Genomic DNA, 123,544 nt, shown 5'->3' on the forward strand with positions numbered 1-123,544 from the left:
GGATCGTAACCGTGTGGTAAAACAAAACTATCATTATCTCAATTAGCTCCTGTGTCATCTTCTGCCACAGCTGGCTCGTTGGTGCCCTTCGGCGCTACACGCGAACGCGCACGTGCCACTGCTGCCACGTTCGTCGTCGTCATTAATTAATTCACTAATTATTTTAGAAAAACGAAGAAGTAACATATGTTACTGCAAATTATAGCGAAGCTGTTAAGGGCTAGGTTCCGAATGGTCGTGTTGGTGTGGAGACACAAACTTTCCCATACGTGGGCCGATCCCGAAGGTCCTAAAATGCCGGGGTGACCCGTGGCGGAGGTGAAGCAGACGTGAACCGATCCCGAAGATAGTGCAATGTGGGGCTGACCCGCGGCGCAGGTGCAGTTCGCCACTGAGCGACCCACAAAAACAATTTCGCTGGCCATCAGTGTTCACAGAGTGGAAGGTCACTCAGTTTTTTTTACTCTGAAGTCATTTCTTCACATGATGTCGCATTCATTATTCGTACCGGATATGTTTTATTTTAGCTCCAGTGTCCGCTGGATACTGCTGCAGACAGATGCTGCGATACGTAGGTCTCCTCGTGAAATAAAGGTGGTGCTTTCTATACATAGCGATATAGTAATTTTTTTCCAATACTTGTGAGGTGCTTAAATACAGCCTCTGGTGATCGTCTGGCAGTCAAGATGGCTAGATTCCTGAAAAGGAGTGGTTATATATACCATGCAAGCTTAAAAAATATGCCTTTCATATAGGCTTTGTGAATACGTCAAGCGATGCTCGAGGCTCATTTACACTACGCAAACACGAGCCCAATTTCGGTCTGCCAACTGTCGGCAACAGCGTTTTTTCCTTCGTATCGGTGCCTCTGTCACAATGTACCCCCCACCGGCAATCTCCCCATGGTCGGCTCAGAGCTCGCCGTCGGTACATATTGAGAGATGCGCTGACACAAAGGCAAAAATGCTGTGGCTGACCGTCGGCAGACTGAAATTGGTGTCGTGTTGGCCTGTTGTGAATGAGCCTTTAGCGGCTGGCTTTAGGCGCGGAGAGTATGCAAGCGTGCTTTTACCATTTACGTGCTCCTTAAAGAACCTGCATTGGGCGGCATTGTCTTGAGTCAATACATCGTCTCTCAGCCAAACTGTGACTGCAGGGCGATGAATTCACCAGTAGGTGGCTTCTAACTTAAAGCTCTATATCTGTTTCAGCAGAATAACACAAACTAATATCGAAGGCTGTGCTTTTTCCCTCTGTAAATGCTTGAAGCAACGTCGTGCGTGATACACTTTGTTCACCAATTTCCTTTTGTTGCTCCAGAATCACGTATACGTTTCCTCTCCAGGGCGCACACAGTTCACGGGAGGGAAACGGAAGCGGCGCCTCCGAAGCACAGAAAGACGGTGCGCTTTCGTGGTGCGCGACAGAGGACAATGCTCGGGACGCTACTGCGAACGCACGAAGGCCCGTCGCAGGCCCGAGTTTGGAACGCTTGGTTGGCGCACATACACGAAGGATGACGCTCGGCCAGCAAAACCAAGCAAGCATACGAGTGCGCGTGCTTCCAGACCTCGAAGTCTTGGAACAAGGGCCCTGCCGCCTTACGCTAATGCTTGCCGATGAAGAAGCCGGAGCGCCGGAAGAAACACGTAAGCAGCTGAAAAAACGACCAATTGTATTAACAATGCGACAGAAGTCTAGCAATATTCAACAACATTACAAAGTTCCGTTGCCATGAATGAGGCTATGTGCGTGCTTCTATCTTTCGCATATGCTACACGCACCTCCGGGAGCCAGAAGGCTAAGCTGCATTGCGCAGGATTCGTGCCTAATTCTACGTTCCTAGTTCTACAATAGTGGCGGGCCATGGATATGTATGCGAACATATTTTGAGCACTTTTCCTACGCCTCATCGTTCGCTATCTGCATAATGCCTATTTCACCATATTAACCAGCAGACAAACATTTAAAAATGATCAGTGTACATAATGCACCAATATATTTGGAGTGTGGACGTATTGTCATCAAACGATCCAAACGAATGACAGAATTCTATAATATACGTCTACCGACAGTACAGTGTCATAGTTTGGTCACCCCGCTACTCAATGTTCCCCTGAGCCTGCACGGTAAACGAAGCATTGCGCGAGAGGTACGCCGGCTTCGTTTGGGTTCAGTTCGTACTCGGAAAACAGATGGGACGGCCACGCGTTGTGTGTTCCCTCGAGTGACTGGCAGCCTTCGACGAGCGGTAGCGAGAACTCGTCTGTGAAATGGCTCGCCGTGGGCGCGCCTGTCCAACCGTTAGTCACCCCAGCCCAGTAAATCTGACAGCATTAAAAAGAAAGTGATTGTGAGCCTGGTCTGCTCTTCCCGCCAAGACTTGTTCATTTATTTTGGCTTGAGAACGCAACAGTAATACTGCTACGTTCTGCAATTATATTTTGAGGAACTTGATGAATGTATGGGTTAAATGCCCATATTCTACTCGGTATTCGGACACGCTAACGTCTCATTTTCGGGGAAATTGCTTAACACTCGTTCCCCTACCTATTCAGTGATATGATTTCGACAACCAGCGTAACAGACGTGTCGCATGTTGCCTGAAAGTTATGTTGACTAGATGTTTGAAAGATTTTGTACGAGTGTCAGTCTTGCCAAGTTTACGCTCAAATAAACGAAATTAATTGCTTATGAGCGGAAGGTTTATAAAATCAAGAAGTTTGATGGTCAAATAAAGCAAACTTCGAGTATAAACCCGCTTCAAGTATAAGGATATCAGCAATAAGTTTCGACTTGGATGTTTCTTTATGTTTGCGAAACTGAGTTATTGCGCAAGTCATCTAGGTCCTGGAATCACGTTAAGTATGGTGCTCACTTACTGGTCTGTTTAATATTTAACATAAACTGCGTGAAATGACGCGTTCGCGGATATCGCGCTCTTTCATGATACTTCACTCGTCAATAATAGGCGTGCATTCTCACTCTTACAAAAAGAGGTGAGGCCACCACTGCAATATTTCTGTCAGATGATCAAAATTAAATTTCAGTTTTTCAAAAGTTTGGAGCCAAGGTGTTCGTCAAATCTACCTACGCCTGCACATATGTTACGGCGCCATGATGACTCCAATTGAGAAGGCCGCCAAACACCTTAATAAATAAAATGAAACATTTATCTTTTTAGTTATTGCAGCAAGAGGGCATGTTTCTATTAAAAACTAAGGGGCAGTTTTACTTACGCACAAACATACTTATTGGAGTTCTTTTAGTAAGCCCGTGTTCCGAGATATCCGAGTGCAAATGTTCTTTTCTGTATGGATTACTCTTGCAAGAATGCTACGATCGCGCTAATAACTTGACCGCATTGTTTATGTTCGAACTTTCATTATCATTTTAATTTTAGGAAATGAGTAAATGTTAATTTTGATCACCCTCTGTGTCCTACTCGTCCCGAGTGTTATCTACAGCATGATAACGGCATACTATCCACGACACACTAGGAACAAAGAACCTGTATGGGCAATTTTTATTGCAGTATTATTAAGGTTAGATATCTTGCATAGGCATACCCGTGTATTTCATGCCGAAAATGCTATCTGCAGATTTCAGTGCTCATCCGTGTTTTTCAGTTTGTTGAATAGCTAATTTATTTTATTTTATTTTATTTTTACATACTTCAGCTTCAATGAGACTATTGCAGGAATGGGATGAACAGCAAACATACAACATTTATAAACAAGCTCGCGTGAATTGTTTCAGTGGTAGTGAACGGAAGTTGCCCGGTAATGAAATCCAGACTTCTATAGTTGACTGAAAAAAGCTATGTTTAAAGGAATCAGTGAGGGCATAAAAGGTTGAGATATTTAGACTGATGACTCACGCATGAGGGTTTGGAAGAAGTCAAGTAGTTATCTACAGATGATAGGCGATGAGGATTGAATAATGCGTGAAGGACTTTTAGGCATTGAAGTTTGCGACGTTCTGCAAGAGTTAGACAGCGAAAATTCCTTGTCATATCTCCTACAAGCAAAACACACTGCCTTTTTTGCACTGATTCGAGTTTTTGACGTCACAATGTTTGTATGGGTTCCATACAACGCAGCTATATTCGCGGATGATGCAAATGAGCTTTTTATATGTCAGAAGTTTAGTTTCTTGAGGAGCAAGACAGCACCTTACGATGTAAATAACACAATCTTTTAAGGGCCTTGTTACAGGAGACATTCAATGTGTCGACCAAGAGAAATGGTGCGTTGGTGTAATACCTAAGTATCTGAATTCGAAGACCCTATTTAAAGTAATATTGTTAAAGGCATAAGCAAAGAAAAAAGGGGATTAGCGTCGTGTAAAAGATATCGAGACAGTTTTGGAAATGTTGATATTTATTTGCCATGCTTTGGACCGGTTGCAGAAGTCAGCAAAATAATTGTTAAGGACAACATGATGAAATTTTGTATGATATCAAACGCAATCAGTAGTAAAACGGCGTATTTTAACTGAGGTTTTTAGGGGCAGACGTTTAATATAAATCATGAATAACTGAGGACTACGTACTGAACCATGGAGAACACCTGGTGAAACAGGCATCAAGGGTGAGTTAGTAGAGTTGAAACATACATGTTGCGAACGCTGGGAAAGAAAGTACGATATCCAGCCAGCCAAAGATGCATTATTTAGTATAACGAACAGGTTGTGCGTAAGTTTAATGTTTAAAATCGCAGAAATATTTTTTTTCCTGAACGATGACCATTATAACAGGAGCAGACGCACTGTAAGCTGCGGCTGTCTTTGATTAAATGTCATGGTTTGGGCAGAGAATTCTAAGAGAACATTTTTATTGCCAGCTAGCATTCATAAACCTTGTTTGTGTTTTTACGTCAGTTTTCCATTATACGCGTATATACGAAACAACCACACTTTCGAGAAATGAAATAGTTTCATACCATTGTTATTCGCAGGTCATCTTGCCGAATGGGAAACGTTCACAAGGGCGCTGCTGACTGTTCACGTTTGTATTCACCGCTTAACCCTGAGCATCTCGGCAGACTCCCGGTCACCCAGACATTTCTACCGGGGCTTCACTTTGCGAGACGGAACCGCAGTGATTGACGTTGAAGTCTCTGCATTTCGTGACCCGTGGATAGACTTTGTGTTACCGTATCTGCGTAATCTATGTCGACTAAGAATGGTTGAACAGGCTGATATAGGCTTTCAAGACGTCACTCTCCTAAATCGTGACGTTCGAGGACAGGAAATGTTCCGTGAATTGCTCCAAATGGATGCTGGTCTCGAATTAGACATTAACAACAGGTAGGTTTTTGTTCCTTCCTTTCTGTTCAAGAAAGTAGAACCCCAATTATCCATGCTTTCGACAAGATTTAGCATGCTTAATTTAAGGGAGAAAGGTTTATTGCGAATTGTTGGATGTTTTGCATAGATTTGCCAACTCCGCCACTACATGACCTACTGTGAAATTATTGTGGTTCTTTTTCTATCACTGGGAGTAAGACACGCACGCTCAAATGCTGAGAGGGCGACCAAAAAAGTTGAGTTGAATGCCTTGTATGAAGAAAATACGAAATATTTCTAAACATAGGAACTAAGAAAAATTTTCCTAATTGGAAAAACGCTAGAAGAGGTGCGTACAAGCATGTCAAAACGATCGACAAAAAACGAGCACGGAATCTATATTTGGTGCCGAAAATTGTAGTGGGACATTTTACTCTGAAAACATAACTCGCAGGACTGCAGACTTCAGGAAGCAAACTAGCGCTGTCGTCTTCATTGCGCAACTTCACTTCTACCACTGTCCAAATATTTATCTCTGATATTGGCCGTCTGTGAAGTATCCTTAACATGGTACACATCGCTCGCTTCTCTGTACTATAACGTACACAAAGAAGCAGACGTGCTATAGTACCTTCACAGTTCCAAGTCTTCCACAGGTAGTGCTATCAGCCTCTGCTAATATGAAAGAGTGACTTGTTAAACGCCTTATTAATCAACAGTCGGTACAAATTTCTTTACACATTGATAGCGCAGGTTGCAAGCTGATTTTCAAGTAAGAAGCCGGGAACTGTATGCGACTTTTTTGGAAATGACCGACTTACATGAAACAATGAAGTATAGCTGCAGCGCCAGCTCTTGCAAGTCGAATTGAAGCAGCTATTCCACTACCATAGGGAAACTTGGCTGATAAGTTAGCGGAATGATTTTTAAAGTCACCATAGTGTACCGGCTGCCACTGATAAAGTGATGCGATGTCGTTGAACGGCTGCTTGATAGTGTCATTGTAGTATTGCTTTGCATGTGGCACTTGTTTCAGAACAACGCCTATAAAAATTTGTATAAATCAAAAGGCTGCCTCCAAATCCCAAGAAATAGTGCAGGGTTGAGGGGGTTTCTACAGAAAAACGTAGCAGTTTCGTTCGGAAGGCCAAGGTTAATTTACGTTAGCAAATTCCTAGAGGGCTATACACGGCATTTATAGTCGTTTTATCGGCTCTGTAAACTTCTAAACACTTGCTTACTGACTAACTGGCAAGCATGGTGTGACGCGCGCACACGCAAGCATAAACAGGGGTCGCTAGATAAGCGCCGACAATCGCTGTCGAAAGGCTGGCATGCGGAACAGTGGCAGCAGCAGCGAGTGATTCAACCTTCTTGCTGCCTCTCGCTACAGCACGAACAAAACGGCAATAATACAGCGCACGCAAAGCTACCAGCCCTCGCCGCAGTTAGCGTCTGTACTCATCAGATCGTTTTCGAAATCGGGCCCTCGTGTCCGCGCTCGGCTGCGCGATGCGCACAGGCCACCGAAGCAGAACGCACCCCCTTCTTTCATTGCCTTGCTCGAGCTGGAAGCCACCATCCACAGAGGAACATCGCATTGTTTCACTTACAACTAAAGTGTGTGGCCCGCAGCGAAGGTGTTATCCCACTTGGCCTTCATACTGTACATTACGGCGCCAACGAAGGTGGAAGTGCACTTAGAATGTCACTATAATTTTAATTTCAATAGTATGCAAACCAAAGCGTCGGACGCTTTGCTTCCGTAGCATTCGCCAGACAAGGATTCTTGATCTCGATTTACACAAGCTTTTCTGGAATGTGAAGTGCTCGTGTCGAGCACGTAGATTTCAGAGTACCGTTAGTATGAACGCGGAGTGGGCCGTAGTACCCCTCGTGTGGAAATCGTAATGTAACTTCTCCTAGCTCAGTTGACGCCACCACAGCTTTGCTCTTTGGAATGCATTATGTAACCGTGCCAACAACGACAACGGAAGAAGAAAGAAACGCACAGGACAGGCGCGGATGTCCGCACCTGCCCTGTGTGTTTTCTTCTTCGTGCGTTGTCGCCTCTCCCTGTTAAACAATTTCGCTTTTTAATTTAGGAATAGTGAGGTGTACCTTGGGGTTTTGGGAGGTCACGCATGGCTAGCGACGCTTCATGCTAAGTGTTGCTAGGTTTTCCTATGTTTCGTGTTCGTAGGTTTTGCGACGTTTTGCGATGTCATGCATGGCATGGCTAGGCTCATACCAAGCGTTGCTAGGCTTTGCTAAGCCTTACAATGTTAAGCATGGCTTCAGTATGCTCATATTAAGTGTCGCCGCCATTTGCTAAGTGTCGCAAAATTTTTGCGAGGTCATACACGGCCAGGCCGGCAAGTCACACAAAACCCAGCCACTCCGCCCTCTCCCCCCCGATCACCGCATACAAACCACGGGACGTTTATGTCAATTTATTATGTGCAGCGCATCAGTACCAGTCGTCGTCATCTTCGATCCTCTTCTCGTCGTCAACGTCCGACCATCGTCGTTGTTTTCGTCATGGTCGGTAGCGTCACGGAAGGCATTGCTGAGCTCACCGTGGAGAGATTCACATTCAACCAGAGCCGGTCGCATACGCCGCAGCTGTGCCCAAGCTCTATGCTGAGGAATTCGCCCTCGAAGCGGCCGTTCGTACCTCCCATGGATTTGCGAGCTTCGCGTTTGAAATTCTCGGTTACACGCGGGCCCTCTACCTATGCCCGGCGGCACCCAACATTCAGTCGGCAGCGTTCCTAGTTTCTGGCCGGAAACTCGGGATCATCGGCTCGGTGACTCTATGCCCAGAAATTTGCGCTGGCCGTATGCACCCCGCGTGTTTCGGCGGGCTTGACCGTGGAAGTTTTCGAGTAGTCGCAGGCCGGCATCGCTTTCTCGGCGACGTCGGCTGTTCGGGCGGCGACTCTCGCGTTCCCTGGACTAAAACTCGCAATCCTTGACTCGGCGGCGCTTCTTTTCAGCCACAGCTTCGGCGGGGTGTTCCAGCTCAGGTTGGCGGCGAAGCATCGCTATTCGCTTGGCAGTATGGTGCTCTTCCTTGTAAGCCGCTTCTTCTTCGGGCGTACTGAGTTTCTTCAGTTTTCCCATAGCAGCAGCAAGTACGCACGGAGCAGAGGAGGCGAGATGTTTGCCGAGCCTTCAGTCGCCTGTGACGTCATGACTCCGCCGTACGCGCATGGGGCGCGAGGAGATTACGTATCTTGGTGCTATCGCAGGTGGTTGCTAGGCAACACGAGGCAGCGCAGTGCTGAGCTGAGCTGACTTTTCTAATAACGCTCCACGGCAGAATGAAAGCTTAAGCAGCTGCGCTGTTAAAATGTTCCGCCATTTCAGATACGACAAAGAACTTTCCAGCGTATATGTGCATATTGAAATTTAAGTGTGAGTACCAATCCCTACAGTTTTGAAGGCGTCCGGTGTGTCCTCATGAGTCGCGTTATCGTATGCTCCCAGAGGTCTAGAAATAGCACCGCGGTTAGTCCTCTAAGGAGTATCTGGCGTTGCAACTACGTCACGAGATGCATCACAATCTGTCTTGAGCGATGACGTTGGAACACAGGCATAGCTCATAGGGGCCTTGTTGCTCTTAAGACGCCGTTAAGACGCATCTTCATACCTTTCCAAACGTAGCTGGCAAGTGCTCCTGTTCGCTAAAAGATGGAACCCAATGGAGACTTCCCAGGCGCTAATTGTCGAACAAGAATCACCGACGCGCCACAGACCTAATCTGGGTGGCCAGGCCAAGAAATTTGTGACGACTTCGCGGCAACCTGCTTGGTAGCAAGGTATCTCCCCATGGAAGCGGAAAAGTGGTGTCCTGCTGGCAGTGCATGCCGTACATTGGTTTTATAGTGGCAATACGGAGCATCGCTACATTGATTCACTAGTAATCACACCATTGTTGACACTATTCGTGTCATGAATTCTGCGGCCCTTTGAATAAAACATAGAGACCCACTTAGGAAGACTGCCAAAGCCACATACACACACAAATTGGGTCGCTATCTATATATGAGTTGCTCTTGGGGTCACATTTGAATCGTTTTGATAGCTCGTTTGCAATCGCCGTTGCACTTGTTCACTCTTCAGGGGGTGCACAATATTATGGCTTTTAGTGCCTATAAAAATTTTTCGTCCGTTTATTTTTTCATTTTTTAACCAACAATGTGCACAAGGAAATATGTTCACTGCCTAAGAATAGCATGGGTAAGTTGCAGTGGTAGAATAAGGAAGTTTTTTCTTGACACTTGAGCACTTCAAAGAAAGCAAAGCTCAATGTGATTGTTTTATAATGATGTGGATGTTGGAAACAATATTCCATTTATATTGTTCACTGCTGAGTTGCTGGCAGCCATTATCCTTGTTGCGTTTCAATGATAAAATCAGGTGCAGAGAAAAATTGCTTGTCTTATCTCAATTTTAGAAACCTCGCACGAATATTGGATGCTACCAGGAACATGCCCTTTCTGCGCCAGCTCGTAATATACCTCGACAACGCTGGCACTGAACCATGGGAGCCTCGACAAATCTCGCTGAACCTGACGCAACACTTTTGCACTGACGTTCGGAGACTGAGATACGATGTCGACGCAACCTACGCCCACTTCCTGCGCTGCCAGTGCGCCAACCATCGCGGCGTAAGCACAACCGCCGGTGTTGAGACAAGCATAATACCGACACTCTGCGCCCGTCGCGAGCTGACAGGTTGCACAGGTGGCTTGGTGCCGTACCTAGTTAGTGTTATGCACCCTGCAATGCTTGGTACTTATGTTATTCACGTGTTTTGCATAGTTCGCATGCGTGCCGAAGAATAGCGTCAGTAGAATCATGAGAGGGTTTAGATGAACTGCAAAATATTTTGGAAGGTTAACGGCAATTTCTGACAAACGCAATGGACGCCGTTATCGCCATTGTATTGCACTAACAGCTGATTTAGGAATGTGCCTGAGAGCAGACACGTCAGCAAGTTATGTTTGTTCCAAGTGAGCATTTTTTATACATTGACAAACTGGCGTTTCTTTTGCGTTAGAAGCATGCGAAAATGTAGGGACTCTATCCAACTTTTGAAAGACGTTTTTGCTTGTGACAGGGCTAACATTGCTATCGAAATAAGTGACGCCGCTTGCGTGAAGCAAATGTGAGCCTAACGCAACAGCGAGTAATCATTGGATGCCAGATGAAAACACTTGTAAATGTATGCCGTCGGGTTATTTGTAATTGTGTTTCAGCAGATGCGTTTATGCAGTGACGGCTTGTTTAAAGCGAAACAGCGTCTAGGAATGTCAAAATGTGTGGAAATGCTTCAAGAGCCGATATACAAGCTATCATATCTAAACACAGTAGCGTCTTTGGAGCAGTAATTGAGGTCCTTTCATGATAAGAGTACGGAACGCCTCATTATAGACAGTGAAAAAGTAGACAAATTTTAATACTCGTATGGCTGCGATTTCCACCTCATTGAGGCCGCAATTTAATCGTATAGTGGAGAGACTACGCTATAACGAAGGGTCAATGGCGTTGCCGTATGACAGACAAAATGGGCGACATACACGCAGGACAATGGACACTATGAAAAACCTAACTCGTAATGGTATGAGCCTAAAATATCTCCAGTATGCTAAATTGACGTCGCAATGATATTCCTCGGGACTGATGCTTAAACAAAGGAGCTACAAGGACATTTTTTTAAGTCATTGAGCACTCCATGGAGTTCGCATTTGTGCATAGATTTTAAAAGGCCTTTGAACTGTCCAGCACTGTTCAAAGGGTAGCGACTGTTCCTAACCTAGAAGGCAGGTGACGCAGAGCAGGAGCAGCTGGTTGCGCGAACGACTCACACTCGTGCAAAACACTGGCCATCCGGCTGGCTCACTGGATCCATTGCAGGCATGATACAGACGATCTGGCTGACCTTGTTCGTGTGCTGTTTTTCTTCACTACAACATATGCATATATATATATATATATATATATATATATATCGCCCCTAATTTTTAACCATCCCCTATCTCACAATTTCACTACATAGAGGCCAATACAAACGAAGCCGATTGCATTAGCCCAGATTGTTTCATTTGCTCCAGGTGCTGTTTTTCCTTGCAAGCATAGCTTTAATCGCACTATATGTCATTGTTGTGCGCCTAGTATTCATATTGAAATTATTTACTACATTTATCTGCTTTCAATACATTGACGATTTACCCGCCGTGGTTGCTCGATTCGATCGAATCCCGGCCACGGTGGCCGCATTTCGATGGGGGCGAAATGCGTAAACACCCATGTACTTAGATTTAGGTGCACGTTAAAGATCCTCAGGTGGTCGAAATTTCCGGCGTCCTCCACGATGGCGTGCCTCATAATCAGAAAGTGGTTTTAACACGTTAAACCCCAAAATTTCCTTTTACACTGACGATTTCTGAAAATAATTTTTTGCCATTGCCCTTGCCTTGCTATTTATATCGGTGCACTTCGTTTCTCCTTGATTTCTTTTCATCTGGTAAAACAATAAAATGTACGTGTCCGGCAGCTTTTTAAGACTTATGGGATGTTTTCTTTCCTGAAGTCTGTCATGCTTCAGAGGAAGTGAATATGGGCTCCAGACACCACTGGAATACCCTTTTTGTTCTGAATTCTATAATGTTGTAATAATAACTCTGGGACAAGTAAAGCTGATTGAGAAGCCTGAGTAATGAGTGCTGGTACATGCAGGTCAAGAGCGAACAACTCAAGAAATTTATGTTAAGCGTAGAAAGAAGTGCTTCTCATAGATGGGTGATCCTTGTCAAAATATTTCACAGGAAGTATTGATATAATATGTGAATCATATGATGGTTGTGTGTTTGAAGAAGGGCGTGGGATGTATTATATATGTTTGCTGGGCGATTTTTCCCGACGTTTCTGAAACAAACCATATCAATGTAATTAAAGAAATAAAGTGCACATATTGAGCAATCTTATAAATAAATGTTATTCGATTATTATATCGTGTATTGTACATGAAAAACGTCTTTGTCGCGAATGAAGTTGACGATTCTGTTTGTATTGTATTTAAAATATCCACAGACGAAACATTACACTAGGATGTCGTTTCTCAAGGTAGACATAAACATGCGGCTTCAAACGAGAGGTTGTGTCAAGTTATCATTGTTAATACACAAAACCCTTTCTTTTTTTTATTGCGGACAATATTTATCACCTAGAAAGCAACACGTTCTTAATAATTGGTTTGTTTGCTGCACTTTCGCTTGGGCACGCAACGCTGATAAGGTTAGAGTAGGTCTACCCACTGTGGTTGCTTAGTGGCTGTTGTGTTGGGTGCTAAGCACCCCGCTGTGGGTTGGAATCCCGGCCGCAGCGGCCGCATTTCGATTGGGGCGAAACGGGCAAACATCCGTGTACCTAGATTTAAGTGTACATTAAAGAAACCCAGGTGGTCACAAGTTCCCCAGGCCTCCACTACGGCGTGCCTCATAATGAGATCGTAGTTTTTGCGCGTAAACCTCCAAGGGCCTTAAACAACACAAGTACACTTGTCGAAACGTTGGCTTCTGCTTTTACTTTGTTCTCGTTTTCCTCATCAACTATTGAAGCCAGCATTTTTGTGCTGTCCTAACATTTCATTGCAGATGGCATTTAAATTCGAACTGCTTATGTGGGCTGTCTGTGGAGTGTAATACTGTGATGTAAACTAGACGAACATATCCTCTGCATTTTGTGATGTTGTAACTGTGTTCTGCAACACCCAGCAAAAATTTGTACTTTGTGTTTCCACAAATAAAATCGTTCCCTCACGAAACTCATTCAGCAATATTCATTGATTGAGACCTTCACAGTCCCGGCTGAAGGTTTTATTCTCGAATTATGGAGATTTCTGAACGAACAAGGATCGGCAGATACCGTTTTCACTCCCACATCCCTGCTGCTAACCATGCTTAGTGCCCACTGCAAGCACTGGCTCCAATAAGCAGAAAATTATAACGAAGGAAGTCACTCATAAAACCTTCGCTCAGTCGTTCTCCTCAAAGGCCTCACTCCTCCTCTCCTCCCCGATGGCCGCTCTTACCGTCATACAGTTGACCAGCGCACTGTCAGCATATTTTCCAATTTCTCTCCCCTGGGCCCTTCCTCACTCACCGTCTTCCGCTAGCTCCACGAAAGATGACTATGTGGCACTCAATTATTTGTAAGTCAGCTTTTCATGTTACGCAGTCTAAGCCAATTCCTTCGACTGAATATGCGTGTTTGGTACTTATTCATTTGAAAATAAACTGCTACAAATGTATTTTGTACGCTTCTCCGTTAATTCTTGCCACTGTTCACGACTTTTGCTCTTCAGACTTGTATATATCACTCGTTTTCTTAGATGCTTCCTGGTGGAGATAGTATAGGGAAAATACTATGAAAATGCCACTGAGAAATGGTTCTCTGAAATAATGACTGCGTGCTCTAGAGCCAGCGATTATACCGTATTCTTCATACAGTGGTCATGGGCCCAGTATCCATAATCTAAGCTAGTGTCGATAATCGCAATTATCGACACTAGCATTTCAAAGCCCCACACTGGGCTTTTCGCTCAGAACAAATTGGCCCCGACACTGGCCTGAAGTTATTGCGGCATCGAGTCTAACTTTGGGCCAGGATTGTATTGGGTCGAACTTTGCCAAATGCCAGCACTCGACCAGGGCTAGTGCCAGATTCTGGTGGAACCTGGTAATGTATAGTACATTGTTCGCATGCATTCTGAGTGATCTTGAAATTTTCATTTTTCTGTTCACGCCGTATCAACTCGCTATGATTTTGTCGATGAAAGCAGTAAGAAAAAGTGCACATCCGTCTTTGTCGATTCATTACGCCTTGCAAGTTTGTTGTGCTCGCAGTGTTGACAACCTTTGGGGCTGCTCAAGCAGGTTCCGGTATCAATGAAAAGTCGCAACTGTTTGCTCTATGACTAAAACGAGTCTTTGACAATAAAGGGGTTACTGGTAATCCGAGCAAATAAATTTGGTAAAAGTGTTGCCTTGAAGTTACGCACCAGACAAGGTTACATTAGTAACAAGTGAACAGATCCGATATGTCATATGAACGATTCAGAATAGAAAGTCGCCGCCTAAATAAACAAAGTGGATGGCTTTCGTCAAAAATAAATCAACGTAACTACGTTCGAGCTTAGAATTGCGGCAGTTCTGAGCCAGTGGTTTAGCCAACGGAATTTGAAGGAGCCGTTCGGCTCGGCAGCTCTGAAGGTACAATTAAAGGGCCCCAGAAACGGTTCGGACAAATTTTGTAGACGCGTAGGGTACAGCAAGAGTTAGCGATTAGAACCACAATTTGTTTGAAACGTCTCATATTAGGAGAGCTACGGACTATTACAAGTTACCCTCCTGTATAGTCATGCATTTCCTCCTCAACTATATATATATATACGTGTGTGTGTCTCTGTGTGTGTGTGTGTGTGTGTGCGTGCGCGTGCGTGTGCGCGCGTGTGCGTGTGTGTGTGCGCGCGTGCGCGTGCGTGTGTGCGCGTGTGTGCGCGTGCGCGTGTGCGCGCGTGCGTGTGTGCGCGCGCGTGTGTGTGTGCGCGCGCGTGTGTGTGTGCGCGCGCGTGTGTGTGTGTGCGTGTGTGTGTGTCAAAAGAGAGAAAAGTTTGCTCAGAAAACATGCGAACAATAGAGAAGACGCCATCAGTTCCTAAAAACGAACGTTTCTCTCGCTGAAGGTTGTTTTGATGGATTGTGTACGCTGATTGCACTGCGCCAAAAACATATTTTCCGCAACTAGGATGCTGTGTGTCACCTTTGTTTTTGTCTGTATTTAGAGTCGCTTTGTTCAAGCATAATCAAAACACAATCTTATTGCGGATCTGTAGATCTTATTGTGGAAGAATGTAGACCATTGTGCTTTCGTATGCGGATGATATGGAACTTTTTTTCTATGAATACAGTAAGTGTGGGAGAAATTACAAACGACATTGTTTAATTCGGTGCCGCATCTTTTTATATTGCCAGCTGGTCAATTTGGCTAAGCCTAGAGACTCGTGTATACGCCCAGAGTATCTTGCCATTCCTTGCCAATGAACTCATGGGAGCATAAACTGTAGCCTAGTGCCTCAACCACCTTGGTGTGCTGTTGCTATATTCGAGTGACTGTACAAGGTACAAAAAAGGAAAGATTTGAAGATCAGAGAGAAGTAGGGTAGGCTATATTTCCTCTTCCATTATCGGCATGGGTGCCACTGGTACTGTACAAATTTCCATAGAACTCCTCGGCCACTTGAACTATCTGATCCATATTAATAATGATGTTGCCGGCTTTGTCTCTTAACGCATACATCTGATTCTTTCCTATTCCTTCTTACTTCTTCACTACTTTTAGGCTTCCTCCATTCCTGAGAGCATGTTCAATTCTATCCATAGTGTACTTCCTTCTGGCAGCTGTCTTATGCTTGTTAACATCGAAAGTTGTGCCAGTTCTATTCCAACTGTGGGGTTGAGGCTTTCCAACATTGGCGTTTCTTAATCAGATCTTTCCTCTGCTGCGATAGCTTATTTGTATCCTGTCTAACGAAGTTACCACCGACTTCTGTTGCACATCCTTAATGATGCCTATAAGATTGTCATTCATGGCTTCAACACTAAAGTCCTCTTCCTGAGTTAAAGCCGAATACCTTTTCTGTAGCTTGATCTGGAATTCTTCGATTTTCCCTCTTACTGCTGACTCATTGATCGCCTTGTTATGCACTAGTTTCTTCCGTTCCCTACTCAAGTCAATGGCTAATTTGAGTTCTTACCATCCTATGGTCACTGCAGTGCACCTTGCCGACCACGTCCACATCTTGTATGATGCCAGGGTAGCGCAGAGTATGAAGTCTATTTCATTTCTAGTCTCGCTGTTCGGGCTCCTCCCCGTCCGCTTTCGGCTATCCCGCTGGCGGAAGAAGGTATTCATTATCCGCATATTATTCTGTTCTTCGAACTCTCCTAATAGCTCTCCGCGGCTATTCCCGGAACCTATGCCATATTCTCCCGCTGACTTCTCTCCAGCCTGCTTCTTGCCTACCCTGCCATTGAAGTCGCCCATCAGTATAGCGTATTTCCTTTTGACTTTACCTGTCGCCCGATTCTACGTCTTCATTGAAGCTTTCCACTTCCTGGTCATCATGACTGGATGTATGTGCGTAGACCTGTACGACCTTCAATTTGTACCTCTTATTAGGTTCACGACAAGACTTGTCACCCTCTCATTAATGTTATAGAACTCCAGTATGTTACCAACTACATCCTTATTAATCAGGAATCCGACTCCTAGTCCTCGCCTATTTGCTAAGCCCCGGCAGCACAGGATGTGCCCGCTTTTTAGCACTCCTAATGCTTCTTTTGTCCTCCTAACTTGCTGTCTCCCGTGACAATTGCCCTCCCCACACAATATTTTACATACGCTTGACCTCGTGACACCACTGTGCTAAGGCAAAGCTGTCTTATGCAACGCGCATGCTTTCTAATGTTCCAAGGCAATCGCGAGGACTACATAGGCTGAGACTTTGCCATTACTGACAGCGGCGATTCATTTTAATGAAAAACACGGCACCGGACGGCAAGAACCCTAATAGCGAACCTCTAAGCAGCTAAGCCTAGCGTTGCCGCGGTGGTGGCTATGGCTTCCAGCGGATAGGCGTGCTAGAGCGCTGGTTCTTGGCGGTGAGATAGTAAAAATGGTGGTGTTGGCTTTGAATATTGCCATTTCGGAGCTGCAATCACTGCAAAAGTCCAAAAAATTGGACAACGAAGGGTTCTTGCGTCTGAAATTACACAACCTCTTATACATTTACTCTAAGGGGCACGTGGTGGTACTGCGAAGCCGCCCGCATTATCGGACATTTCACAAAAATCGGTCGTCCGAAAAATTGGTCGTTGACTGTACACCGGCAACTCCTCCAGACAATGACACGGCGTCAAAGACAATTCTTTACGATTCCTCTCTTTAATTCGAGCCAGAAGTGGGGCGAGTGTCGTTCTCTTTCAATACACTGATAGCTAATTTGCCCAGATTAATGCACAAATTCCTTGCGTTCTCCCTTATTTTTTCCAGACTCTTCCGAATCCCTGAGAATTTCCGGTTTTTCCACTTGGTAGACAGACGGCATATCGCACTTCGGCGGCATAGTAGATGCGTGGTTTCGTGTGTTTGTTTTCCACAAGTCTTGTACTTATGCCTTCTTCTCATGTTCTTACTTTTTTAGAAATATTTCTGTCAGGCCAGTTGCACGTGCCGTTGTGGCTATCACCTACACTAGCTGTCGTTATTGATGTAGTGATACATGCTCTCTTGTTAGGCGATTTTTTTTACAAAAGAATTGTTAGCCTTTTTCGCAATTCTCGATGGCGGCGCATGCGCAATAGCGTAGCTGGTGGATTGTCCTGAAAACATGCTTAGTTGCAAGTGAGCTTTTTTCCTGTCCAAGTCTCCTTTTTCCGCTATGCTTCTGCGCTCCACTTTGGAAAAATGATGTGAAACCAACAAGCCCAACAGCTTACTATTTTAAAGCTTATTCTTGTACATATTATTGAGAGTTAACGAATCTTGCCCGCGCATTTTCTAAAACGTAGTTGCGAGGGGATATATGAAGGAAACAAATATGACGCAATACGAAGCCGACGGCTACAATACCGCTGCGTGTCTTCACCAATATATGGGAAATGACTGATACCATCTTTCCGCTATCCGAACTGAAGGCGCATGAAAATCAAAATAATATTATCTCAGCGTCTCACGAGCGACGTGTGCATGGCCTGCTTATGTGTCGTAACAACTGTTGAGACACGTGACTTTTCACCCGTGCGCTTCGAAATAGTCGTTCTAGCGCCATATCTAGAACCGACCACCCAACGAAGGGTAAGGCTGCAACAAGGATCCACTCGAACGCACGGAACCACAAATGCACCGTGGGAACGGCGGAGCAATATGCAAGCGGATGGTGATCAAGTAGACGCAGTCGTCGAAGATGATGCACCCATACAAGCGAAATCAATGTCGAGGACGCAGGCAAGTGTCGGTACTTGGTTGTATGTAGCTTTTTCGGTGACGGTGATTAGTTTTCTTGTAAGGAGAACTTTTTGGGACCGGTAGCTTAGCAAAGTTGTGCCGCCTTTTCTGACATACATAATTTCAAATGTTCAAATACCCTTGAACATTGCTTATCGTTTTGACTAGTATAAACGAACAAAGCTTCCCTGTAACTGTAGCGCGTGATATTGTCACCCAGCTATGGCTGGGTGACAATATCACCGACAGATTGGGAAAAAACGTCTGCCTTTAGCGATGGCTGGTCCTTGGAGAGCCCGCGCGCAAACACGAACTTCGTCGTTCTCGCCTTAAGGGTCCCGTGTCAACACGTGCAAACTTATTTCGCGTCATTGCTCCCCTCTCAAAAGCGACCGGCCCGGTCGCTTCAAGGGCAGCGGGCGCGCACTATGGGCAAGAATGCCAACATAAAAAGACAAAAAAAAAACATACAGGAATGTACACAATGCTAGAGCGGTTTGTGAGGGTTGCTTAGCCCTGGCGTGCGTAGTACGGCTTCATCCGTACTACGTGGACGACTTCAGCACGGGGACGGCGTCGGTTCGCACCAGGATCAGAGCTTTGAGGCACCACCTCGTAGTTCACATCACTGAGGCGGCGTACGACTTCGTAGGGGCCGAAGTAGCGGCGCAACAATTTCTCTGAGAGCCCACGGTGTCGTATAGGTGTCCACACCCACACGCGGTCGCCTGGTAAGTACTGGACATTCCGTCGGGTCCGGTTGTAACGGTAGGCGTCGGTATTCTGCTGGGTGCGGATGCGATTCCGAGCAAGCTGGCGAGCTTCCTCGGCTTTCTCGACGAAATCTTCAGTGGTGTCATTCCTTGTGGTTCCGTGGTCTACCGGGAGCATGGCGTCTAAGGGGGTGGTAACGCGACGTCCGTAAACAAGCTCGAATGGTGTAAACGCGGTGGTCTCCTGCGCAGCGGTATTGTAAGCAAACGTGACGTATGGCAAAATTTCATCCCACGTTTTGTGTTCCACATCAATGTACATGGAGAGCATGTCGGCTAATGTTCTGTTTAGGCGCTCTGTTAAGCCGTTAGTTTGGGGATGATAGGCCGTGGTCTTTCAGTGGTCGGTGTGCGTCAGGGTGACGACTTGTTGCAATAACTCCGCTGTAAACGCTGCACCGCGGTCAGTAATGAGTACAGCGGGTGCACCGTGGCGAAGCACAATGTTGTGGACGAAGAAGCTGGCGACTTCAGCAGCAGTTCCCCGCGGCACAGCTTTCGTCTCCGCATAGCGAGTTAAATAGTCAGTTGCCACGATTATCCACTTATTTTGCAAGGAGGACGTGGGGAACGGCCGAAGAAGGTCCATTCCCACTTGCTGGAACGGCGCCGGAGGGGGATCCAAAGGCTGAAGGAGGCCGGCAGGCTTGACGGGTGGAACTTTACGCCTCTGACAGTCACGGCACGTTCGCACATAGAGCTGAACCGACGAAAATAGGTGAGGCCAATAGTATCTTTGCCGTATGCGTGCTAATGTCCTCGCGAATCCTAAGTGGCCGGCACAGGGATCGTCGTGACACGCCTGTAAAACTTCCTCGCGCAGTGCCGTCGGAACGACGAGAAGGAACGTTCCCTGGCTATTCTCGAAATTTTTCTTGTACAGGACATCGTTTCGCAGGCAGTACGACGTCAATCCTCGTGAAAGTGGGCGTGGGACAACAACGTCAGCTCCCTCGAGATATCTGATGACTGGAAGCAGCTCAGAGTCGGCACGTTGATAGTCAGCCATGCGCACCACGTCGACGACACCAATAAACGGCAAATCTAGCTCCAAGTCGGAGGATGTCAAGGGAATAGGAGAACGGGACAAGCAGTCAGCGTCGCTATGCTTATGGCCGGATCTGTAGACAACAGTTATGTCGTATTCCTGAAGGCGGAGGCTCCAACGAGCGAGGCGACCTGATGGGTCTCGTAGATTGGCAAGCCAGCAGAGCGAGTGGTGATCACTGACCGCTCGAAATGGCCGGCCGTATAAGTAGGGTCGGAACTTGCTGATGGCCCACATGACTGCTAAGCATTCTTTTTCGGTCGTTGAATAATTAGCTTCAGCTTTTGTCAGACTACGACTCGCGTATGCAATTACACGTTCTGCGCCATCTTGCCATTGAACCAGAATGGCCCCGAGTCCTACGTTACTGGCGTCGGTGTGTATTTCAGTTGCCGCGGTGTCATCAAAATGCGCCAGCACTGGAGCGGATTGAAGGCGTTTACGCAATTCGGTGAAGGCCTGCTCTTGTTCTTCCGTCCACGCAAAGGGCACATCTTGTCGCGTCAGTCTCGTGAGCGGTTCAGCAATCCTTGAGAAGCCTTCAACGAAACGACGGTAGTAAGCGCAGAGGCCCAGGAACCGCTGAACAGCCTTTTTGTCTTTAGGACGAGGAAACTCTGCAACGGCAGCGAGTTTTTCTGGGTCTGGTCATACTCCTTGGGAGCTGACCACGTGGCCTAGAAACTTGAGTTCCTGGAAGCCAAAGTAACATTTTTCAGGCTTGATGGTGAGGTTGGCCTTGCGTATTGCGCTAAGAACACTTCGTAGCCGGGCGAGATGTCCATCGAACGTGCTGGAAAACACAACGTCGTCTAGGTACACCAGACACGTCTGCCACTTTAGTCCAACGATTACAGTATCCATCATTCGTTGGAACGTAGCAGGAGCGGAACAGAGACCGAAAGGCAGCACTTTAAATTCGTACAGCCCATCGGGAGTCACGAAGGCGGTTTTTTCACGGTCACGCTCGTCCACTTCGATTTGCCAGTAGCCTGACTTTAGGTCTAACGAAGTAATGAACTGAGCATGACGCAGACGGTCCAAAGCGTCATCGATCCGTGGCAGAGGATAAACGTCGCGTTTGGTGACTCGGTTAAGCCGTCTGTAGTCAACGCAGAAGCGGAGTGTGTTGTCTTTCTTTTTTACTAGTACGACAGGCGATGCCCACGGACTTGTCGACGGCTGGATGACGTCATCATTTAGCATTTCTTGAACTTGACGCTTAATCGCCTCCCGCTCCATAGGTGACACGCGATACGGATGCTGACGAACAGGCCGCGCCGACTCCTCGGTAACGATCCGGTGTTGCGTAACGGAAGTGCGCTGGACTTCGGATTCCGTGGAGAAACAGCCGGAGAATTCTGTCAGTAGGTCCAGCAGCTGATCCTTCTGTACATCTGCTAAGTCAGCATTAATGTGGACGCGGGTATTCAGGCTGGCGTGAGTTGTTGCATCCGGTGAAGTCACTTGTAACGTGCCGATGTCGGAGAAGTCAGCAATGTCGTTCAGGAATGCCACAGCTGTACCTTGAGGGACGTGCTGATACTCATGGCTGAAGTTTGTCAACAAAACTTGCGAGCACTTATGCTGTATTCGAACAAGGCCCCGGGCGATGCAGATGTGTCTTTCGAGCAGCAGCGGGATATTTGCCTCGGCAATACCCTCATAGCCGTCGAATGCGTCGCAGGTGACGAGGGTCACTACGCTGCTCCGTGGCGGCACCGTGAGGTTCTCGTCAACAATCCTCAAGGCGTCGACATACGTGTCGTCAGTGCTGCTCCCTGCTAAGGCCTGCGCCGTCGAAAACGTTACCCGCGACTTTTGTAAGTTAATCACAGCTCCATTAGCCTGCAGAAAGTCCATTCCCAGAATTAGGTCCCTCGAACAGCTTGGGAGGATAACGAAATCTCCGAGGTACGTAAACCCACGAATGCTCACGCGCGCTGTGCATCTTCCCACCGGGGTTAGCAGATGGCCTCCTGCAGTTCGAATCTGCGACCCAGTCCACTTGGTAGAAACTTTCTTCAGCTTGCAGGCAAGGTCCATGCTCATAACTGAGGTGTCCGCTCCAGTGTCGATTAACGCCGTTATTTCTTCGTCGTCTATGGTGACGGGAATGTTCGACGTTACTACTTCTCGGAAGGTGTTTGACTCCGTCTGTACGTCTGCGTCGTTCTGTTTTCGTCGTTGTCGTCGTAGTGGAGGATCTTGCGTACGGTCGTCGTCAGCGGCCTCACCTCCGAAGGTCGCTGAACTCAGTTTTCCCGACCCGCCGGGCTAGGTGAGCGGCGTCTGAGAGTACCGCGAGTAAAGGCTTCGCTTGGTGATGGTCACCTGTAACGAGCAGGAGACGACGAACGGGGCTCCTGCCATCGCTGATCAACATTGCGACGATTCGCAACGAAACTCTCTATTTCCGGCGGCCGCTCACCAGGTCGTGGACGAGGTGCATTCGGCGAGAATCCACGGAGCCCCACCTGACGATAAGGACACATTCTGTAGATGTGTCCGGCTTCGCCACAATGAAAACAAAGGGGCTTGTAGTCTGTGGTGCGCCAGACGTCCCTCTTCCAAGTCCTTGCTTCGGCGATGTGCGGTGGGCTGCGAGGCGGCCTGAAGCTTACGTCCATTTGTTGAGTGGGGTGTACCATGCTGCACGCACTTGAGGGTGACGGACGGCGTACTGCTTCAGCGTAACTCATTGCGGCGTGCGGTCCCTGCTGTGGTGCCTCGTACTGTCCAGGAATATGGACGGCCTGTCGTACTTCGGCGCGCACCATTTCCGCAATGGAAAGTTGTCCCACAGGGGCAGTGGTCGTCTGCAGCTTCTGCAGTTCCTCCTTGACGACAGCCCTGATGAGTTCTCGCAGGGCGCCAACGTCGTTACCGAGCGTAACGGCAGAGAGCTCCCTTGAAATCATGGCGTCGCGGTTGTTTTGCCTGGCCCGCTGTTGAAGGGCCTTTTCCATAGTAGTGGCTTCGTCATGGAACTCGGCAAGTGTCGCCGGCGGATTTCGAATGAGGCCAGCAAAGATTTCCTCTTTGACGCCGCGCATGAGATGGCGCACCTTCTTTGCTTCAGTCATCAAAGGGTCCGCACGTCTGAAAAGCCGATTCATGTCTTCTACGTACGCCGTCACTCGCTCATTCGGGCCTTGAATTCTTGCCTCCAACGCTAACTCCGCCCTCTCCTTCCTGTCCGCCCTGGCGAAGGCATTGAGGAACTGCCTACGAAATTCTTCCCATGACGTCGATGTCGCCTCGTGGTTCTCAAACCATGTTTTCGCGGAATCCTCAAGAGCGAAGTACACGTAACGTAGCTTACGCTCGTGGTTCCCGTCGTTGAGGTTGGCAACCCGGTCAAAATGGTCAAGCCAGTCATCGGCGTCCTCTGAAGCACTTCCGTGGAACAGATTCGGCGTCCGGATGTGATTGACGACAACATGCGATGCTGCAGGAGTGGCAGGTGGTGGCTGGGTCGTCATTCTAGTTCGTTCGGGTAGCAGACCGTGCTTTGGCTGGAGTCCCTGGAGGCGTCGGCTGGCACGTACGTGCACAGGGGTAAGCTCTGTTGAACTACTCGCCGGGCTGAGGTCTGGGGTATGCTCCGGAGATCTTAACATCGACCATACCCCGCACGTCCACCAGAAATGTCACCCAGCTATGGCAACTAAAACAGTTTACCACCGACAGATTGGGAAAAAACGTCTGCCTTTAGCGATGGCTGGTCGTCGGAGAGCCCGCGCGCAAACACGAACTTCATCGCTCTCGCCTTAAGGGTCCCGTGTCAACACGTGCAAACTTATTTCGCGTCAATATCAGAAGCATGCAATATATTGTAGCGTTTGCATGAAAGTTGCAGCGTGTTTGTAAAAATTCTGGGCGATGTCTTCACAATCTTGGATCTAATTCCAGTGTTAATACCTCCCTTCAGGCAGAAATGCCCAAGCAGTAGGGCCACTCTATTAGTAAGCAGCGATTGAAATTCTCATTAATTTTGAATTATTCAAATTATGCGTTTTTTCTGTACCCAAGCCAGAATCTGATATTCAGGCACGCCATAGTGGGGCAGTACAGCTAATTGAACCACCTGCGCCTTTTTAACGTGCACCTATATCAAAGTAAACTGGTATTTTCACATTTCACCTCCATCGAAATGCGGCTGCGAAGTTATTTGGCTCCGCTCTAAATAATGCGCTTTTTCAAAGATGCTTGAAGAAGGAATAGCCTGTTGGGGGCTAAAGGCGGACTTGTCCTTGGTGGAATTGCCCTCGATCAGTCGCTTCTTCGAACCTTTCTCAATTCGCTTTGAAAAATTCAGCGTCATTCCACTCAGTGAAGGTAATGTAGCAGCGAAACTGTATCTGGGGCTGGTTATTCGGACCTGTCCATTGCCGCGCGTCGAACGCCGTATGCACATAAATGAAAGGTGAAGGGCGACTAGCCGTTCCTCGACGATGTTCAGCCTCGGAAGGTTATGAAGCACCCTGGGGCCTACATATCCATGTACTGTTGCACAACGTGGAACCACACCTTTTACTAACGTAACCTGGCTCGTAGAACAGACACGTACCACACCGCACTCCGCGGCAACACACAAGACGAGGCACACCAGATTGGTTCCCCATAAACTCCCTCTGAAACCTGGCCGTTCTGCAGTGAAACGTTCCAAGATGGCGCGATCGGCGCCGCATGGACGGTTCGCATTTCTTTCTGCTTCGCGGTCTATGCGGGCAGCACGCTCACAGGACTGCTACCACGGGAGAGCGGAAAGAAAGAGTCGATACGCAAGCGCTTCGAACGCCGAAAAATTGAGGGCGGTGCAAACGTAGACATGGCCTGTGCGGGTCAGTTTATTATCTGCTTTTATGAACTTAATATATGTGCTCTTATGACCTTCATCTCCGCCGTAGGTCGGCCGGGTATTGCACTATATTCGGGATTTTCCGATGCATGGCGTCAAATCCTAGATCTACAGGGCTCGAAAGACGCACGCAACTTTCTTCCAGAACCTACCGATGTACATCTTTGCTTTAAGATGACGTAAAGTTGACCGACCGGCCGACCGACCTGTCATCGGCTTCCCATGCTGAGAATTGATGAGATGAGCAAGAACTTGTCGATCTCGTTACTTTGCGCCGTTAGGAGGCGCCGCCCGGCCAGCCAGTCTACCCTCGCGCGTTACTGTTGTACCATTGATCAATTGGCCACCTGTAAAAACCATGTGAATCGCTTGGCGTATGAAACGCCAGAATTGCAACCCATGGCGGGTGGTGATAATTCAGCGACAGAGCGCAAAGGGAAATACCTGGAAGCCCATGTATTGTTGCAATGTGGCAGAAAGGCTCTTGCTTTAAAATTGTAGCATTATACGGCCACTCGGTCGATATATTCCATGTGAAGCCACAATACGGCTTTCCGAATACAGGGACAGAATGCACAGTATAAGCGCATTGTGTGCGACGTTGATGGCTGTCGTCGGGAATTAAGTGACAAGTGACCCATTGGTCGCGATAACTGTAGGCACACCGGCGTAACACATTCATCATCATGCTCGTCAGCTTTTGCCCCTGATTATACGTCATGAATAGAAAGGATGCCCTTACCTAGGTAGGAATTCCTAAGCCTGTAGATAAAGCGGCATCGCAAGCAGTTTCAGACGCCTTGGTAAGCAGCAGACCAGTTAGTACGGAAGAGACTAAACGGAACGCAACTTGAGTGGACGTGCCACTCAAGCAATCGTTACGCATGCGCGCTTAGCTAACCCTCCCCCCCCCCCCCCCCTCCCCAACTGCCTATGATGGTTTATAGTGTTGGCTTTATCCCCGGCAACGGGAGCCGCCTTTCGATCGGGGCGAAGTGCGAAAACAACCGTGTACATAGATTTAACTGCTCGTACAAGAACGTCAGGTGGTCCAAATTATTTCACAGTCCTCCACTACGGCGAGCCTCATAATGGGATAGTGATTTTGGGGCAAAAATCCCCGTAATTTCATTGCGTTGGTTATGCCACACCGGAAATCGCTCAAAGAAATCAGCTGGAGCCACTCTGAACGGGAACAACACAAGATAAGCGCAGCATTATATGACAGTCCACGTGGCGTGGTATGTATTTGTTCGGCAGCGTAAATATGTGCTTCTTTCAGCTCGTCCTCATCACGCATATCAAAAGAAATAACGTAAACTACATCAGCCTAATCCCCGCACACATAACTACCGCGCATAACAGATGTGATACGTCGCATATCTTGAACAGTTCTCGTTAAGGGAGTGTCTAGCTAATTTGCATTGTATACCGCAGTGGCATCACCTCCATGTCATCAGCGCCTACCTTTGCCGCAAGAATCTCGTCTATATCCTCCAAGTATCGCGTTTCAATCGCTGAGCACTGCAGTAATCGCCGAGCTAAACATTCACAGTGCAACATCATTTACCTGGTGTTTGGACGCGCTACAAAAGCATAGGTGGTGGGGCGCAATACGCATAGGGTGACACCAACTTGTTTTGGAAGGGGTGAAAGCAGCATCAGATTGATATCATCTACTGTAACCATTCAATTTAACGTTTTAGTTCGCCCTCTCGATTCGCTTTGTGCCACCATCGAGATAAGGGAACGTGCACAAAAAACAGCAATTTCTAATTTGTTTTATTACCTCCCAGGAAACATTTACATGACACTATGTATACACGTTAATAGGCTCTAATTACGAAGACTCTTTGAAATTATCTGTAAAGCGCCTGCTGTAAATAAATATAGCTTTTTTTTTCTTTACCAAATTTCTTATTCCTAGAAATCTTCAGTACTTTGAATCAACGTTTAACTGGTGACCGTCTATGGCACTGCCAATGTTACCAGCCGCAGGGATGAAGCCTCTACTTAATTCGTGTAGATTGTGAAAACGTACCTCTCCAGTTCGCGACCCTGCACGCCGTTGGTGGTGTGAAGCCGATGTACATAGATAAGTAGAACGGGAAAAATCCAAGGATGTTTGCAGTCACACAACAAAAGCAATAGCACAAAAACGCATCTTGATGCGCTTGAACTGTATTAAAACTGGGGGAGAAGGTACGGGAGAAGAAAATTTCATCATCACTGTCGATGATAATACGATGATGACTGCTGGTGGTAATAGCAATCGGGCATTGTAGCGACACATTATATTCCTAAGGCCACTTTAGGGAACCACGTGTAGTGATCACCATGAGAATACTGTTCCTGCAACTATATGTGACATTCTCCGATATCAACCCTCTTTGCTATGGCACTCAGTAGCCAAGGTGACCTATGAACGTTGAAGCATGACGCCGACGCAGTTGCATTGGAATGACGAAGGAGGAATGATATCGATTGAACGACAAAGGCCTGGAACGAGGATGGCATGAAGATAATGAGGTGTTATTCAAATTGGTAAAATATAACGACCACATGATGATGATGGCATGATGACAACCGGATGAAGAAGCTTATGTCGAAGTTACCATGATGACCATGAAATGACCGCAATGGCATGGCGACGACGGTACGACAATCAGTACATGACGACTGTATGTCGACCACGAATGGACGACGATATCATGACTGCGGCATGATTAGAATCAAGTGACTAATATTGTATCACGAAACCTGTATGACATCGACGGCATGACGAGAGTCGGATGACGAAGCTGCAGTGGCGATGATCGCCCGACCACGACGGTTTCACGACGAAGGTCCGACAATGAAACCATGACAGCGACTTTGAGACGATCACGGCATGACGACTGTGACATAATTACGCTTGAATAACGACAAAATACTTACAATAAAATTATGAAGAAATGCTTATGTTCATTCAATGAGGGAGGGCGGTATGTGCGACGAGGGCATGATGGAAATGTCATTAAGTTACTGAAGTGATAACAATGATAAAACGACCGCGTGACGATGACGAAATGACCACGAATACGTGACGGCGATGGCATGCAGATCGGGTGACGAGGGTGGGATGACAAAGCTGGAAATACAACGACACAACGATCACGACAGCACTAGGACTCCAAACACATATGTAGTGGCCCAAACTACTAAACAACTGAGACTACTGGGTCGTTGTTGGAGTGACGACAACAGCGTGATTAGTGAGATCATTAAGCTGGAAAGGTGACCATTGCACGACCATGGCAGCATCACTATGGCGGTGCGACAACGAATGGAGCACAGCTGTATGACAGCAATGGCTTGACGATGAAGGCAAGGGGAGTGTCAGATGACAAAGTTGGAATTACGGTGATGCAACGAAAAGTTTCTCATGCAAATTCTGTGATTTCTCTAAAACAAATGCGATAGCGTATCCTTCATCCTTTTTTTCGTCGCAGTAACTTACAGGCCCATTGAACGGCAGTGAGTAAGGGGGTACGTTTCTCCAGAACACAAAGTAAGCCAGCACCAAACAAAAATGTAACAAAGCAAGGCTTACAAATAGTAAAGGGGAACAGCAGTGTACAAAGATACAAAAGAGCGTATTTAAGTCCTGTAAAAAAGTTCCGCGCTGTGACATGGATGTAATGCGGTTCGGAAGCTTGTTCTAATCTACATAAGCGCGAGGCAGTGATGATGAGGTACGTGTCTGCGTTATGCATGTATGCGCATGTAACTCAGCGTGCTGTGAAGGTGTCATGCGCACATGGATCATGCGCACAGGTGTTGTCATGCGCACAGGTGTTGTCATGCGCACAGGTGTTGTCATGCGCACAGGTTTCCGTGTACACAGGTTTCCGTGTACACAGGTTTCCGTGCACACAGGTTTCCGTGCACACAGGTTTCCGTGCACACAGGTTTCCGTGCACGCAGGTTTCCGTGCACGCAGGTTTCCGTGCACGCAGGTTTCCGTGCACGCAGGTTTCCGTGCACGCAGGTTTCCGTGCACACAGGTTTCCGTGCACACAGGTTTCCGTGCACACAGGTTTCCGTGCACACAGGTTTCCGTGCACACAGGTTTCCGTGCACACAGGTTTCCGTGCACACAGGTTTCCGTGCACACAGGTTTCCGTGCACACAGGTGTCATGCACAGAGGTGTCATGGGCGACATGCGCAGAGATGCATAAGTCCGCAGCCTCTTTATGCTTATGGTTCAATCTCTTGAATATGCAAAAGCCAGCAACATAACTTGCGTTATTTATGCAGCCCCCTCCTCATACGAATGACGAATGCGAAGGTTGTGGGATTGTTCCCCACCTGCGGCAAGTTGCTTTTCATCCACTTTCATTTCCATTATTTTTTGTTCGTTTATTTTATTCAATAAGCACACGTAATTTACCCTATGTTGACCTTGGTGTCAGTGTGTGTTGGCTTTTTATATGGCTAACAAAAATCGGACCCCTCGAATAAACGCACTTCTCGTTTTTTCTTAATTCAGGTAATTATAGAGAGGGTCCTACTTATTTTAGATGAATCTGGCTTCTCTACTCTGAACAACTTCGAACATTCTGATAAGGTGCACTTAATATGGTGACCATGTGGATGAAGCGAATTCGAACCGCCGACGAACCTAGCTTAGTTGTGCCAATTGCCGTACTTTGCAATATGTGCAAAGCGAGTTCCTACGCCGATATTCGATGCACTTCGAAGCTTTACAAAAGATTTTCTACATGCGTAGCCTAGAAAGTTCACGTGTAAGGCGAACTTTAAAATATTTTTACGATGGGATTTTACAAAGTCTGGCATTATTAATCGAATAGTTAAACATTGAGTTAGTTTAGAAGATCATGGCATCGTGCATCAGTGAAAGCAGCCAAACAGAAGCTCTTTACGCTTGTGGCCTAATACCTTGAATATGCAAAAGCCAGCCACATAACTCGCGTTATTTATGCAGCCCATCTTCAAAAATGTCGTAGATGCCGCACAACTGTCTTCAGGCAGTCGATCCATCACGGAGACTGTACGCAGGTTTTCAGAAGTCAGTCACCGTTCGCAAGAGTAGACACAGTGTCATTGTGAAGCCGGCAGCAGTAACCATGATACCACAGCAGAACAAATATTAAAAGGGACACATTGAACACTACCAGTTCGCCTTATTTGTTCAGCCCCACAAGCATCTATGAATCTTTGAGCTTTGCTTTTCATAATGATACAATTTATTGAAAGATGGTGCGCGTACAGCCTTGCTGCCACGTCGAGCTGGAGCTGTTGTGATCATGATCTAGCTATTTGGAAGCACAAAAAATCATAGCTTCACTGACCTACTGTAGTATGAAGACATAAGTAAAAAGTAACAGATGAACGCATGGCTTGAAACACTTGCAACGAAGTCTAAACGGCCGCCGTATGTCTGTTGCCCATGGAGAGCTAAATTACTGGGCCCTGCTCACATCTTCTGGAACCTCGCTAGTCTTATGAGCGAGGTTCTCATCAAATTATCTTATCGGTCTCATCAAATTATCGGTCTCATCAAATTATCGGTCTCATCAAATTATCGGTCTCATCAAATTATCGGTCTCATCAAATTATCGGTCTCATCAAATTATCGGTCTCATCAAATTATCGGTCTCATCAAATTATCGGTCTCATCAAATTATCGGTCTCATCAAATTATCGGTCTCATCAAATTATCGGTCTCATCAAATTATCGGTCTCATCAAATTATCGGTCTCATCAAATTATCGGTCTCATCAAATTATCGGTCTCATCAAATTATCGGTCTCATCAAATTATCGGTCTCATCAAATTATCGGTCTCATCAAATTATCGGTCTCATCAAATTATCGGTCTCATCAAATTATCGGTCTCATCAAATTATCGGTCTCATCAAATTATCGGTCTCATCAAATTATCGGTCTCATCAAATTATCGGTCTCATCAAATTATCGGTCTCATCAAATTATCGGTCTCATCAAATTATCGGTCTCATCAAATTATCGGTCTCATCAAATTATCGGTCTCATCAAATTATCGGTCTCATCAAATTATCGGTCTCATCAAATTATCGGTCTCATCAAATTATCGGTCTCATCAAATTATCGGTCTCATCAAATTATCGGTCTCATCAAATTATCGGTCTCATCAAATTATCGGTCTCATCAAATTATCGGTCTCATCAAATTATCGGTCTCATCAAATTATCGGTCTCATCAAATTATCGGTCTCATCAAATTATCGGTCTCATCAAATTATCGGTCTCATCAAATTATCGGTCTCATCAAATTATCGGTTTCATGCCGGCGCAGAAGCGCGAAGTTCTGCTTTCCCCTTATCGGCAAACAGAACTCAGTGCCCGTGGTGTCCTGTCCTCTTCTTTGTCCGTGTTTTTTTACATTACAGCGGCTTGAATACATATTAACCAACTCGCCCAAGAAGAAGTTTCGAGTTACTTTTTTAGTAGAGTAGGCCTTTTTGCGTGTAATTTTTTTTCCCTCAACCAAGTGTGGTGGGTCACATTGGGCATTCTGTGGGCCGTTCAAGACGTACGGGCTTTTCCCTTCGGAAGGGGCCAGTACCGCCTGAGGTCAGCGCATTTTTTTGGCGTCTTCGAGCCATCCTGAGGGCATGTAAAGTGTTTGTAACATTTTACGCTTGGCATTGCGGCTCCAGGTCAGGTAGGGTTGCGGTTTTACTACGTGTGCTCTGTCAGGCCCACACACCCCCTGATTTGCCTCACACAAGGTCGACGAATACGAAGCGTGACACGGCTCAGCTGACCGATGTTTGGTGGAAGTGTCGCCTAAATGAGGGCCTTGACTGCTCCTGGTATTCAAAGAGCGCAAACGCAAGAAATTGTTGTTGTCCCTGAGGATGGTGTGGGGGTTAAAGACTGCGTCATGAGGCTACTGGAGAAAAGACCGAAGTATAGTCACGAGCCTGTGCTTGTTACCCACGAACTTTTGGCAATGAAATGGCAGATAGCCAAAAAGCCCCTAATGAAGACCACGACAGGTGCCTACTGGAAGGACTCAACGCCCCTTTAAGAACCGCTGGTATGAACTGTGCAAACCTACATGGCCAAACCAATCCGATCATGTTTTTTTTATAAAGAACAGTTTGACCCTAATGCAGCCCGACAAAGAAGCACCATTCGTGGTGCTTTCCGCAGGTGCTTATAGCGATAAGGCACAGGAAGTTGCGAAAAAGTACTTTGTTCCCGTAAACCTGAAAGTTTCAAAGTGAAAAGCTGCAGCTTTGTGCAGAGAATACCAACTGACAAAACGAGCCGAGGCAATCACTGATTCTAAGTGGGACACGCTTAGTGTATTCCTTACGTCGAAGTAGCATAAAGAAAGCATTTCATTCAGAACAATTGTAGACGATAAGGCCGCTTTGCAGCTGCGTGTAAGTTAGTTTCTTAAGAAACAATTTAATATACCCCGAGTGGAGCACCCTTTTGCTACAAGTTCATTATATGTCATTTCCCCTCCTGCAAAACAGCGATCCGATTGCAATTGCCTTGTCAGCTGAAGTGGAAGATATGTTTTAATTTCTACTCCAGCAAGGAAGTGTGCGCTTCCGTTCAGGAGTGTACAGAGTATAACGGTGGGGTGGTATTCCCGAGCTAATTGGGCACGTCTATAGATAATTTCTTGACACTACTGAAGTTTTACCTTCAATCTCATTTATCTGTTTAGGAATGTGTGTCTATATGAAACACGGGCATTTGTACCTGGTCATGCGTTGGTCCTATGCCCTGCAATATATTCCAGTCTTCTTTTTACCGCGATTTACTATCTGTTTCCTACGAACCAAATTTTCTGGAAAGTTTTATATGCTGATGATATTTTTATTCCTTTAAATAGGAACTGCGTGGTTGGTTTTACCCTTTCTATTGAACACATGTTAGCCGCTTTTCGGCAACATGGTAAAGGGCATGCTATTTACTGATGGAAGCCCATTCCAAGGTTCAATCCAGTTTTTAGACATCTTAATATTATTAAGCAAAATCACGTTGGTTGGTCGTAGATCCCTGGGATGCGAAAAGCTCTCATGCCATACGATTCGGCTAATTCAAAGCTTGTTAAAAGAGGAATTGTCACACTATGCATGGAATACGCACTCATGAAATACTGTCCAGATATGACGCAGGCTTGTTTTGAGAAAGCTCATTACTGTGAGCTATCCGTGCTTGGTCTTGAAAGCTGTCTCGGAGATTCTGCTGAAAAAGGCAAGGGGCCCCGACCTATTGCCATCATCTCAGTCCGAAAAGAGATAAGGGTGTAAGTAGACCCTTATGTGCATTGGATGTCCCACAACATGAAGAAGGTCGCCAGTAGGTACGTTGTACGAATGGTTTTTTAGGCACCGCACGAGCTAGAAGGCTTGTGGCCACGCATAGTTTGCAAAAGAAGGAAGAGTTGATTGCCAGAAGAAACACACCTGGCCTTATGTTAAATGCGCCACGGTGTCGTCTATATAATACGGCGGTTGTGTGGGAAAGCCCATATACGTAGGTCAAACCGGGAGCTGCGTTAAAGACCAAGCACGGAAGAAGGAAGCGTCAATTGGTAACAAAGGAAATGCGCATCTGCCTGAGCATTGCAGGGACTGCAAGTGTAAAGCATGGTTTCGTAAGTGTAAGATTCTAGGCAGAAGTATGGTTACTACTGCTCATGAACTTTTGGAAGCGTATCACGGAATGAAAAGAGGCACAGATTGCGTTAGCGACACGGCGATCTGCTCTTTTGGTAGTGAGACACGCCTTTTTGAATATCCCTTTTCTTCGCCATGTAGAATACATACGCATGCGCCATACTGAGTGTATATATTACATCGTATTTTTCTGGGGTTAACCAAATAAACCAGTTTGAGTTAGCACCCATGGTCGCCTGTCCTCTTCGTGCGTGTTCCTTTGAGCTACAACGGCTTCAATACATGACGACACATCTTCATTCAACTTTGGAGCAGACAGATTCGATTCCATGGGCATGCTCGTTGACAGCTAGGGACAATCCACGTATCCAGTCAATGCACTTGCGGTTACGGGACGATCCCAGATGCAATCCTAGTATAAATTGATGTTCCTAGTTACGCGTACCCTGAAAAATTCTACCTTTTCTTTAATGTAAACAAAAATCTCGAGCCACCATTGTGGTGTAGTGCTTTTTGACGCTCGTTTAAAGCAAGAGTCGGAGACATAACTAGAATGCACGCGCAGTTTTCATAATTAAGAATATAAAAGGCCTCAATGTGAGTGCTCCAACTTTTTATCATAGGTAAGTGCCCACAGGGTTGTAATAACGTGATTCCGTAATAAATCAAGCATCTGCCGCGCAAATACTGATTTTATCTCATCTAATCTTCCCATAAAAATAACCTAACTACATAGTTAGACTACAAAAAAGACCTGCTCATTTATTTCTGGCAAACATGGCGATTACTTCTACGTAACAAAAATAAATATTTCGTTTTTTCTGAAGCTACTACGACACTACGTAGCATAGACCATTTTTGCAATTTCATAAATGCCAGCAATAAAATAACAAAGATCTTTGACGCCTGAAAACATGGACTTATATTTCACATATATTACCGAACCACATGCGGTTCAAAGGCATCAAAAGTAATAAAGGCGCATTTTAGTCATCAACACTTCCACGTGCCTTACGTCTATTGGATAAATTTACTGAGCGCATAGTTGAAAAACTAACTCCCCAAAATTCGGCAGCCGCTTTATCCGCATTTCAAAAGTTACCTTGCTATTATTTTTCTCTATTATTGTTAAATCCTTAGTGCGGTACAGTATCCTAATGTTTTCCTTCTTATAATGTCTATTTGTTCATATATGTGTTTTCAACATTAGTGCTTCTTCGCGCTGGTTGCTTGGTAGTTATATATTGATATAGCTTTCATTTTGTCATTTTCGATGGTGTTTCTTTTACTTCTGTTTATGGGTTCAATCTTCGCTAGTAATACGTTATTTTTTCAATCTCCTTTTGTTTTTTGTTGGGTTTCTAACAGCGGTGTAATATTGGAGTTATGCTGTATTTTTCGCTGGTGGTGTTCCCGGTTGCTCCCATGGTTGACATCTTTTCTTATCTTTGTGTGCATTTTCTTAAGTTTTACCTTATTTTGTACAGCTTGTAGTCAACTGTCCTTACACAATGCCCCATAAAGATGCCTGTAAGGCATTTCTCAACCCCAAAACAAATTCATGTTTTTCTAAAGAAGCATTTTCATTCGTAGAATATCATTGACAATGTGTGTCCAACCTGTGTCATGCTACCAGCTAATTCATAAAGAAGGTCATAGTATCGCCCGAAAGGCGAAGCATCGATTGCCATAGGTAAATAGTGTTCCAGTTGCTTGCCATACACGTTGCTGTTATTCACTAGGTTCACTAGTGACGCATGATGTGACGTTATCTTTGTGAGGTTGTTTCCAATGAGGTGCGTGCGATAATCATTACATGGGTCCAATGTTATTTTGGTATAAGAATACACCCAGTGCTCTCGTAGTATATTTTGTAGACTGCCTCATCTCTACCTACTTTGGTTTCTCGCACCCCGCAGGGATGTCTGCGTCAGCAGGCGTTTGGTGTGTTGCGACACCACTTACTCGAGCACATGAGGGTTGCACCCTCCCGCGTCCAAACGTGCGCGGATTAGCCGTGTTTTGGGAAAAGGGTATCCTGGGGTCGAGCTGGTGCTGAGTGTTTGGTTCTTTAAGGACCCTTGGGTCTGAAAAACCAGATAAACCAGTGCGAATAATTTCACCGTTCCCTGTTTCGAAGATTCTAGCGGTAGGTTTTGGTACAGGTTATAAGGCACCGAGGATGGCAAGTGGAGATCTTGGAGCTCCGCAACAAGATACAGTACGAAAAGCTACCCAATCAGTAACCCAACCCAAGCAAGCAGTAACCCCCCCCCGTACTATGAGTACCACCCATGGCGTTGGCACAGATGATGATCTGTTGGAGATTTCTGAAGTTTATTTCATGGAAGGATTAATTGGGCTGATCCTCATGAGCGTTAAATCAAGATGAGGCGTGACAGCAAGGATATACAAACCAAGCACCTGATACAGACATTCGGCTCAAGTGTTCTGCCCGGGACTATAGAAGCCGGGTACATCAAGCTCCGAGTTAGGCGATACGTGCCAAATCGCCTGAGATGTTTCAAATGCCAACGTCTCTGCCACAGTTAACCGAGCTGCCGAGGCCACCAAACCTTTGCGAAATGCAGTTCTCATGAACATACCTCTGAATCTGGCGAGAACACCATCAACTGCGTAAGCAATGATGGCAAGCACGCTACGTACTCATGGTTGTGCCCATCCTGGAAGAAAGAAATGAAGTTGTGACAATAAAATTAAAGGAAAACACAACTCCCCACAAGGCACACAGACAGGTATCCTACCTGTTCAAGAACACGTTTGCCGATGTGACGAATCAAGGGGCGGCGATACAACGGCTTACAGCGGCTGTCCGGCCCACACGCAATGAGCTGGTGATGACGCCATCCGGCTCCCGGAGACTACAGCTAGCGCTGTTCCGCCAACCCAGAAAACGGGACCATCAACCTCCGGACCGGTGGCTTCGTAGGTCTCGTCCAACGTGGCGAGGCCATCACGTCAAACGCAGCGGTCGGAAGATCGCGTGTTCAGCGCCTCGCAGGAGGCGATGAACACAATTGCCACACGGCGCCATCAGCGCCTAAGGAGCAGCGATACTCTCGCGATCGCTCCAAAAAAACAAACCTCCCGTCACGACGCCTGGAAAGGGCGCGTGAGCTAATCTGCGTCTCTTAAGCTCGCATCACAAGAAACATTTATCATAATGCAAGCAAATATACTACAATGGAATGTTAGAAGACTCATTCATAACCTTGGCGATATTAGAGAACACCTACAAAAACGTAATTCAAAGTTGCTGTGTTCAAGAGACACATTTGAAACACACACACTAATTTTCTTTGCCATTACACCATTTTGCAAAACAGCGTGACCACGCTAACGCCTGCGGCGGTGTTGCAATAGTTGCGGACAAGTCCAGCTTGTCAACACGTCGCCCTTCAGGGACGCCCTTTGAGGAAATGACAGTTAGGGCAATCCTTTTTAATAAACCAGTCACTGCGTGTTCTATATATATCTCCGGAAAAGCGATTTCTATAACCTAATTAATCAGCTTCCTGACCCTTACATACTCGCGGGTGAATTTAATGCCCACAAGACGATGTTGGGTCATTCGTGATGTGACGCCAGAAGTCGATTTATTGAAAATTTTCTTCTGAACTCTAGTGCCTGCCTGTTCACTAAGGAGCCAACGTATTGTACTGTCCAACGGAACACGTATTCAGGGATAGATCTAGCAATTGGCTCTTGTCCTCTTCTCCCTCACCTACAATGGAACGTCATCAATAAACCATTCGGAAGTGACCACTTTGCTTTAACTTTAAACCTGACAACGCTGCATGAGAACCCTCCGCATGTTCCTGGATGGAAATTATCATCGGCGTACTGAAAGCATATTAAAGATCGTCCTACCTACTACGAGATTTAATAAATAATTTTACGATAGATGATGCTGTTGCATATTTTACGGCTTTTATTATTGATGCAGCCGAAAATGTTATCCCGCAAACGAATGGTTCTTCACTTACAAGACGTGTCCGCTTGTGAAACGAATACAGTAGAGAAGCGCTAAAGAGGCAGAACAATGCATGGGACGCATTGCGTAGATCGCCAAATGCCTAAAGTATAATTTAGCCTAAGAAATTAAATCACAGGGGAGACGGACACCACGTCTGGCAAAGAGAAAGCAGGGTGAGCTTCCTCTACGGAATTAATTCATACACGCATGAGGCGAATGTGTGGAATGGCTTGAGAAAGCTAAAAGGGCAGCAAATCCGTCCGTTGCCTCTGGCGAACGACCAAAGGAATACCTTGCAAGACCAGGCAGGCTCTCTTGGGGAGCACTTTGAGCGTGTGTCAAGCTCAATCCCCAATTCTCCATCCTTAAAATACAACCAAATAGAAAACCTTAACAAAACGAACCGTATAAGTGTTCATTCAGTATTGCCGTGTTGAAAGCAGTCTTGCTGTCATACAAGAGCACTGCATCGGTACCTGACAGTCATGTGTGCAGTGTGCAAGTTTTTGAGCATGTCATACAAGTTACACTACTCGCACTATTCAACACAGTTTGCGCTGCCAGATACCTTAAATCCAATAGAAAGAAGCGATTGCGGTCCTTGTTTTAAAGCAGGATAAAGACCCTTTCTTTGCGGAAAATTATCGCCCGATAGCTCTTACAAGTTGCGTGTGTATGTTTGTGAAAAAATGATTAATCGTAGACTCATAAATTGCCTTGAACTCAACAATATATTTTATCCCTATCAGTGTACCTTCAGAGAAGGGCGTTCCGCAACTGATGATCTTGCGCGTTGTGAAGGGTATAGCCGCGATGCAGTTGTACGTAAACAGTTTTTCTTATCGATATTCCTCGATATGGAGAAGGCGTTTCACACAATGTGGAGTTTTGTGGTCTTGCGAGACTTCTCAGAAATGAGCATCCATGGAAATATGCTAAATGTAATTGAAAACGATTTGTTGAATCATATCTTCCGGCTGAAAATCGGCAACGTAATGTCGCACCTTTTACGCCAGAAACTGATGTACCCCAGGGAGGCGCGCTGAGCTACACGCGCTTTGTCGTGAAGATGAACGCGCTTCATGCTTCATTACGACCAGCCATTTTTATTTCCGTCTATATGGTCGACATTCAAATAGGCTTCATATCCTGTAACCTCGCCGTATTCGAACGACAGGTACACCAGGTCTTCAACAAAGTGTCCAAGTGTGCAGACAAAAACGGATTTATAATGAACCCCCACAAAAGATCTTGCGTTCTTTTTAAAAGAAAGAGAGGGCTGTTCCAGATCCATGTGTTAATCTGTGCGCATACAAATACCTGCCAACGAAGAGCATAAATATCTAGGTATTATACTTGACTTCAGGTTTGCTTTCAATCCACTCATTAAATATATTAAAGAAAATTGTCTCTAAACATAGAACCTACTAAAAAGTCTATCCCACAAAAAATAGGGTAGCAACAAGAAGTGTTTGATGAATATTTATATGAGCCTAATTTGATCACGATGGGACTATGGTGCTGTCGTATATAAGTCTGCCGCTTCGAGCGGCAGACTTCCCATTCTTCGAGTACCGCTTAATGCATCCAACCAAGCTGTACCTCCTTGAGAGTGGTAGGGGGTAGAATATGACATATCCTTTCTAGAAGTTACAAAGCACACCACAGAGGCCAAAATTCGAATGGATCTTCTTGAACTCAGTACAAGCACGCCTGCAGAGTTCTACAGAGATGCTTCGAAGTCAAATGCCGGGGTGTCCTATGCAGCAGTCAGCCTATTCTTCTCAGAATCTAATGTGCTGCTTCCGAAAATAATTATCTTTTGGGCAGAGGCCAACGCACTATTATCGGCTGTGAAGCATATAACGAAATCAAAACTCCAAAAACAGTTATATTGACAGAATCCGTAAGCGTCGTGAAGGCCTCGATGTCTCTCCGTAAGCGCAAGAATCCAGTAAATAATGAACCCTACTTGTGTAAAGCGCATCCATCTAATCAGCGTATCATTATATGATGGGTACCTGGCCATTGGGACAACAAGGTTAACGTTCTGGCGGGCGAGATGGCCACGTCGATTGCATCGCATGCTGTTAATCCTACCACTGCTGTCCCTGTCAGAGATCTGAAGCCTTTCTTACGAATGAAACTGTGAAACCAGTGGCAACACATGTGGCACGCAGATAGAAAAAAAAATGATCGGCGCGTGATAAAGCCGCAGTTACGTTGTTGGCCCTCCGTTTCAATATAGCGGCGACCAATCTCCTCTTCTGTCGTCTTAGAATAGGACAGATTTAGCACTCATAATTTTCATAATCTCAACCTGTGGTAGATGTGGTGAGAGGCTTAGCGCTTTTCACATCCTCCTGGTGCCGGCAGGCAAATGCGGAGAGAAACATTTTCTCTTGAATACTGCTATTCTATCCTTCACCCGGCTAGGTTTGTTGATCAAGAACCGCCCTTTAGCGTCAAAGCACTCCTCAGTTGTTTTAATGATATTAGCCTGCATGTTGTATGTAAGTCCGTTAAATTCGTAGCGCATCCTCTTTCCGGAGGATGCCGCTGTGATAATTCCTTTGTATAACACATGCCTCCGTGCCTTTGGGTTTGAATGGCTCTAACGAGGCAGTAGTGCTGTAGCGAATTCTAGCATGGGTGACCTATTTTGTATATCATATCACTCTTTCGCAAAGCATCTTAATGCTCATATTAGACGTCATTTGTGATCGCCTTAATCTTATTATACATAGATTTTACGCACCATAGAACGATTATTTTTAAGGTCCCTTTACAGCCACGTCACATCAACATCATAGGACACATAACTATACTACGAACTGATTACCACGGGCATGGCGCTCTTTGGCGATACCTGGCCCCTGCGTCATTAAGCATGAAACATTCATTCATTCATTCATTCATTTGGCTTCTCGCAGGCTGGTGAAACAAACGAAATTTCGCAGCAACTTGATTCGCCTGCGCAACCCGACAGCGAGCGGTCGCAACGGAATACCAATCAAGGGCCTCTGAGGAGTCCACCTAATACTTCCTCATCGGGAAATCAAGAGCAGACTAGCGATACTGCGAGGGGAAGGAGTGAGAACGTGCATGAACAAAGTAAGTAGTATTTACACGGTCACTCCTCTGTGATGACACGACAGAAAAAAAGCCACCCAATACTGAAGCAGATTGGCTATGGCATTGTACCGCTTAGCCCGGGGCCGCGGATTTCATCCCTGCGACGTTGGAAGCGTATCAATAAAATAGTGTGAATGTTAAAAAGCCCCAGTTAGCTAGAATTATTACGCCTCGCCCTCCCACTATGGCTTGCCTCCTATTTGTATTGTGGGTGTCACGTGTAATGCCCATAATGAAATTATCAAGACTCCAAATGTTTGCCTTCCTGGCTTGAGAGCTGTGAAACCGAAGGTGTCTGATGGCCTCAAGACCCGCTATAGTTGGAAAAATCGCCCATGATGATGGCATTGTTGTTCTCCGGATAAAGAAAAGATCAATTAGCAATTTTTACGTTGCTGTGTATAGACAAGCCACTAGAAATCTTTCAGATGTCCCTAAGGATTATTTCACAAGTGAAAAAAAAAAACACCACGTAGATTAAGACAGGTGAAAACATTATTCCCCATTGCCGAACATTAGATTGGCATGTTCTCTATTCGAAATATCTTCAAGCCCGAGACGAGTGCACTGTGGCCTGGCCACTGAACTGTGTAGAGGGTAAGTGATAAAAGTTTTGGGCCTTTTTAAGAACAAAGCACCAAAGTTTCACATAATGGATTTTTTTTTTCTTTCTGTCACTGCAACAGTGTAGACGCAACGGTCAGATAGAAGGGCAGTATGGATGGAAACTAACACATAACGATCGATCGCACAAAAATGCAGAATACACCAATATGACCATTAATATAAACCATAGCGGAACCCCTCTAGAAAATTATTTGTTTTAATAAAGGAACGATGCTCTTGTAGACACATAAAAGTTTCAGGGCGTGTTCGTCGATGACTTTCCACTACTGTAGATTTTCAGGACACACTTGTGGTCGTGCGAGAGGTTGCGGACATCTGAATGGTTTGGTGGACAGCTTTCCTCTTCAAAGCAGCGTCTCCTCCTCTTGCTTTGGCGGGCGAGGAGTATGCTGGCGCCTTCGCCAACGATGCTGTCGCCACTACACTGAGCAAACACCTAACAAAAAACCCATTTTCTTATACCTATTTTACAGCTCCACATGTCATCGATAACATATTTTGCTCTTTACTTAATTAGGTAGTAGAACACACTACGAAGATATCGCTAGCAAAATATAATTGCCTTAAGGCCCGTCTTTCCTATAAAACTTAGAACAAATTTAAAGAGTTCGGCTGTTCGCTTACATAAATATACCTGCCAATGATTTTTGAAAAGTTTGTTTCTCAAGAAAGGTACCAAATATGCAATTTCTGAAGCGCTCCCTCCTGTTGCAGGCTTGGGTGTCGCGTCAAATGAACATGGTGCTACACCAGAACCACTGCCTTCTTTTTCCGACGCCGTCGAGTCTCCTTCCCGCCAAGCTTCTCAAGTAACACAGCCGTCGTATGAGGACAGCACCGCTCTTCCCGCAGCTAACGCAGCTGCAAACGCGGCTGTCCACACGTCAAGCATATTGCCGGCCCTAGAGCAAGTGCGGTACGTAGACTCTACAGCAATATAATTGATCTTTAGAGAACTTTGCAGGGCATAGGAATAACTGATGTTAAAACAAGCCTGAATTCCGACCATGTCTTACAAAGGTTTGAATGTGGAAAAATTTTTATTGCGTCATTCATAAGCACTTCTAGGATCCTAAAAATGGCCTTGGTGCTGAAATTGTAGCGAGCTGTGAATTACTAACGATAAATCGATAGTGATCGTGCATATCTTATTTTGTTCGGGAATGGTTGCGCACTCCGATCTGGAAATCTGCTGCTCTTTGACCCCGGATAGCTCTTATTTGCCTTTCTTATTTATTACATGCGGAATGTACAACACGTTTCAGCCATTGAGGGTCGTATTGATAATGTAAGTCAATAATAGCACCTAGACATGAAAAGACCAGCAGTAGTGTTTGTTATTCCATTGTACCGGAATAACACTCTCAATAGAAATTCATCAATCATATAGAAACCAAAAAGACAAAGAATATAAGCGTACAGAAACACATATGTGAATGCTCCGCTGGCCAACTGAACACGCCTTTTTAATGTTCCCAAAGTTTGCGTTGACGCACTTATTAACTCATCATAACAGCTGCCTTTCAAGCAAAGGTCTACGCATAGAAAATGTTAATTTTAGCATAATTTAAAACCACCCTGTTATCTTTGGTTCACTTGTTAAGTTGTTCAGTTCAATTCAAATTTCAGTTTATTTCCATAAGAATGCAGAAAGTCTAGAACGAAAATTTTCCACTTCACAGATTTACGCCGCCTGTGCAAGGCATACACCAAGCAGAATAAGTACAGTCATACAGAACTGACTGAACGCGAAGTATTCAGTGACAGAGCACCTCAAACTATACACCTTGCGCTTTCCGGCCGTTATTCAACCTCCTCATCAACAGACATGGACAGCCGCAGGCTGCTCCATCGGGAGCACTAGGGCTAGCAGAAGGAGAGCGCCTTTTCACTGCAGGGTCATCACAGCCGTTCTCACCTGTCCCCATGTTCAGTTCGCAAACAATAGATATAGTAGACAGGTGCTGTTAAAGTTAAAGCATCTTTTTCTGTTGCGGCGTATGATATTGTGATAGAATTATATCGCGCGCGATTTGATGAAAGGCACCGTAATGACGACTGCAGAAATCTATTATCGTATTCAAGTACTTCACATGTAGACTGAATGAGTGACCTTCTTAAAATTTTCGCTTACTTAAACAAAAATCATGTCGAAATACGAGTGACATCGTCAACATTACGTATTCAGCTCAGTCGTCTAGATGTTTTTACTTTAACCTCACACCACGACTTGTATACGATTTTTGGGATTTTATTACCCTGTCTATTGTTTTCCAAGTTTCGCTAAACATTCGGCGAGACTTATGCAGAATAAAAGAAAGTGAAATAAAATATTTGTATCTGCATCGTGCAGGAATAGCAGCATTGTGTATGTGAACATAATTTACATCGCTTAACGGTTGTAGCTGCTTGAATCTTGGGGTGCTGTTCGCCTGACCTAGCTCGCTTAAATTGCAATATGTGCAAATAGGCATCCCAATGACAACAGGCCTAAGAGCACTGCAGGGCCTATTATTGTTTTTGATGGCAGTACACCCAACCTCCGAAGCTTGTTTCCCCCTAACAATTTAAATGTTTACCGGATTTCCCTACATTTTTGCGAGATATGATAGGTCAGTTTTTCAACATGCTTTGTGTAAAAATACGTTTTGTCATGCAAGCCGACGGCAAATACCTTGGTCAAATTCATTTTAATATTATATATGAAATATTAAAATAAAAAGTTACTTCACTGAAACTGAAATGATGCAGTATTGGAGGTTGTCAGGCTGACAACATACTTTCACTTGAAGTCCTCATACTTACAGTAGAGTACGTCCGCATGCTTATACTTTGCTTTCCGTACAAAAGAAGGATTACGTGGAACCTTTTCTGATATTGGACAGGAAATGGGTGCCCAGCCTTTCATAACGGAATACGCGTGACCACGCAGTGTGCGACTTTACGACACCTTTGTTAAATTGTGAAACATGTGCAATGAGTTTTCTCGTTTGCTGGGTACCGGTGCAGCGCACCCACAATTACGTGCTTAAGGTCGTATACAGTAGACGTTTATGGTGCGAAAATACGTGACCATTTTCATTACCTTTCCTGCAAGCGAAAACTCGCCCTAGCACGTCAAAACTGCTATTTCTGTCGAGGTTGCAGTGTCCTTCGCCACTTCGTGTTAAATTTTAATATACGCATGTACTGATTCTCAGCGCAGCGACCGTGCTATTGTGCTTAATGCTGGGTGTTTGTCTGCTGACACTACGGTTCAGATATCAACAGCACAACGGCAACAGCAATAGTTCATTAATGATCAAAAGGCACCCTTACGTTGTAGTTTACTTGGCAAAATGCCCTTACTACACTGCAAGACGACCATTAGTCATACTTAGCATGTTCACGTGGGCATTACTTGTTGCACCAGGAATGCAAACACGCCTTCGTGGTAGCAGCTCTACATATCGGTCGTCGCGGCATCGAGGCATTGGTTTCTCCTTAATGGAAAAATTCATTTTATTTACGAGAAGTAGCCCCTTTACCTAAAGCGGGCTACATATCTCTAGATGTATGAAAATATTCCTGTGTTGGTGGCACTGGTTGTTCGACAATATCGCTCCCACTTATAATGAGAACGACGCCGTCGGATAGGAATTAGCGCAACGACTATTTCTTTCAGAGGGCTGCCGCCGTCCGTGCACGGTGATATTGTTTTGCGCTGGTAATAAAATTCTGACAGAATTCATCACAAGGAAAATTTTCGAGTGATCACTTACGTTGCGAGTGCATAACCTGTAACACCGAAGCTGTTGAGGCTACTTCCTCTAGGATCGTATCCATGTGTTAACACAAAACTATCATCACGAATGGCGCCAGCATTCACGTCTTCCACAGCTGGCTGGTTGGCGCACCTCAACGCTAGCACGTGAACGCGCATGTGCCACTGCAGCCACGTGCGTCACTGTCATAAATTATTTAAATAATGAATTATGAAACACAAGGACGTAACACATTTCACAGCGAATTACAACGATGCCTTAAAGGCTAGTTACCCAGGATTGTGTCCGTGTGGAGAAACAAAACTCCCCAAACGTGGGCCTATCCCGAAGATACTGAAATTCCGGGGTGACCCGTGGTGGAGATGCAGCAGGCGTTAAGCACTCACCATATCTGCGAATCCCGAAGGTAGTGCAGTGCCGGGCAGCCCTAAGGCGGATGTGAAACCGGCGTGAAAAACTGCCCATTTCTTGACTAATCTGGAAGATAGTCCAATATCGCGCCGACTCGCGGCGGAGAGGAAGCAGGCGTTAAGCACTGGTCATTCATGCACCGATGTCTCAGATTGTACAATGCTGGGCTGAACCAAGGCGGAGGTTCACTTCGCCATAGAGGGGCCTACATACAGAGCTCCGCTGTCATCATTCTTCACAGAGTGGACGGCCACTAAGCTATTATTGTGAAGTCATTTCTTCACATTATGTAGCGTTATTTTTTCATAACGACTATGCTTTAATTTACATCCAGTGTCCACTAGATACTGTCGCGGACAGATGCTGCGATATGTGGGTCTCCTCGTGAAATAAAGGTGTTGCTGCGCCTAAGTAAGGATCCAGAAAAATTTTTTAAATACTTGTGAGGTGCTCAAATGAAGCCACTGATGATCGTCTGACAGCCAGGATGGCTATAGGCCAGAAGATGAGTGGTTATACCATGCAAGTTTAAAATGTGTGCGTTTCCTATAGGCTGTCTGTATACGCCTAGCGATGCTTAAGGCTCATTTGCACTATATACGCCAACACGAGACAGATTTTGGTCTGCCAACTGTCGGCAACAGCGTTTTTCCTTCCTGTCGGCGCCTCTGTCACGCTGCACCGACACCGACAATCTGCCGACGCTTGGCTGATAGCTCGGCGTCAGTAGATTGTGAGAGAGGCGCCGACAGGAAGGAAAAAACTTTTCGCCGACCGTCAGCTGTCCGAAATCCGTGTCGCGTTGGCGTATTGATCAGCCTTTAGCGGCTGGCTTCAGGCGTGAAGAGTACGCAAGCGTGCTTTTACCATTTACGGGCTGCTTAAAGAACCTGCAGTGGTCAGCATTGTTTCAGTCAATACATCGTCTCTCAGCCAAACTGACCACGGGGCGATGAAGAATTTACCAATAGGTGGCTTCCAACTTTCAGCTTCATAGCCATTTCTGCAGAATAAAATAAACTAATGTCGAAGGCTCTGCTTTTTGCCACTGCAAATGCTTGAAGCAACGTCTTGCCTGCCACACTTCGTTCACTAATTTCCTTTTGTTGCTCCAGGTCAGCGTATAGGTTTCCTCTCCAGGGCCCAGACAGTTCACGGGAGAGAAACGTAAGCGGCGCCTATGAAGCACCGGATGATGGTGCGCTTTCTCCACAGCCAGCGACAGAGGTCGACGCCTCGGACGCCACTGAAAACGCACGAAGGCGCGTCGTAAGACCAAGTTTGGAACGCTTGGTTGGCGCACATACACGAAGGATGAGGCTCGGCCAGCAATACGAAGCAAGCATAAGGGTGCGCGTTCCTCCAGACCTCGAAGTCTTGGAACAAGGGCCCTGCCGATTTACGCTAATACTTGCCAATGACGAAGCCGGAGTGCCGGAAGGAACACGTAAGGAGCGGAAAAACCAACCAATTGCATTAACAATCTGCCAGAAATTTAGCAATGTTTAACTACTTTACAAAGTTCGATAGCCGTGAATGATGCTGTGTGCGCGCTTTTTTGTTTCATTAGCATAAGCTATACGCCCTTCCGAGAGGCAATAAAGGAAACTAAACTGCATTGCGCAGGATTCGCGCCTAATTCTACGTTCCTAGTTCTATAATAATGGCAAGTCATGGATATGCATGCGAACATATTTTGAGCACTTTTCCAACGCCTCATCGTTTGGTATCTGCATAATGCCTATTTCAGCATATTAAACAACAGGCACACATTAAATAATGATCAATGTATATAACACACCAATATATTTGGAGTGTGCGCGTATTATCATCAAACGATGCAAAACGTATGACAGAATTCTATAAAATACGTCTACCTACAGTACATTGTCATAATTTGGTAACCCCTCCCCCCCTACACTATGCTCCTCCTAGACTTTGGGGTAAACTGAATAAATAAATATTCTAGTATATGCCACATAAGTTCCACAAACACCCAATAGTATTTCAGTAATGAGCAAATCATGTTATGGAATGAGGGCAATGCAACTTATTGAAATACCAGCTCAAATTAAATAACACACATATTCTAATTACTTTATTTAGTAATTTCTAAAGTGCCTCCTTTTCCAGCACGAACAATTTGCCTAGTGTGATTATTCTAGCTGACGAATCTGCCGTTCAGTCACAAATATCGCGTTACAGAACACGTTCTCATAGAGCTGCAATCGTGCTCGCAGTACCAAGAAAACGTAATTGTGACTTTTCACAAACGTCTGAAGCATAGCGCACCCGATACTGGATAGAAGAGCGACACCAAGCACAAACGCGCACATCATACAAACTATCAATGAAATCTTTTGCGGAATCGAAACCTACATATACCCTCACCCAATGGATGCGTAATAGAACATGTGCCTAGAAGCATACCAACAAAAATATCGCAACGTGTAGGGCACCTTGCTCATGAATAACGTTTATCTCATGCGCAAATATTGCTAGAATATTTTTCAAAATAAGATGGATGATTTCCTGACACATGTTTTTCCACGGATGGTTGTGTTCTGCTTAAATGATTAGCTTGCCCAATTTGCTCACGCTTTTACCCAGAAACACAATATTGTTAGAGAGGTCGGAAGTTGCATGTTCTGCAGCGAACTGCACGAAAACCATGCAAATGCTCCTTTTTGAAGCGGAGTTTGTATGCTTGTATTGGCTGAAAATTTTCGATGGCATTGTTTTGCTGGTCACGCGGAAAAAAAAAACCCAAAGGAGAGCACTTGCGGTAAATGGTGGTTTGATGAGTTGACAGCTGTGCCGGCGCTGGAGCGTCACTCATTATCAAGGATTCCATACCATAAGTAGCCAACGAGCAAAGATACCAAGGAGAAGACAGGGGGAAAGTACTTGTACTTACTAATAGAAATAGTATAAAAGTAATGAAATTATTTATAAAATTAGGTACAAGTAATTTTTCTTCAGTTGTCCTTGGTGTCTTTGTTTGTTGGCTTCTTATATGTTGAATAAAAATCGAACCCTCGGTTAACCCCTTTTTCTTCTCGTAGCAAGGATTCTCGTTGCGTAGGCGCGCTTACGCCACGCGAGCTACTAATCAGAGCCATTTCGCTTCCGCCGGGGAGGGAAATGTCGTGAAAGTATTGCGCGAGAGGTACGCCGGCTTTGTTTGGGTTCAGTTCGTACCCGCAACACAGATGGGACGGCCACGCACCGTGTGTTCCCTCGAGTAACTGGCAGCCTTCGACGAGCGACGGCGAGAACTCGTCCGAGAAATGGCTCGCCGTGGGCGCATCTGTCCAGCCATTAGAGCCGCCTAAGCACAGTAAATCTGAAAGCACCAAAAAGAAAGAGATTGTGAGCCTGCTCTGTTCTTCCCGCCAAGACTTGTTAATTTATTTTGGCTTGAGAACGCAACAGTAATATTGCTACGTTCTGCAACTATATTTTCATGAACATTGACGAATGTATGAATTAATTGCCGATTTTCTACTTGGCATTTTGGCACGCTAACGTGTCTCATTTTCGGCGAGTTCGCTTTAGCACTCGTTCCCCTACCTATTCAGTGATATCGTTTGGACAACCAGTGTAACAGACCTATCGCATGTTGCCTCAAAGCTATATTGACTAGATGTTTGCACGATTTTGAAAGCCTAATTAAAGCACATCTTTAGAGTGTCAGTCTTGCCAACTTTACGCTCAAATAAACGAAATCAGTTGCTTGAGAATGCAAGGTTTATAAAACCAACAAGTTTGATAGGCATAAAAACAAACTTCGAGCATAAACCCGCATGCCACAGCCACTTGGCATTTCAAAAGTGATTTACACCCGACTCGGATTCTATTCTATAACATGCAAAACTCACATAGGATTACGTAGTAAGCTCAATATTGTCGCATAGATCGCAATAGCATTTGAAGTTTATAGGCAGGACTTTATCCAGGCAGTATGGCTGTTAGTCCTTTCCTATTATTAAAACCAAGAGCATAACGTTAACATATTTTGGCACTGTCCGAAACTCTGCGTACGAAGATTTCAGCAGCTACCTCCTTTTGGCATTATAGCTGTTCTTTTCTTAGATAGCCGTAATTGACTTCAAAAAAAAAAAAAAAAACCCGGACAAAGCCAAATTAGGGATTGAGTAGGCATGTTGATTGCTAAATAACGTGCTGCTTGGCACTTCTTGATTTCTTTTATTGAACTGATGTTTGTGTGGTGGACACTGCAAAAAAATGCTACTTGCCAATATGAGGCGTGTCCCATTTATATCCAATTTCTTTATGCCTTCATTACGCTGTTGCTTCGTGGTAAACCGCCATCAATTCGAATGAGCATATAAGTCATGTAACTTGCGCTGATATCGCACAACAATAAAATCTTGTGAATCATCTCATTCTGCAACACAATCCGAATAATCCCGCCATGCTCCAGTCATTGCTTCATCTTCAAAATTTCGTTTTCATGAATCTTTATGACAAATATATGATGTGTGGCATAAGAAGCGGGGTTCGCTTGAAAGCCAAAGCATTGACAGGTATAGCGAAGTAATAAACTATGCACAAAGAAAGGTTCGTCTTTTATTGGAAGTGTATATTAGAGTAAACACTCGCTTAGTAAATTTACAAGTGCGATGTTTTACGCGCGCAGAGCTAGATGAATATCTCTCACTCGGTTACCAGCGACACTCGCTCTCACATTGCTGGGAGGATCGAGTGCAAAAGAACACAAGATTAAATATTCCTTCCGGTTTCTCACTTCAACGTGTCTTCTGAACTTGAAAATACGCACTCTCTAGCGCTAAGCGTGCAAAGGGACCACGCACATGACGTCCGGAGCCATATCGACTCAATAATGGTTTCTACTTCGTGCAGATTACTTGCAATAAAGGGCTTGTCGAAAACGCATGCTCTCCGGCACAAGGAAGACCACGTGCAGTTTCTTCAGGGCTAGAGAAAGCAGTACGTGGCACTTACACTTTCCCCTTTCACCCATTGCGAGCTTGAAATCTATACTGCGCGTTCACTTCCCCTTTACCGCCGCTCCTGCGGTACATGCTTGATCACGTGACCTCCAAGATTACTTGCGCGGGAAGATGACGTCCATCAAGACATCAGCCTTCCTAGCTCAGCCTCGCAGGCTTTCCCTCGCAGCCACGGTATACGGCATGTGGGGCTGGATAGAGCCCGTTCACACGTAGACTTTACAAGTAACATCACGGTGACGGCAAAAATTCACCTGGAGTTTCGCTATAATTGCGACCGTACGAAGCCAACAGCTACTGAAGTCAAAGAAAGCATATTGATAGCATGTTCTTTTATAGTTAAAATATACAAACGATAACACCAAAGTGAATAAAAAAAGACAATAATGCAATTCACCCGTTGACGGCGATGAAACTCGCTCTTCACAACGCATGCTTTGCTCTAATAATTGAGCTAGGGTGACAGCTGCTTACACGTTTACACTCCTGGGTATCTGTTTATGGGTACTAGTTCTAGTGAGAGGAGCGTAAGCCAGTAGCAGTCATGAGCCTGACGCTGAGTGTGGAACATCAGCCTGACAAACGGCGCCACGTAGTACATAAAATTTAGGAATAGGCAGATGATGAATTAATGTTTGTGAAAACAAGCCGATACAACAAAGAATGAAAAAAGCAGGAATGGATGAAGGCCTGGTTTTCGTTATTAATTTTATTCTTTTGGCCTATTTTCATGAGTATTCAATACCAACGCACCCGGTTTACACATATATTGACCAATAACCTTTTTACGGCACCTTGATACTTCATGTAGGGATTTGTCTGCCTGATTCTTGCTTGACTACAACATTGTGATGATGGTCGAGCTTATGACAAGACAACAGACGAGAAGCTGCCTACAAGCGACAAACAGAGCCCATGACAGGATCTCGAACATCACAATCGGAATTTCAAGCCCCTGGCAAGGGGTCAAGTCATTCATTTGCTTTCTTCTCTTGTCATGAAATGGGAATGTTGGTGACTTATTTAGGTACACTCGTGTGCACGAAGCTTCCATTGGGTATTCTGGTCACCATCATCATGGTGTGCTCTAAACAGTGAGATTCAGCATTTCAAAAATTTTTCTTGCGGTTTGACCCTCAGAATTATTGTCGGTCTCTCTACCAAATTATTTCCAGTGGCCGCCCGGTGTCGGCTGCTTGCGGAGAAACTACGCCTCCACAGCATTGTTACTGATATTTCACGAAAGTGCATTTAAATGTTATCGAATCTTAAGAAGAGATAAATATTTATGCAAACATTTACAGAAACTTCGAGAGTAACATAATTTAGCCATGCTGAGCAACACTAAAGGTCTCCAAATTCTTTCTAAAGAAAGGTAAAGAATACTACGCAATAAAATGTTGTCGCATTCGATAAGCTCTCAATGAAAAAAGCGTTTGTAAGTGATAGTAGTACGTTTTGATCACAAGAAAGTATGATTACTTAAACGAGTTGGTGGAGTGGACTCAAAAACTGACAGAAAAACATGCAGTAAAATCTTAACTGCATATAATTTATTGAAGGACAGATTAAATGTATCTTCAAAAATAATGATATAATCAATACGTTTCGTCAGGATAGCTGAACGTACCAAAGAAAATATCCGAGATATCCGAGAGCGAATTTTCATTCTGTATGCACTACTCATGCAAGACGGCTAAGATAGCGCTTGTAACTTAACCGCATAGCTTAGGTTTGAACTTTCATTATCATTGTAATTTTAGAAAATGAGTAAAGTTACTTTTGATCACCCTGTATGGGCCATTCGCCCCGAGTGTTATCTACAGCATGATAACGGCATATTGTTCATGACGCACGAGGAACAAAGAACCTGTCTGGCGATTTTAGTTGCAGAATTATTAGGGTTAGATATCTTTCAATTTGTTCAATAGCCCTTTAATTTCGTTTTATTTTATTTATACATACTTCAGCCTCAATGAGACTATTGCAAAAATGGGATGAACAACAAACATACAGCATTTATAAACAAGCTTGCGTGAATTGTTTCAGTGGTAGCGAACGGATTTTGACCGGTAATGAACTCCATACTTGAATTGTTGATGGAAAAAAACTGTGTATAAAGGAATCAGTGCGGGCAAAAAAAAAAGGTGAGCTATTTAGAGCATGGTGACTCGTACGTACGTGAGAGTTTGGAAAAGGTCAAGTGGTTATCTAAAGAGAGGCGAGGAGGATTGATTAACGCGTGAAGGAACTTTAGGCATTCAACTTTGCGACGCACTACATAAGGAGCGAGACCAAGGAGGGTAAGAGAGTTAGACGGCGAAAATTCCTTGTCATATCTCCTACAAGCAAAACGCAATGCCTTTTTGCACTGATTCTAGTTTTTTGACATCAGTGTTTGTATAGGTTCCATGCAACGCAGCCATATACGAAAGCAGGACAAATGTTTTTAAATGTAGGAAGTTTAGTTTCTCGAGGAGGAAGACTGCAGCGTACGATTTAAGTATTCTAGTCTTTTAAGGCCCTTGCTACAGGGGACATCAATGTGTTTCGACCGTAAGAAATCGTGTGTTAGTAGGATACATAAATATTTGAATTCAAAGGCTCTTTTGAAAGTAATATTGTTAAACGCATAGGAAAAGAAGGAAGGGTATGAGCGTCGTGTAAAGGATATGGAGACAGTTTTGCAAAGGTTGATATTCATTTGCCATACTTAGGACCTGTTGCAGAAGTCAGAAATATATCCTTGCTGACTACATATATATATAGTCAGCAAGGACAACATGATGAAATTTTGTATGATGTCGTACGTAATCACCAGTAAAAAGGGGTATTTTAACTGAGGTTTGTAGGGGCAGACCTTTATTATAAAGCAAAAATAACTATGAACCCAGTGCTGAACCTTGGAGAACACCTGATGAAACCGTCATCAAGGGTGAGTTAGTCAAGTTGAAACATACATATTGCGAACGCTGGGAAAAAAAGTACGATATTCAGCAAGCCAAAGATGCATTTTTTTTAGTATAGGGTCATTCCACGCCAAATCAACCAGCGTTTTTTCGACCATCACAGATATAGCTGGAAAATTTTCCACATGTTCGTTAGAGTTCAAAACACATCCTCCATGTTTATTTTTCCTTGCAAAAATTTTGTAGAATTTTGACGACCTTTTGTTTTTCCGGCCAAGCTGAGCTAGACGGCATCAATCAACATTTTTTCTCAAAGACACACTGTGTGATCCACTCCTTAAAATTGCGTTTGTGGCAACCCAAAGATGCGATGTGACTGCAAAAATTGCAAATGTTATAAATATTCGAATACTTCGATTGGTTCTGGCCCTAGCAAAAGCGTGTAAAATTGCACAGTTTCAGTTTTTTTCTCGGAACGTAGAAAAACGTGGAAGTCAAACATAGAATATATGCCGGTAGCGCAGTTAACATAATACAGCTTAACAATATTTAAAGTATCGAAGGCTTAGCCGTTCGCATGAGAAAAAATTTTAAAGTCCATGTTTTTGCAAGAAGCTCCATATTCAAGGTAAAAAAAGGGGCCTTGGTGGTCGGTCTAAAAATATATGCATTACATCATTAGATAGGCCTACGTGTCTACTATGCATGTGGGAAGTTATAAAAAGGTATTATTTTTTAAACGCAAGAAATGATTTTTTGAATTTTTGTGTCAGCAACGGCTTTTTTCCGACGTGAGTCAATATAGGTAGAGCACTGATTCCGGTGCTCCGCGGCCCAGGCTTGCTGGCCTGGGATCCAGACGACAAAGCTAGCATCGTCTGCAACGCAGACGAAAGGCAGAAGGTGTGATCATCTGCATTTCATTGCAGTAGAGACGCACGCTTCAGTGCAATGCGGCTTGTGCTTGGTGTGTGCCAGGTAAAGCATCCTCCAATTGCACATGGAACTTCACGACCGCTTAATTTCCCCAGAGAATCCTGCAAATTTGCAAGGTATGTTTCATACATTCATAAATTGAAATACTTACAAATAAGTATAAATTAAACGCAGAAAGAGCACTCGCATCATTCACGCAACACATTATAAATAAAATCTAGCCCTCAAATCGGTGAATTTATTTTCTATTTTCAGATGAACACCTTTTGCCCTGCTCACTGGGACCCAAAGACTGTCATAAGACGACACAAGTGAAAAAGACCTGCCTGATTAGAACTGACAGCCTGGATGAACGTTAACTTAGTCTTCTGGTATTGCGTGCGAAAAGCGACAAGGACAGTTTAGAAACAGTATGTGCACACCATTATTACGTCTATATTAAGAAGTTCACGACACTATGTGCGTCAAAGATGTGCTCGGACCCTTTCTCCGACCATGGGTCAAACCGTCAGGGTACGTGGGTCATATCTCTGGGCCTCGCTACAGCAGTGTCTCTCTTGGGGCTGGTTCCTGTGAAAGACTTTGTCCGCAATGTAAAATCAGGTGTTTTCAAATGCGGGCGAAGTTAGACGCAGCCAATAAGTGCTTGGCAGATTGCGAAACAATATGCGAGTCTACATTTGAAGGGAATGCATCCACCTCAACAAGCTGTGCTGCATCACGAGATGGCACTGGAAGGACCTCGAGCAGAAAACGGAAGCGCCATGAGGAAGAAGCGGATGTTGCAGGCGGCACCTTGCCCAATGATGATAGTAAAGATGCTCAAGTGCAAAGCGTAGCCTATGAAATGGCACCAACCACCGCACTTGCGGAAACTATAAAAAGCTTCTTGAAGACGTGAGAGATCGATTCGTACGAGAAAGAAAACGGTCGAAAAAAATTTCTCTTCTGGCATTGGCGCCTCATTCATGGTCCCGAAAAAAAGTTGCCGAGTACTTTGGTGCATCCGAAAGTCAAGTTCGTACTGCTATGAAACTTAGGCAACAGGGAGGAATTTTGGGCTCTCCTACATCAAAGTTAAGTGGACCGCTAGACGATAGAACAATAAGGAGCATAATAAAGTTCTATGAGGATGAACATACATCCGTGTGTCTTCCAGGCAAGAAAGACGTCGTCCGAGGCAAGCAAAAAATACTGCTGCTAATGAATCTTAAGGAAGCGCACGAGGAATGGAAGAAAAGTCACACAGAGCTGAAGTGCGGCTTTTCTAAGTTCGCCTACCTGAGGCCACGCCACTGTTTACTTGCCGGTGCTCCGGGAACGCACTCCGTTTGTGTTTGCATTTACCACCAAAATGTAAAATTGATGCTGCAGTCCTTGGGCATTTTACAAACAATCGATTCGCTCCTTCATATGATTGTGTGTGAGATAACGAATGAATGCTGTATGACCGGTATATGCAGCAATTGCCCAGGAGATTCGTCGCTCAAATCGCTGATATTGAGCTCTCCTGCACTGAACCGGGATTTGGCAGCAAGTATTTCTGTCCATCAGTGGGCTAGTGGAGTGCGGTGCCGATTGGAAACAATGTTGTTTACCCATAATGACTTCGTAGACCGTCTCCTTGAGATGATAAGCGACTTAAAATCGCATCACTTTGTCAGCAAGCACCAAGCTCGGCACCTACGCAATTTGAAGACCACTCTCACGCCTGCAGAAGCCATAGTTATAGTGGATTTCTCTGAAAACTACAGCTTTCTCATTCAGAGCGCCCCACAGTCAATATACTGGGACAACTCTCAAGCAACAGTACACCCGATTGTAGTCCACTCTCGCTCGACGGACTCTTCTGATGAACCACATGTGCAATCGTACGTAGTGATATCCGACTGCCTCGACCATACGACTGCCGCTGTTTCGACATTTCAGCAGGTGCTGATGGAAGAACTTAAAGTAGACATTGTTAGATATGGGGCTGTTTCCTGAGCCCCCTTCGAGTTCCCCAGACCACATCGAATCGCACCACAGCTAAGTGAGAAGCGCAGAGCCGCGCACGGGCAAACAAGTTGAGGGCCCCCACTTCGTACGCCGCCGGTTGGGCTATTCAATGCTTGACTCTGCTAAAAAGCGAAGGGATAGCCCGGCATTGTTGCAAGTAAATTGGGTCCCGAAGCAAGACGGCTGTAATGCGCCGTGACAACCTTCTGGCTGTAATGCACCGTGACAACAAAACGGCTGTGATGTACCGGGAAGGCCTGGCAGCGTCTCACCGGCCGCCTTTGAAGAGAGCATTGCACCACAGCAAGGCAAGACCGCGGGGAGCCGCGGGGTGTGACACCACCGCACGGGTGCCTACCATTGGCCGAAGGTGGCGTCATCTGAGCGGGCTCTCCCATTGGCCGAACATGACGCGCCTTCCAGAGATCGAAGGGCTTAAAAGACGCAGACCGAGAGCATCCCAGAGATTCCAGAGCATTCCCGGATTCACCTCTCTCGAACTGCTTGTGACGGGCCGCAGCGTCCGAGTTGCTGCCGGCCCGTAATGACTGTACGACTGTTCATTGACGTCTCATTGTAAATAATGTAAAATAAACATCCCAAGTGTTTTCATCGCAAAGTCCGTCCTCAACTCCTACAACATGCCGCTGGTAGAACATGTGCACTACTTTTCGGATGGGGCTGCTTCCCAGTATAAGAACAGAAAGAATTTTGCAAACCTGTGCTACCACAAGGAAGATTTTAGTTTGGATGCTACATGGCATTTTTTTGCTACATCACACGGAAAAAGTGCCTGTGATGGGGTGGGTGGCACCCTGAAACGGTTGGCTGCCAAGGCAAGCCTACAAAGGCCTTTCTCAAGGCAGATTTTGACACCGCTTGAGCTGTACAAGTGGGCACGTGAAAGCCTTTTACATATAAAACCAATTTGGGTGCCGGAGAGTGCAATATCTAATCGGGAGGTCGAACTGTCGTCCAGGTTTGCGAATGCTATGCGCATTAACGTCACTTTCTCAACTAAAAGTTGCATTCACGTCTTCGTCGAAGACAAGAACTGTTAAAGCTGTTCGACAGCCGGCACCTGCTCGGCTATAAAAGTGATACGGGCTATGTTCAGGCTAATGTATTCAAACGCGGTTGACGTAAAATTTTCGTAGCCATGCAAAAAGTCAGGGATACCGCGTTGGAAATCGCCTGTCTTGGTGTGCATACAATAAAAAAGCCACAAGCCCCTTGCTGAATAGTTCCTTGGGCTCACTTTGTTGCCAGTATGTCTGCAGGACGGCTACGCTTCATATATGTACGCTGTTTAGGTGATCCACATACTGATAATTAAAAAAATAATTTCTTGCGTTTAAAAAATAATACCTTTTTATAACTTCCCACATGCATAGTAGACACGTAGGGGTATCTAATGATGTAATGCATATATTTTTAGGCCGACCACCAAGGCCCCTTTTTTTACCTTGAATATGGAGCTTTTTGCAAAAAAATGGAATTTTAAAATTTTTTTTCATGCGAACGGCTAAACCTTCGATACTTTAAATATTTTTTAGCTGTACTATGTTAACTGGGCTACCGGCATATATACTATGTTTGACTTCCAGGTTTTTCTACGTTCCGAGAAAAAAACTCAAACTGTGCAATTTTACACGCTTTTGCTAGGGCCAGAACCAATCGAAGTATTCGAATATTTATAACATTTGCAATTTTTGCAGCCACATCGCATCTTTGAGTTGCCACAAACGCAATTTGAAAGAGTGGATCACACAGTGTGTCTTTGAGAAAAAATGTTGATTGATGCCGTCTAGCTCAGCTTGGCAGGAAAAACAAAGTGTCGTCAAAATTCTACAAAATTTTTGCAAGGAAAAATAAACATGGAGGATGAGTTTTGAACTCTAACAAACATGTGGAAATTTTTTCAGCTATATCTGTGATGGTCGAAAAAACGCTGGTTGATTTGGCGTGGAATGACCCTATAGCAAACAGCTTGTGGGTAAGTTTAGTGTTTATATCGCAAAAAAAAACATTTTTTTTTCCTGAACGATGACCATGATGAGACCAGCAGAGCACTGTTGGCTGCGGCTGTCTTTGATTAAATGTCATGATTTGTGCAGAGCATTCTACGAGAACATTTTTGATTGGCCGCAAGCATTCATAACCGTTCTTTTTTGATACACGCGTACATTCGAAACAATTACACTTTCGAGAAGTGAAATAGCTTTATGCCATTGTTATTCGCAGATCATCTTGCCGAATGGGAAACGTTCACAAGGGCACTGCTGGCTGTTCACGTTTGTATTCACCGCGTGACCGTGCTCATCTCGGCAGTGTCCAGGTCACCCAGAAACTTCTACCGGGGCTTCAGTTTGCGAGACGGTACCGCAGTGATCTTCGTTGAAGTCTCTGCATTTCGTGACCCGTGCATAGAGTTTGTGTTACCGTATTTGCGGAATCTATGTCGACTAGGAATGGCCGAAGAGGCTGGTATATGCTTTCAAGACATGGTTCTGCTTAATCGTGACGTCCGAGGGCAGGAGATGTTCCGTGAATTGCTCCAGATGGATGATCGTCTCGAATTGGACAATAACAACAGGTACGTTTTTCTTTATTCCTTTCTGTTCAGGAAAGTAGGGCCCCAAATATCCGCGCTTTCGACAAGATATTGGATGCTGAATTTAACGGAGAAATGTTTACTGCGAATTGTTGGAAGTTTCCCATGTATCTGCTAACTCCGCTACCACACTATCTACTGTGAAATTATAGTGGCTTTTTTTTTTCTTTCACAGAGAGTAAGACACGCATGCTCAAAGGCTGAGGAGGCAACCAAAAAAGTTGGGTTCAGTGCCTTGAATGAAGAAAAGGGAAAATATTTATATGCATATGAACTAAGAAAGATTTTCCCAATTGTAAAAACGCTAGAAAAGATGAATACAAGGATGACTCGGCGAGCGACAAGGAACGAGTACAGAATCTATAGTTGGCGCCCAAAATTTAAGTGGGACATGTTACCATGAAAGCATATCTCGCAGGACTGCAGACCACAGGAAGCGAACTAGCATTGTCGTCTTCATTGCGCACGTTCATTGTTACCACTTTCCACGCATTCTTCTGTGATAGTGCCCATCTGTGCAGTATCCCTAACATGGTACACATTACTCGCTTCTGTTTACTATAACATGCACAAATAACCCTATGTACTATACTATCACAGTTCTAAATCTGCCACAGGTAGAACCATGAGCCTATGCTAATATTAACGAGTTTGACTTGGTAAGTGCCTTAACACTCTACGGTCGGTACCAGTTTCTTTGCACATTGTTAGTGCAGGTTGCAAGCTTATTTTCAAGTCAGCAGCCGGGAAATGTATGCGACTCTTTCTGGAAATCATTCACATAAATGAAACAACGACGTGTAGCTGCTGCACCACCTCTTGCAAGTGGAGTTGAAGCAGATCTTCCACTGCCTTAGGGAAACATGGCAGATTAGTTAACGCAATGATTTGCGCTATCACCGTAGTGTACCGGCATCCACTGACAAAATCATGCGCTCTCCTTGATTGGCTGCTTGAGGGTGTCACTTTAGTATATCTGGCACTTGTTTCAGAGCACGGCCAATATGGATTCGTGTAAATTAAGAGGCTGCCTCCAAATCCCAAGAAATATTCCAGCGTTGAGGGGGTTTCTTCAGAAAAATGTAGCTGTTTCATACGGAATGCCAAGGTTCACTTACTTTATCAAGTTACTTGAGAGCTATACAAGGTAAGGTAAGTAGTTTTATTGGCTGTGTAAACTCCTAAACACTTGCTTACGGACTAACTGGCAAGTATGGTGCGCCGCGCGCAGAAGGAAGCAGAAACAGATTTCACTCGATGATCGCTGACAATTGCTGTCGAAAGGGTGGCGTGGGGAACAGCGGCACCAGCAGCGACCGAGTCAACCTTCTTGCTGCATCTCACTACATAACGAACTAAGCGGCAGTAACACAGCGCACACAAAGCTACCAGTCCTCCGCGCAGCTAGATTCTGTACTAGTTTCTGGCCACCGGAGCAGAACGTACCCCCTTCCTATTTCGCCTTGCTCGAGGTGGAAGCCACCATCCACGGATCAACCTCGCATTGTTTCACTTGCAACTAAAGCGTACTGCCCGCAGCCTGGGTGTTATCGCACTTGGCCTTCATACTGTACATTACGGCGACAACCAAGGCGGAAGTGCGCTTAAAATGTCCCTATAATTTCTATTTCAACAATCAACTCGGGTGCCAACCGACGCGTCGGACGCTATGCTCCAGTAGAATTCGCCAGACAAGGTGTCTTTCTCTGGATTTAAGCAAGTTTTTCTGGCATGTGAACTGCTCATGTCGAGCACGAAGATTTGAGAGTACCGTTAGTATGAACGCGGAGTGTGGCGTAGGGCCCTCGTATAAATATTGTTCGGTAACTACTCTTGACGCCACCACAGCTTTGCTTTTCAATTCAGGAAGAGTGAGGTGTACTTTGGGTTGGTGTATATATCAAAATTTGACGGTGCTTTTCTAGCATGTGCAAAAGCTAATGACACAGAGCTGGGGTGCAGTGTAAATACTATTGCGTGCGTTGTAGACGTCCTCATTGTAGGTAGTTGCGTATCAGTTGCGTATGTTATGTGTTTCCTGAGCACACCGAATAAAATGTGTCGTGATCAGGTGAACATGGATGGTGGCTTTGGTAGCCGCTATAGATGTATGCATGGAAAGCTCAAGTTAGGTCGGGAATGCTTGAGGTTGGAGGCTTTGAAGTGTTGCGAATGTTGCTTGCGCGGGAGTTTTCGTGCTCACGCGTGCTATACCGTACGACGCCCCGGAAACTTGTGGTACCGTAGCAGCATCGATTACAATGAAGGATCCTAGGATTTCTGCCGATGAAGTGCGGTTAGGTGAACAATTCTTGTGAGCCTCTTTTTTAACATACGATTCGTAGGGACCATATATAGGTCCCTATTGATGATGATACCCCCAAAATTAATTGTACTTTTGTTTTGCATTGTTTGCCTATTGATATGAACGGCTTACTCTACCATCGGTTTTGTGCGTGAAGGCAACCACGGAGCACTTTTCAGGCAGAGCAGTATGCATTGTTTTTGTAGTTACATGGAAACCATCATGGCCTTTCGTACTTTCACCCGAATATATTGGTGTGTTCCACCTAAAGGTCATTTGTAGTTGCCTCATTATACTAGCTAATCCTATGTTTCTCAAGGTTAAGTCCCAACGATCTGTTGGAAAGTATTTGAATGTGTAGGGGTTAGCACCGCACTCGGCGGAACATCGAAAGTGCGATAGAAAAAAAAAAATGGCATTTTTCGCTAATGGTGCAAGGCTGGGTCAGAACAGAGCTAGTTACGGCTTCCAATAAGTGTTGTTAATTTTTCTTAAGTGTTGGGAGGTTAGACATGGCTCATGTAGTTTCATACTAAGTGTTGGCAGGTTCCGCTATGTTTTGCGATGTTATGCATGGCCTGGCTTGGCTCATACCAAGCATTGCTTGGTTTTTCTAAGTTTTACAATGTTATGCATGGCCTACATATGCTCATACTAAGTGTCGCCACGATTTTCTCAGTTTTGGGAAGCTTTTGCGAGGTGATACACGGCCAAGCCAGTAAGCTACACAAGCCCCAGGAACTCACACGCATGCAAGCCACAGTAGGTGCATGACAAGTTATCTGCAGTGCTTCAGTACCAGTCATCATCTTTGATCCAGTCCTCGTACTCAACGTCCGACCATCGTCGTGGTTGTCGTCATGGTCGGTGGCGCCACGGAAGGCTTCGCGAAGCACTTGCAAAGCAGAGCTCTTCTGTTCAGAGTTCTGCATCGAGCTAACGGAGGAGAGAATCACATCGAAACAAAGCCGGTCACAGACGCGGCAGCTGTGCCTAAACTCTATGCTGAAGAATTCGCGCTGGAAGCCGCTGTTCGCACCTCCCATGGATTTCCGAGCTTGGCGTTGGAAATTCTCGCTGACGCGTGGGCCCTGAACCGATTGCCGGGGACACCCAGCATTCAGTCGGCAGCGTTCATAGTTTCTGGCCCGAAACTTGGGATCCTCGAATCGGCGACTCTATGCCCAGAGATTTGCGCTGGCCGTTCGCCTCCCCCGTGTTTCGGCGGGCTTAGCCCTGGAAGTTTTTGAGTAGTCGCAGGCCGGGGTCGCTTTGAGTCCGGGGAACTCTCGCGTTCCCCGGACTCAAACTTGCAATCCTCGACTCGGCGTCGCCTCTTCTCAGCGCCAGTTTTGGCGGGATGTGCCGGCACAAGTCGGCGGCGACGCATCGCTATTCGCTTGGTAGTACGCTGCTCTTCGTTGTAAGCCGCTTCTTCGTGTGCTGGGAGTTTCTTCATAGCAGCAGCACGTACGCACGCAGTAGAGGAGGCGAGAGATGGCCCGCCGCGCCCGATGTTCTAGCTTTTAGTCGCCTGTGACTTCACGACTCCGCCCTATGCGCATGGGGCGCAAAGAAGTTAGAGCTTACGTAGCTCGGTGCTCTCGCCGGTGTGTTGCTAGGCAAAGAGAGGCAGCGCAATGCTGAGCTGAATTTTCTGGTAACGCTTCACGGTAGAACGAAAGCTTAAGCAGCGGCGCTGTTACAGTGTTCCTCCAGTTCAGACACCACAAAGAACTTTCAAACGTCTATGTGCATATTGAATTGTAAGCGTGACCACCAATTCCTAAAGTTTCGAAGGCGTCCGGTGTGTCCTCATGATTCACGTTATCGTATGCCCCCAGAGGTCTTGAAATAGCACCGCGGTTAGTCGTTTAAGGTGAATCCGGCGTTGCAACTACGTCACGACATGCATCACAATCTGTAATGATCGACCACGTTGGAAGACAAGGATAGCTCATGGAGAGACCTTGTTGCTTTTATGACACCGCTGAAGGCGCTTCATTGCCCTCCTCTTCGTAACTTTCCCAACGTAGCTGCTAAGTGCAGCTGTTCAGGACAATGTGGGGCCCAACGGAGACATTTCTTCAATTCGAGGGTAAATGCCTCCGGGCATATACAGGTGTATGGGATTGTGATAAATAAGGATGAATAAATGAATGAACAAAGATGTGCTGATCTAATGAAGCCCAAGAGGGATCGATAATGTGTGCCCTGCGTCCATGCAGTGTAATCGGTCGGATTATGCGGCGAAAGTACCGCTGCTGATAGGTGCCGGAGCCTCGTCAGTTTCAGTGCAGGGCAAATCCACAACAGGTGGTGGATGTCGGCTTCAGCATTTCGCGACTTGCAAAGTGGACACCCCGGGCGAGAATATATCGGGCGAAAGTGCGGCCACTTCCGAGTCACGGCAGGAGTGAGGGCAACCCAGACCCGGGTCCTCCGAAGCGCAACCCCCTCTGCACGGGTAAGACCACGGGGGAGGTTTACCGCACATGGAGGTATGAGAGCATGTGTGCGGCTCCGGAGGTGCTCCTCGTTAAAAGGATGGTGGCATCATGAAAGTGAACGAGCTGAGGCAGTGGCGACGGAGAGGTCACTAGACGGGTCGCATAATCCGCATGGCGTTGGAAACTTAGAAGAAACTCGATAGATATTGGCTGCGGGATGCATGCCGCCAGAAGATGGATCTGTTGACATATTTCAGGGCGGCGACTGACGCTTCGCAGAAGCCGTGGCGCCTGCAGGGCCTCAGTGCGGATAACGATGCGGGCCGTGGGGACCATGGGAAAGGCGGCCACAGAGCACAACGCGTCTCCAATAGGAAGGAGCTCAGCGCAAAAGAAGGAAGGGGGCTCTCGGATATGAGACCAGGTGGTGTTAGTAAGGGCAGGCGCGCGAAGGCAATAAATTGCCGTGGTCGTTTCACAGCCCTCAATAATTGCATCAACGTAAAGCACGATGGAGCCCAGCAGCAGGTGGGCATCTTCATCTATAATTTAGTCACGAAGTGACACCGCCACGTGAGTTGATGTTGGGTGGCGTATAGCAGTTGGCTTGTTATCGCTCAGCTGTACAAAACTCCGGGGAGGAAGAACTGGCGATGGTGGTGGTAGAAAGGAGTGCGAGAAAGCGTAAGCCCTGAAAGCACACGTAGCGTGTGAAAGCCTGGCCTTAAGCTTGCGAGCATCACGTCACTGCTGCACCACCTCATCCAGAGTGTTCTGCTGTGCATTTTCTTGGATAACCACGATCAGGATGATGCTGGGAAGGCAAGTAAGGACCACCATAATTGCCTCGCGATTAACAGCGTCAAGGCGATCCCAATGTGTCTTCATCAAATGCTGAAATTAGGCTTGGCAAACAAGGCGTGGTTGCACTACCACCTTCATCAACTGTCACGGAGCATATGAGCGGGCGGCGCCCGTTTTATGAGCAATGCGCTCTATCAGACCCAACGTCTGAATCACGTGCTTTTTCGTGCCGCTGAGCCAAGAAGTTCCGGTAGCCGACTCGTGGACCACTAGATCCAGAATTTTTAAACTTGAACATTCTTGAAGTGGGGTTGCGGATAGATAAAGACGAATGGGTGTTGCAGAGAGTTTACGCCGGCCCCTGCGTATGGCGGCTGACATGTAAGCAGATTTGCTGACGGAAAGCCTAAGGCTGACCGAAGAAGCGTAAGTCGACGTCATATCTAAAGCTGATTGAAGGGCAGCGGCTTGAGTCTGCAGGTCATGATGAGTGATCCAGACCGTGATGTCATCAGCGTACAAGAATTTTATGTCGAGTACACCGTGTAAGCGTCACGCAAGAGGGATGAAAGCAATATTGAATAATGTGTGTGACCATACCGATCCCTGGGGTACGCCACAGAGAAGGACAAATGAGCCGACGGCGTCACCACTTCAAGGAAGGATTTCGGTCTTCCACTTCGGTTTCCACTTCGGTCTTCAAGGAAGGATTTGACAATATTCCGCACTCTAGTGGGAAAGTACAGCACGTCATTCGAAGCCAAGATTGCAGCATGAGTGATGTAATCATACATCTTTTCGACGTCCATAGCGAGCACAGTATGGACACTGTGGCTACGAGTTGACGGTAAAAGTGAGGATGCCAAGACAGCCAGCCCATCTTCATTACATATGGATGGATGGAAGCCAATTTGAGCAGGGTGTTAGAAACCGTCGCGCTCTAGCCGCCACGACAGTCGTGTGGCTAGCATTTTCTCAGCAAGCTTGCACAATGTTGACGTTAGGGATATAGGTCGGAAGTTGGCAAGGACGGTGGTCGGCGTGCCTGGCTCCGGAACCAGGAAAGAATAGCCGATTTCCAGCCTGGAGGAACAACGCCATCTAGCCATACCTTGTTAATGGTGTCGAGGAGTTGAGGCAGCAGAGTGCAACTCAGGCTCTTGTAAGCCTCATAAGTAATAGTCTGGACCGGGTGCTGTCTCTCGACTGGTACCATCATCGCTGCAAGCAATTCAGGCATGGTGAAAGGGCTTGCAATCCCCTCGGAGTCTGCTGTAGATGATAACTTGCGGATATGTGCCGGAATGCTTGCCAAGGAAACACCATTGGCTGTTTGAGGCAACAGGTCGTAGTGAGGGAAAAATTTCCCGGCTGCTTCTCTGGCAAAATCATCCGGCGACAAGCCAGCAGCGAAGCAGGCTGTGGCTGCCGCCTCTGGACGGCGGCAACCGTGTTCCATGGCACGGAACGTTCGCCGGAGAGAAGCATTCGATGCCTTGGATGAAAGCCACTCACACCACGTATGCCAGTGCCACTGCGAGAGGTGGCGTTCACGTCTTCGGGCTTTAGCAGTAAGGAACTTCAGTCTTGTATGTGCTTATGCAGAAGTGGGGTCTCGGGATGCGGCCAGCTCAGCTTGTCTGCGAGCAGCCAACAAGTTGAGCAGGCCGATATATGGTGCCGGTCGATCGACGTCTACCCAGCTGATGGTTGTAGCTTCATTGAGCGCGCTTTGTATGTGGTCAACAAGTAGCGGTGAGGAGTCCACTGAGGGATCTTGGAGAACGGAAGGAAAGGTGTCCCAGCTGACCACAGTACACTTGCGGCACAATCGGCGGGCCTGCGACAGATGAAGGCAGATGATGATAGGGTGGTGGTCACTACCCCAGCAGTCGGGCTTTAGGTGCCAAGTGGTAGTGGCGGGACCCGATCGCCACGTAAGATCCGGTGCGTATGCTGTGCGTCGAGCTTGCGCACAATCCGCGTTGCTGAATCGGGAAGCTTCAGCAGTACAAACAACACATCCGCAATGGCGTCCCGCACACGGCTACCTTGGGGGCTAGAAGGAGGACACACCCAATCTGGGTGATGGGCGTTGAAATCTCCACCAACGAATATAGGACACGTTGGGTATTGTCGACGGACATTCCATACCCACCCTAAATTAACTCTTGAAGAAGAGCCACCGGCTGGTCTTACGTAGTATGACAAAACCACAACAGTTGCTTTGGGTAACTTTACAGCTACTGCCATTACCTTCTGATTGAGTTACACCAGTTTTTTAGAGAAAGGCAAACCTCAGGATAGCGGGTATCCACATAAACTGCCGCCTTTCCTGGAGGGGCAGCTGTGTGCACGCGACGGTCACCATCGGAGGAGACACGTATCCACTGAAGCCCGGAATGGCAGACAGGGCGTTGGTCTCCTGTAGCAACAGGGCCCCCACCTGCAGCTTGTTCAAACGTAGTCGGCATTTAAGTTCCCCCACTTTCGTGGAGAGACCTATACAGTTCCACTGCTGCACAGCACAAACACCTGTACCCGGCATTTTGATTACTAGTCCAGGCGTTGTAAAATCACAGATGTCAGGTTCGACAGCTAGCTGACCATGAACTTCAATAAGGATATTGTAGAGTTAGCCGGCAACGGAGCAGAAGACCTGGCAAACTCTGCGAACGATACAGCATGGCGTGACAGAGAAAATGATACAGCGGAATCGATAGTTGTAGTGATGTGATACTCCACTGCACGTCGGCGACGGGCAGGTAGTTCACGGTGCTGCCGGAGCTTGGAAACTTCCGCTAAAAGGCAGGCCATTTGATTGTCAACTGCTGCAATATCATCACGCAGATGTTCCGGCACGCTCTGCTTCTGCGTAACCAGCGGGCGACGGCGGTCTTTGCGAACTCGGTCACTGTAAGTCTGTTGGGAATGGTTGCAGACCTGTCGTCATCATCTCACTGGAGCGCCGCAAACCTGTTAGATGTCGGTACTGGTTGTGTGGCAGCATGCTGAGGCCATTGCTTATGAATGCGAACCTTCTGAGTAGTCTTTTGCTTTGTAGGACAAATTGGAGAAGTGATCTCGTGATCGTCGGCCTTCCAGAGTCCACATCAGCAAGACACTGCGCCAGCAAGTACAGCTTCATCTGGCGCTGTAAACGGACATGATCCGCGCATGTGGGAAGGTCGGAAACAGTTGTAACAATAGACGACACTGGGTTTATATGGCTGAGGTCGTAAAATGCTGCCATTGTAGTACAGGTGGGTTGAGGGAGTAGGTGGGCCCTGCAAGGTGACGATGCAAGAACGCTGCTTTCCCATGTAACATGCTTGAATGACATGGTGAGTAGGACAGTAGAGCTCACGCTGCAGTGCAATCTGGTTACTCCATTTCATATCCGACAAAGAACTTTCAAACATATATTTGTATATTGAATTGTAAATGTGACCGCCAATCCCTACAGTTTCGAAGGCGTCCGGTGTGTCCTCATGAGTGACGTTATCGTATGCTCCCAGAGGTCTAGAAACAGCACCGCGGTTAGTCGTTTAAGGAGTATCTGGCGTTGCAACTGCGTCACGAGATCAATCACAATCTGTCTTAATCGACCACGTTGGAAGAGTCATATTTCAGGGAGAGACGTTGTTGCTCTCACGGCACCGTTGAAGGTGCTTCATTGCCCTCCTCTTCATAACTTTCCCAACGTAGCTGGCAAGTGCAGATGTTCGGTATAGTGTGGAACAAAATGGAGACTTGTGAGGTGTTTAATATAGAGCATGGCGGCTTTGCTTCCATTTTGAGGACCTGACTCTTCTTGCCGTGTTTTCTTGTAAACCTTAAGACTGCTATCTCGAGAATTTGAGCCCAGATTACCAAGTGCAAAATATGTGACTCCATCAAGTCCTAGACATGACGAGCATTAGTACACAGCTAGTGAAACCACCAAGTCTCTCATACACAGGATTATATTTATTTGTTCCGTTTGCGAACAAAGTGTAGCAACTGGAAAATGTGCAGCAGAGCAGAATTCTCCGCCTTGTAGCCTTGCCCAGAAATCTTCATCAGCGTCGATTTAGCGACATCGCTAATGAATAGCAAGTGTCCTGAAAGGGTAACACTGCACTGCTGAGGAGGCGTCCGATATCTTGTACACTAATCGAGACTTGTGAAAGCCGCTTAGGGGGATCCGGGAATACCCATAATAATTTCTGGTGACGGGCCTGGAATATGTCAAGAAGTCGCTGAGTCGTCTTCTGAGTGCGATTTGTCTCCCGAAGGTGTATGAGTGTAGTTGCTGTAGTTGCTCATCGTACTCTGCATGTTAAGGTAATAGCTGAAATTTCCTCGACAATTTTGAATAGTCCGTCTGATCTTATTGTCCAAGTTCCAAGCTAGATGATCTTAACACGCTTCCTCCATACGTGTTCTAAAGTGCAGGTCAGTTGATTGGGTGAAGAAGTTTGCGTGAAGTAAACTTCGTCACATATTTGATCTTCAGATAAGTAGTGATGTAGTCATGGTCATTGCCATGCGTCCAGAATACCTAATGAAGGTGGTAGGGTAGACAGATACTTTGGTATCAGTAATGTGTTTTAGGAATGTGTATGCATTTGATGTTTTTCAGTTTTTCATGGAAAAGTATTTATGGTGTCTTTATGATTGTACCACATTTGATGATTGTACCACATCGCTTTAGATTTCAACGTGCATTTTCTTGGGAATAGTATAACGATTATACTTGACATTCGCCAATGATTCGCTCTTTTACTGACTGCAGATGGAAAGCAAGAGAGCGAGCAGAATACAGGAAAAATAAAAATTGCTTACATATTATGCCCACTGTTTCTCTAAGTAATTGCCTGAAAACATACGCATTGGGGGCGCTATTGTATTGAAAATGGGCATAATTTATGTACTGAACAATACCGTTTATGTAGAGCTAGAGGTACGGCGAAATGGTCGGGACATTGTCCACATTTCGAAATTCAGTTTAATTTGTGACAAGGTTAACATGATATGGAAATATTAGGTCGCACAAATCTCCGCAAACAACAAATTTTGCAGCATCGTGGCACAACCTTTGTAACACCATCTTGTATAAAAAACTCCGAGAAAATGCCTTCTTCCTCGAAGATGTCGGGCAAAAGATGTCGGCAACTACCGGGCAAAGGTATTTAGTGTACGGCTCATATTGGCGATAAATTTTGCAGCGACTTTAAAGGACGGTGGAATGTACGCTTTGAGAGGCTGCCACCAACATCGAACAGGCCCATAGTGGGCGTTTGAATGCTTCCTGAATGAAAAGCGTCCGAGACGAACGCGCCTCCAGTACGTGGCGCGTAATCGCCGACGTGCCACCGACCTAATCTGGGTGGCCACGCCAACAAATTTGTAAGGACTTCGCGGCGGAGCTGCTTGGTAGCACGATATTTTCCCATGGAGCAGCAGAAGTGTTGTCCTGCTGGCAGCGCATGCCGTACATGGGTTTCAATGGTGTCAATACGGAGCATCGCTACATTGATTGACTTGGTTTTCATATATTCCGCGAGCTTTTCAATAAAACTAACATACCCACCTGGGAAGACTTCCAAAGCAACATACAGACAAAAATCGGGTCGCTATCTATAAAAAAGAGTTGCACGTGGCGTCATATTTAAATGGTTGTGAGCGCTCGTTTGAAATCGCCGTTGCACTTTTTCACTCTTCAGGGGGTCACAATATTATGGCTTTTTGTCCCTATAAAAATTTTTATCCGTTTATTTTACCATTATATAACAAATGATCTGTACAAGGAAGTATGTTCGCTGCCTAATAAGAGAACGGCTAAGTTGCTGCGGTTGAATAAGAAAATTCGTTGGACTTTAGTACTTGCAAGAAAACAAAGCTCAATGTGAATGTTTTAGAGTGATGTCGCTGGTGCAAACAATATTCCATTTCGTCGGTCGGTGCCCTCGGCACGAGGGAGTGTCAGCCTGGCTGCCTGGCTCCAGTGTAAATAGCGTGTAAATAGCATCTCTAGTCTGTGTCTTTCCACACGTAGCATTTCTGGTGGAGGTCAGCGATCCCGTCCTCACCACGGAACTCCGAAGTGGTCGGCACACCGAGCTTGTCACCATGCCTCCCGGTGACGAACCCGCCTCCGCAACGGCTTCGGCTTGTCCGACTGCTCCAGTCGTCACGGTTGCCCCACATCGTGACCCAGGTGTGTTCTCTGGCCTGGAGGGACAGGATGTCGACGACTGGATCAAGCTCTATGAACATGCCAGCGCTAATAACAGGTGGGACCCAACGATTATGCTCGCCAATGTCATCTTTTATCTCGGCGGCTCCCATGCGTGTGGCACCAAACACATGATGACGAAATAACCAGTTGGGACAATTTCAAAGAAAAACTGCGGGAACTGTTCGGCGACCCCATTGGGCGCAAGGCTGCCGCGAGAAAGGCTCTTGCGTCTCGTGTTCAGTCACCTACAGAGCCATACGTTTCCTACATCCTCGACGTCTTGGCTCTATGCCGTAAAGCTGACGATCATATGTCCGAAGGAGATAAAGTGGCACATGTGCTAAAAGGCATCGCCGACGACGCTTTCAATTTGCTTGTTTTCGGCAACGTGTCGACTATCGATGCCATTATAAAAGAATGCCGTCGCCTTGAACAGGCTAAGAGCCGCCGTATCTCAAACCACATTGCGCGCCTACCCAACACTGCTGCTACGTCGACATGTGAGGGTCGACCACGTCAGACCACCACCTGTGACGACGTCACCCGTATTGTTCGCCGCGAACTCGAGGCCGCTTCTTTACCAGCCTTCTCCACGCCGCATCCCGATCCGCCAGCAACCACCATTGCGCTGATTCAGGCTGTCGTCAGACAGGAATTTGAAAACATGGCTCTGAACACCGTGTGTTCCACGTCTCGACCCAGCGTTCCCCAGTTATCTAGGGGCCCTCCTCGTCCCCGGCAGTCCTTTTCTGCCACATCTCGCCGCAACACGTCCGAATGGCGTACACCTGGTGACAGGCCGATCTGCTTCCACTGCTGTCGCATCGGCCACGTCGCCTGTCACTGCCGCAACCGATGGCCACCACCTCCTCCGACTTACGCCCCCACTTATGCCCGCACCTTTGGACCTTCTGTACCCTATGCCACCCGCCATGAACCTACTACCGCTGATGTCCCTGCTCCGAACCTTCGCTACAGCCGCTCGCCCTCACCTCGACGCCACCAGTCTCGTTCGCCCCAACCCCGCCGCTTTTCTTAGCCGCCTATCGCTTCCCGCACCCAGCCGGAAAACTAGGCACTGCAGCTTCTGGAGGTGAAGCTGCGTTGTCGACCCTGCCCTCAAATCCTCTGCTCACGTTACCTACTAACCGAAACCTTCTTGACGTTGACGTTGACGGCTATCCTGTCACGGCACTCATCGATACAGGAGCACATCTTTCTATTATGAGTGCTGCCTTCCGACGACGACTGAACAAGCTCCTCACCCCAGCGTCGGCACGCGTCGTCCGCGTTGCGGATGGCGGTACTGCACGTGTCAGCATCGCCGGCCGCCACACTCCTGTACTCTTCACCCTAATTGCTCATTGCCCCCACGACCTTATTCTCGGCCTCGATTTTCTCTCCGCCCATTCTGCCCTAATTGACTGCTCTTCCAGTACCCTTCGCCTCGAGTTGCCGATGCTCGCAGAACCTTCTGACGCACCCCACTGCCGCTTACGCTCCACCGGCTTTCTTCGCCTGCCGCCAAAGTCCATAGCCTACATTGAACTGTTGTCTTTCCCACCGGTTCCTGATGGCGAGTACCTCGTCACTCTTCTGCACGACATCCCAATACAGTTTGACGTCACCGTGCTTCCCAGTATAGTTGCTATTACTGCGAACCACACTCGCATGCCTGTCAGTAACTTTGGATTGGCAAAGCAAATTCTACCGCAAGGTATTTGCCTTGCCACCATTGATTGTCTCGGCGACCAATACGTGGCAGCGTTATCGACCGATGGTTCTCGCGACCTTAGCATGCCCATCGCGCCTGCCTCGGGCGTCGATCTCAACATAAAGAAAATGGTTGCGACGGACCTGTCCTCTACGCAGGCTGAAGACCATTGCGAAGTATTATCGTCCTACCGCGATATTTTCGACTTCGACGATCGCCCTTTAGGCCAGACGCTCGCGGTCAAGCATCGCATTCTTACTGGCGATGCTGTGCCTATTCACCGACGACCGTATCGAGTTTCTGTGTCGGAACGCCGAGTAATTCAAGATGAAGTGAACAAAATGCTCGATAAAAACATCATCGAGTCCCTGGGCGTCACCTGTGGTGTTGGTTAAGAAAAAGGACGGCACGTGGCGCTTCTGTGTTGATTTCCGTCACCTGAACAGCATTACAAAAAAGGACGTCTACCCGCTCCCACGTATAGACGACGCCCTTGATTGCCTGCACGGTTCCAGATAATTCTCGTCTATTGATCTTCGTTCGGGATATTGGCAGATTGCTGTTGACGATATGGACAAAGAAAAAACCGCGTTCATCACACCTGATGGCCTATACCAATTTAAAGTAATGCCGTTTGGATTATGGAACGCCCCTGCAACCTTTAAGCGTATGATGGACTCCTTGCTCCAAGGTTTCAAATGGTCCACATGCCTCTGCTACCTCGACGACGTCATCGTCTTCTCGCCAACGTTCGACACTCACCTTGAGCGTCTCACAACTATACTTGATGTATTTCGAAAGGTGAAGCTGCAACTTAACTCACACAAATGTCGTTTTGGCCACCGACAAATCACTCTTCTGGGCCATCTAGTTGACGCTTCCGGAGTACAGCCTGACCCCGACAAAACTCGCGCTGTCCGAGAGTTTCCGGTTCCGAAGACAGCCGCAGACGTTCGAAGTTTTGTAGGGCTGTGCTCGTACTTTCGTCGTTTTGTTCCAGATTTTGCGACAATTGCTAGGCCCCTAACTAATCTTTTGAAGAAAGGCGTACAATTCTCGTGGGGTACTGCAGAAGCCGCCGCCTTCTCTCGTCTCGTCACTCTTCTAACCTCACCACCCATTCTCGCCCACTTCGACCCTGATGCCCCTACAGAATTACGTACAGATGCCAGCGGCCATGGCGTAGGTGCCGTCTTAGCCCAGCGTCAGCGTGGCAAGGATCGCGTTATTGCTTATGCGAGCCGCCTCCTAGCACCATCGGAGCGCAACTATCCCATTACGGAACGCGAATGCCTTGCTGTTGTCTGGGCGGTTGCAAAGTTTCGTCCTTACCTTTACGGTCGCCCTTTTTCCGTGGTCACTGACCATCATGCTCTTTGCAGGCTCTCATCGCTAAAAGATCCTACAGGCCGGCTTGGTCGATGGGCTTTGAGGCTACAGGAATTTTCATATTCCGTGGTGTACAAGTCTGGCCGCCTGCACCAAGACGCTGACAGTTTGTCGCGTTACCCTGTTGACGACTCTGACTCCTCCAATATTGCCAGTGCTTCTTGCGTATTCTCGGTATCCCAGCTGCTTCATTTCGCCGACGAGCAACGCCGTGACGCCTACATCAGAGCACTCATCGACCGTTTTGAACACTCTCCGGCCGATGCTACTCTACGCCTCTTCGTCCTCCGCGACGGTACTCTGTACCGTCGTAACCTTCATCCAGACGGCTCTGAGTTCCTGCTTGTAGTACCTAAACACCTCCGCTCCACCGTTCTAGAGGAGCTTCACGACGCACCAACGGCAGGACACCTCGGCGTATCTCGAACCTATGACCGGGTACGTCGCCGTTTTTTCTGGCCGGGCCTTGCCCGTTCCGTACGACGTTACTTCGCCGCTTGTGAACTTTGCCAACGACGCAAGAAGCCTTCCCAGCTCCCCGCTGGTTACCTGCAGCCGCTCGACATTCCTGCCGAGCCCTTCCATCGTGTCGGCTTGGACCTTCTAGGCCCATTTCCGGAATCTACATCAGGAAACAAGTGGGTTGCAGTCGCGGTGGACTACGCGACCCGCTAAGCCGTAACCCGTGCTCTTCCGACCAGTTGTGCAACTGATGTTGCGGACTTCCTGCTACATGATATCATATTGATGCATGGTGCTCCGCGTCAATTGCTTACAGACCGCGGCCGCACCTTTTTGGCCAAAGTCATTGACGACATCATGCGTGCCTGCTCAATACAGCATAAATTTACCACCTCCTACCACCCCCAAACGAACGGCCTCACTGAGCGTTTGAACCGCACCCTTACAGACATGCTATCCAAATACGTTTCAGAAGACCACCGATACTGGGACCTGGCTCTACCTTACATTACCTTTGCATATAACTCTTCCCGTCTCGAAACTGCTGGCTTTTCCCCGTTTTACCTCTTGTATGGCCGCGAACCAACGCTACCACTGGACACTGTGCTTCCGTCCGCCACAGCTTCAAGTAGCGATTATGCCCGTGATGCAATCGCCCATGCTGACCATGCTCGCCAACTTGCGCGCGCTCGTCTACAAGTGTCTCAAGACAAGCAAAAACAACGCTACGACCTCCGTCACCGTGATGTCCATTTTGTGCCCGGCACCCTCGTGTTGCTTTGCTCACCATCGCGTAAAGTCGGCCTTTGTGAAAAACTGCTTTTCTGTTACACAGGCCCATATCGCGTGATACGCAAAGTGACCGATGTAACCTATGAAATCGTTCTAGCCACGCCCACGACGTCCTCCGCTGTGACAACCAGTGACATCGTCCACGTTGCCCGACTCAAGCCCTACAACTCTCCATGCCCCTTGGATATTTAACAGCACCGTGACGGTGCTTTTGCCGCCGGGGGGTAATATTACGATATGATTCCGCGAGAGACGAGCCGCCGCGAGAACGACGAAGAAGTTGGTCGGTGCCCTCGGCACGAGGGAGTGTCAGCGTGGCTGCCTGGCTCCAGTGTAAATAGCGTGTAAATAGCATCTCTAGTCAGTGTCTTTCCACACGTAACAATATTGTTCCCTGCAGAATTCCTGGCTGCAATTTTCCTAGTTGCATTTTAGTCATGACATCAGTTGCGGAGCTAAATTGCTTGTCTTATCTCAATTTTAGAAACCTCGTACGAATATTGGACACTACCAGGGAGATGCCCTTTCTGCGCCAGCTCGTAATATACCTCCACAACACTGGCAGTGGACCATCCGAGCCTCGACAAATCTCGCTGAACCTGACGCTCCACTTTTCCACTGACGCTCGGAGACTGAGGTACGAGGTCGACGCAACCTACGCCCCCTTCCTGCGCTGCCAATGCGCCAATGACCGTGGCGTAAGCACAACGACAGGTGTTGAGACAAGCATAATACCGACACTCAGCGCCCGTCGCGAACTGACATGTTCCACAGGTGACTTGGTGCCGTACATAGTTAGTGTTACGCACCCTGCAATGCATGGTACTTATGTTATTCATGTGCTTTCCATAGTTTGGATGCGTGCTGGAGATTAGCGTCAATAGATTTGAGAATGATAAGAGGGTTTAGACGAACTGCAAAAGGTTTTGGAAGGTAATCGGAAATTTCTGACAAGCTTAACGGACGCCGTTCTCGCCGTTGTACAACACTGACAGCTGATCTAAGAATGTGCCTGAGTGCTGATACGTCAGCAACGTTATGTTTGCTCCAAGTGCGCATTTTTATAGATTGACAAACTTACGTTCCTCTTTCATTAGAGGCATGCGAAAATGTAGAGCCTATCCAGATTTTGAAATTCAATATTGTTTGCGACAAGGCTAACGATGAGATCTAAATAAGTCACGCCGCTTACCTGAAGCAATGGTGAGCCTAACGCAACAGAGAGTAATCATTGGATGTTAGATAAAAGCAATTCTAAAAGTATGTCATCGGGTTATGTGTATTTGTGCTTCCGCAGGTGCGTTGGTGCAGTGACGGCTTGTTTAAAGCAAAATTGCCTCTATGAATGTCAGAATTCTTTTAAATGCTTTAAGAGCTGATCTGCAAAATATCAAACCTAACACAGAACCCTCTTTGGAGTATTAATTGAGGTCCTTTCATGACAAAATTACCGAACGTGTCATTACTAACAATGAAAAAGTAAACGTATTTTAATACTCGAATGGCTGCGATTTCCACCTCATTAAGGCCACCATTTGATCGTATAGTGAAGAGCGTTTGCATTTACGAGTGTCACTGGTGTTGCCGTTTGAGAGAGAAAATGTGCGATTTACACGCAGGAAAATGGTCGCTATAAAAAATTTTACTGGTAATGGTATTAGGCTAAAATAACTCCAATATGCTAAATTGACTTCGCAATGATGAGCTTCGTGACTGATGCTGAACCATAGCAGCTACACGGACATTAGAATGCAGTCATTGAGCGCTCCAGCGAGTTCGCATATATATATATATATATATATATATATATATATATATATATATATATATATATATATATATATATATATATATATATATTTCTGTGCTCCAATTTTAAGCATCCCCAATCCCACTATTTGAACACATAGAGGTGACATAACACAAACCTGATTGCATTTGGTCAAGTAGTTTCATTTGCACCAGGTGCGGTATTTCATTGCAAGGAAACCTTCAGTCGCATTCTATGTCATTTCTGTATAGTATTTGGAATTTTATAGTATTTTGGAATTCTTTACTACGTCTATCTGCTTTTATTACATTGACGATTGTTGAAAAACTTTTTGTCCCATTGCATTTGTCTTTTTTATTTATGACGGTGCACTTGATTTCTCCTTCATTTCTGTTCATCTCGTGAAAGAATAAAATGTACATGTCCTGCAGGTTTTCAAAGCTAATGGGAGGTTTTCTTTTCTGAAGTCCATCATGCTTCTGAGCAAGTGATTGTGGGCTGTAGAAACGTGCCACTGTATTACCGCTGTTGTTCAGAATTCTAACGGAAGGTTGAGATAGTAACTCTTGGACAAGTGAAACTGATTGAGAAGCCACAGTAATGAGCGCTGGTACATTCAGTTCAAAAGTGAACTGTTCGAAAAATTTGTGTTAAGCGCAGAAAAAAAGTTGTTCTCGTAGATAAGGGGTCTATTTCAATGTATTTGACTTCAAATTTAGTCCTACTGTGTGGAATATATGAGGTTTGTGTGCTTGAACAAGGGCGTGAGATGTATTAAATACGTTTGCTGGTAAGTCTTTATCGCCACTTCTCAAGCAAAGCATATCAATGTAAGCAGCGAAATGAAGTCCTCATATTGTGCGATATCATAAAAAGCATGTTATTCGGGTCTTGTGTCATGTCGTATACATGAAAAACGTCTGTCATGACTGAAGCTGAGGATTCTATTTCTATTCCATTGAAAAAGCAGACTGGAGAACAAGCAATTGGCAAATACGGCCTCGATTCTAGAAACGCTGGAGCAGAGATGCTAGTAGAATTCGCAGCAAGGAATAAGCTGCGAATAATGAACGCCTTTTTGAGGAAGCGTAGCAACAGAAAGTGGACCTGGAAAGCCCTAATGATGAAACAAGAAATGAAGTTGAATTCATACTTTCTGCTGATCCCAGCATTGTGCAAAGTGTAGAAGTGATAGGTTAAGTAAAGTGCAGTTATCATAGGATAGTGAAGCCTAGGATTAGCCTCAGTTTGAAGAGAGAAAGAGCAAAATTGTTCGAGAAGAAACAGGTCAACCTAGAGGCAGCAAGGGTAAAAGAAGACAAATTGAGGCTGGTACTTGCTAACAAATATGAAGCCTTAGAACAGAGAGATGATTACGTAAAGCTAATGAATGAAACTATAATTAGGCTGGCTTAAGAGGCAGCAATTGAAGTGGGAGGTAAGGCACCAAGGCATCCAGTAGGCAATCTCTCCCAAGTAACAAAGGACCTAATAAAGTAACGACAAACACAGAAAGTGTCCAACTCAAGAGATGATATAAAATTCACGGCACTGTCAAAACTGATCAACAACGCAAAAAAGTGATACTCCAAACAATAACGTGAGAAAGACTGGAGAAGCCGCAAAATATGGACACAGCCTGAAATCAGTGAGAAAGAAACATCGCATACGACAAAACAAGTTATGTGTGCTGAAGGATAAGCAGGGTAATATCATCAGCAATCTCGAAGATATAGTAAAGGAAGCGGAATAATACTACACTAACCTGCGCAACAACGAGAGGATTTGGGATAACTTTACTAGAAACAGTAAGGAAAAGGATACAGAAACTCCTCCTATAACTACCGGTGAGGTCGGGAGGGCCTTGCTAGACACGAAACGAGGAAGAGCGGCTGGAGAAGATGGAATAACAGCTGAGTTAATCAAAGGAGGCAACATACTGCTTGGAAAACTTGCGGCCCTTTATACGAAGTGCCTATCGACAGTAAGGATCCCAGAAAGAGAATGCAAACATTATACTAATCCACAAAAAGGAAGACGTTAAAGAATTGAAAAATTATAGGCCCATTAGCTTACTCCCAATATAATATATTTACCAGAATGATCTCCAATAGTGTAAAGGCAACTATGAACTTTAGTCAACCAAGCGACAGGCTGGCTTCAAGAAGGAGTACTCTACAATGGATCAAGTCCGTGTTAATCAGGTTATCAAGAAATCTGCAGAGAACTGTAAGCCTGTCTATATGGCTTTCAGAGATTACGAAAAGGCATTTGATTTAGTAGAGATACCAGCAGTCACACAGGCATTACGTAATCAAGGAGTACAGAACGCTTACGTAAATACATTGGAAAATATCTACAGAGGTTTCATAGCTACCTTAATTCTACACAAGAAGAATAGGAAGATAATTATAAAGAAAGAAGTCAGACAGGGAGACACAATATATACAATTATATTCACTGCATGATTTGAAGAAGTATTCGAGCTTATTAATTTAAAACGCTTAGGAGTAAGGATCCATGGCGAATATCTTGGCAACCTTCGGTTAGCCGATGATATTGTTCTATTCAGCAAGAACAGACGAGTTACAAGAAATGACTGATGACCTTAACAGAGAGTCTAAGAGTGGGGTTGAATATTAGTATGCGGAAGGACAAATACGGTGATGAATAGCCGGGCACAGGAACGATAGTTGAGGATAGCCAGTCAGCCTCTAGAGTCTGTGAAGGAGTACGTTTACCTAGGTCAATAATTCACAGGGAAACCTGATCATGAGACGGAAATTCATAGAAGAATAAAAATGGGTTGAATAGTATACGGGAGACAACGTCAGCTTCTGACTGGAAGCTTACCATTATCACTGAAAAGGAAGGTTTCCAATCAGTGCATTTCACCAGTGCTGAGATAGGGGTTCAGAGACTTGGAGACTGACAAAGAAGCTTGAGAACAAGTTAAGGATCGCGGAAAAAGCGATGCAACGTAGACTGCTAGGCACAACGTTAAGAGACAGCCAAAGAGCGGTTCGGACCAGAGGGGAAACGGGTATAGACGATATTCTAATTGACATCAAGAACAAGAAATGAAGCTGGGCAGGTCATGTAATACGCCGCTTAGATAATCATTGGACCATTACGGTTACAGAATGAATACCAAGAGAAGGGACACGCAGTGGAGGAGACAGAACACTTGATGGAGCGATCAAATTACTAAATTCCCGGGCGCAAGTTGGAACCGGCTGGCGCAGGATAGTGTAACTGGAGATCGCAGGGAGAGGCCTTCGTCCTGCAGTGGACATAAAACAGGCTGATGATGATGATGAAGAAAACTATCAGAAATCGAGACATTACACGAGGGTGTCATTGCTCAAGGAACACATAAACATGCGGCTTCAAACGATAGGTTGCATAAAGTCATCATTGCTAATGTACACTGAATTGAACGAAGCTGCTTTTTTTTTTTACTGCGGACACTATTGTCAGGTAGAAAGCAAGACGGTTCCTAGTAATTAGTTCGTTTTCTGCGCTTTCGTTTGGGTGCGAAACATTGATAAGATTAGCGTAAGTCTACTCACCGCGGTTGCTTAGTGGTTGTGTTGTTGGGGGCTAAGTACGACATCGTGGGATGGAATGCAGGCCACTGTGGCTCCGTTTCGACGGGGCAAAGTGCGAAAACACCCGTGTGCTTTGATTCAAGTGTACCTTAGCGAACCCCAGGTGGTCCAAATTTCCACAGCCCTCGACAACGGCGTGCCTCATATTCACATCGCAGTTTACCCATAAAACCCTAAGGGCCTTGAAAATCACAAGACCACTTGTTTAAACGTTGGCTCCTTCTTTTACCTTCTCGTTTTCCTCATCATTTATTGAAACCAGAATTATACTGCTGTCCAAACATTTTGTTCCAGATGGCCTTTAAATATGAAGTGCTTATGTTGGCTATGTGTGAGGTGTAAAAATGTGACGTGAACAAGAGTGAAGGATCCTGTACATTTTGTGATGGTGTTGTAAATGTGTTCTGCAACACCTTGCAAAAATGTGTACTTTGTTTTCAGAAATAAAAGCATTGCCTCGGAAATCTCTTTCAGCAATATTTATTAATTCGGACCTTCACACTCTCGGCTCAAAGATTCATTCTTGAAGTATGGAGGTTTTTCAACGCGCAAGAATTGCCAGATAGAGTTTTCACTCCCACATCTCTTCTGATATTTATGCTTAGTGCGCACAGCAAGCAAGCGCTCTCATAAGGGGAAAGTCAGTCAAAACGGCTCGGCTCAATCGCTCTCCTCAGAGGTCTTACCAGGCCCCTCGAAGGTCACTCCTTACCGTCAGAGTTCACTAGCGCACTGCCTTCAGCATCTTGCCCAATTTCTCTCTTCTGAGCCCTGCCTCAATCACCGTCTTCCAGCACCTTCATGGAAGACGACTCTGCGGCACTCATTTATTTGTAAATAAGCTTTTTATGTTACGAAGTCTTAGCCAATTAGTTCCCCTGAAAATGCTTCTTTGGTAGTTCATGTCAAAATAAACTCTCACAAAATGTATTTTGTACTCTTCTCCGCTATTACTTGCTATTGCGTACAACTTTTGTTTTTCAGACTAGTATATATCACACGTTTTCTCAGTCGCTTACTGGCGGAGGCAGTATAGGGCAAATTCTATCAAAATGACACTGAGATATGGTTCGCGGAAATTATGACTGCGTGCTCTAGAGCCAGCGAATATGCCGTATTCATCATACAGCGGTCATCGGCAGAAGCTGGTACCAATAATAGCAATGATAGGGCCCCGCACTCCGCCTTTTGTTCAGAACGAATGGGCCCCGACACTGGCCTGAAGTTCATAATACCTTGACTCTAAATTTGGGCCAGGATTGTATTCGGCTGTATTTTGCCAAATGCTAGCGCTCGACCAGGGCTGGTACCAGATTCTGGTAGAACCTGGTCATGTACGGTAAAATGCTCGTATGCATTCTGCGTGGCCTTGAAATTTTCGTTTTCCGGTTCATGCCGTAGAAAACTCGCTTTCATTTTGTCGATGGAACCACGTAGAGGGCGTTGATGTTGCAATTCTCTGTCTTTGTCGATTCCTCAGGCCTTGTAAGTTTCCTTTGCTCGCAGTGTTGACAAAGTTCGGGGCTGCTCAAGGAGGTAGCGGTATCAATGAGAACTCGCAACTGCTAGCTCTTTCACTAAAACGATTCTTTGACAATAAAAGCGGTCATTGGTAATCCGAGCACATACATTTGGTAATTGTCTTGCCTTGAAGTTACACACCCAATAAATTTAAATTAGTAATAAGTAAACAGAGTGGGTGTGTCATATGAACGATTCAGAATAGGAAGTCGACACCTAAATAAGTAAAGGGGATGGCTGCTGACGAAAATAGATGAGCTTGCCTACGTTTGAGCTTAAAATTGCGGCAATTGAGAGCAAGTAGTTTAGGAAACGGAATATGAAGGAGCTGTTTGGCTCTTCAGCTCTGAAGGCACACCGAAAGGGTCCTTAAAACGGTTCGGACAAATTTTGTAGAAGCGCAGGGTACTGCTAAAATTAATCATTCGCACCCCCACTTTTGTGAAACATCTCATATTAACAAAGCTACAGACGATTACAAGTTACCCTCCTCCATAGTCACGCGTTTTCTCCTCAACTCATTCGCCGAGTGATCAGGGCCAAGCTCCGCGTTCACTGGCTCTGCGTGATGATGGGACGTCGTGTCGTCTACTTCCGGTTCTCTAAAACAAGCGCGCGAAGTCTCTCCAAACTCTCCGCCAGCTCCTCGGCAGTCGAGCCCAAGCGAAAACTGTCGAAGCAGCGTGCGTTAGGAGCATTCTTTTACAACGCCGAAAGTGTCGGGTATTCCTGTAACCACAGGCGAGCTGCGCGTTTCGACGGATGGATGGAGGCATAAACTCAAGCTGATGAAGGAACTTTAGCGTATACGTACGTGAGCAGCCTGATCGGCCTGCACGGTCCAGCCAGCTGTTGGCGCAGAAATTAACCTGCCAAACAAAGCGCTAATATTTATCTAACCAAGCGTAAACAATTTGAACATTTACAAAAAACAACACGTTAACCAATACACCAGCAGCAAAGAATACATTTAGCTACTGCTGCTTTGTATGGTTGTGCGCTCTACCACCAGGTGGCTGCACCGTGCAGACCATTCACATTTGCACTTCTATTCATCCCGTGAAACGACACGGTCAAACGGCCAGGCGCTGTCCCCTTGCGCTTGCGTTTACCCTAATACCTTATTCATGAAACGCTATTCCGTCAGTAATCTTCCGGTGTAAAGCGACGAACGCAAACGCGCAAATCCTGGCGCCGATCGCATAGCGGCAGTCCGATGCGCTGCAGCCAGTCCGCTCGTCTGCTGTCTCGCAGAGGGACACGTTGTCGAAGCTTGATATATTGCCTGTCACTACGTTTGCAGTCCACAACGCAAAAAGTCGAATCATAGTGCTCGCGAAAAGACTTAGACTGACTTTGACCGCGGAGCTGTCGTCAATATGGAGCACGTTGTAGCACGACATGACGACGCTTGCTGTGTGCCGGAAGTGCTTAAGTGTAGTGTGAAGTTGTTCTTGTGCATTCTCTTTCTATTACTTTCTTTTTATTGAAAAAGATTAACTAACATTACAACTATTACGAACATCTTTTGTTCACGATAAATGTGGAAAAATGATCGATGACGCACTCTGGGCAGCCATTCGGATAGCTCGCCCTACTGACGTCATTTGGGTGATTACGTCATATGGATAGATGCGGCTGAGAATTCCGCCGAGCAGTGTTCTGCAATCGGCAGGGACCAACATTTTTCTACCATTATAGTAAATTACATGCTTTACGCGGAACACTTAGATGCGTCAAATAATGATCAGAAGGACCTGCTCTAACGACTCAGTAAGTTTGTACGAAATCGTCGAAATCGTTTCAGTGTCCCTGAAATCATTTCAGGGTCCTTTCAGGGTTCCAAGCAGCATTGCAAAGTTGAACACATCGGCGAGAACAGCACGTAACAAGCTTCTTACGTGCTGTTCTTGTCTCGGTGTTAAACTTTGCAGCGCCTGCTTTTTAAAGACATTTACGATATTCCAATCAGCCTTATTTCGTGACAACAAGCCTTAATGTGTCAATCAACAATGGCAGTACATTACATATCCTATTTCCCTAAAGCCTTGATCTTACCTTATCTTACATATCTTATTTCCCCGAACAGAAAAAAACAGCAATATATTGGACATCACCTTCTTAAGCGACAATATTCCCGTTAACACAATCTCTTGGGAAACAGTCAATGGAATTGCAGATCACAAAGAAACCATATGTTCATTAACATTATACAACCGGCCGTGAGCCCGAAGAAAAAGACTCAGATATACGACTGGACAAATGCCGTTGATGATACTGTTCTTTTCAGGGCACTGGAAAGCACTCATAGCACTAATATCGTCCACTGCAAAGCTCCATGACGAGGTACAGGACATCGCTTGGAGATATTCAGATTATTTTTTGCATTCTGCCTAAGTACACATTCTAAATTATTTGATCAATTTCTCAAATATAATAGTTAGATGAGTTTTCATGAGAAAACTCCAAGGAGAAAACTTCAGAGTGGTACAGAAAGCTCGTCGATACAGCTTTATCTGGCTAAATACGTGCTTCATAAAAGCCTTTTTCCGAGCGCGCAAGAATTCTGTGAATACACGCAATGTGACTAGAACGCTCAGTCGCGCGGTAATATTGCGTTTATTCATGGTGCCCGAAAAAAATTACTTCGACGTAGCAAGCATTGTGCAACAGAAAGCTGGAACGGGAATGTTTCGTTTTACTCTACAATTTTGTCATTTACACACTTCAACTAATCAAAATATTTGCGAATGGGAATAATTAATTAAGGCTGATTATGTAATTAGGTGGGACGCAAAAATAATCTGACTACCTCCAAGCGACTCTAAACCACCTTAATTTGGTTCTGCCAAGCTAAAAATTCGTTTGAAACCTACTTTATGCCGGAAAAACTTCTCATTTAAAAGTAAGCGCGCCGGAAGTGCTGCGGTGTGAGTGGAGGATTAGCTCTGGCATGTCTACTAAGGATTACTAGTAAAACATTTAGTTAAGGAGGCGGTTGCATTTCTACACAAAGGGTAAATGGTATTTATTGGGTGACAAACAGAACTGTGCAGACGGGCGCTTGAGACTTATAATAAGGTGTAAACTGCAGGAATTCGTTTTCATACCGCGAGCTTCTTCGATGCAGCGCGGCATCTTATTTGACACCAGAGAGGATGTCGCTTTTCAGTGATCCAAATTAAAGAGAACTGCTTGTTGGCCTAGTTGGTGCTTGCTAGAAGACATGTTTTTTGCCGCAATTGACCACACACAATAGGAAGGAAGGGTTACGGACTGGATTCCAAGGGAAGGGAAGCGTAGCAGGGGGCGGCAGAAAGTTAGGTGTGCGGATGAGATTAACAAGGTTGCAGGGACGACATGGCCACAATTAGTACATGACCGGGGTTGTTGGAGAAGTATGGGAGAGGCCTTTGCCCTGCAGTGGGCGTTAGCAGGCTGATGATGATGATGATGATGAAAAGGAAGACACGTAAAGACAACACGGGCGGCACTTCCAACTGATTTAATTTTGGGCTGTGACCCAAGAATATGTATATGTATATATATATATATATATATATATATATATACACGCATGCGCTGGCTATTCACTGATCTAGGTTACCCAGAATCTACTTCTGCCAAGAATCCTAATCTCAGAAAACCGTGGTTTGCACATGCAGGCCTTGCAGTGCGCAGGCAAATGTGCCACGCCATCTTTCATTAGATTTAGTTCGTGTTCCCTGGATCGTTCATTTATGCAGCGTCCAGTCTGTCCTATATAGGACTTGCCGCACTCAAGGGGAATTTCATACACCACGCCTGTAGCGCATCTCCCGTAGGACGTGCTATGCTTCTTGCCGCAGCCTTGCGAACCGGTCTCCTCGCGCGTGGTTTTTGAACAGAGTCGACCCAGTTTGACGGGGGCAGAAAAGGCAATGCGTACACCATACCGGCCTGCCAGCTTCTTGAGGTTATGGGAAACCTTATGAACATAAGGAATCAGTGCAGGTCTTATGGTTCTGCCTCTTTCTTCCTCCCTTGTGGCGCTGGTACCTCTGACGTTCCGTAAAAGGCTTTCGGTGACTGAGATCACCAACGAGTCAGGCAACCGTGCTGCTTTCAATCGCTTAATCTGATTATTGAACGAAGCCTGCATCGTGTGTACACGACTTTTCGAGGGCAGACTCCAGGCAGAGCATAGCAATTCTATGCTTGACAATTTTGGAATGGCATGAATTATACGGCAGCAACCCTTTCTTGGCACGTGGGAAATATTGCCAACAAGCTTGTCCATCATGAAAGGTTAATCTTAAATCTATAAATTGCAGTGTGTTACGCTGTGGCACTTCATGCCTAAACGAAAGCCCTTTACCATTGGTCCTCAACATGTTTAAAATATCATCGCAGCGCTTCAATGAACCTTGTAAGTTAAAAAGGATTAGGAAGTCGTCCATGTATCCAAAAACGTTTAAAATGTTTAAAGTGATGTCCCGTTTAAAAGCCTCTTCGAGCAGGCGGTCAACACTAGATAAGAATGTGTTGCACAGCAGTGGCGCAATGCACGAACCTATGCAGATGTAGCGTTTTTGCAGACCGTAGATCTGTGAATAGCCAGCGCATGCATGCATACATATATATATATATATATATATATATATATATATATATATATATATATATATATATTCTTGGGTGACAGCCCAAAATAAAATCAGTTGGAAGTGCCGCCCGTGTTGCCCTTATGTGTCTTCCTTTTGTGTGTGTTCAATTTCGGCAAGAAAAGTATTTTATCTTAATTAAAGTTAGGATCATTACAGTAAGGTGGAATAAGCGTGAGCTATAACACAGGGAATAAATGTATTATGTTGAGTGTCATTTCAGAAAAAAAAGTATGTTTTAACATTTTTCCAACAGTACGTTTCGTTCGGAGCGAAACCATGAAGGTTTCAGAATGCGTTCGCAGCAGGTAGGGCTTTTGCTTATTCGCGCATTCAACGCGTAAATTCACCAGCACTATTTAACATTTGCATATAATAGATTTGCGGAAACCATTCAAAATGCCCCAAGCCCTGCAGATGTCCTGGCTGGTGGAGGAAGAAGAGCACCACTAACGTCGCTGTTGTTGCAAAATAAATGCCTTAGCATTTTTAGCGCGCAAGAATACGACTGCCTAAATTGACATGGCCGAGCACTTCGCTGAAGAACAAACGAGTGCCGCCTTAAGGCAATCGTGTGTAGATGTTTATTCATTTCAATTATTCAGCCGTCTAGGAACACCATTTTGCAGTCGCATTCTCGCTCAATGGCCTGTACTGTGATGACAGAACGAAGGTTTAGCGTAGGTCCCGCTGAAGTAACTGTGGATTATAAAAAAGCAAGGAAATACAAAATCCTAACATCAGCTGCATCAGAATGGTGTCATCATCAGAAAGTGATTGTTGTCGTCCTCATTTCTGCACCCGCATATGGTATAGCGCGATACACGAAAGGCCAAACAAGTGCTTAGTGGTGACAACAAACGATTTCTATTCGGGGTTCCTCTCGTGTCCACTTTAGTTACAAATCATATGGCGTCGCCAGAAGGGTTTTGGGGGCCGGAACCTTCGCTTTAATATTGCCGTCAAACGGCAGCACACTCAACTAACGCTGCAAATGCACTTCGCATGCACTGTGAGCAGCACAGCAGGATTCATCACCCAAGCGAAAGCGCGAAGCATTAAACAAAGTGAACAGATATGCAGTTGAGCAATGTAACACAGCTACGCACTCTCTATCATTATGAAGGCGGGCAAGCCTATTTAACGCGGGGCTTGGCGTAATGATTCAGTTGGTCAAGTGTTCTTATTCATTTGCTTCGGAGAGTACACTGTCGTGGTAGCCTGTGTGCGACAGGCGAAAACACCAACGCAAAGACGTAAAAACGCGCTAGCAATAGAGTGTTATTTTAATGTCACCCTGCCCGCCTTTCAGCATGTACGAAAGAAAAAGTAGTAATTCAAATGCAGCGCTCGTATAGCAGTTATTATAGCATTTAGGCATATGGATATTCGTGCATTACAGGAGACGGCGGGTGCCATGCGTGTATATTGTGGAATACGTGCCAATCGTCCCTCCGCACGCATGTTAAGCTTCACTGCAATGCTTCACGTGCGCTTCACGTCGTGACAATTCTGTACTGAGGCAGAGCTGCCTTTCTAAAACCGGCGTTACGCAATGCGCATGCTTTCTAAGCTTCGAAGGCAATCGCGAGGATTACGGAGGCTGAGTCAGTGCCATTACTGATTGCGGCGAATTCTTTGAATGAAAAACACGGCACCGAACGGCAAGAAGCTTAATAGCAAAGGTCGAAGCAGCTAAGCCTAGTTTTGCCGCCTGGTTGCAACGACTGCAGCGGATCTGTGTGCGAGAGCGCTGGTTCGAGGCGGCGAGATAATACGGCGGTGTTGGCTTTGATAAATACTGTTTCGGTCCTGCGGTCGTTGTAAAAGTCCGGAAAATCAGACAGGCGAAGGGTTCTTGCGTTTCATAATACGGGCGCTCTTATACATTGACTCTATGGGGCACGTGGTGGTGCCGCGAAGCCGCCCACATTATCGGACATTTCACAAAAATCGGCCGTGCAGAAAATCGGTCCTTGACTGCAAACCTCCAGATAACGACACGGCGTCACAGACAACTCGTTACGACCCTCTCTTTTACTCGCGCCAGTAGCAGGGCGACATTCGTTCTTTATCAATAAACTGATAGCTAATTTTCCCAGATTGTAGCACAAATTCCCTGACTTATACCGTAGTTTTTCCAGACTTCAAATTCCCTGAGAATTGCTGGTTTTCCCGCTTGGTGGACAGCCTGCATATGCCAATTCGGCAGAACAGGAGATGATGGGCTTGATGTGTTTTTTTTTTTTTCACAGATGTTGTTCTTCTTATGGCTTCTCCTTATGTTCTTCTTACGTGTTTTTGGAATTATTTCTGTCAGGCCACTTGCATGTGCCATTATGCCTATCACCTATACTAGCTGTCATTATTGATGTAGTGATGCATGCTCCGTTGTTAGGCGATTTTTATATACAATACTGTTAACCTTTTTCACAACTCTCGATGGCGGCGTATGTGCAATAATGTTCCTGGTGGTTTGTCCTGAAAATATACTTAGTCACAAGTGAGCGTCTTTCCTGTCCGCGTCACCATTTTCGTCTACGCTTCTGCGCTCCCTTTTGCAAAAATGATGTCAAAGTAACAAGCACAACAGCTAACTATTCTAAAGCTTATTCTTGTACATATTATTGAGAGTTAACGAATCTTCCACGCACATTTTGTGAAACGCAGTTGCGAGCGGATATATCACGGAAACAAATATGACGCCATGCAAAACCGACGGCCACAATACCAGTGCGTGTCTTCACGAATGTATGGGAAACACTGATACTATCTTGTCGCTATACAAATAGAAGATGCATGAAAAGCGAGATAATATTATCTCGGCGTTTCACGAGCAGCGTATGCGTGGCCTGATTATGTGTTATGACAACTCTGAGACACGTGACTTTTCATACATGCGCTTCGAAGTAGACGTCCTGGCGCCATATCGAGAACAGACCGACCAACGTAGGGTACGGGTTCACTAAGGATCCGCTCGAACGCTCGGAACCACAAACCCACCGTCGGAACGACGGAGCAATATGCAAGCCGATGGTGATCAAGTTGACGCTGTCTTCGAAGATCATGCACCTATACAAGTGACATCGTTGTCAAGGACGCAGGCAAGTGGCGGTACTTGTTTATATGTAGCTTTCTCGGCAACGTTGATTAGTTTTTCTTGTAAGGTCATCTTTTTGGTGTCGTTAGCCTAGCGATGTTGGGCCGGCTTTCCTGATATACATAATTTTCTAGGGTCAAGGACGGCGTACCTTGAACATTGCCTCTCATTTTGATTATAATAGCGAACGAAGCTACCTTGCAACAGTAACGCCTGTGATCCTAAGTATGCAATATATCGTAGCGAGTAATTGCCCTCAATTACTCGCTTCTTCCCACCTTTCCCGATGCGGTTTGAAAAATTCGGTGTCATTCCTCTCGGTGAAAGTGAACGAGCAGCGAAGCTGTGTATGTGGGCCCCTTAATGGTGACCTGTCCACTGCCGTGCGTGAAACGCCGTATGCAAATAAATGAAAAGGCGAGGCGCGACTGTTTCACCTCGACGATGTTCAGCCTCGCAAGATTCTGAAGCACCCTCGGGGTAAGCATACCCATGTATTGCTGCAAAACCTGAAACGACACCTTTCACTAACGAAACCTGGCACGTAGAACAGACACGCACTTCCGTGCACTCCGCGGTCACGCACCACCGAGGCCACACAAAATTGGTTCCGCACAAACTGCCATCTGAAGCATGGCCGTTGATTCGGTGTAACATCCAAAGATGGCGGGATCGGGGCTGCATGGACGGTTCCCATTTCTTTCCGCTTCGCATTCTTGGTGGGCAGCACGCTCACGTGACTGATACCACGGGACACCGGACAGAAAGGAAAGGAGATACGGAAGGGCTCGGAACACCCAAAAAGAGAAAGCGGTACGAACGTAGACATTGCTGATGCGAGTCAAAGTGTAGAGTAAGTAAAGTAGTAAGTAAGTAAGTAGAGTAAGAGTAGAGTAAGTAAAGTGTAAAGTCAAAGTGTAAAGTCAAAGTAGCTTCAGCTCCGCCGCGGGTCGGCCCGGTACTGCATTATCTTGGGGACTGGCCCATGTATGGGGAAAAATTCTTGATCTGCACGAGTCGAACTTTTTCCAGAACCTAGCCATATAATCTTTTCTGTAAAAATGACGTACAGTCGACCGATTTTTTAGCAGTACCGCGCGAGGGTTGACTCACAAGCCTATCAGCGGCTTCCAATGCAGCGAATTGACGAGTTCAGCAACAACTTGTCGATCTCGTCGCTTTGTGCCGTTAGAAGGCGCCGCCCGGCCGGCCAGTCGACCCTAGGGCGTTACTGTTTTACCGTTGAAGAATCGGCCACCTGTGCGGAACGACGTGCATTGCTCGGCGCATGAAACACCCTAATTGGACCCCACGGCGGGCAGTGACATTTTGCCGGCAGAGGGCAAAGGGTGATACCTGGAAACCCATGTACTGCTACAATGTGGCCATCAATATATGCGGCCAGTTGGTCGCTAAATTCCATGTGACGGAACAAAACCGCTTTCCGAATACAGGGAGAGGATGCATAGTGTAAGCCCATTGTGTGCGCCGTTAATAGCTGCCATCAGCAATTATGTCTCAAGCGACCCATTGCTCGCGATAACTATCGGCGCATCGGCGTAATGCGTTCTGCGAGCCAATTCGCTTTCGCCGCTCCCTGTACGTCTTGCCTTGAAAGTGTACCCTAAACCTGTGCGAGAAATGCCGAAGACTGTTGTTAAAGGGGCATCGCAAGCAGTATCAGACGCCTTGGTAAACAACCGACCAGTGAGTACGGAAGTGACCAAACAGGACGCAAATTGAGAGTATGCGCCACTGGAACAATATTTACGCATGCACGCTTAATCATCCCCCCCCCCCCCCCCTCGAATGCCTATGATGGCATTATCCTGTTGGCTTTATCAGGACAACGGAAGCTTCATTAAGACGAGGCGAAATGCGAAAAAAACCGCGTACATAGATTTAGGTGCCCGTTAAAGAGCACCAGCTCGTCAACATTATTCCGGAGTCCCCCACAACGGCGAGCCTCATAATCAGATAGTGATCTTGTGACGTAAGATCCTATAATTTGATCGTGTTGGTTATGCTGTCCTGGGAATCGTTCAAAAATCAGGCGGAGCGTATCCGTACGGGAACAGCGCAAGGCAAGCGCAGCCTTATATGGCAGTGCACGTGGTGTGGAATGTATACGTTCAGCAATATAAATATGTGCATCTTTCAGCTCGTTCTCCTCACGTATATCTAAACAAACGCCGTATACTACGCCAGCATAATCGCCGCACGCATAATTACTGGACCTAATAGATTTGAAGCTTCGCAGGCCTTGAATAGTTCCCGTTAAGGGAGGTTGCGACTAACTTCCATTGTATCCCACAGTGGCGTCAGCTCCGTGTATTCAGGGCCTACCTGTGCCGCAATAATCTTAGCCACATCTTCCAAGTATCGCGTTTCAATCGCCGAGCACTGCAGTAATCGTCTAGATAGGCATTCACAGCGCCACATGGTTTACGTGGTGTTTGGAGGCGCTACCAGAGCATAGGTGGTGGGATACAATACACATAGGGTCACACCAATTTGTTTTGGACTGAGAGGTGAAAACAGCACCAAATTAATAAATGCGCTGTCACCATTCAATTGAACGTTTTATTTCACCTTCTGGATTCGCCCCGTGCCACCAGTGAGATAAGGTAACGAGCACAAAAAAGTAGCAATTTCTCATTTGTTTTTTTAACTCCCGGGAAACATTTACATTCCCTTTGTATGCACCTTAATTGGCGCTAATTACCAAGGATTTCGGAAATTATCTGTAAAGCACTCTGCGTAATTAAATATGATTTTTTTCTTTAACAAATTCAAAAATCCTTGAAACCTTCAGTGCTTCGTACCAAAGTTTAACTGGTGCCCTTCTGTGGCACTGCCGATGTTACCAGCCGCATAGATAAAGCCTGGACTTAATTCGTGATGGTTGGCAATAGGTACGTCTCGAGTTCGCGATCCAGCCCGCCGTTGGCGGTATGAAGCCAGTGCACATAGATAAGCAGGGCGCGAAAAATTGAAGGTTGCATGCAGTCACACAACCAAAACCCCCCGCAGGGGCGTCTGCGTCAGCAGGCGTTTGGTGTGTGGCGACACCACGCACCCGAGCACACGGGGGTTGGACCCTCCCGCGTGGAGCCGTGCGCGGCTTAGCCGTGTCTGGGTAAAATGGGATTCTGGAGGTTGAGGCGATGCTGGGTGTTTGCACCTTTAAGGCCCCCCGGCGGAGGCAACCCACCTCTTCGGCCTCGGCTTCACATAGACGGCACCTCCAGACTGACCCACCTGGAGGAAATCGGCAGTCGCCTTTTCCTGCCTCTCTCTTCCTACAACCTTCGTCTCTCCCTTACTTTCCACCTGTCCTGTCTCCTTCTCTCTTCTATTTACTTCCTTCTTGGCGGCAAGGGTTAACCCTGTGTGGCTATCCAACCTTGGGTACACCATATTTGGTTATAGTGGCGGCGTACGACTGGCGTCGTGCAGACTTGCATGCAAGCTCTGTCGCGTCCCCTCGTTGGGCTCCGTGGTGGGCGGTCGGCGCTGTTGCCGAATTTTTATATATTTTCATGGAAACTTCTTTCCCCAAACTTCCTGATCGCCCTCAGAAAAGAGGGCGCACCGATGAAGTGTTCCAGTTTTTTGGCCGCCAAAAAGAATCCTTGCCGCGTTTCTATGTTATTCATTCTGCAAAACCAGATAAACCAGTAAGAACTATCTCACCCTTCTTTGTTTCCAAGTCATTGACTGAAGTCTGTGGTCCTGGTTATAAGGCATCGAGGATGGCAAGCGGTGATCTTCTCTTGGAGCTCCGCAATCAAAAACAATATGAAAAACTGTGAAAGCTAGAGTCATTTGGAGAAACCCAAATAATTATAACCCCGCACCGCACGATGAACACCACTCGTGGTGTTGTCTCTGACGATGACTTGATGGAGCTCACTGAGGCTGAACTCTTGGAGGGCTTCAGTGACCACAATGTTATCAATGTTAAACGAATTAAGATGAGGCGAGATGAAAAAGAGATCAAAACGAAACACCTGACACTCACCTTTGGCTCAAGTGTCCTTGCCGAATCCATCGAGGCCGGTTATATTAAACTTCGTGTTCGGCCATACGTTCCGAATCCTCTCAGATGCTTTAAGTGCCAAAGTTTCGGCCATAGTTCACAGAACTCTCGAGGCCGGCTGACTTGTGCCAAGTGCAGTGACAAAGAACATTCCTCCGAAACATGCCAGAACACTCCACATAGTGTCAACTGCGATGGCGAGCATGCCGCATACTCGCGGTCCTGCCCGTCCTGGAAAAAAGAAAAAGAGATTGTAGCAATCAAAGTCAAAGAAAACATATCTTTCAAAGAAGCACGGAGGCGGGTGTCATACCTGTCTAAGAGCAGCTTTGCCGATGTGGTGCGTAAGGGGGCAGCGCCACAACGTCATCCGGCGGCTGTCTGACCCACAGGCAGTGAGTCGGCAGTTACGCCATCTGCCCCCGTGGCGGTTGCAGCTAGCGCTGCTCCGTCAACACAGCAGACGGGGCCATCGACCCCGAAAGTGGGCGCAGCCGAGGCTGCCCCAACCTCCCCGGCCCTTTCCAGCGCTGGCAACAGCCGGCGCAGCCAAATCCCTCAGGCAGCCCCATCGACCTCCGGGCTGGTGGGCGCAGGGGTCTTGCCCTCCAAGGTGGGACTCTCGCTGGTAACTTCTCGCTCGCAAGAGCATGTGTCCGGCGCGTCACTAGAGGCAATGGACACTACACCTACCCTCAAGGCACACCAAGCGCCTAAGGAGCGGCGAGGCTCCCTCGAACGCTTCAGAAAAAGCAAAACCCCGGTTACAGGTCCTCGAAAGAGCTCTGTAACCTAATGCATCACTTGTGTTTCTGTTTATACAGCACCGATTTACTTCAAATATGGATTCGCAACTAATTCAATGGAACATCAGAGGTCTTCTTAGGAACCTTGACGATGTGCAAGACCTTATACAAAAACATAATCCAAAAGTGCTGTGTCTACAGAAAACACACCTAAAACCACAACACACAAACTTTCTCCGACCGTATGTCACGTTTCGCAATGATCGCGATGATGCTGTCGTATCATCAGGCGGTGTTGCCATTTTTATTCATAAAAGCATAGCGTGTCAACCTTTACAGCTACGAACGCCCCTTGAAGCAGTGGCGGTTCGAGCTGTTCTCCTAAACAAACTCATCACCATTAGCTGTCTTTACATTCCCCCACATTACAAATTAACGAAACATGAATTCCAATCCTTTATGGATCAATTGCCAGAACCTTATGTTGTTCTGAGCGATTTCAATGCGCACAGCTCCCTGTGGGGCGACTCTCGTATAGATGCGCGAGGTCGTCTTGTTGAACGGTTCCTTTTTTCTTCTGTTGCGTGCCTTCTGAATAAGAAGAAACCCACTTATTACTGCCTTGCAAACAATAACTTTTCATCAATTGATCTGAGCATAGTTTCCTCGTCCATACTGCCTGAATTCGAATGGGAAGTTACGAACAATCCTTATGGAAGCGACCACTTCCCCATACTATTAAGAACGCTTAAAGAAAACGAATATCCACCACAGGCTCCCAGGTGGAAGACTGACACAGCAGACTGGGAGAAATTCCGAAACTTAACTAGTATATCATGGGATAACATGTCTTTAGAAATCGATGCTGCTGTGGAGTACTTCACAGCCTTCATAATAGATGCCGCATCTTGTCTTGTCAACTTTAAAAAAGTAAAGTCCCAAGGTAGGAGAACCCGCCGACAGGCCAGAAGAGAAAGCTGGCAGAAGTATTTATCGAGTATTAACTCGTTTACAGATGAGGCCAAAGTCTGGAACAGGGTAAATAGAATTAGAGGGCGACAAACATAGGGCGATCACTCCCTCTTGTAAATACACAGGGCGATACACTGGAAGATCAGGCAGACTCAATTGGGGTGCAATTTCAGAGCGTATCAAGTTCAAATCATTAATCGCAATCCTTCCTGAAATATAAACAAATAGAAGAACGTAAGCCAATAACAAGAAAATGTCGAGAGAATGAGCCTTACAACCGTCCTTTTAGTATTGCCGAATTGAGAGCTGCCCTGAGCGCATGCAAGAGCTCCGCACCAGGATCTCCACACCAACGCAGTTCTAAGTTTTCTGAAAGATGTGTCTTGCATGTTGTTAGCCCCACATGTTCGTAGCGGGTCCTCTCTTCAGAGGATGCCGCTGTGATAGCTCTTTCGTATGGCACATGCCTCTAGGCCCTTGTGTTTCAAGGGCTCTGGCGAGGCAGCAGTGCTCCAAGTAATTTTACTATCTTATATATTTTCTATTTTGCATCATTCTCCTACGATGGATTTTATTGTTCATAGTATTCGTCATTAATCACCGCCATAATTTTATAGCCCATAGATTTTACGCACTTTACAGCGACTATTTTTAGGCCACTTTACAGCCAAGTCACATCTTCCATAAAACATCTTCAACATTACCACTTGTCATGGCGCTCTTTGGCCAAACCTGGCCCTTGCGCCACAAAACACCACACATCATCATCACAACCAAAACCAGAATACTGTAACGGTATTAAAACAGGGGTAAAAGTACGGCAGCACTAATTTCATGATGACTGGCGATGTTAATATGATGATGGCTGCCGATGGTAATAAAAATTGGACAAATTATATTTCTAAGGACAATTTTGTTTACCACTTTCACCACCTTACCACATGGAAACACGCCTTCGTTGTAGCAGTTGTAGATATCGGTCGTCGCGGCATCGAAGCATTGCTTTCTCCCTACTGCTAAATTTTCTTTACAAGAAATTGCCGCTTTACCTAAAGAACAATATAATTAGCGCAGCGACTATTTCTTGCAGAGGGCTGCCGCCGTCCATGCACGGCGACATCTTTTTGTGCTGCTAATAAAATTCTGACAGAAATAATCAGAAGTGAAATTTTCAAGCGATCACTTGCGCAGCGAGTGCACAACCTCTTGAGGCGAAGCTGTTTAGGGCTACTTCCTCCAGGAAATTACCCGTATGTTAACACAGAACTATCTTCATCACGTTTGGATGAAGCGTCGTCGTCTTCTTACACAGCTGGCACGTTGGCGCCCCTCGGGGCTACTAGGCCAAAGCGCATTTGCCACTCCTGCCGTCTTCGTCATCATCATTTTTTAATTAAATGATTAATTAGGAACACAAAGAGGCAATGCATTTCACAGCGAAATACAACGATGATGTTAAGGGCTAGTTACCGAGGATTGGGTTGGTCACATACGTGGGCCGATCCCAAAGATACTGAAATCCCGGGACGACCCATGGCGCACATGAAGCAGGTGTTAAGCTCTCCCCATACCTGGGCAAACCCGAAGGTAGTGCAATACCGGGCCGCCCCTTGGCGGATGTGAAGCAGGCGTGAATCCCTCCCCATACGCGCACCGATCCCGGAGATAGTGCAATACGGGGCTGACCCACGGCGGATGTGAAGCAGGCATTAAGTACACCCCATACGTGGGCTGATTCTGAAGATAGTGCAATGCCGGGTCGACCCAAGGTGCAGGTGAAGCCGGCATGAAGCACTGCCCATTCGTGGACTGATCTCGAAGATAGTGCGATACTGTGCCGACCCGCGGTGAAGGTGAAGCAGGCGTTAAGCACTCGCCACAATTGCATCGATGCCTAAGATTGTACAATGCTGCGCCGACCAACGGCGGATGTGCATTTCGCTACTGAGGGGCCTACATACGCGGCTTCGCTGGTCATCTTTCTGCACAGAGTGTAAGGCGACTGAATTTTTTTATTTGAAGTCATGTGTTCCGATGATGTCGCGTTATTATTGATAACGACTTTGGTTTTATTTTACATCCAGTTTCCGCTAGATACTGTTGCACACAGATGCTGCAATACGTAGGTCTCCTCGTGAAATAAATCAGTCGCTGTGCATAAATAGGGACCAAGTAAATTTTGTTAAATAGTTGTGAGGCACTCAAAGGAAGCCACTGATGACAGTCGGGCAGTCACGACGGCTATATGCCAGAAAATGAGTACTTATACCATGCAAGCCTAAACTAGGCCAACACGAGACCGATTTCAGTCTGCCAACTGTCAGCAGCAGTATTTGTACTTCGTGTCGGCGCCTCTGTCACATTGTACCGACACCGACAATCTGCCGACAGCCGGCTGAGAGCTCAGCGTTGGTACATTGTGAAAGACGGTCCAACACGAAGGAAAGAACGCTGTTGCCGACCGTCGGCTGTCCGAAATCGGTGTCGCGTTGGCCTGTTGTGAATCAGCCTTCAGCGGCTGGCTTCAGACATGGGGAGTACGCAAGCGTGCTTTTACCATTTATGTGCTGCTTAAAGAACCTGCAGGGGCCGGCATTGTTTCGGTCAGTGCATCGTCCCTCAGAAAACTGACTGCGGGGCAATGAAGAATTCACCGATAGGTGACTTCTAACTTTCAGCTTCATAGCCTATTCGGCAGAATAAAGTAAACTAATATCGAAGGCTGTGCTTCTTGCTACTGCAAATGCTTGAAGCAACGTCACGCCTGCCGCAGTTTGTTCATCGATTTCCTTTTGTTGCTCCAGAACAGCGTACAAGTTTCCTCTCCAGGGCCCAGACAGTACACAGAATAGAAACGTAAGCGGCTTCTCCGAAGCAACGGATGACGGTGCGCTTTCTCCGCAGCAGGCGACAGAGGAAGACGCTCGGGACGCCACTGCGAACGCACGAACGCGTATCGCAGGCCCGAGTTTGGAGCGCTTGGTTGGCGCTCATTCACGAAGGATGAGGCTCGGCCAGCAAAAAGAAGCAAGCATACGAGTGCGCGTTCTTCCAGACCTCGAAGTCTTGGAACAAGGCCCCTGCCACATGAAGCTAATGCTTGCCAATAAGGAAGCCGGAGTGGCGGAAGGAACACGTAAGTAGCGGAAAAACCAACCAATTGCATTAACAATGCGCCAGAAATCTAGCAATGTTGAACAACTTTACAAAGTTTGATTGCCGTGAATGAGGTTATGTGCGTGCTTCTTTGTTTTATTCGCATGTGCTACACGGACCTCCGAGAGGCAATAAAGAAAACTAAGTTGCCATTGCGCAGGATTTGTGCCTAAATGTGTGTATCTAGTATCATAGTAATGGAAGGCCATGGATATGTATGCGAACATATTTTGGGCAGTTCTTTTACGCCTCCTCGTTTGGTGTCTGCATAATGCGTATTTCACGACATTAAACAACAGGCACACATTTATTAATGATCAGTGTATACTACACACCAATATATTTGGAGTGTGCGTTGATTGTCTTCACGCGACGCAAAACGCATGACAGAATTCTATAAAATACGTCTACCTACAGTATTAATAGCAATTTTTTAATTCTCGTCCGTGCCGCTAAAGTTCCACAATCACCCAAAACATTGCAACAATGCGCAAATTTTACGTAATAGAATAAGGGCAATGCAGGTGCATGAAATACTAGCTCAAATAAAAAAACGCATATTTTAATTACTTTGTTTAGTAATTTCTAAAGTACTTCCTTTTTCAGCCTGAACAATTCGTCTAGTGTGATTATTCGACCTGACAAACGTGCCGTTCAGTCACAAAAATCGCTTTACACAACATTGGCTCATAGAGCTGCGCTCGTGCTGGCAGTAGCAAGAAAACGTAATTGTGACTTCTTACTAAAGGTGTTAAACGTAGCGCCTGCGATGCTGGATAAATTGCGACACCATGTACACACGTGCACATGATGCAAACTATCAATGAATTCTTGATTTGCTCGATCAACACCTGCATATACCTTCACCAAATTGATTCATAATAGAACACGTCCCGGAAGCACACCAACAACAATATCGAAATGTATAGGGGACATTGCTCGTGAATAAATCCATGTCATGCGCAAACATTCCTACAATATTTTTCAAAATGAAATGGGCGATTTCCTCATACATGTTTCCATAGATGGTTGTGTTCTGCTTAAATGATTCGCTTGGTCAATTCGCTCATTGTTTTACCCAGAGACACACTATCATTCAAGAGTGATCATCAGTCGCATGTATTGCAGGGAAGTGCACAGAAAACATGCAAATGCCCCCATTTCAAGCGAAGCATGTACGTTTGCATTGGCGAGTAAATTTCGGTGGCGTTGTCTTGCTCACGCACAAAAAAACAACAAAAAGCCCAGAGCAGAGCAGCTGCGGGAAAGGGCGGTTTGATGAGTTCACAGCTGCGCCGGCGCTAGAGTGTGTTTGTTTGTTGGCTTCTTATATCTTGAACAAAAATCAGGCCATCAGTTAACCACCTTCTCTTCGCGTAGCAAGGATTCCGGCTGCGTAGGCACGCGCTCAAGCCGCGCGCGCAACCATTCAGAGCCATTTTGCTTCCGCCGGGGAGGGAAAGGGCAGTAAAGTATTGCGCGAAGGCTGCGCCGACTTCGTTTGGGTTCATTTAATAATCGGAAAACAGATGGGACGGTCACGCGCTGTGTGTTCCCTCGAGTAACTGGCAGCCTTCGACGAGTGGCAGCGAAAACTTAGAAACACCCATTAGAGCCTCCCGAGCGCGCTAAATCTGACAGCATCAAAAAGAAAATGTGTGAGCCTGGTCTGCTCTTCCCGCCAAGACTTGTTAATGTATTTTGGATCGAAAACTCAACAGTAATATTACTACGTTCTGCAATTATATTTTGATGAATTTGATGAATGTATTGGTTTATAGAACTCGATATTTGAGCCCGCTGACCTGCCTCAGTTTCGGTGAATTCTCTATAGCACTCGTCCCCTACCTATTCAGCGATATGGCTTGGACAACCAGTGTAACAGACGTGTTGCTTGTTGCCTGAAAACTATGTTGAGTAGATGTTTGCACAATTTTTAAAGTAAACTAAAGCACATCTTTAGAGTGTCAGTCTTGCCAAGTTTATGCTCAAATAAATGAAATCAGTTGCTTGCGAGCGCAAGGTTTATAAAACCAACAAGTTTGATAGCCATTTGAAAAGAACTTCAAGTATAAATCCCCCGTGGCAGTGCCTCTGGCACTTCAAAGGTGATTTACCGCCGATTCAGACTCTATTGTATAACATATAACACACACACATAAGGTAACCTCGAAATCTCCATATTGTCACATAGATCGCAATAGCATTTGATGTTGATACGCTGGCCTTTATCCAGGCAGTATGACTGTTAGTTTTTTCGTATTAATAAAACCAAGAACATAACGTTAACATATTTTGACACTGTCCGAAACTCTGCGTACGAAGATTTTAGCATCGACCTCCTTTTCGCATGATTGCTGTTCTTTTCGTAGGTAGACGTAAATGACTACAAAAAAAGCGGGCAAAGCCAAATTAGGGAGGCCGTGCACATGATGGGGATTGCCAAATAATGTACTGCTTGGCACTTCTTGTTTTTTATATGTTACTGATGTTCGTATGTTCGACACAGCAAAGAAATCGCACTTGCCAATCAGAGACACTTCCTATTTATATCCAAATTTTACATGCCTTCATTACCTTGTTGCTTCGACGTCAACCGCCATCAAATCGCAGAGCATATAAGTAAAGTGTGTTTTGTCTTGGTAACCAGCGTAACTCGGTAGCTTGCTCTGCTATCGGAAAGCAATTTATTCAAGCGAATCACTTTATTCTGCCCCACAGTCTATGTAATGCCACCATGCTCCAGTCATTGCTTCATCTTCAAACTTTTTTTCATGAATCCTCACGATATAGATGCAATGCGTGACATAAAAAGAGTGGTTCGCTTGAAAGCCAGGCGTTGATATGTATAGCAAAGCAATAAACTATGCACAAAGAAAGGTTCATCTTTTATTGGCCGCGTATGTTAGAATAAACATTCGCTTAGTAAATTTACCAGTGCGATCTCTAACGCACACAGAGAAATATGAATATCTCACTTGATTCCCAGGGACCCTCGCTCATGCAATGCTGCGAGGATCAAGCGTGCAAGAACACAAGGTTGAACATTTCTTTCGGTTTCTCGCTTCAACGTGTCTCCTGAAGTTGAAAATACGCAATCTCTAGCTCTAAGCGTGCAGTTGAACCATGCACATGACGCCAAGAGCCATATCGGCTTAACTATTACCTTCCAAATATGGCGCGTCAAAATGCATGCTCTCAGCCACAAGAAAAGCCACGTGCAGCCACGGCCGGGCAAGAGGAAGAAACACGTGGCGCTTACACTACCCTCTTTCACCCATTGCGAGCTTGAAATCTATACCGCGCGCTCACCTCCTCCTTACCCCCTCTCACCGGTACACGCTCGGTCGCGTCACCTCCAGCATTACGTGTGTGGGAAGATGACGTCCATCAAGACATCAGCCTTCCTAGCTCAGCCTCGCAGACTTTCCCTCCCACCCACAGTATACGGCATGTGGAGCTGGATAGAGCCGTTTAACAGGTAGACTGTACAAGTAAGATCACCGTGACGACGAAAATTCACCTGGAGCTTCCCTATAATTGCGACCGTACGAAACCAACAGCCACTGAAGCCATAGAAAGCACATTGATAGGTTGTTTTATTTATAATTAAAATGCACAAACGATACAACCGAAGTAAACTCACACTCTGCACAACGCATGCGTTGCTCTAATAATTGAGCCAGGACGACAGCTGCTCACAGGTTTACACTCCTGGTATCTGTTTATGGGTACGACATCTAGTCAGAGGAGTGTTAGCCAGTAGTATTCATGAGCATGTGCTTACTGTGGAACATCAGTCTGACGAATGGCCTCACGTAGTACATTAATTTTAGGAGCAGGCAGATGAGCGCTTAATGTTTGTGAAAACAGCCCGATGCAACAAAGCCGGAAAAAGGCAGGACTGGTAGAAGGCCTCGCTTTCGTTGATAATCTTGTTCTGATGGCCTATTTTTATGATTATTCAGTACCAACAAACCCGGTTTCCACATATTTTGACCAATAAGCCCTCCTACGCCACCTTGATACTCCATGTAGGGATTTGGCTGGCCTGATTTGTGTGCCTGATTCTTGCTTGACTACAACATTGTGATGATGGTCGAGCATGTGACATAACAGACGAGAAGCTGCCTGCAAGTGGCAAACAAACAGGGCCCATGACAAGGTCTCGAATAAGAAGGTCTTAATTTCAAGCACCTGGCAAGGGGTAAAGTCATTATTCTGCTTCCTCCTTCTGTCATTAAATGGTAATGCCAAGGTATTTAGGTTCACTCATGTGCACGAAGATTCCATTGGGTATTCCGGTCACCATCATGGTGTGCGCTAAACGCGAGATAAGCATTTCAAAAATTTTATTGCGATTTGACCCTCTGTCATTATCGATTTCTCGAACAAATTAGTTCTAGTTGCGGCCTGGTGTTGGCTGCTTGCGGGTAAACTATGCATTCATAGCGTAGTTGCTGATGTTTAACGAAAGTGCATATAAATGTTAGCGGATATTAAGAAGAGATAAGTATACAGGCAAATGTTTGCAGAAAGTTTGCAAGTAGCGTAATTTAGCCATGCTGAATAGCACTAAAGGTATCTACTACTAATGGTTCCATAAGGGTATTTTTGTAAAGAAAATTAAAGAATACTACGCAATAAATTATTATCGCATTCCGTAAGCTCGCAATGAAAGAAGTGTTCGCAAGTGGTAGTAGCACGCTTTGAACACATAAAAAGAAAGTTTACTTAAGCCAGTGGGCTCAGTCGTCCCGAGAACTGACAGAGAAGCCTGCAGTAAAATATTGACTATATAATTTATTGAAGGACAGCTTAAATGTATCTTTAAAAATAAGGATGTAATGAATACGTTTTGTCAGGATAGCTGAATGTACCAAAGAAAGTATTGAACATTGGCAAAGCGATAACTTGCCATTGAACAAAATTTCATAGCGTAAGAGTAAAGTCTAGCATGAAAACAGTTTAAATTAAATAGCAAACGCGGATAGAAACTTGGATCCAGAATAGTGCTCCAGAATAGTGGATCCAAAGGACGGGCGCAAACATGAGACGACAACACGGGGCACTACATTGTAACTGCTTACTTCGCTTGACTTGGATGCTTCTTTGTTTACCTATATTGCGTTCTCGCGCAAATCATCACCGGTCTGCTGAATTCTGTACATGAACTGCGTGAAATGACGCGTTAGCAGATATCGTGCTCTTCCAAGGGCACTTCACTCAAGAATAGGCGTGCGTTCTCTCTCTATACAAAAAAAAAAGGTGAGGCCACCACTGCAACGTTTGCGTCAGATCATAAAATTTCATTTCACATATTTTTTTTTAATTTGGAGCTAAGGTGTACGTCGAATCTACGTAAGCCTGAACATAAGTTATGGGGCCATGATGACTTAAATTTAGAAGGCCGTCGAACACCTGAATAACTAAAATGAAATATTTAACTTTTTAATTATCGCAGCAAGAGGGCATGTTTGTATTACAAACTCAGGGGCGGTTTTATTTACTCACAGTCGTATTTATTGGAGTCCTTGTACGCCCGTTTTCCGAGATATCTGAGAGCACATTTTCGTTTCTGAATGCATTACTCATGCAAGACAGCTACGACTGCGCTTCTAACTTGACCGAATAGCTTATGTTTCAACTTTCATTATGATTTTAATTTTAGGAAATACGTAACGGCAAATTTTTATTACCCTGTGTGTTCTGTTTGCCCTGTGTTTTATCCGCAGCATGATAACGGCACTCTATCCACGACACACTAGGGACAAAATACCTGCATAGGTGATTTTTATTGCAGTATATTTAGGGTTAGATATCTTGCATATCCATACCCGCATATTTCATGCAGGAAATGCTATCTGCAGATTTCACTGCTCATCCGTGTTTTTGAATTTGTTCAATAGTTTATTTATTTCTTTTATTTGTGGATACTTCAGCCTGAATGATACCATTGAAGTAACGGAATGAACAAGAAACATACAAGATTTTTAAGCAAGCTTGCGTGAATTGCTTCAGTGGCAGCAAACGAATGTTGCCGGGTAATGAATTCCAGACTTCAGTTGTTGACGGAAAAAACTGCGTTTAAAGGAATCAGAGCGGGTAAAAAAAGGTTGAGATATTTAGAGCATGGTGACTCGTGTATAAGTGTTCGGAAAAAGTAAAGTAGTTGTCCACAGAGCATAGGCAAGGAGGATTCATTAACGCGTGAAGAAATTTAGGAATTCAAGTTTGCGACGGTCTGCAAGAAGAGTGAGACCAAGTGGGGAAGAATGTTAGAAAGCGAAAATTCCTTGTCATATATTCTGCAAACAAAAGGCGTTGCCTTTTTTGGACTGATTCAAGTTTTTTAATGTCAAAGTGCTTGTGTGGGTTCCATTCAAAGCAGCTATATTCGAAGATGGGGCAAATTAGGTTTTTATATGTAAGAAGTTAAGCTTCTTCAGGAGCAAGACGGCAGTTTACTATGTAAGTAACCTTGTATTTTAAGGGCCTTGTTACAGGGGACACCAATGTGTTTCGACCATGACAAATCGTGCGTTAGCAGGATACCTGAATATTTGAATTCCTAGACCCTATTTAAAGTTATACTGTTAAAGGCATAGGCAAAAAAGGAAGGAGATGAGTGGTGTTTAAAGGACATGGAGAGAGTTTTGGAAATGTTGATATTCATTTGCCATGCTTTGGACCTGTTGCAGAAGTCAGCACAATAATTAAGGACAACATGATGGCATTTCGTATGATATAAAACGCAATCACCAGTAATATGGCATATTTTGCCTGAGGTTTGTAGGGGCAGATCATTAATATGAAGCAGCAATAAAAGAGGACCCAGTACTGAACCTTGGGGAACACCTGTTGAAACAAGCATCAAGGGTGAGTTAGTAGAGCTGAACCATACATATTGCGAACGCTGGGAAAAAAATTGCTATATCCAGCAAACTATAGATGCATTTTTAGTATAGCGAACAACTTGTGCATAATTTTAGGATTTAAAATCACACGAATATTGTTTTTCCTGAACGATGACCATGATGAGACCGGCAGACGCACTGCAGGCTGCGGCTGCATTTGATTAAATGTCATGATTTGTGCAGAGCATTCTGAGAGAACATTTTTGATTGCCCGCTAGCCTTTATAAACGTTCTTTGTGTTTTAACGTGCGTTTTCTATTACACGCGTACATTCGAAACAACAGCACTTTCCAGAAATGAAATACATTGATACTGTTGTTATTCGCAGATCATCTTGCTGAATGGGAAACGTTCACAAGGGCACTACTGACCGTTCACGTTTGTATTCAACGCTTGGTCCTGAGCATCTCGGCAGTCTCCCGGTCACCAGGACACTTCTACCGACGATTCAGTTTGCGAGACGGAATGGCAGTGATAGACGTTGAAGTCTCTGCATTTCGCGACCCGTGGATAGACTTTGTGTTCCCGTATTTGCGTAATCTATGTCGACTAAGAATGGTTGAACAGGCTGATATAGGCTTTCGAGACATCGGTCTGGTAAATTGTGGCGTCCGAGGACAGGAGGTGTTCCGTGAATTACTCCAGATGGATGCTCGTCTCGAATTCGACGTTACCAACAGGTACGTCTTCTTTTTATGCACTCTGTTCAGGAAAGTAGGGCCCCAAATATCCGTGCATTCTAGAAGAGATTGTATGCGGAATTTACCGGAGAAACGTTTACTGCGAATCGTTGGACGTTTAACATGCATTTGCCTACTCCATCACTACAAGACCTACTCTGTAATTCTTATGACTTTTTTTTTCATTGACCGAGAGACACTGCACACATAAAGGCCGAGAGGGAAATAAAAAAAATTGGGTTCGATGCCTTGTAGGAGGAAAAGGTAATATATTTATATACATAGGAACTAAGAAAGCTTTCTGCAGTAGTAAAACGCTAGAAAAGAGGAATACAAGGATGTTACCATACGCCTTCATGTTACCATGAAGGCATATCTCGCAGGATTGCAGACTTCGGGATTACGAACTAGCGCTGTCGTTCATTTCTACCACTGTCCAAGTGTTTTTCTCTGATAGTAAGCGTCTGTGCACTATCCTTAACACGGTACACATCTCTCGCTTCTCTTTACCATAACGTGCGCAAATAACAGATGTGCTCCAGTACCTTCACAGTTCCAAGTCTGCCACAGGTATAACTATCGGCCCATGCAAATAGGAACGAGTATGACTTGGTAAACACCTTATCAAGCTATGGTTGGTACAAGATTGTTTGCACATTGTTAGCGCAGGTTTCAAGCTGATTTTCAAGCCGGGAACGAGGAAAAGTATGCAACTGTTTGTGGAAATCATTCACTTACACGACACAACGAAGTGTAGCTGCTGCGCCAGCTCTAGCAACTGGAATCGAAGCAGATCTTCCACTGTCATAGGGAAACATTGCAGATTAGTTAGCGCAATGATTTTCAGTCACCATAGTGTGCCGGCTGCCACTGATAAAATTATGCGCTGTCCTTGAACGGTTGCTTGATGGAGCAAATGTAGTATATCTCGCACTTATTTGAGAACACGGCGTATTGAGACTCATATGAAATGAAAGGCTGCTTCCAAATCCTAAGAAATAGTGCAAGATTTAGGGGTTTCTTAAGAAAAAGTTGCATTTTTGTCCGGAAGGCCAAGGTTCCTTTACTTCACCAAATTACTGGAGATCTATACAAGGCAAGCATAGTAGGTTTATCGGCTGTGTAAACTCATAAACGCTACCTTACTAAGTGGCAAACATGCTGTGACGCGCGCACAGGCAAGAAATAAACAGATTTCACTCGATGAGCGCGGACAATCGTTGTCGAAAGGGTGGCGTGAGGAACAGCAGAAGCAGCAGCGAGCGAATCAACCTTCTTGCTGCCCCTCGCTACATAGCGAACTAACGGCAATAACACAGTGCACGCACCGCTACCAGACCTCCACACAGCCAGATTCGTACTAGATTCTGGCCACCGGAGCAGAACACACTCCCTTCCTCCATTGCCTTGCTCGAGGTGGAAGCCACCATCCACGGCTCACCCTCGTATTGTTTCACTTGCAACTAAAGCGTACGGCCCGCAGCCACCTTGTTATCCAACTTGGCCTACATACTGCACATCACGGCGACCACGAATGTGGAAGAGCTCTTAGAATGTCCCTACAATTTCTATTTCAAAATTAAACTCGGCGGGGCCAAGCGAAGCGCTGGACGCTGTGCTCCCGTAGAATTCGCCAGACAATCTGTCAGTCTGGATTTAAACCAGCTTTTCTGGCATGTGAGCTGCTCGTGCCGAGCACGTAGATTTAAGAGAACCATTAGTATGAACATGAAGTGGGGCGTAGTGCCCCCCCCCCCCCCCCCGTATAAAACTTGTGGGTCAACTTCTCCTAACAGTCTTGATGCCACCACAGCTTTGCTTTTTAATTCAGAAAGAGTGAGGTGTAGCTTCAGTAGGTGTGTACATCAGTTTCATTGTGGGTTTCTAACATGCCCAAAGGCTAATGACAAAGAGCCAGGGTGCAATGTAAAGATGTTTGCACGCGTTGTAGACGTCCTCGTTGTAGGTACGCAAGCCAGACGGTGCCAAGGAAGATCAGTTGCGTATGTTGCGTGTTTCCTGAGCGCACCAAAGAAAATACGTGTCGTGATCAGTTGAACACGAATGATGTCTTTGGTAGCCCCTATAGATGTATGAATCGAAAGTTCAAGTTAGGTCCGGTATGCTTGAGCTTGAAGGCTTTGAAGTGTTGCGAGTGTTTTTGTGCAGGTGTTTTCCTGCTCAAGTGTGCTATACCGTAGGATACTCCGGAAAATTGTGGTACTGTAGCAGCATGGACTGCAATACAGGATACCACGACTTCTGCCGATAAAGTGCGGTTAGCTGAACAATTCTTGTGAGCCTCTTTTTTAACATATGATTCGTAGGGACCAGATATAGGTCCCTATTGATGATGATCCCCGGAAATTGATTGCTGTTTTATTTTGGACTGTTTGCTTATTGATACGAACGGCTTAACAAACCATCGATGTTGTGCATGAAGAAAACCACAGAACACCTTTCTGTTCAAAACAGTATGCATTGTTCTTGTAGTTGCATGGAAACCTTCATCATGGCCTTTCGCACTCGCACCCGAATATATTGGTGTGTTACACTGAATCGTCATCTGTAGTTGGCTCATCATACTACGTAGACTTATGTTTCTCAAGATTGACTCCCAAAGATCTGTTCGAAAGCATTTGAATGTATAGCGCTTAGCACCCAGCCTGGCGGAACATCAAAAGTGCGATATAAAAAAATGTGGGCATTTTTTGCTAGTAGTGCAAGGCTGGATCAAATCGGAGGTAGTTCCGGCCTCCGCTAAGTATTACTAAGTTTTCCTAAGTTTTGGAAGGGTATACATAATTCGTGTAGGTTCATACTAAGTGTTGCCAGGTTTCGCTACATTTTGCGATGTTGCGCATGGCTTGGCTAGGCTCATGGAAGGTGTTTCTAGGCTTTCATAAGTCTTATGATGTTATGCATGGCTTAATTATGCTCGTACTAAGTGTCGCCACTATTTGCTAAGTGTCGAGAAGTTTTTACGAGGTTATACACGGCCGCGCCCCGTAAGCCACACAAGCCCCAGGAAGTCACACGTCTACAAACCACAGTATGTGCATGACAATTTATTATCTGCAGTGCTTCCGTAGCAGTCGTCAAAATGTTCGATCCTGCCTTTGTCCTGAACGTCCGACCGTTGTCGTGGTTGTCATCATGGTCATGGCGTCACCGAGGGCTTCGCGAAGCACTTACAAGGCAGAGCTCTTCTGTTCAGAGTTCCGCACTGAGCTAACCGTGGAGAGATTCACATCGAACAAGAGCCCGTCACAGACGCGGCAGCTGTGCCCAAACTCTATGCTGAGGAATTCGCACCTCCCATGGATTTTCGGGCTTGGCGTTGGAAATTCTCGGTGATGCGCGGGCCCTGAACCGATGCCCCGCGGCGCCGAGCAATCAGATGGCAGCGTTCGTAGTTTCTGGCCCGAAACTCGGGATCCTGTGCTCGGCGACTCTATGCCGAGAAATTTGCGCTGGCCGTTCCCACACCCTGTGTTTCGGCGGTCTTGACCCTGGAACTTTTCTCGTAGTCGCAGGCCGGGACCGCTTTCTCGGCGACGTCGACCGTTCAGGCGCCTACTCTCGCGTTCCCCGGACTGAAACTCGCAATCCTCGACTCGGCTTCGCCTCTTCTCAGCCGCAGTTTGGGCAGAATGTTCTGGCTCAGGTCTGCGGCGACGCATTACTGTTTGTTTGCCAGTACGGTGTTCTTCGTTGTAAGCCGCTCGTTCTGGTGTCCGGAGTTTCTTCACTCTTCCCATAGCAGCAGCAAGTACGCACGGAGTAGTGGAGACGATTGGTGTGCCGCCGCGCCCCCGGTTCCGAGCTCTTAGTCGCCTGTGACGTCACGACTCTGCCTTACGTGCATGGGGCGCGAGGAGGTTACATAGCTGGGTGCTCTCGCACGTGGTTGCTAGGCAGCGCGAGGCAGCGTACTGCTGAGCTGTCTTTTCTGGGAACGCTCCACGCAAGAGCAAAAGCTTAAGCAGCTGCACTGTTAAAATGCTCCTTAATTTCAGACACCGCAAAGAACTTTCAAACGTATATGTGCATATTGAATTGTAAATGTGACCACCAATCTCTACAGTTTCGAAGGCGTCCGGTGTGTCCTCAGGATTCATGTTATCCTATGCTCCGAGAGGTCTAGAAATAGCACCGCAGTTAGTCTTTTAAGGAGTATCTGGCGTTACAATTTGTCTTGGTCGACCACGTTGGAAGACTGGCGTAGCTCATGGAGAGGCCTTATTGCTCTTACGATACCGTTGAACGTGATTCACTGCCCTCCTCTTCATAACTTTCCTAACATAGCTAGCACGTACAGCGGTTCGGTACAATGTGGAACCAAATGGAGACTTGCCAGGCGTTAAATGTAGAACAAGGTGGCTTTACTTCCATTTTGAGGGAATGACCCTTCTTGCCATGCTTACTCTTAAAATTTGAGCATGCTATCTCGAGAATTTCGGCCCAGAATACCAAATGTAAAATAAGTAACTCCATCAAGTCCTAGACATCACCAGCATTGGTACGCAGCTAGTGAAACCTCCAAGTCTGTGACACAAAGGAGTATATTCATGTGTACATGTCGCAAACGAAGTGTAGCGACTGGAAAAATTGCAGCAGAGCCATATTCTATGCTTTCTAGCCTTACCCAGAAATCTTCATCAACGTCGATTTAGTGACATCGCTAACGATTAGCAAGTGTCCTAAAAGGGTTACACTGCACTGCTGAAGAAGCGTCCGATATCTTGTACACTGATCGAGACTTGTGAAAGCGGCTTAGGAGAATCCGCGAATTCCCATAATAACTTCCGGTGATGGGCATCGAATATGTAAACAAGTCGCTGAATCGTCTTCCGAGTGCGTTTAGCCTCCCTCAGATCTAGAATTGATTTGGTACGCTGGTATTTGCAGTCTGCTTATCGTCGGCAGGCTCGAAGTCGCTGTAATTGGTGATCGCACTCTGCATGTTAAGGCAGTAGCTGAAATTTGCTCAATTCTTGAATAGTCCCTCTGATCTTATTATCCAAGTTCCAAGCTAGATTATTTCTACAGACTTCCTCATTACGTGTTCTAAATGCAGGACAGTCGATTGCCCGACGAGGTTTAAGTGAAGTGAGGTTCCTCACACCTTTGACCTTCAGATAAGTAGTGATCTAGTCATGGTCATCGCCATGCGTCCAGAACGTCCAGAATGCCCAGAAGGGGGGTGATAGGGTCGACAGATAATTTAGTATCAGTAATGTGCTTTCAGGAATGTGTATGCGTTTGATGTTGTGCAGTTTCTTTATGCAAAAATATTTATGGTGTCTTTATTATTGTACCACAATTTCATAATCGCTTCAAAATTCAATGCGCATCTTTTTTAGAATTATCTAACGTTTACACTTGACCATTGCAATGATTCGCTCTTTTACTGACTGCAGATGGGAAGCAAGAGAGCGAGCAACATCCAGAAAAAAAAATATTGCTTACATATTATGCCCACTGTCTCCCTAAGAAATTGCCTGAAAACATAGTCATTGGGAACGTTATTGTATTGAAAATGGGCATGCTTTATGTACTGAACTGTACCGTTCATCTAGCGCTATAGGTACGGTGAAACATCGGGACACTGTCTACATTTCAAAATTCCGTTTTACTTCTGACAAGGCTAACATGATATCGAAATATTAGGACGCACAAAACTCCGACAACAGCAAATTTGGCATCATTGTGGCCCGACCTTTGTAGGGCCATCTTGTATAAGAGAACTCCGAGTAAATGTCTTCTACCTCGAAGATGTCGGGAACTACCGGGCAAGCGTATTTAGTGTGTCATCCATCTATACTATACTTTTTAGGCAGCTCGGTGCCAAATTTTTACAAAATACGTGTTTACTTGCACAGCGTTTCGATCACGGCTATTGTGCATTCTTTGTGTGGCATCCTGGCAGATTGTCATTTTTATTCCCAACATCACTTTATTTGGCAATATATTTGGCAGCGACTTTAGTGCACGGCGGAATGTACGCTTTGAGAGGCGCCCACCAACATCGAACAGGCCCATAGTGGGCGTCCCAATGCTTCCTGAAAGAGAAGCGTCAGAGAGGAACGCGCCTCCACTACGTGGCGCGTAATCGCCGACGTGCCACCGACTTAATCTGGGTGGCCACGCCAACAAATTTGTGAGGACTTCGCGGCAGCGCTGCAAGGTAGCAAGGTATTACTTTATGGAAGCGCAAGAGTGTCCTGCTGGCAGCACATGAGTAACATGAATTTCCATGGGGGCTATACGGATCATCGCTACATTGATTCACTAGAAATTACAACATTGTCAACATTATTCGTTTCATGTCTTCCGCGGGCTTTTGAATAAAACAAACATACACACACAAATCGGGTCGCTATCTGTAGAAAAGGGTTGCACTTGGCGTCATTTTTAATGGATTCGAGCGCTCGTTTGCAATCGCCATTGCACTTTTTCTGTTTTCAGGAGATGCACAATATTATGGCTTTACATCCCTATAAAAATTTTTTCCGTTTAATTTACAATATTTTAACAAAATATGTGTACAAGAAAATATGTTCGCTGTTTAATAGCACGGGTAAGTTGCTGTGGTTGAGTATGGAAGTTTGTTTGTTGGACTTCAGTACTTCCAAGAAAATAAAGCTCAATGTGAACGTTTTGGAGTGATGTGGCTCTTGTTGCAACAATGTTCCATTGATATTGTTCCGTGCTGAATTACTGGCAACCATTCTCTTAGTTGCATTTCAGTTATGACATCAGGTGCGGAGCAAAATTGCTTGTTTAATCTCGATTTTAGAAACCTTGCAAGAATATTGGACACTACCAGAGAGATGCCCTTTCTGCGCCAGTTCGTAATATGCCTCAAAAACACTGGCACTGGACCATGCGAGCCTCGACAAATATCGCTGGATCTGACGCTCCACTTTTCCACTGACGTTCGGAGACTGAGGTACGAGGTCGACGCAACCTACGCCCACTTCCTGCGCTGCCAGTGTGCCAACAATCGTGGCGTAAGCACAACGTCCGGTGTTGAGACAAGCATAATACCGGCACTCTGCGCCCGTCGCGAGCTGACAGGTTGCACAGGTGACTTGGTGCCGTACATAGTTGGTGTTACTCACCCTGCAAAGCATGGCACTTATGTTATTCATGTGCTTTCCGTTGTTTTCATGCGTGACGAAGATTAGCGTCAGTATATTTGAGAATCAGAAGAGGGTTTAGACGAACTGCAAAAGATTTTGGAAAGATATGGGCAATTTCTAAGAAAAGTAAACGATGCCATTCTCGCCGTTGCTTGGCACTGCCCGCTGATCTAAGAATGTGCCTGAGAGGAGATACGCCAGCAACGTTGTTTCTTGCAAGTGCACATTTTTTATACATTGACAAACTTACGTTTCTCTTGCGTTAGAGGCATGCGAAAATGTAGAGAACCTATCGAGATTTTGAAAATAATTTTTGTTTGCAGCAGTGCTAACAATGGGATCGAAATAAGGCACGCCGCTTACGGGAAGCAAAAGTGAGCCTAACACAACAGAGAACAATAATTGGATGATAGATGAAAGCACTTTTAAATGTATGCCGTCGGGTTATGTGTAAATGTTTCCCCAGGTGCGTTGATGCAGTGACGGCTTCTTTAAAGCCAAACTGTCTGATGGATGTCAGAATTTTTTGAAATGCTTTAAGAGCTGATCTGTAAAATATCAAATCTAAACACAGAAGCGTCTTTGGAGTAGTTATTCCGGTCCATTCATGAGAAGATTACCAAACGCCTCATTTTAGACAACGAAAACGTACGCGTATTTTAATATCCGAATGGCTGCGGTTTTCACCTCATTGACGCAGCAATTAGATCGTATAGTAAAGAGGCTACGCTGTAGCAAAGGCTCCCTGGTGTTGCCGTATGACCAAGAAAATGGGCGACTTACAGGCAGGAAAAATGGACGCTATGAAAAACCTTACTCGTAATGGTACTAGGCTCAAATCACCCCAATATGCTAAATTGACGTTGCAGTGATGGTCCCCATGACTGATGCTTAGCCAAAGCAGATACACGAATATTTGAAGGAAGTCAGTGCAGCGAGTTCGCATATATATATATATATATATATATATATATATATATATATATATATATATATATATATATATAATCTTACTTTTTAATCGCCCCCAATCTCACTATTGCACTACATAGAGGTCAAACACATTAACCTCATTGGATTTGTTCAACTGATTTCATTTGCCCCCGCTGCTGATTTTCATTGCACGGATGCCTTCAGTCGCTTTCTATGTTATTTCTTTGTGTACAGTCCTCATTTTCGAATTCTATACAACGTCTATCTGCTTTTATTACATTTACGATTGTTGAAAATACATATTGTCCCATTTCATTTAGCCTTGTTATTTATGTCGGTGCGCTCGGTTTCTCCTTGATTTTTTTCCATCTCGTAAAAGAATAAAATGTACGTGTCCTGCAGGTTTTTAAGGCTGATGGGGTGTTTTCTTTTCTGAAGTCCGTCATGCTTCATAGAAAGTGTCTGTGGGCTGTAGAAACACACCACTGTATTACTGCTTTTGTTCAGAATTTGGTTGTCATAATGTTAAGAGACAGAAAAAGAGTGGTTTGGATCAGAGAGCAAACGGGTACAGACGATATTCTAATTGACATCAAGAGCAAGAAATGGAGCTGGGCAGGTCATGTTGTGCACCAGTTAGATAACCATTGGAGCATTACGGTTAGAGAATTGATACCAAGAGAAGGAAAACGCAGTCGAGGACGGCAGAAGACTAGGTGGAGCGATGAAATTAGTTAATTCGCGGGCGCTAGTTGGAATCTGTTGGCGCAGGACAGGGTGATTGGAGATCGCAGGGAGAGGCATTTGCCCTGAAGAGGACATAAAACAGGAAATATTATTATTATTATTATTAAAACTACCACAAATTAAGATATTGCACGAGGGTGTCATTGCTCAAGGAACACATAAACATGCGGCTTCAAACGAAAGGTTGCGTCCAGTTATCACTGCGAACGTACACTGAATTGAACAAAACTCCTTTTATTACTGCGGACAGTATTTTTCAGGTAGAGAGCAAGACGCTCCAAGTAATTGGTTCGTTCGCTGCGCATTCGTTTTGGGGCGCAACACGCTACACTGATAAGGTTAGCGTAGGTCTACACACCGTGGTTGCTTAGCGGCTGTGGTGTTGGGTGCAAAGTACTCCATCGCGGCATGAAATTCCGGCCACGGTGGGCGCAATTCGATGGGGGAAAACTACGAAAACACTTGTGCACTTATATTAAAGCGTACGTTAGAGAACACCAGGTGGTCAAAATTTCCACAGCCCCTCACTGCGGCGTCCCTCATAATCACATTGCAATTTTGGCCCGTAAATCCCCAAGGGCCTTGAAAATCCCAAGTCCACTTCTCTAAACGTTGGCTCTTTCTTTTACCTTCTCGTTTTCCTCATCAACCTTCGAAACCAGAATTTTAGTGCTGTGCACTCATTTTGTTCCAGATTGTATTTAAGTCTGAAGTGTTTATCCTCGCTATGTGTGAGGTGTCAAACTGTGATGTGAATAAGACGGAAGGATCCTGCGCATTTTGTGATGGTGTTGTAAATGTGTTTTTCAGCACCTTGCAAAAATGTGTACTTTGTTTGGACAAATAAAAGCATTGCCGTGCAAACCTCTTTCAGCAATATTTAATAATTCGGACCTTCACACTCTCGGTTTAAAGATTCATTCTCGAAGTATGGAGGTTTTTCAACGCGCAAGAATTGCCAGATAGAGTTTTCACTCCCACATCTCTGCTGATATTTATGCTTAGTGCGCACAGCAAGAAAGCGCTCTCAAAGGGGAAAGTCAGTCAAAACGGCTCGGCTCAATCGCTCTCCTCAGAGGTGTTACCAGGCCCCTCGAAGGCCCCTCCTTACCCTCAGAGTTCACTAGCGCACTGCCTTCAGCATCTTGCCGAATTTCTCTCTTCTGAGCCCTGCCTCACTCACCGTCTTCCAGCACCTTCACGGAAGACGACTCTGTGGCACTCATTTATTTGTAAATAAGCTTTTTATGTTACCAAGTCTTAGCCAATTAGTTCCCCTGAAAATGCTTCTTTGGTAGTTCATGTCAAAATAAACTCTCACAAAATGTATTTTGTACTCTTCTCCGCTATTACTTGCTATTGCGTACAACTTTTGTTTTTCAGACTAGTATATATCACACGTTTTCTTAATTACTTACTGGTGGAGACAGTATAGGGCAAATACTATCAAAATGATACTGAGATATGGTTCGCGGAAATAATGACTGCGTGCTCTAGAGCCAGCGAATATACCGTATTCATCATACAGCGGTCATCGGCCGAAGCTGGTACCAATAATAGCAATGATAGGGCCCCGCAGTCCGCCTTTTGTTCAGAACGAATGGGCCCCGACACTGGCCTGAAGTTCATAATACCTTGACTCTAAATTTGGGCCAGGATTGTATTCGGCTGTATTTTGCCAAATGCTAGCGCTCGACCAGGGCTGGTACCAGATTCTGGTAGAACCTGGTCACGTACGGTAAAATGCTCGTATGCATTCTGCGTGGCCTTGAAATTTTTGTTTTCCTGTTCATGCCGTATAAAACTCCCTTTGATTTTGCCAATGAAACCACGTAGAGGGCGGTGATGTTGCAGTTCTCTGTCTTTGTCGATTCCTCAGGCCTTGTAAGTTTCCTTTGCTCGCAGTGTTGACAAAGTTCGGGGCTGCTCAAGGAGGTTGCGGTATCAATGAAAACTCGCAACTGCTAGCTCTGTCACTAAAACGATTCTTTGATAATAAAAACGGTCATTGGTAATCCGAGAACATACATTTGGTAATTGTCTTGCCTTGAAGTTACACACCCAATAAAGTTACATTAGTAATAAGTAAACACAGTGGATGTGTCATATGAACGATTCAGAATAGGAAGTCGACACCTAAATAAGTAAAAGGGATGGCTGTTGACAAAAATAGATCAGCTTGCCTACGTTCGAGCTTAAAATTGCGGCAATTGAGAGCAAGTAGTTTAGGAAACGGAATATGAAGGAGCTGTTCGGCTCTTCAGCTCTGAAGGCACACCGAAAGGGTCCTTGAAACGGTTCGGACAAATTTTGCAGAAGCGCAGGGTACTGCTAAAATTAATCATTCGCACCACAACTTATGTGAAACATCTCATATTAACAGAGCTACAGACGATTACAAGTTACCCTCCTCCATAGTCACGCGTTTTCTCCTCAACTCATTCGCCGAGTGATCAGGGCTAAGCTCCGCGTTCACTGGCTCTGCGTGATGATGGGACGTCGTGTCGTCTACTTCCGGTTCTCTAAAACAAGCTCGCGAAGCCTCTCCAAACTCTCCGCCAGCTCCTCGGCAGTCGAGCCCAAGCGAAAACTGTCGAAGCAGCGTGCGTTACGAGCATTCTTTTAGAACGCCGAAAGTGTCGGGTATTCCTGTAACCACAGGCGAGCTGCGCGTTTCGACGGATGGATGGAGGCATAAACTCAAGCTGATGAAGGAACTCTAGCGTATACCTACGTGAGCAGCCTGATCGGCCTGCACGGTCCAGCCAGCTGTTGGCGCAGAAATTAACGTGCCAAACAAAGCGCTAATATTTCTCTAACCAAGCGCAAACAATTTAAACATTTACAAAAAACAACACGTTAACCAATACACCAGCAGCAAAGAATACATTTAGCTACTGCTGCTTTGTGTGGTTGAGCGCTCTACCACCAGGTTGCTGCACCGTGCAGACCATTCACATTTACACTTCTATACATCCCGTGAAACGACACGGTCAAATGGCCAGGCCCTGTCCCCTTGCACTTGCGTTTACCCTAATAGCTTACTCATGAAACGCTATTGCGTCAGTAATGTTCCGGTGTAAAGCGACGGACGCAAACGCGCAAATCCTGGCGCCGATCAAATAGCGGCAGTCCGATGCGCTGCAGCCAGTCCGCTCATCAGCTGTCTCGCAGAGGGACCCGTTGTCGAAGCTTGGCATATTGCCAGTTACTACGTTTGCAGTCCACAACGCAAAAAGTGGAATCATAGTGCTCGCGAAAAGACTTAGACTGACTTTGACCGCGGAGCTCTCGTCAATGTGGAGCACGTTGTAGCACAACATGACGACGCTTGCTGTGCGCAGGAAGTGCTTAAGTATAGTGTGAAGTTGTTCTTGTGCATTCTCTTTCTATTACTTTCTTATTATACAAAAAGATGAACTAACATTACAACTATTACGAACATCTTTTGTTCACCATATATGTGGAAAAATGATCGATGACGCACCCTGGGCAGCCATTCGGGTAGCTCACTCTACTGACATCAATTGGGTGATTACGTCAGATGGGTAGAGGCGGCTGAGAATTCCGCCGAGTAGTGTTCTGCAATCCGCAGTGATCTACATTTTTATAAGGTTATTATAAATTACATGCTTTAGGCGGAGCACTTAGATGCGTCAAATAATGATCTAAAAGACCTGCTCTAACGACTCAGTAAGTTTGTACGAAATCGTCGAAATCGTTTCAGGGTCCCTCAAATCGTTTCAGGGTCCTTTCAGGGTTCCAAGGAGCGCTGCAAAGTTGAACACAGAGACGAGAACAGCACGTAACAAGCTTCTTACGTGCTGTTCTTGTCTCTGTGTTCAACTTTGCAGCGCCTGCTTTTTAAAGACATTTATGGTATTTCAATCAGCTTAATTTAGAGATAATAAGCCTCAATCGGTGAATCAACAATGGCAGTACTTTACATATCTTATTTCCCTAAAGCCTCGATCTTACCTTATCTTACATATTTTATTTCCCCGAACAGAAAAAAACAGCAATATATTGGACGTCGCCTTCTTAAGCGACAATATTCCCGCTAACACAATCTCTTGGGAAACAGTCAATGGAATTGCAGATCACAAAGAAACCGTAGGTTCATTAACATTATACAACCAGCCGTGAGCGCGAAGAAAAAGACTCAAATATACAACTGGACAAATGCCGTTGATGGTGGTGTTCTTGACTTAGAAGAATCTTACCCCGAATTCCTTCGGTGTTTCAAGCATGGAAGCATGCTAATTGAAAACCTACGAGTGCTTTTCAGGGCACTGCAAAGCACTCATAGCAGTCATATCGTCGTCCACTGCAAAGGTCTATGACGAGGTACAGGACATCGCTTAGAGATAGTTTCATTATTTTTTGCATTCTGCTTAATTACATATTCTAAATTATTTCATCAATATCTCAAATATTAGAGAGATTGGCCTGAGCTCTAACTTGTTCTTGCCTGCTACTCTACACTGGGGAAATGGGACGGGGAGGGATAGGGCTCATGAATGTTGATGATGATGGTATAAGGCAGATATGAGTACATACAAATTCACACAGTTGTAGCATCTCTAAAGCTGTGCGTCCAGCCCAGTGGCTTGAAGAAAAGTTATAGAGGCACTTGTTACCAGGGCTGCGCTGTTTGCATTAGGCCAAGGACCTAAAAGGAACTCGTCTGATAGCGGCCTCTTATGGATCTTTGCAATGAAAGAGACCAGTTGCTGTAGTTCTTGCGCCTACGCTGGGCCCACGTGTATATATTGCATACGCGTAGGACCCCATGTTATAGCGTGTGACGTTCGTGCATATTGTGATGCATTTCTAGTCTTTGTGGTGATGTTTTGCTTGCGCTCGACGCCGCCATCAAGTAGATGTCGCGTCATATTTTTTGATATGCTTGAAAATGCAATGTTGCGTGGTAATGGAGGCCTTTTACTAACTGGTGTGAACAGGATATTGGGGATACTAGCACGGTTCAGGATCTCACATCCTTGCTCCTTACAAGACAAGCGTGCTACTTGTCTGTCTCGGTGTTGGGTTAGTTCTGCGAAAGTGTGAGAGGCCCGTGTGAAGGCGATGATTGGGCTGCATATCGGTAGACCCAGGGTGGTCTCGGGAAGGGTGTTTAGTGATGATTCGTATGTTCGAGCTTGTGTTTGTGTCAGTGTTAGGAATGCGGCGTTTAGCAGAAACCTACTATATGCTAGCGCAGTCACGACTTATGTTGCTTGTTCTTCTCTCAGTCTATGTTTTGACCGGCTAATGATCCTTCGTATTAGGTGCGTGAGATTTCGGCAGTCTATTTGATATTGTATAGCGTTAGAATTAGCATTGTTGTCAATTACGGGGCGCGCGCTTTGAGGGCAATTTTACTGCTTGAACTTCTCAAGCAGAAGGACACTTGAACTAGTTTTGGCCTCGGCCGATATCTTTAGTTATTTTTGCTAGATCTACTCGCCATACAGGCTCCAAGTATATGCTTGAAATGGCCGAAATCTTTGTAAAATCTCAGCAAAGAAATGCAGGAACGTATTATACGCTGTGTAAGACAAGCTCTTGCAGAAAACAGTACGTAAAAATATTTTTCATGAGTACGACACCTTTATTATGGATGATTACTTGCAGAACTTCTGGGGACTGCTGAGATAACGTCAATTGTTCGCGACAGTGATCGATAGGCATTCACCGCTACGCAGCACTGTTTCTGTGATGGTGGCAAACAGGCCACGTGGTTCTTTGGGCACTTTGGAGCCTGCGTTGCGCAGGCCTCACACCTCAACTTAGCTCAATATCAAGGGAGGGCCCAAGTTTGTGTCAGCTTGAACCGTGTGTGCAACGTGTGCTCCACCAACGTTAAAGGTAACTGTCCAGTGCTTGAGAAGTATTACCGCTGTCACCAAGATTGTGGCGTGATATTAGTTAAGTTTATTTCTAATGTCGCGCAGTTGTTGATTGTGTGGTAGTATTAAATAACGCTTCATCTCTCTCTCAACGACCTCTGCTTACGTCGATTCCTGGTTAAAACTACTCGTGAAAGGAGCCCAAAAGAGAAGTTGCTTGAAACCGACTATAATGTATTACACCATGCACTCATGCATTGTACGTCTTAAACGTACAATATTTTACGGCAGAAAAAGATTATATCAGGTACCTCGGCTAAGTGCAATCTCCCTATGCGCCTCAGGAGAAGCACATGTATGTTCCATTAAAAGACGCTTAAGTGCTACTCAACGCATCAATGATGATAATGATGTGTGGTGTTTTATGGCGCAAGGGCCAGGTTTGGCCAAAGAGCGCCATCACAAGTGGTAATGTTGACGATGTATTACGGATGGCGTGCACAATGAATTCCTTATCGTAGATGTCACATGGCTGTAAAAGGGCCTAAAACATGTAGCTGTAAGTGGCGTAGAATATATAGTTGCTAAAATAATGACGTTGACTAGGCAGTGACGTGGGCTATGGCAATGGGCTTTCGTTAATATTTTATGCAATAAAACAACATTGACATCAGAGTTTCAAGAGAGTCCTTGAACGCAGGGCTGTTAGTCATGTGCTAAAAATTGCCTGGCCAAATAATTTTCAAGATGTCGGTTTCGGATAAAAAATCTAAGACTATTTGCAGTTTAAAAGATGGTTCGTCACTAAGGAAAAATGCAGGATGGAGAGGTATATTTTCCCAATATGCAGAAGCGAAATAATTTTTCCTCTCTGTTTCTATTGCAGGGCACTGGATGGAGGACTGTCAGGCTATCGCTGCACCTACTACTATTAGGAGGAACCCCGCCAGTCAAGAGGTAGGAGTGAGTACTGTAAGTGTGTCCTATTCTTAATCGGCAAAGAAGTACTTCTTTGTACCGTGCTGTTTTGTCACTTATCCAATTCTGCAATCTTGGTTTTATAATATGTAACTAATTCAATGTTTGTGTATCCCACTCTGCTTGCCAATGATTCCTCAATTTACGGCGCAGAAAGGGCTTTAGGTCTGTGGCAGGAATGGGGATATTTCCATCTGTGTCTCTAAAACTCACTGACGTAGCATTTTCGTCAGCAGCTACGTTGCCTTTTATACCTCTATGGCCAGGTACCCAGCATAGGATAATCGCTTGGTTGCACATATACGCGAAGCACAACAAGCTATACAGCTCATTCAAAACGGGATTACTATGCTTTGGTAACCTAATTAGGGCTCTCACGACACTTAATGAGTCTGTAAATGCAAAAGCCTTAGCGACATTTCTGCGCCTTATGTTTTTAATAGCCGAAAGTATAGCGTACGTTTCTGCCGTGAAGATACTGGTGTGTGGGTTTAGGTCCCAGATGTTGAAAATGAGGGTCCGAGAGCTGCGTACACAACACCAGCAGGAGACTTCGAAGCATCTGTGTAATACTCGTCACAGGAATACTTTTCTTTAAGTTCAAGAAAATGCGATTGCATGTGAGCCTCACGTGCTTGTTTCGATATTTCTAAGAAAGAGATGTCACATCTTGTAGTCTGCCACTCCCAAGGCGGTGGAAGCCGTGTAGGAGCCATTAGGACATTGTGTAAAAGAGGGACCCCTGTTTTTTTTTTTTTTTAGAGTGCTTCCAACCGGAGGGACAGACGAAGTCTAGTGGCCGGGCGGTTACGAAACAGCCTAGCAGAGGACAAGCCGCATATAGTGGAATGACAAGAAAGTTTACCATCTGAGCTAACTTTCAGGGCGTAAGAGAAAGTTAAATATGTCCTTTCGTAGTGCAATGACCATTCGTTTGATTCTACGTAGAGGCTTTGCACAGGGCTAGTCCTAAAGGCGCCTGTAGCAAGGCGGATACCTAAGTTGTGAATAGGATCTAGCATTTTCAAAGCGCTAGGTGCAGCAGAATTATAGACTATTGCTCAGTAGTCAAGCCGTGTTAATATTAGACTTTTGTAAAGTTTTAAAAGGCACCGTCTCTCGCTTCCCCAAGATGTACGTGACAAGAGCTTCAGCAAGTTCATAGACTTGAGGCACTTTGATTTCAGATACTTCAAGTGTGGTACGAAATTCACCTTACTGTCTAAAATGATTCCTAGAAATTTGTGTTCATGGCTTACAATTAGCCGCTCTCCATTTAGATGTATTGCGGGGTCCGCAAGTATACCTCTCTTGTTAGAAAACAGGACGCATGTACTTTATTGTGGGTTCAGCTTGAATCCGTTTTTGTCCGCCCACATACATAATTTATTTATGCAAAGCTGTACTGGCCGCTCGCAGATACTTAGGTTACATCATTTGAAACCTATCTGGATGTCATC

General features: G+C 45.6%; 1 protein-coding gene and 3 long non-coding RNA genes across 4 annotated transcripts in view; 3 read left to right on the forward strand and 1 right to left on the reverse strand.

Annotated features, from left to right (window-relative positions):
* The window catches only part of LOC140213489 (uncharacterized), a 7,664-nt gene extending 2,228 nt beyond the window's left edge, over window positions 1–5,436 (forward strand). The window contains exons 2-3 of the long non-coding RNA XR_011890334.1: window positions 1,346–1,649; window positions 4,959–5,436. This is a non-coding gene — a long non-coding RNA (uncharacterized lncRNA). The remainder of the gene's footprint in view (window positions 1–1,345; window positions 1,650–4,958) is intronic.
* Window positions 5,437–18,205: 12,769 nt separating this feature from the next.
* Window positions 18,206–77,063, forward strand: LOC126543448 (uncharacterized). Its single transcript, XM_050190567.3, has 6 exons — window positions 18,206–18,366; window positions 40,671–40,851; window positions 42,214–42,415; window positions 46,790–47,121; window positions 58,759–59,110; window positions 75,752–77,063. The coding sequence occupies exons 1-6, from the start codon at window positions 18,286–18,288 to the stop codon at window positions 76,140–76,142; spliced, it is 1,539 nt and encodes a 512-aa protein (XP_050046524.2). The 5' UTR covers window positions 18,206–18,285; the 3' UTR covers window positions 76,143–77,063.
* Window positions 48,750–94,619, reverse strand: LOC129380667 (uncharacterized). The gene is made up of 3 exons (XR_008608851.2): window positions 94,269–94,619; window positions 93,938–94,186; window positions 48,750–49,020 (listed from the first exon to the last, which is right to left on the reverse strand). It is a non-coding gene; the product is annotated as an uncharacterized lncRNA (long non-coding RNA).
* Window positions 94,620–98,592: 3,973 nt separating this feature from the next.
* Window positions 98,593–114,500, forward strand: LOC129388294 (uncharacterized). Its single transcript, XR_011890335.1, has 3 exons — window positions 98,593–98,809; window positions 106,075–106,426; window positions 113,229–114,500. It is a non-coding gene; the product is annotated as an uncharacterized lncRNA (long non-coding RNA).
* The last annotated feature ends 9,044 nt before the right edge of the window (window positions 114,501–123,544 follow it).

This window comes from Dermacentor andersoni, chromosome 10 (genome assembly GCF_023375885.2).
Source record: "Dermacentor andersoni chromosome 10, qqDerAnde1_hic_scaffold, whole genome shotgun sequence".
Classification (NCBI taxonomy): Eukaryota; Metazoa; Arthropoda; class Arachnida; order Ixodida; family Ixodidae; genus Dermacentor; species Dermacentor andersoni.

What these genes read in the sequence shown, in the direction of transcription:
- LOC126543448 (XM_050190567.3), top strand. Translation starts at nt 18,286, where the DNA reads ATGCAAGCGGATGGTGATCAAGTAGACGCAGTCGTCGAAGATGATGCA. An exon ending in AATCAATGTCGAGGACGCAG is followed by an intron (nt 18,367 to 40,670) that starts GCAAGTGTCGGT and finishes GGCTTCTCGCAG; the next exon opens with GCTGGTGAAACAAACGAAAT. An exon ending in GAATTGGACAATAACAACAG is followed by an intron (nt 59,111 to 75,751) that starts GTACGTTTTTCT and finishes TCTCAATTTTAG; the next exon opens with AAACCTCGTACGAATATTGG.